The 127,532-nt window shown below is 33.7% G+C and overlaps 10 protein-coding genes, 1 long non-coding RNA gene and 1 other non-coding gene across 15 annotated transcripts in view; 7 read left to right on the top strand and 5 right to left on the bottom strand.

Moving 5' to 3' along the window:
- LOC105176809 (septin and tuftelin-interacting protein 1 homolog 1) lies at window positions 363-4,627 on the bottom strand. The gene is made up of 2 exons (XM_011099721.2): window positions 4,475-4,627; window positions 363-3,234 (listed from the first exon to the last, which is right to left on the bottom strand). The coding sequence occupies exon 2, from the start codon at window positions 3,206-3,208 to the stop codon at window positions 629-631; it is 2,580 nt and encodes an 859-aa protein (XP_011098023.1). The 5' UTR covers window positions 3,209-3,234; window positions 4,475-4,627; the 3' UTR covers window positions 363-628.
- LOC105176808 (riboflavin synthase) lies at window positions 12,537-13,860 on the bottom strand. The gene has a single exon (XM_020698867.1). The coding sequence runs from the start codon at window positions 13,783-13,785 to the stop codon at window positions 12,931-12,933; it is 855 nt and encodes a 284-aa protein (XP_020554526.1). The 5' UTR covers window positions 13,786-13,860; the 3' UTR covers window positions 12,537-12,930.
- TRNAL-AAG lies at window positions 17,209-17,289 on the top strand. The gene has a single exon. It is a non-coding gene; the product is annotated as a tRNA-Leu (tRNA).
- LOC110013117 (CASP-like protein 1C1) lies at window positions 18,030-20,853 on the top strand. The gene is made up of 3 exons (XM_020698835.1): window positions 18,030-18,184; window positions 18,843-18,945; window positions 20,617-20,853. Exons 1-3 carry the CDS (start codon window positions 18,030-18,032, stop codon window positions 20,851-20,853), a joined length of 495 nt encoding a protein of 164 aa, XP_020554494.1.
- LOC105176807 (extensin) lies at window positions 24,858-28,516 on the top strand. Its single transcript, XM_011099719.2, has 3 exons — window positions 24,858-25,151; window positions 26,636-26,926; window positions 27,135-28,516. The coding sequence occupies exons 1-3, from the start codon at window positions 24,996-24,998 to the stop codon at window positions 28,263-28,265; spliced, it is 1,578 nt and encodes a 525-aa protein (XP_011098021.1). The 5' UTR covers window positions 24,858-24,995; the 3' UTR covers window positions 28,266-28,516.
- Window positions 39,040-45,543, top strand: LOC105176806 (monosaccharide-sensing protein 2). 2 transcript variants are annotated; one of them, XM_011099716.2, is made up of 6 exons: window positions 39,040-39,190; window positions 39,770-39,956; window positions 40,265-40,831; window positions 41,560-42,416; window positions 43,636-43,823; window positions 44,597-45,543. In XM_011099716.2, the coding sequence occupies exons 2-6, from the start codon at window positions 39,878-39,880 to the stop codon at window positions 45,039-45,041; spliced, it is 2,136 nt and encodes a 711-aa protein (XP_011098018.1). In that variant the 5' UTR covers window positions 39,040-39,190; window positions 39,770-39,877; the 3' UTR covers window positions 45,042-45,543. The 2 variants fall into 2 exon arrangements, with proteins under 2 accessions (XP_011098018.1, XP_011098017.1); XM_011099715.2 differs by lacking the exon at window positions 39,040-39,190 and adding an exon at window positions 39,209-39,553.
- Window positions 45,953-53,695, bottom strand: LOC105176805 (MLO-like protein 10). Of its 2 annotated transcripts, none has more exons than XM_011099713.2 (15): window positions 53,233-53,695; window positions 52,155-52,212; window positions 51,853-52,058; window positions 51,408-51,524; window positions 50,210-50,270; window positions 50,019-50,107; window positions 49,820-49,894; window positions 49,645-49,733; window positions 49,482-49,531; window positions 49,330-49,370; window positions 49,084-49,257; window positions 48,267-48,302; window positions 48,115-48,182; window positions 47,973-48,033; window positions 45,953-46,599 (listed from the first exon to the last, which is right to left on the bottom strand). In XM_011099713.2, the coding sequence occupies exons 1-15, from the start codon at window positions 53,365-53,367 to the stop codon at window positions 46,162-46,164; spliced, it is 1,698 nt and encodes a 565-aa protein (XP_011098015.1). In that variant the 5' UTR covers window positions 53,368-53,695; the 3' UTR covers window positions 45,953-46,161. The 2 variants fall into 2 exon arrangements, with proteins under 2 accessions (XP_011098015.1, XP_011098016.1); XM_011099714.2 differs by lacking the exon at window positions 53,233-53,695 and adding an exon at window positions 52,770-53,160.
- LOC105176804 (transcription factor SRM1-like) lies at window positions 72,677-74,194 on the top strand. The gene is made up of 2 exons (XM_011099712.1): window positions 72,677-73,110; window positions 73,727-74,194. The coding sequence occupies exons 1-2, from the start codon at window positions 72,701-72,703 to the stop codon at window positions 74,181-74,183; spliced, it is 867 nt and encodes a 288-aa protein (XP_011098014.1). The 5' UTR covers window positions 72,677-72,700; the 3' UTR covers window positions 74,184-74,194.
- LOC105176803 (plant intracellular Ras-group-related LRR protein 4) lies at window positions 94,628-97,834 on the bottom strand. Of its 2 annotated transcripts, XM_020698879.1 has the most exons (6): window positions 97,414-97,834; window positions 96,742-97,198; window positions 96,511-96,597; window positions 95,502-96,415; window positions 95,194-95,381; window positions 94,628-94,941 (listed from the first exon to the last, which is right to left on the bottom strand). In XM_020698879.1, the coding sequence occupies exons 2-5, from the start codon at window positions 97,166-97,168 to the stop codon at window positions 95,235-95,237; spliced, it is 1,575 nt and encodes a 524-aa protein (XP_020554538.1). In that variant the 5' UTR covers window positions 97,169-97,198; window positions 97,414-97,834; the 3' UTR covers window positions 94,628-94,941; window positions 95,194-95,234. The 2 variants fall into 2 exon arrangements, with proteins under 2 accessions (XP_020554538.1, XP_011098013.1); XM_011099711.2 differs by having other exon boundaries at window positions 96,511-97,198.
- Window positions 104,755-111,665, bottom strand: LOC105176802 (thioredoxin reductase NTRB-like). The gene is made up of 2 exons (XM_011099710.2): window positions 110,508-111,665; window positions 104,755-105,021 (listed from the first exon to the last, which is right to left on the bottom strand). The coding sequence occupies exons 1-2, from the start codon at window positions 111,595-111,597 to the stop codon at window positions 104,951-104,953; spliced, it is 1,161 nt and encodes a 386-aa protein (XP_011098012.1). The 5' UTR covers window positions 111,598-111,665; the 3' UTR covers window positions 104,755-104,950.
- Window positions 111,801-113,593, top strand: LOC110013110. The gene is made up of 2 exons (XR_002288274.1): window positions 111,801-112,402; window positions 113,057-113,593. It is a non-coding gene; the product is annotated as an uncharacterized LOC110013110 (long non-coding RNA).
- LOC105176801 (serine/threonine-protein phosphatase 7) overlaps window positions 119,948-127,532 on the top strand; it is a gene marked incomplete in the record, with an annotated part of 7,735 nt that continues 150 nt past the window's right edge. Inside the window, 5 exon segments of the mRNA XM_011099708.2 lie at window positions 119,948-120,559; window positions 122,358-122,849; window positions 125,989-126,135; window positions 126,758-126,865; window positions 127,153-127,502. Of these exon segments, the coding sequence (XP_011098010.1) occupies window positions 120,029-120,559; window positions 122,358-122,849; window positions 125,989-126,135; window positions 126,758-126,865; window positions 127,153-127,254 (1,380 nt within the window).

Genomic DNA, 127,532 nt, shown 5'->3' with positions numbered 1-127,532 from the left:
GTGACTCTGGAAAGAGACCCCCCCCCCCCCCCAAGCCTGGAGATTGAAAAACCAGACTTTAATCTTCGAAGATGGATCAATTGCTAAATAGCGATGCGCCAGCTAAAACTACTTTATCATCAGTAGTACAACATACCACTCCTAACTACAAATATCTCTTCTATTATCTTACTCCTGCAGCCACTATGAAAAGAAGAACATGAAACTACCCTTCATAAATCAAATGGCAAACCAATAAAAAGACCGAAAATATACAAGAGTATAGCCTCAACAATGTCCACATAGGTATTTCTTTATGAACCTATTAGTTTGTGTTAAAGGTATCTTTTGTCATGACAGTTATTCTGAAAGCGACTATGGTGTAATAAAACCAAAGTGATAAAAGTGTTGAAACTCCATACAACTAAAGATGTCCTAAAATTAATTATCAGTTTATCAAATGGGAACACTAAGGCTGGATGTATGTTATCAGTAGTTTACACCTATGCAAGAAGATATATCTGATTACAAAATTAAGGCAGTACAAGATTTCTAAATCCGGGGACCAAATAGCAGAATCTAATAACAGCGAATTCCCCATTGCAACAGTTTGTTTTGTACAAAAATTACTCTTAAGGAGTTTGGGAGCTCAGTGGCGCTTCAACCTAGAGCGATTATGCAACTCCAGCAGCTGCTCAAGGGATACCAGAGACCATCTGTCCTCAGCTTGGGCAAACACCTTTTGATTGAGGGAGTCTATGATTATGCTTATGTTACCAAAACCATATATTTGATGGCCATCTTGCATCCTTCCAGGTTTAGGCTTGAACAACAGACCATTATGCTGAGCATGAATTTCAATAACTTCTTTCAAGGTCATTTCAACCCCACCACTGACGCCCTCTGCTTTAGCTCCAGCATCCAAGCCTGGAGAGGCCCGTTGTTGAGCTTGTGCAGCTGCTTTTTTCTGAGTCTCAAACTGTCTTTGTTCGCGCACTCTGAGGTAACTGATATTCTCTTTCAAACCAGGTGGCGCAACCTCCATTCCTTCAACAGCCTGGTTCATCATATCTAGACCAAGGTTAAGCCTATATCGAATATGCTCATTTGCCTGAAGTTCCGGAGGAAGAAGTTCTTTCCAGCCAAGATACCACTTGGTCACTTCCTCAAAATCTGGTTTTGAACACAGCCAATGGTATAAGACTTCTTGCCACTTATTGAAGAAAACATCCATCAACTGCAGCATGTGATGAGTAGGAATAGAGGTAACCCATGTTCGTACCCAATAGAATTGATCAAGATTCTGATTGGCAGGATTTATTTGTAAATCATGCATAACAGCCAACAACTTTGGAATGATGTATCGAACCATTAGCTGCTCCCAACTGGCAGGATCAAACACAGTTTTCCAAGGAGACAATATGTAATACGCAGACATATCGCTTGGGTGCCAGGCGTGAAGAACACTTGCCAATCTATTACGTATGGTGTGATAGCAATTCTCTAACTTGTGTCCCAATAGTGGTAACCATGGATGGATCCAAGAATGGATGGGAATGGTTTCTGTACGTGGATCCCAAGAATCCACTGCAGCTGATATCTTTGGCATAACTACACTGTCCAGTATGAGTTGTAAGGCAGGAGGAGGCAAAAGCTCTTCCCAAGATTCCAAAAACCTAAGCATAGGCTCAGGGTCCCGTGCCTGCCAAGAGTTGGTACCAGATATTCTCACGGCTGGGAATACAACTTCCATAAGCAGCTGCATGTATGGAGAGGCTGCAACAGAGAAATTCAACGAATTTTTGCCTTGCAATAATTTTTTCCACAGGGACACCACCTCGACTCCATGAGTTGGACTCTGAAGTGGGTCCCACCCCTGAAATATTCTAATAAACAGAGGTAGAGCATATGAGCACGCAATGCATGATAAGTTGCATAACGTATAATCATCTGAAAATCTTGTCTGCAAATCCATGAATGATTTAGCAAGTGATTCTAGAGTCAGTGTCCCTGAAGAGCTCTCCTCGCCTATTTGGTCCAGTATGCTCACTATCTCTTCCATGTTCTGAAGTTGCTGCTTCTGTTGATGCGCCTCTTTCTGCAGTTTTTCCTTTTCCTTCTGCAAAGCAACCGCAGTCTCCCTCTCATTCCTCAAATCTCTATCAAGCTTCTGTATGTCAAGCTCGGCTAAATCAACTATCAATCTTACATTGTGCTGAAGTTCAGGCATGGGAACATCATTCTCCCTGGCTTTATCTTCTGCATTCAAGTTCTCCAAATTTGTCAGAACACGCACCTGTGGTCCCCTCATGTCAACAACCTTCTGAACAACTTCAAGACCCTGTTCCTGCTTCTGGGCCAGTAACTCTTCTGCTGTTATATAAACCTTCTTCTTCTGAGCTTGCTTTGACCAAAGTTTCTCTCTTGAACGACCTTCTAAAGATTGGCTTGGAGGTCTCAACGATTTTTCATCTAACTCCTGTAATGCAGGGCGAATAGCCTCTTTATAATCATTGAAGCCCATTCCCATATTCTTTGGGCGCATCTTGGCCTCGATAGGAGCCAGAATTCCCTGCTCATTTTTACCAAGGCCACCTCCTTTGTAGCCCATCTTCTCAAGCAACTTCATCCCAATACCCTTAGTATGCTTCTCAAATGCACCAACACCAGCTGGGTCCAATTCTCTCCTGCCAACTTGAGAAGACTTCTTGGCTAGGATGGATTTTTCCTTCTCCCTTTCTCTGCGCAACTGGGCACCTTCCTTTATCTTCTTCCCAAAGGCAGAGGGCAGGAAGTTATCATCTTCATCCTTACCTTCATGAGCATGTGCAGCTTCAGGAGTGACATTCTTGGAAGAGGCCGAACCAAATCCAAGACCAGCAGAAGATCCAAGGCCAGTAGGTTTGACCTCATCTTCATCCATTACGTCATTATCCTCCTTGGAATTACGATCAATCTCCTCATTGGGCATAACAGTTCCAGTTGAAACAAAATTAACAGGCTTGGTGTAGTCGGTCTTCTTAGTTAGATCTTTCCTGCGCTTCTTTGATCCCAGCCCATCATATGAATCAGAGTCGCTGTCGCCAGCAGCAAATACACCATAAAGAACATCGTCCTTGGTCTGAGCATGTTTCTGTCTACGCTTGCCATAAAATTCACCGCCAATCCACTGACCATCTTCATAATCATTATCCATACTAAACCTTTCCATTTCCTGATATTCGTCCATCTTATGATTTTTGTAACAATAGCCTCCTGAAAAAATTAAAGTGTTTGATTAAGGTTCAATCAAGTAGCCATGATGAATCATATAAGTAGCAATTGGACTTGGGTGCGCACACACTAAACCTCAACCAATAATGCTGCCGCAGAGGGGAAAGAAAAAGGAGAGAGAAAGAAAGGTTTCGGATCTAAAACCTCGTTTTATTCAAACATATTGCATTTGGGAACATGTTCTAGCGAAAAATAAACAAGAACCGTCATTAGGCAATCCAAAGCGAGAAGACAAAATTACAATGTTAATTTTCTTGGACTATTAAAACAAACTAGGCAAGGCATAGATCACAGAACTCACTTGAGAAAGTGAAAAACCGAAGGGTGAAGCTGAGCGGCTCCATCAACAATTGATGGAGAGGGTTTCGTCAGGATAAAAAAAAGGTACATATGGTGGAATTAATCAAAAAACTTATTGGATTATCTTTAGGCGAAGTTTTCTAAATAGGTGGACTAAACTCATTATCCGACATATTATTACTTAAAGAAGGTTTTAACTATGTTGAGCAATTTGGGTCACAAAACCAAAGGTGTTATTCTTATATCTTATTGATGGAGCTATTGAACCCACAAATTCTCTGGGCAGCATAGTAAATATTCACATTCACTACTATTTATAGGAAACAGAGAACTATAGATTTAAGGTACAATATGGTACTTGAGTATGGTTACAACATTAAATTTTCAGTCATTTAATGAAGCAAGATTACCGATAACGAAGATGAGCTAGTGTTTCTTATTCCTCCCTACTTTATTTACTCAACCGCTTTCTCTTATTGCTGTATACCCTTTTTCTTTTTTTTTTAAATTGACAACTCTGGTTGTTTCTCACTGCCTAACATGTTGGAATCCTCCAATCACTACAAAGTTTATAAGAAATGTAAAACATCGGTAAAATTATTTCATGGAAATTTCAAAAGTATTGTTCAAAGATTGACTAAAAAGCAAACAATAAATCAGAGTCCATATAAATCCATATAAAAAGTTGATCTTAATACCTTAACAATCAATCAATTCGTAACTAAACAACAATAGAACCAAATCACAGTCCAAAAACAAATTAATGAACCTTAATAAAACGCCAATCATCATATAGAACATATAAGCTTGTCAGACACTTAATATGGGTTTTCTTCCCGGATGCGATTGTTGCTCTAAGCAATTATGGGTTTCTTCAAATCAAGCAGGTAGATATTGTCAGAGGAATATAAGGGAAATGTACCTGGAGAAGGTTGTGGACGGCGGTAGGGGACGGCCACAGCAACGGAGTTTGGCAGACGGCGGTTATGTTGTCCGATCGAGTGGTGGATGGAGGGTTTGGGGTTTTCTCGTGACAGAGAGAAGAGAAGAGAAAGGTTTGGGATTAATTGTAGTAGCTGCGGCACACTTTATATATTATTTTTTAAAATGAAATAAAATAAATATTTATATCAATTATATTATTTATTTTTATAAGGTAAAAGAATACTTAAAAAAATATATTAAGATAATAAATTATAAATATTTGTAGTTTATAAAAAAGTAACAAATAAAGATAATAAAATAATATAAAAAAATTAAAAAAATAATCAATAATTATAAAAAATCATAATAAATGAAGAAGTTAAAAAACTTAATTAATTAATTTAAATTTAAAAATAAAATAACATATCAAAATTAAATGAGGTGTTAAAGTGATGCTCTCACTTAATATATAGTATAGTTTCTGATTGTATTTATAATCACTCAAACCTAATTCTAATCATAATAATTAATATATTTTGTTTATTTATTTTTAATTAATATGGAAAAAAGTTATATATATAAAATATATTAAATGTAAATTAAATATAAGAATTAAAAAAAAAAGAAAAAGAAGAAAAAGTAGAAAAAGAAAACTTCATCTCATAACTTACCGTCAAAAATGAATTTTATTTTCAAAAAATTTCTAAATTTATTATAATTATATATGTTTTTGTTACTAATTAAAATTTTGTTATTACTAACTCTTACTAATTTATGCATTAATTTTAGAATTTTTTTAATTAATATAAACGTACCAACCAAACCCTGAAAACGTTTATGTTATGATTCTCGCGAGTCAGTTCCGTCAGTCAATTATTTTGTCAATTAATCCGCTAAAATTGCATAGGTGACCTACGTTTCCCGCTGATGAAACACGGCACTACAGTACTTAGCGCGCAAGTCTCTATCGGACTCTCAATGCTTTGTCTCTATGTTATCAACTTGGAACATTTCGAAGCGACTGTTAAAGTTGGTTCTATAGTTGCCAACTTATGGGCAACCCAACTCTACGGGTTTAACCTTTCAGTCTGTGTGCATTTGTTTAGACATTGAAACGTCATCCAATATAAGTAATAAGCACAGCAAACACATGAGCCGATGATGAACATTTACTTTATTCATCTAGTCAATATTACTTTGATAAAGATTAACGAATAGGAAAATAGTTAATCAAATTAGCTTTTTAGTCACTTATTCTAACATACGAAGCCATCCACAATGCTCGGTGATGGTGATTAAGCCACAAATTTATCCAATCCACGGTTAACTACAAAAAATAACGATCTGCTAGTAATTCATGAGGCCCAATACAGATATTCGATAAGGCCTAATCATTTATTTGATCCTAATGATGTGATAATACAATTCAGTCTTATTGAATATTTTATATAATTAGATAAATAGTCAACAAAAAGTATTAATTTAACATAACTCATATTTTATTCAATTGGGTCCTATCAAATACTTATCCCATGTACAAAAGAATTTAATGCCTAATAAAAATTAGGGTAAATTTGCTCCCTTGAATTAGTTGTCATGTAATATTTACCCTCTTAAACTAACATATGTAATATTATCCCTTTGGTTGGACAAAAATACCCCTTATGCCTTGAACAATGATATTATTCTCAATATATTTTAGTATTTTACATATTAAATCATCACTAAATTATTTTTTAATTAATTTTTTTAATAAGTGAAGAATTTAAATTAAAAGTGAAGTATAAATTAATATATATATATAGTAGATACACAATAAATATAATATATATATGCTTCCTAAAAGAAATTGACAAATATATATGCTTAACCAAAGGTTAAATATTTTTTAATATATATATATATTATCATATTTTTTAAAGAAAATATGTTCGAAAAATCGATATATGATTACTCATTTTTATCTAAAAGAATAAATAGTTAATAACTTAATTTCATTACTAAATTAATTTTTATGAATTTTTTTGTGTATTTATTATACTCATTCATTCCTTAATTTTGAGTCTATAAAAAAATAAAATTCGAACTATTTAACTAATTAATTGTATTTTACTTTATTATAAATAAAATATACTTTTTCCAATTAGGAATATTTTAATTAAACTTAAAATACAAAATTTCTAAAAAAAAAAAAAGAAATTCTTTGAACTAAATATATGTAAGGGCAATATTGTCTAAAAATTTAATTGTAGGGGAAATGTTACATTTGTGAATTTATGGAGGTAAGTATTATATGACGAATAGTTCAGAAAGACAAAATGTATTTTACCCTGGACGAGACAGTGCTGGTATGGAGCGGTGTTGGGAGTAGGTGGGTTTTGGGGTGGGGGAGGGAAGTATTTGTGTATATATATATGTAAGTATATATTTTATTAATTACGATATTAAATATGTATTTTATATATTAAATAAAATTATTTTATGAAGATGAATGCTGGTCGTAGGGGGAACATAATATAAAATATATTAGTTATTTTTAATATTATATATTTTAGATTTATATAATATATTAAATTAACTTTTTTTTATAATATATTATATATCCTTAACCGTCTCAATTTTTATATAACATATAATATTAACTTTTATTTTTGAATAAAATAACATATAATTAATGTATAAGTTAAATATCTTAATTTTATTTTATTTTACGTACTCAAAGTTAAGTAACAAATGAGTGTAATAAATATAAAAAAAAAAAAAACTTTCATGTAAAATCACTTTTCAGAAGTGCTAAGTTAATATATATTTTTCAAATAAAATATATTTAGAAAACAGAGTTGTATTTAATGATAACATTATTCATATTTTTTGTCACTAATAATTATAGATAAAAATTATTGACACATAATATATATTACAAATAATAATTTTAAGATTATCATTTGATAATTTATTACTAATATCATATTTTCTTGTAGTGAGTAGAAATACACGATCTTGTTTCGAAATGCAACAAAATATTCCACCATTGCTAGACTACTAGACATTAACTTGCAACGTATCTTGTGCAAATCGCGAAAAGAAACCGATAGATGATGTCGTATATTAGTTAATGATAGAGATAATATGAGATAATTGTGCGTAGACAGACCATTTTCAATGGAATTGATGCAAAAGAAGGATATGAGCAGTGGTATGTGTCATCGTATGCTGAAAGACGTGTAAAAAACAGGTATTAACCTGAGAACGCATCTGTTTGACAAATTGATGAACGGAAGCTAATAAAACAACTTCGTTTTCAGACATGTTCTTTCTTTCTTTAAGAAATTACCAAAATTAAACTGTTTCTGACGTACTTCAGGCTAGCCAAATGCAATCCCTTCAATTAAGAGGACATGTCAACTAGAACCGACGCATGGAGGAGAAGTCATGGCACGACGTCTACTAGCATAGTTGAGGGCGATACTACCGATAGTGATGCTCTGCTTAATACTGGCATTTCGATACTCTATAAACCTATGTTTACAACTTTTAGGCAGGGTGGATATAGCTGGTTCATCTACAATACATATGCTTCTCAACATAAGAGATGATACTGAAAATTGCTTCGTCCCACTGCCTCCACAACAAGATGATTGAGTCCAATCGACTCCATACACACCAATATATACGATACTGTGTTCTACACAAGTTGATCTTAATCTTGATCTTAGCATTATACAATGACGCGCAAAATTTTCACAAATTTAGTTTCCATCGATGAGTACATAACGTGATTAATTGAAATCAATTTTCACGGCATCATCAAAGTCTACCGCAAATCAATATATATAATGATGATCAAATACAAAACGAACTAACGGGCCATGAAATGCATAATATGTGTCTGAGGAACGAAGAAGACAATCTATAACGGCACAGGACTGCGAGACATTATTTAAAGTTTGTAATAATCAACAATTTTGTACATAGTTTGATATTTATTTCATTTTATTGTTATTTAATGCATTGTTTTTCTAATGTCTTAAGGCCGTTTTAAAAAAATATATATTTCAATATATTATTAGAAATAAGTAAAAGTACAAAATAAATATACATTTTGTACAGTCTGCAGCATAGTTAAAAAAGATTAAATGCAAAGTGAATAGTTGCTCTCTCCTGAAGTTCGATATAATTACACATACATATCTTGTGGTTTAAAAAATTATATTTAGCAACTTTGAAATTTGCTTCAGTTTAACAAATAAGTTCCTCCGTTAGTCAAAACTCATCAAATTTTGATAATACTAACAAAAAGAAATTGGATAAAAATTCATATTTACCACCAATTAACTTATTGCAGGTCAAATAAATCATTTTACGATCAACTTATCCTTATACATCTTCATGCATTAATACATGTGAGTAGTATCATTTGAAATACATAATTCAAAATTCTAAATAAGAACCAGGAAGAAAATTTTCACAAGAGACTAAGAAGAAGCAATACGATGAAAAAAAGAAAAAAAAAATTGACAATCATGAAAAACCATTCGATCCACTCATTTAATGAGAAGTAATCAAAATTCCACACCACTACTTAGTTTTTAAACTAACATCAACAAATTCATATGCATTATATCAAATATATATTTACAAAAGAATTATCAGAACGTACTGAATTGATGATTAAGCTTGTCTTTAGATAATATAAATCAAAATATATTATTTTAATATCTAAAACTAAATATAAAATATTGACTAACAAATCTAATATATGGTGAATTTTGAAATAAATGCATTTTTTTGTAGTGGATACAAAAATTATAGCGATAAAATTCATATAAATTATATTAAATACTTAGTTTTAAAATAATTATCAAAATATACTAAATTATTAATTAAGTTTGTTTTCAGTTAATATAAACTAAAATACCATAATTTAATATCATCTAAAACTAAAATCTGAGATATTGACTAATAATTCTAATATATAGTGAATAATTGTATTTTGTTGTAATGGATATTGAAATTGTAATAATAAAATTCATATACATTATATTGAATATTATTTTAAAAAAAATATCAAAATGTACTAAATTATTGATTAAGCTTATTTTTAAATAATATAAACCAAAATATCATATTTTAATATCATCTAAAACTAAAATCTGATACATTGACTAACAATTCTAATATATGGTGAATTTTGAAATAAATGAATTTTGTTATAATGGATATTGAATTATAATGATAAAATTCATACATTATATTAAATACTTATTTTTAAAATAATTATCAAAATATACTAAATTATTTATTAAGCTTGTTTTTAAATAATACAAACTAAAATACCATATTTAATACCATCTAAAATTAAAATAAGAGATATTAACTAATAATTCTAATATATGGTGAATTTTAAATATTAATTTACAAAAAAAAGTATCAAAATTTACTAAATTGTTGCCTAAGCTTATTTTTAAACAATATAAATAAAAATCCGTATTTTATTATTATATAAAATTAGAATATGAGATATATATTGACTAATAATTCTAATATATAGTAAATTTTGAATATAAACTTTATATAATATTGAATATGTACTTAAATAATATTTATAAATAAAAAATTCGCGAGCTCACGAACAGAAAGAACAAGCTCGAGCTCGAGCTCAAATGCGAGCCGGCTCGGCTCATCTTGCAACCCTACATGTGAGGAGTTATACATTCACTGTTATAAGAGTATTGGTCATAAAAAGATTTATTTGACCTGCAATAAATCAGTAATAAATCAATTGATAATAAATATTGATTTTCGTTCAATTTATTTTAATTAATATCATCAAACTCAATGAATTTTAATTAATAATGAGAACTATTTGTTAGACGAATTTAAACCTTAGAAGTACTAGATATAATTCTCCAAACCACAGGAGTCTATGTATAATTACACTAAACCTCAAGGGAGGGAAGTGTAAATTATCCCTAAAATAAATAAGCTGATAACCCCGTCCAATAAAATTAAGGACTTTAAATTTTTATTACATTAGTTACAAATTACTTCTATATTATAAGCTACATGATCTTATTTTATTCAAATACTTGAAGAAATTGTTTTCGGAATAAGCACGTCTTATAACTTCCAAAATCATCTTACAAGATATATGAGCTTATAAAATATTTTAAAATAGCTTAGCCAAACACCCTCTAACTAATACATATCAAATCCATTTATAAGTAGGCAACTAAAATTACATCATCCACACTCTTTTAATAAACACACTAACACATATAATATTTACTTGTAAGAAAGAATCACATTTTATGAACAAACATACACATTTGTGAAGCTACATACCTCTTTCTAGTTGACAAAGGTAATAACCAAAGATGTGGGATCTCCCATTTCTAGTGGAAGTTAACATTTCCCAACTGCATTAATGTTATCAGACCAACATGCTCATAAGAAACATTTTATATCATAGTAACAAACATGCTCTTACTTGATAAGTCGAGTGGTTTACAACGAAGCCACTCCGCTCTTCAACCATTTCAAGGCGCAAAACATATAGTATTGATTCGAGATATAGATCACCAAATTCAAGCAAAACGGTCACCAGACAGCTATAAATTTGATGATAACTGTGTCTATTACTCTATTTCGCACAATAATATGTCGGCACAAGAATTCCTCTTTCAAACGATAAATATCGTTCTTGCTAGGCAGGCTGAAGAACAAAAGACATTTTTCACCAAATTTATAGCAAGTCAATGTGCAAAATCTACTTTTACAGAATGGTTGAATGTGGGATGTTCAAGATGTATCATCCACAGGAGAAAATTGAACATATTCTTCATAGTGAAATATGAAGATGTTTTAGCAAAGTTTGAAAAGGAAAGGCCTTTGTGAAGTCAGTTAACAGAATCATTAGCCAGTCACTAATAAATATAGAGAACGCCATCTGGATTTTTTAAGCTTTTCGTCTACTCTAAATATGAGGGAGACAGATTTCACAGAGCACACGGCATGATGTCAAAGAGTCAAAAACATACACATGAGAGCTGGACGGAGAAGAATATAATAGAGGAGAGAAAGTTAGAAAAAATATACTATTTAGGATAAAAAGAGCTTCCGCTTCTTCGATTCTTGTGAAATCAAGTCACCATGGATTTCACATTAAGAGGGTGTTTGGGTGAACTTATAAGCTCTTTAAACATGTTATAAGATGTTACAAAAGTGTTTGGTGAATGTTTGGAGTGTATAAGCTCTTTTAGAGAAAGTAAGAATTCCTAACTTACTTTTGAAGTATTAACAAACTCCTTCAAATTAATTATAAATTTGTCATTACTAACATCTTATATGCTCCATTATCTTATTTTATCCAACAAGAACTTACTTTTAAAATAAGATTCACCATCTCACAAGTTCTAAAAACATTATATAAGATGCATGAACTTATAAGATCTTTTAAATAAGTTCCGCAAAAAACGCTCTAGGTGTACTTTAAGAAAAGAATGGCCCACATGCTTGATTTGATTTCTGAAAATCTCATAAAACAACTTAAAAGTTCTCTTCCACGGATGTGGTTCATACTTCTTGATTACAACGTATTATTCTGTCAGATCAACTTCTTCCAACTCCAAAAATCTTCTAATCCGTGATCCCTATAGCAAGTAAAAAAGACTTGTTTTTCTTCTCCTAACCACCACCAGCTTAGTCAGATTTTTCTTGCAAGGTTTCAGTGGTTAAAAGTGAGTATTACCTCAGAGAAAATTATCCTCTTTCGTAGAGTTCAGAAACTTCATAGGTAGAACTCAATAACATGGTGATTGAATCAAATTAATCAGTCAATGGATATGAAGTGCAGCAGTTGTAGACCACTGTGCATTCTCCGCTAACAGACAGCTACATGCAAATATTTGATAATCATCAATAAGAATAAGTAAAGAGATGCAGCAAAAGAGCTTAGAGCCCTGTGATAATCCCTTCTTTTTTTTTTTAAACTTCTACGCATTGTATATTCGGCAACTCATGTATGCTATTCATATGAGGTATTATAATCTAGCAACAAATACTCAGTACCTTTAGTGTTTCATATCTGCTTCCAAGTCAAAAAAACATCCAGGATAAGAATACAGACATCGCAAATGCTATGTTCTAATCACTGCAACTGCCAGCTTACTAATGTTCCCCTACTACCAAAATAGTTCATACAAGATTTCCAGTGGAATCATTCTAGTATCTCGACCAAAGGTGAAAAGGGCTTCAGGTTAACTCATGCACCTCAACGTGCCATACCCACAAACATATGGAACAACAATAAAGATACCAGCATAATTCATTACATAGAAGCTATAACCGGAACTTATTGGGATGATCATGAGAATGGATGTCCCCAAATGGAATAACAAAACTCGAAATACAAGCGAAACAACACACAGGAAGGAAGCACCTTTACCTCACAATTCATGAAGATTTAATAGAATCGACGAACCCACTGCTGAGCAGCCTTTCCACATATTTCCCCAGAATATCAACCTCCAGATTAACTTTCTGGCCTACTTTCTTCAAAGGGATCACGATTTTCTGCTGTGTGTACGCCACCAACATAAAATTGAAAGACTCTTCCTCATCAAACACATCTACCACCGTCAAGCTAGTTCCATCTACAGCAATAAACCCCTTGGGCACAATGTACTTCAACAGATCCCTCCCAGCCTTCACTTTCACCCACAATGAATCGCCCTCCGGCGTCATATCCACAATTTCCCCGGTTGCATCCACGTGCCCCTGCACAAAATGACCCCCCATTCTGGTACTAGGAGCCAGTGCCCTCTCCAAATTAACCAAAGACCCACTCTCCAATTCACCCAGAGAAGTCTTTCTCAACGTCTCCGGCGACAAACCCACTGAAAATTCAGATAAATCAGTGTCGAACTCTGTCACTGTTAAACAAGTACCGTTGACAGAGATGCTGTCGCCCAAGTGTACGTCTTCAAGAATCGTTCTTGCCTGGATTTTCATGGTAAAACTGTTATCTTGATCAAAGCCCAGTTGTTTAACTGTGCCCATTTCTTCAACAATGCCCGTAAAAAGGGATTTGATTGTGTTGGTGTTGAATTTGGGTTGCCGGGCTTGTGGGGGTTTGATGAACAAAGAGGATAGTCGGGGTGGTTTGAGGGAAGAATGAAGCGGCGGCTTCAAGTGGGTTTGGGCAAAAGAACTTGCGGAATGAGCAAAAATTGATGTAGTTTCGGCCGTTCTTGAGGAGGGTTTCGAGCGGTACCGAGACAGAAAGGTAGGTGGAGAAGAGAGAGCCATTTTCCCGATTCGTTAACACAGATTGTTGTTCAGTGGAGCAGTAGAGACGCAAGAGCTGGTTTGTTTACCTTGTATATCGAACGTGGACTTGACCTTGTTTTTTTGTTTTTGGTAAATTACATGTGAGGAGTTTTTGTAAAAACTTTTGTTTTTAGATAAGTAATTTTTATAGAAAAATATGAAAGTTGTAGTAGAATCAAAAGTAAATAGTGTTGTAAAAAAAGTGAATACCGCATAAAAGCTAAATTAGATAATATTTGGAGAAAAATCACTTGTGAAATAAATTTAATTGATCAAAAAGACCGTTTTGTCCCTATATGTTAAAAAGATACTATTTTATGCTTATTATTTCACTTATCGTATGCCAATAATTATTATTTTTCCATAAAAAATAATAAATTCTATTTTGACTAGTATATTTCCCATTTATTTTTTAAAAAATATGTTTAATCAAATAATAATATAATCAGGTGATATAGCAAATAAAATATAGATATTTAAAAATATTAAATATGTGAAAATATAAATTTAATTATTTAGATTATTTGAAAACTTCAACATCAATTTTAAATATATAATTTTAAAATAAATTAAAAATAATAAGTCGAATTTAGATTATTATAATAAAGGTAAAGTAGTCAAAATAAAGTTAGATTTATTAACAAAAAAGTCAAAGCCCAAGGTGCTTTTAGCTTTTGGTCTAAAAGTGCTTTTCTTTCTTGTTTTAGAAGTAGAAGTTGGCATCCCAAACGTAAATGAGATCTCATTGGTCTTTGCATGAATACACTGTTAGAGGAGAAGAGTTTGAAGAAAGTCTTCAAATCGAAAAGATAAAATTCCGTGATTGCATCTCAATAATTCTTTGTTACAACAGCCACTTGTTTTATTTCAAACTTTTTTTTTATACTTGTTCAGTACCAAACACCTAGGATTAAGGGACTAGTTTCCTTTCAATTTAAAATTTAAATATGTTTATTTTCATACTTCTATTGCATTCTTGCCAAGTCCAGGTCATATTGATTCTTTCATCAAAGACTACACCCCTTTGATCCAATTATTTTACAATTATTGTTTTCCATGCTTCCATCATATTATGGGGCCGATTCACAACCTTTCACAGGTGATATGCATGATATAAGAAGAACAGTGAAATGAAAATATAAAAATAAGAGGCATTTAATATATTATTCCTTGTGATAAAAAAATTGTCTTCGAGGACTTTAGTAGAGGCTAAATCATTTATCATTGAGGGGATGAGCTAATCTCATAAGGAATTCACCTCAAGGAGCAACTCAACCTTTTTTATTGGAAATTCCATGAAAAAGGTTCAATGAGTTGAAATAATATCATGAGGAGAAACTATTAAAAAAAAGGGTTAATTATATTTTATCATCCGAATTATAATCGTTTTTAGCATTTTGGTATCTAAACTTTTTTTATGCCAATTTATCATCTCAACTTTACGAAATTGCACTTCACTATTTTTAACTATTTTTTTATTAAGTTTTTTATAAAAAAAAAATCACATGCAGTGCACATGTGATATTTCAGGGATATGTGATGTAATATTTTTTATATATGCACCGCATGTGATGTTTTTCGATAAAAAAATCAGCAAAAGAAATGATCATATATGATAAATACAATTTTTGTAAAGTTGAGATATCAATTTGACAAAAAAAAAGTTTAGATGCCAAACTGTAAAAATGGACATAGTTCGAATGGCAAAATATAATTTACCCAAGAAAAAAAAGATAAAATGATCTGCTTCCCATGCATAAGGTGGACTTATATGAAAATGTGATGTCATGATGGGATTTAATCCTTAATGAAATCAAATGCAGGATTTCCATGACATATACTTTTGGTGGGCTCACATAAGTGAGAGTTGCCATGGGTCGTGGCTATAGGTTTGGCCTAACCCTAGAAACTTCATAAGAATTAGGATCAGAGCTCTGGTCATTAATGCACTTACCCGCTATAACCATGTCCTAAAGTGAATATCATGTGTATGGTAGTTGAAACTTGACTAAGGGGCATAATTCAAGACTAAGTCTATTATTACTCTTTCAAATGAATATTGCCAAACTAAGTATATGTTGAAGCCTAGAAGGCACAAAGTGATTGTATGGTATAAATTACCACCTATTTTTTGTTTCATATTTTAATTTTGAAAATTTTAAATCTTGTGGGGGATTATTGGAAATAAGCTTTAAAATCTTCTTATTTTACATTATTTCTAACATTTTATTATTTCATGATTTTTATTAATGACCTCATTTTATTTTTGATTTATTTTAGTATTCATTTATATGACTGTTGGACTTCTAATATTTATTTTGTGGGCCCTCTTATTGTAATTTATAATTTATTTTAATCATATTTACTCTCAATTTAAAATATATTTTAATAGAGTCATTATCCACATAACGCTCATGTATTTTTATCTATATAAAGAGGTCATTTGAGGTGATTTGTAATGAAAAACGTTAGAAATATTTTATACTCCCACAAGTATTTTAGTGATTTGGAGACGTGATGAGGATTGGTTCTTAGTCTTTTTGGGATCGTGTACATAGAATGAGATACTGCTAAGAGTTAATGGTGTTTTATCCTAAAGTCATGGTCACCAGTTAAAAATTGCACATAGGGAGACAGTCGTAATATTAGGACAGCGACAATGTCATAACTCTCCATCAGTGCAATTTTATTAATTTCTTGAGTTTTATTTTATTGCAATATGAACTTGTGTAATTATCATATTAATATTTCATATGTGAGATTATTTGAAAATATAACTTTAAACATAAATCACCCAATATCCACAAGAAGGATTCCGACGAGAAACAACATTCATAAAAAAAAAATCGAAAAATTTAAATATTTTATCGACAAAACCTTGATATCCAAACTCAATACTCCTGATGTTTCACACAATTATGTAATCTTTGGACGATAAACGGTTGTTATTATAAAAATTTAATAGGACGGACGCTATTATAATTACAACTTAAGGTCCAAAATGGCATTTCGGACGATTGAATACAAAATTTGAATGAAATCTTAATGGGAACTAATTAACGGAATGATTCAATCATTAGATGATATTATTATTACGAGAGTAACTATAATTTCTCAAATAACAAAAATTATTTTCATATAGTAAATACAATTATTTTATAGTTTAACCAGATTATTTATTTATTTTCTTGAATAGGTCCATGAAAATCAAATTTTTTAAGGGTGCTCAGGAGATTAGTTATTTGTCATCTTTGATATGTCCTCCCATAACTGTTGTTTATTAATTATGATTTTATTACATAGAAAATACCATACTAAGTCAAACCATGCAAACTGAAAAAACAAATAAAACACACAGAAGGAATTGTCAATACTGTCTGGTCTCATCCCAACATCACCGTTGTGGAGATGGCCGAGTTGGTCTAAGGCGCCAGATTAAGGTTCTGGTCCGAAAGGGCGTGGGTTCAAATCCCACTCTCCACAATTTCCTATTTTTTTTTTATTTATTTTATATAAATTCTCTTATGTACCCGGAATTTCCATTTTTTTACCAAAAATTAAAAATCAAAATCTATTTTTAGGTATAAAAGTATATATACATTTTCCTTTTCCCTATACATATGCTATTGCATTTATATGGAAACTTTCTCCACCAAAACCCCTTACCAAACATCACATACTTTCCATTTCACAAGAAGAAAAACCCTAACTTTCTCAATTCCTTCTATCCAATTTGATCCAAATTCCAATTTTCGAACCTTAACTTCATCTGAATTTTCTCTAAAGACAGGTCAAAAGCCTCGAATTTTACATCTTGTAAGTGCTTATTATTTCATCTATATGTCTTCTCGTGCTTATATCCATATATTTTTTTCTATACATATATTTTGCACGTGCATCGAGTGTGCTCGACTGCTGGTTCACAATTACCTGTTTTTCTATGTATACATTCTGCACGCACATCGAATGTGCACGATCGTCTCATGATCACCTTATCTTAAACGTATATTTTGCACACGCATCGAATGTGTCTGACTGTCAGTTCATAAATACATTTTGTTGTGCGTATATTCTGCGAATGCATCGAGTACGTGCGGTCGTAATTAGTTCATAACTGTGTTCATTTACATATATTTTATACATACATCGAGTGTGCCCGGCTCTCAGATTCATAATTACGTTATTCTGAATCATGTTTGTTTGAGGTTTGTGCAGTTGTGATAATGGGGAGAGGAAAGCCAATGAAAACCATCGTACTTAGAGGATTAGCAAACGCCTCCTTTTTGGTAGCGGCCATTGTGATGTTCGCGAGCTACCAAAAGGTTGATGAAGAATCCTTCAACTTCATAGCCAGATACAGCGATTGGAATGGTTTCATGTATGCCATCATCTCTTATTTTCATTTATATATATACCATCAATTAAATTAATTTTTTGAAAAACCGAATTAACTAATTACGTACAAATTTAAATTTTCGTACGAAGTTTAACTACCTTAAACTATACGAGATCTTCTGTCCAAATATTCCCATCTCGATAAAAACAGTTCGGATCTTTTATCACATTTTTACGCAACTGAGTAATTAACATGCGTTCTTAAAGTCGGGCCACGTGTAAATATGAAAATGAGCGAAAAATCCCTCATAAAAAAAAATTAGCAAATTACCTCATGTGTTTTGAAAAATACAGCAAATTACCCTTCTGTCTAAACCATTGATAGGGGCTGATCTGCTTCGTATTTCAAAATACAGGGATAATTTGCTAATTCTTTTTTCACAAGAATTTTTTACTCATTTCGAATATTATCGGATTAAATTGCATTTAACCACCAGATATAATATACTGGTGAGTACCGAAATCGACATGAAAGTGTGATTATCGGTAATCGTTGGTCGATATACATGGTTTGATTTCAGAAACTTATAACTATCCTGCTGTTAATTTTACGATGTTTTCTACAACTTATTCCCGTCGTAAAAGTAAAAGCTATTTAAATATACACATGTATAATTTGTCTTTCTTATTGAAAACTGCAGGTTTTGTGCAGTAGTTAACTGCATTGGATGCTTATATAACCTTGTAGTCCTAATTATCCCTTCTGGTAGTCAGCTCTGGAAAACAGTCATCGTCCTCGACGTGGTAATTATTATGCCAATCTATCTATCTATATATATATATGTATATTAGGATTTTATATATTGTTCATGTGTTAAATATTTTAAATTTTATTGGCAATAATAAATAAAAATTTTCTTAAAAAATATTTAACATTTGGGTTCGATGCGATTTACCCTCCTATGATATTAAAAATGAGCAGATTGTCCCCTGTGACAAATAAATAGCAATTTACCTCTCTGTGTTTCAAAAAAAATAAAGCAATTTACCTGTCTGCCTAAGGAGGTAATTGCTTCAATTTTAAAAATATAGGGAGCTGAATTGCTACATTTTGAAAAATACAAAGGGATAAATTGGTAATTTTTTTTCTTAACGGGATTGTTTGCCTATTTTTTCATAATACAGGTACGTAGGTAGATTGCAATTTACTTTTAAGATTTCTTCTAGCTACGTAAATGCGTCGAAGTATTATTTGAATATTTATTTAATTAGATATATTATTTACTCTCTAAGTAGTTTAGAATAATTATGACTGCTAAATAATTTTTTTATAGACTTTTATATTTTTACAATTAATTTTAATTATTATTAAAAATAATAGTTAAGTAAGGGTATGTAATTATTATTTTTATAATGGGGAACAAACACTTGTGAATTTATATTTTTATTCTATTGTTGTTATTGTTCTTTTAAAAGAAAAAAGAAAAAAAAACCAAAATTCCAATTTGTCTTGGTATTAATTTTAATTTATTGATTTCAAATACTTTTGTATTATTTATGAAAATGAAAATTGAGTTTTAGTGTTATTGTTTGCGTGTGATATCTTGGTTTGGTGGTCGAGACTGATGTTTTCTCGAGAAATTCGAGGTTTTGATTTCGAATTTTAACCCATTTTTTTTTGACTTATAATAAACAATCACAAAATTCATTTTAAAAAAATTAATGCATATTTAGAGTTTTATATTTAGAAAATTAGACGTACGTATCAAGTACACAATTTCAATAAGTTTGTCTATCTATACTAATCATCAAGTATGAGAGGCTAGACACTGTAACTACCTTTAATTGGCCAAATGTACGTATACTGATTAAAATGTCCTTAAACATACTTATTCTATACAAAACGATCGTATTTTTAATATTTTTTTATTAATAATATCATATTTATGTATTTACCAGTTTTGATCAATTTTTATTAGTTGAACTTATGCTCACACGTCAAATGTATTTCGGTAGCTAGTTTTTATTTAGGGTTAATTGTACTTAGACCCTTTTAAAAATACAAAATTACACTTTTTCTCTAAAAAAGTTTTGAAATTATAATCACACCCTCTTTTCAAAATTCTCCATTTATACCTAACCTTCTTCTGTTAGTTTTTGGACGAAAAATGCTGAAGTTAGCAAAAAAAATTAAGTAAATTTGTATATTCTATATTTATAAAGGGATAAATAAAAATTATATATATGTATATATAGTGATGTAAATATCATTACATTTTCACCTTTATAAATATTATTGAATGACGTGTAAAATTAAAAAATTACGTAATATTTTTGCTAGAATCGGCATTTCTCGTTCAGACCCTTACAAACAGTGAATTTTTGGAGGAGTAAAACTGTAATTTAAATACATTTTTAAATGACGTATGATTGTAATTAATCCTTTGATGAAGTGATGTTTGTATGTATATGTAGATAGTGAATATGGTAGTTGGTGCAAGCCTGGGAGCAGGGTGGCAGACGTATCTGATGCTGGGCGAAGGAAACATGCACGCGAGATGGTGGCCCATATGCGGCGCCGTTCCGTATTTCTGCGCCAAAGTGTTGGGATCTCTAATCACTTCCACCTTTGGTTTTGCGGTCGCCATTGCTCTTCTCATCTGCACTCTTCACGTTAGTGTCGATCCTTTTCTCGTGGGAAATCAGTCTTAATTACTTCCTACGTTTCTTTTTTTTTTTTTATTTTTAAAGTCCAATGGTATGAGCAAAATATTTGGAATCAAGACGAGGTTGTGTTCTGGTCTGGCTGTCTGAATAATTGATTTTTGTAGTGATTTATTTTATGAAATTTGATTTTAAATTAGTCCCATTATATGTGAATTGTGGTATATTGAAAATTGAGTTAATTAGTATATTTTACCGTCGTGTGGTATTGCAAATGAGCAAATGACCTGCATATGAAAAAAAAAAAAAATTTAGCTATTTATCCCTCTGTGTTTTTTGCTTCATTCAGGGAGGTAAATTGCTTTATTTTAGAATATATAAAGGGGTAGATTGCTACATTTTAAAAAATATAGAGAGGTAAATTGTTGTTGTTTTTTTTTAAGAAATAATTTACTTATTTGTAGTATCGCAGAAATTGCTTATATTTTTCCTATGGAAATTTCTATTTTTGAGATGTCGAATGTCTTTTGGACTATGATTGATTCAAATTTGATTCTTTTATTTAAATTTTCAAATGGATTATAATTAATTTTCAAAAAGGTAATTAATTAAATTGCCAAACACGACATAGAAATATACACATATATATATATATATATACATATCTTCCTCTTAAAAAAACAAAGAAAAAACGTGCAATTTTAGTCACATCATTAAATAACAGAACTTAAAAAGCAAATATTAATTAAAAAAATCAAAACAAATCTTTAAAATAATCATAAGCTTTTGATATTTTATAGATATAAAAAAGAATTACGATAATATATATATATATATATATATATATAATTCTAAAATTTTTGGAAGAATCTCGTTTTGGTTTTATGTGTATATTTGAGTCCAATTTTAATTCACAATATTTGATTAAAATTATTAAATTTTGTCCAAAGATATCATGGTTAATTTGTTTAAACTATAAATTCAAAACAATTTTTATTTATAAAACTTTTAATGAATTTTAAAATGCAGTTTTGGGTTAAGTAATCTCTTTTAAAGTGCAATAATTTATGGATCATTTTTTTATTAAAAAATATAAATGAATTGAATTTTATATATGTTTGGTGAAAATCAGAATGTGAAGCTTTTTTGAAATTTATTTAAATAATTAATATTCATATATTGCATTTACATTGATAAGATAAATAATTTGTTCTATCTCTAAATTCTTTAATATAATTATAACTCAAAATTGCATATACTCATCTTGATTTTGGATGAAATAGATAAACAAGGAAAGGAAGAAATAAAAACCCAAAAAAGAAAAAAATAGAACACTTATCCTCTTAATTAAATTTTTGGACAATATTGCCTTATACTATATATATGTATATATAGATCAAAGATTTTTTTTTCAATAATTTTGTATTTTAAGTTTAATTAAAATTTCTTAATTGTAAAAATATCTTTTAATTATTATAAAGTAAAATATAATCAATGAATTAAATAGTTCAAATTTTATTATATTTTACAGGCTCAAAGTTAAGTAATGAATAAGTACAATAACTACACTAAAGAATTCATAATTTATTTTTATTAATTTAGGTACAGAATTAAGTTATTAACTGTTTATACTTATTTTTATCTAAGTAAAAGGGTAAGTGTTATACTTATTAACTTAGAAAAGTATTCGTGAAGAATAGTTCGGGGGCAAATGTATTTTACCCAATATTTAATGGCTAGATTGAAATTGCATACTTCTAGATATATGGGATGTAATGTGATGAACCCCATAATATTGGGACCAAAATTGCAAATATTGAATGAAAATTATTGCAATTTTCTCTTTCATTATTATTTATTACTTATCAATTATTTACAAAAATTAATGGGTTGAATGCAATTTACCTCATGTGATATATGAAATGAACAAATTCTCCACTGTGAAAAAAGAATTAGCAAAGTACTATCCCAGTATTTCAGAAAAAAGAAGTCATTTTCTAAAACACAGGGGGCGATTTGCTATTTTATTTCTCATAAGAGTTCTTTTTGCTCGTTTCTCATATCACAGGAGGTAAATTGTATTTTTTCCGGAATTAATTTATCTTTTAAGTAATACATAAAGTATAATAGCCTTTTGGGATTCTTTTAGAATTCTAATAATGTTTTAGTTATCAACATAAACTATAATTATGTAAATATAAAGTGTAGAAAAATAAATAAATACCATTAAGAAAAGCAATTGAGATGAGACAAGCTCGCTTCGATACATGTGAAGATCATAGTTGATGTGTTCGGTTGTTGCCCAAACTACCGAAAGGTCATACGGTTGCTCCACTTGGGTAACTTAGAAGGAAATGAGTTAAAGATCTGCATAGAACGTGGAGGTGCCGAGTTGGATCCCGACTTGAACACTTCGACGCTCAAATTAAAACAAAAACAGATCGGTGGTCTATAACACGGACGCAAAGACATTAATAAGGTGGTTAGTATACTTTTCTTCCCAATGTAGAATGACACATTGTATCCATTTATGTTTTGCCATGTGTCATTCATGTGACGCCCCGAAAATTATAATACATAATTGTAGGACTAATCACCTATCATTAAAGAAATTTAGTTGAGAATTAAATTATGAGTTGAAATATGAATATATTAAAGTCCTAGGGACTAAATTGAAACTTTATAAAATAAGCTAATTGGGGTTGAATTGCATAATTTGAAAAGTTTGTGGTCAACTTATAAATAAATGAAATTATTAAAATCAAAAGAAACATATAAATAAAGTGGCAGCACGTGGGCTGCCACTAATCTGGTGGAAGGCAAGCCACCATTTTAAATAATACAACACATATATGTATATAACAAACATATTTTTTATCCACCCTATTCGATTTTTTTAATTTTTAAATTTTTTTGTAAAAATTACAGCAAAGGCAAAGTTGATAATTTCATACCTCCATTAAAGAATTACATAATTTCATCAAATATCAGGGGATATTTATAATTTTTCAAACAACGAGAGAATATTTACAATTATGTCAAACCTGAACGAAAATTATTGTAATTTACCCTTAAAATTATTTCTCAACCAATCATGAAAAGATGCATGTTGAGTTATCAAAACTCACAAAGATTGATTTGTCAATTTGATGAAAAGACAAAAATAAAGAAGTTGAGTAGTATTTCAATTAATAATATTCTAGTTAATTATATCATGATATAATCCATCCAAAAGCCTTGATATATTATGGTTTATGTTCCTTTCCACCAAATAATAATAATAATAAGGGATAGCTACACTCTCGTCTCTTGAAATTTGGTGTAATTATATATAAATCTTTTATAGTTTGAAAAAATTACATCTAACACCTCTAAAATTTACTTCCGTCTAACAAATAAATCCATCTGTTAATGATAATTCACTAAATTTGTTGATATAAACAAATAAACTGAATGAATTTGGTATTTATCTCGGTTGACTTATTGTAAGTCAAACAATTTTTCCCGACTAAACTACCCTTATAACGATGAACATATACTTCCTCATATGTATTAATGCGGGAAGACGTATGGAGGTGATTTGATCATAAAAAGATTTATTTGACCTGTAATAAATGAACAATAAGTCAAACGAGGGTAAATATAGATTTTCTTTCTTGTGTTTTTTGTTAAGAACTCGGTGAATTTTGGCTACGAAGGGACTTATTTGTTAGACGGAAGCAAACTTCAAGAATACCAGATATAATTTTCTAAATCATAAATTTTTTTACGTATAATTATATTCAATCTTAAAGAAAAGGACTGTAATTATTCTTAATAATAATAATAATAAAAAAAAAAAAACTCTCCATATAAAATAAATGGGCAAACCTTATCATCTCATGAGAAATGATAAAAGCCACAACCACCCCCAGCAAATAGTTTAAAAAGGAAAAAGAAAAATAGAAATAATTATATTAGGAATAATTCTTGTGTAGTTAATGATTGAAGTCGGTGCGGTTTATCCAGTTCTGTGGCCCACGAGTTTCAATTGTAAACACGTTTCTTCGGCCTCGTCCAAAAGCATAAGTTTCCGTACGCATAGGGAGGGATTCAATACAATCCTCGTTTTCCGATTGCGCGGAAGCTAAGTAAACTATACTCTTTCCTTCTCTCTCTCTCTCTAGTTTTGTTATCAATAGCGAGCATCTATGGCATCGGGGTCGACGGGACGGGCCAATAGTTCGGGTTCCAAAGCGTTTGATTTCGGGTCTGATGATATTTTATGCTCGTATGAGGATTACGGCAATCAGGATGGAAATAATGGAATCCATTCCGATCCTTCCAGCGCTACTAATTCCACGAAGGTAGTTGCTTTGAATTGTTTTTTGTTAATCTTTTTTATTTTTTGGTGAATCGTTTATTTTTGTTTACCTTATTTCTTTTGCCTGCTAGGGTTTTGGATTTTTACGTTATTCCTTTTTAATTAATTGTAACTTAGGTTTTTGATTTAGGATTAAAGGGTGTTGACTTTTGTGTGCTAATGTGATTGATGCAGGTCTCGGGTCTTGAGGGGATCTGTATTGAATTGTATTTGTTTCGTTTTAATAATATAACTCAGAAAAATGTTATATTTGGTTTCTTTTAATTGGGTATAATTGTATGAGAACTGTATTTTTGGAATTATTAAGTTCTTGGTCTTTGGTCATTGGAGTTAGTTATGGCCTTTTGCAAGCCTGTCTTGCTGTGTTGAAGATTTAGTCTGTATTGAAGAAACCTTATGTATCAACCTGTATGAAAGTAGAGTTGATTAAGATTGATGGTAAAAAAGTCATGTGTATGATGTATGTTTGCTGTGTTTATTGCAAGAATGTAATATAGTTGGTGTTCTTTTCTTTCTTTTTTTCTTTTGCTGTAGTCCCTTCTTTTTCATAAGACTTTGTGCTAACTGTAACAACTTGAGCACGACTCTGATGACTAATTAATGATGTTGTCACAAATTTGAGTAAATATGTCTCTATAAAATGGGGAAACAAACATGAGGAGCTGAGGCATTTTTGGGTCTTAAAGAGAAGAGAATGAGCAGGACTAGATATGAAGTTCCAACCGACTGGACTTACATTGTTAGTATGTTGGAACTTAGTAGTGTTTCAGGCTGTTAATTCATACATTGGATCTACATTGGTTTGTGTCTGACCTGGGCAAATGTAGGGAGAAAGATCCAAGTTCTATGTTGCGTAAGGTGAAAAAAAAAAGTTCTATCTCCTGTAACTGCTCAGGTTCTAAGCAAATTGCTGGCAGATATGAATCAAAATTTTGTAAAGTAAGTGTATGAAGGATGCATGGGGCAGTTGATATTAATTTCCAGGGATCATATCCTTTGGGCATTATTTGAGATAGCCAAAATTTTTTATGTCAATAATTCAAATTTTAAGTATCTTTCACGTGTTTACCTTGGAAGGGAAATTTAACTGAAATTGGAGACTTGTACATTGTCTTTTGGCAATTTGTTTCTATTTGATCTCAAGACCTTCACAATGAACTGATATTACAAAGATGAAAAGGGCACAACACTTCCAGAGCACAATTGGATCTACTTTATAAGTGGCCAATTTTCGGCCAAGAATTTGGACTTGCTATCTCTCTCCCCCTGTCCCCCCCCCTTCTCTATTTATTCTTTTGCCTCTTCCTCACTGGAGGACCTGTGTTTTATGACTTTTCTGGCTTTTGTAGCAATTATTGTTATTACTACTACTGCTGTTGTTATTGACTTGTTCTCTGCTGCTGCCCTTCAGTCGTGGATCAAACTTTATTAAGCATTCTTCTAACAAGCTCTTCTCTGAATAAGCAGGAGTTTAACAAAAGCAGAATGGCAAGATCCTCTGTTTTTCCTGCATCCACTTATAGTCCACCAGAAGAATCTTCATTCAATCAAGGTGTTATCACCACTGTTGAAAACACCATGAAGAAGTATACTGATAACATCATGCGTTTTCTCGAGGGAATTAGTTCAAGGATGTCACAGTTGGAATTGTATTGTTATAATCTCGACAAATCAATTGGAGAAATGCGTTCTGACTTGCTTCGGGATCATGGAGAGTCAGAATCAAAGCTCAAATCTCTGGAGAAGCATATCCAAGAGGTTCGTTTCGGTATTAATCTAGCATTGATTTCTTAAATATTTCATGGGGGTTCCTATATTTAGTAATGACGTGTGTTAATTTTGTGAAACTATGTAGTACAACTGCGTTGTGAATGAACCCTGGTTCTCTGTGTCCGTGTCGTTATGAGTATATCCAACCCTTTGAGTGCTACTAATGGACTAGTTCTTTCCATCGGTTTAAGTGCAGGTCCACAGGTCTGTGCAGATCCTAAGAGATAAGCAGGAACTAGCTGATACTCAAAAGGAGCTAGCCAAGCTTCAGCTTGCACAGAAGGAGTCCTCTAATCAACAGAATGAGGATAGAGCTTCAACACCTGCTTCTGAAGTAAAAAAAAGCGAGAACTCATCAGATACCCATGACCAGCAGTTGGCACTTGCACTGCCCCACCAGGTATCTCCGCAGCCCTCTATCCCTGCCCGGCCACTTGAGCATCAGCAGCCTTCTATGGCACCCCCGTCATCCATGCCTCCCCAAAGTATGCCACAAGTACAGGCATACTACTTGCCTCCACCACAAATGTCAAACGTTGGTGCCTCTTCCCAACCATCTCAGACTCAATATCTGCCAGCACAATCACAAGTTCAAGACCTCTCTAGGATGCCACCGCCGCCTACTCAGCCTCAAGTAAACCAGAGCCCACAGGTGCAGTCATTACCCACATATCAGCAGCAGTGGGCCCCGCAGCTACAACAGCCAGTGCCATCACCCCAACAGCCGGTTATGCAGCCACAGATCAGAACCTCATCTCAGGTGGTTTATTCTTCCTATCTGCCTAATCAGCCAAATCAGTCTCCTGCAGAAATGGTGCCGAATAGCATGCCTATGCAGGTGTCATTTGTGGGAGCACCTCAACCTGGTTCCACAGGTCCTGAAGCAACCTATGGGTATGGCAATGCTGGCAGACCAATTCAACAGCAGCCTCCGCCGCAGCATCTCAAGCCTGGGTATGGCTCACAATCAGGGGAGGGCTATGTCCCCAGTGGCCCCCGCTCGACACTTCCACCTGGAAACACTTACATGGTTTTTGATGGTGAAGGTGGAAGGACACATCATCCTCCCCCACAGCCTCACTTCCAACAAAACGCCTATCCTCCACAGCGTATGCCTAGCCCTAATATGGTAGTTCCTCACTCCATCCGCAGCCATCCCTACAATGAGTTAATTGAGAAGTTGGTGGGCATGGGTTACAGAGGTGACCATGTGGTTGGTGTCATTCAGAGGCTGGAGGAGAGTGGTCAGACTATTGATTTCAATTCAGTGCTTGATAGGTTGAATGGACACCCATCTGGAGGTTCTCAGAGAGTATGGTCTAGTTAAAGCCTCCTCAAATTCACCTGCTCCACGGCATGGTTTCTTTATTCTGAGTTTATCATGTATTGAATAAAGGATGATTGAGATCATTTACGTAATTTGGTAAACATAGGGGTGAAGAGATGCTTTTTTTATATGTAATCTTTTTCCCAATGTTGTTACTGTCAAAAATTGCTATGTTCACTTCTCTTTGCTACTGTATGTATCTTGCTTACACGGCCCAACGGATAATGGTATGTCTTGGTTTTTAACATTTATGAACATTGTCTGTGAAGATATAAGTACGTAAATAAAGACATTAAGGATTAAGAAAAATGTGGTAGTAGGTGCAGAATATTTCGATTCTGGGGAGTTCGTATGTGTCTATGAACATTTTCATAAGTAATTTCAATGCCATGGGCGTGAATGAGAGTTGAGAGAACTCTACTTATGAAGGAATTTTTCTTACACCCGCTTGTTTCAAATTGGCTACACAGTACATTGAGAACCAACCCAGTTGTCAAACCAGGGAGTTGAAAATGAACTTCTTAGATGGCCTCCTGATTTCAATCACTATGCAACAAATAGACCCACCGTTTTGTTTGTTATTTTGGATTGTTTTTCACTATTGAAATTTGTTTTTCAAAACATCCCAACCCATCTTCCATTGTTTCGACTAATAGGGTTGGCAGCGACTTTTGCTTTGATTTTTGTGAGCTTTTGTTTTTTGAAAATTTAATATCTGGATATCTTTTTAATAATTATTTACAGATCATTTTTAGTAATAATTTATTTTTTCAATAGTTATAAAAATATTATTATTATTTTTTATACATAGATAATTGAAGGATGAAAAATAAAAATCTAGCCAGAAAAAACCGTTTAAAAATTCGACCACATTTATCCCCATCAAATATAAATATCAAGTATTACTTAAAATATATATATATATATATATATAATTATCAAGTAACCATGCAGGCCCTCAATCCATGGGACATCTGGTCCTCAGCCATGTCGTAGGCCACCAGGTTCATACCCAAGTATTCCAGGGCTGTTGAGTCCAGCATTGAGCCCAGTTTATCCCCTTATCACTTAGACCTCCCTTCTATCTCAATTGTGAGCTCACATCCTGACCACCCTAAGCGACTGTTTGCAAAAGCTTCTATTTTTAGAGAAATAATTTTTGTGAAAAAGTTAAAAATGATAGTAAAATTAAAAGTTGGTAATATTTCTAAAAAAGTAAAAATCAGATAAAAGCTAAATTGGATAGTATTTAGAGAAAAATTACTTCTAAAATAAATTTAATTAATGAAAGACTGTTTTGTCTCTACGTATTAAAAATATATTATTTTTCTTGCTTATTATTTCACTTGTCGTTTGTCACTAATAATTATTTTTCTACAAAAAATCATAAATTTTATTTCAATTAGTATTTCATATTTATATTTTTAAAAATATTAAAAAATATGTTTAATTTGATCATGCTCCCACTAAGTAATATAATTGTGCATTCATACACAATAATTAAACCCACATTATTGCAAACAATAATTATTTTATTGATTAATTAAATAATAATATGTGAACGAGATAATATAATTAGATGATATAGCACATAAAATATAAAAAATTTAAATATCAAATATATGAAAGTGTAAATTTAATTATTGTTAAAATGTAAATTATTTGAGACTATGATATCAACTTTAAATATATAATTTTCAAAATAAATAAAAAATGATAAAGTTGAATTAAGATTATTATAATAAGGGTAAAGTAGTTAAAAATAAAATTGAATTTATTTAAAAAAAGCCAAAGCAACTAAAAACACTTCCGAAGATGCTTCTAACTTTTGGTTTGAAAATGCTTTTCTTAGCCGTTTCAGAAGTAGAAACGGGCATCCCAAATACTTCAAAAGTGCTTTTAGGGAACCATAAATTGAAAAATACTTTTTTGAAGCATCTGGAAACACTCCCTAAGTTGAGTGATAATCCCAGTAGGCCCTTCATCCATCCTCCTAGCCCAACCCTAACACTCCCTAAGTTGTTTGATAATCCCAGTAGGCCCTTCATCCATCCTCCTAGCCCAACCCTACTTGAGTATAGTGGCACACTTATCCTTGAGTCCAGTCACCACGGCTTACCGAAGAATACTGGCCTAAATCTAGAGGTGTAAACGAGTTGAGCTCGACAAATTCAAAACTTTTTGGCTCGTGATTTTGAGTTCGAGCTCGAGTTCACATACTCAAAACTTTTTGGCTCGAGCTCGAGTTTTTCTTCTCTATATAATTTTTATTTATATTTAAAATAAAAGAATTTTAGAATATTCATTTATTATGTTAGATTGACATGCCCAAATTATTTTTAACAAAAATATATTCTTAAATTTCTTAAACTACTAAATAATTTTAAAAAAAAGAATAATTAATATAAAATAAAAAATATATAGTAGTACTAATGAACTTAGTAACTTGTTATTAAAGCTTATTTTTACATAGAGATTAAATATATAGCTAAAAGTATTATATTTTTATCATTAGCTAAATTTAAAATATGTGATATTACTTTATAGTTATAATATATGTATTTTGAATATGGAGTTAAATACATAAAAAATATATAAAAAATAGAAAAATGAAAAGCTCGCGAGTCGGCTTGCGAGCTTATGAATAGAAATTTTTGAGCTCAAGCTTGAGCTAGTTCGACTTGAACTCAAAAAATTTGAGCTCGAGTCAAGCTCCAAATCGAGTCGGCTTGATCATCTGCCATCCCTACCTAGGTGTCAAGGGCCGCCCGCGTACTCGGCATCCTTGACGCGCACTTCGGCCACTCAACCGTTCTACATAGCCGACCAATCAACCTTCACCGACAGATGATGGACATCCGCAGTCTTAGAGTCCTAGGAGTTGGTCTTTTACTGTTTTGTTATTTGCTTTCTGTTGTTTAGATTGCTCAGGGGGACGTTACGCCTCATGAGGTGCAATTTTCAGGTTTTCTATTATCTAGTATAGACAATAGGATTTATTTTTTTAAGCCTATTATAGGGGGGGGGGATGAGTTCAAGAAGCTTGGTTTAGTGACGTGTTAGAGTCCCCCTCAAGGCGATCCCCTTGCTCTAGCATCGTTGTTTACTGTATACGCACTTTTCAGCAATAATACAAGCTCCTTTCTAAAATGATATGGACACAATTTGATAAGAAGATCAAGAAGATAATAACTGATAATGGATTGGAATTTTTAAATGAACAATGTCAAAAATTCTTTAAAGAAGAAGGTATTATTCACCAAACTACTTGTATTTACACACCACAACAAAATGGTATTGTTGAAAGAAAACACAAACACTTATTGCAAGTTGCTAGGTCCATTATGTTCCAAACTAATTTACCTAGAATGTTTTGGTTAGAGGCTATACTAACATCCACCTACATTATAAATAGAATCCCTACACCTGTTCTTAAATGGAAAACTCCCTATGAAGTTCTTATGAAGAAGACAGTAGATTATTCTTATTTTAGAACTTTTGGTTGTTTATGTTTTGCTACCAACACCTTGCCTCATAAATCTAAGTTTGATATTAGAGCTGTTAAATGTATATTTCTTGGATATGCTCACAATCAGAAGGGATATAGAGTGTATGATATAGATAAGAAAACCATTATCATATCTAGAGATGTAGTTTTCAAAGAAACCATTTTTCCTTATGCTGATGAACATACTGATCCTATTAATTCTGCTGTTTCTCAGACCTTTAATGAACCTGTTACTCATGTTATAGATGATCAAGATGATAAAATCTCTAATGTTGAACCTGATGCTGAAGTTATAGAAGATAATGTCCTTGATAATGAAGAACAAAGACAAGAACAAGTATCAGAAAATATAAATCTGAGAAGATCAAGAAGACAAATTATTAAGCCTTCTAGGCTGCAAGATTATGTTTGTGTCTGTAACAAAGAAGACAATGATATACTTGCTGTTAAATTGCAGAATGACATGAATACTTGTATGTGTGCTATTGTGAATTTACCTAGTGAACCTAGGAATTATAATGAGGCAGTAAAGAAAAAGGAGTGGATGGAAGCTATGAATTTAGAAATACAAGCCTTAGAAGATAACAATACCTGGGATGTAACAAAATTACCTGAAGGAAAGAAAGCTATAGGCAGTAAATGGGTATACAAACTGAAATTAAAGTCTGATGGTAGTGTGGATAGATGTAAGGCTAGACTTGTTGTAAAGAGTTATAATCAGATTGAAGGAATTGATTATAATGACAGTTTCTCTCCCGTTGCTAAGGTAGTTACTATTAGAACATTTCTTGCTGTTGTTTGTAAACAACATTGGTTTATGCATCAATTAGATATCAATAATGTTTTCTTACATGGTTTTATAGATGAAGATATATACATGAAACTTCCTGAAGGATACAATGTCCCTAATGGACATGTGTGTAAATTAAAGAAATCCTTATATGGCCTTAAGCAAGCCTCTAGACAATGAAATTTGGAGTTTACAAAACAATTAGAAAAGATTGGTTTCATACAATCTAAAGCTGATTATTGCCTGTTTACTATCTTTACAAATTCTAGTTTCTTTTGCCTCTTTGTATATGTGGATGATGTCCTTATTGCAGGACCTTGTGAACACACTATAAATGACTTTAAAACCAAACTGCATAACCTGTTCACTATTAAGAATCTGGGAAAAGCCAGATTTTTTCTTGGTTTAGAGATTGGCAGGTCAGAACAAGGAATGATCATCACCCAAAGCAAGTATGTGAGGGACATCATAGCTGATACAGGCTTAACACACAGCAAGGCCACAAATACCCCTTTACCAGCTGGCTTGCAACTTAAGGCTGCTGTAGGAGAACAATTGAGCAATCCTGAATCTTATAGAAGACTGCTAGGTAGGTTGTTGTATCTTGGCTTTACAAGGCCAGATATTTGCTATGCTACTCAGTAGTTGAGCCAATTCATGCAATTTTCTTGTCAAGAACACTGGAATGCTGCACTTCACTTAGTGAGATACTTGAAAGGGACAATCTGCAGAGGAATACATTTCAATTCCAACAATAATTTCAACCTTGCAGCATATTGTGATGCGGATTGGGCTACTTGTAAAGAAACAAGGAGATCTTTAACTGGTTATTGTGTATTCTTAGGGGGAAGTTTGATATCATGGAAAACCAAGAAATAGACCATTGTTTCAAGGTCTACTGCAGAAGCCGAGTACAGGAGCATGGCCTCAACAACCTGTGAGCTTATATGGATTCACAATTTGCTTAATGATTTGAAGATCAATATACAAACCCCAATTCCATTTTTCTGTGATAATCAGGCAGCTCTATACATCACTGCTAATCCAGTCTTCCATGAGAGGACTAAGCACATTGAGATTGATTGTCATTTAGTCCGGGACAAATACAAAGAGGGTTTCATTCTCCCTAAGCATATTTCTTCAAAGGAATAACCAGCAGATCTTTTTACTAAAGTCTTAACTGGTCCCAAATTCATGTATCTATTGTCTAAGTTGAACCTGAGAACATTTTAGAGAGTTCAACTTGAGGGGGGAGTGTTGAAGATGGTTGATGTTGCTGATCTTTTAAACGCGAGCTGCTGCTGAACAGAGCAAGAATAGAGGGAGGAGAAAGGAGCTTCTGTCGTGTTTCATTTTAGCGCTTTTTCTTTTGTTATAAGAACACGCTTTTCGTTAGCCGTTACAATAAGTCGCCTCTGCTCATGTAATGCGTTTTTATAAGTAAAACGCAAGTTAGTTAGAAGGCAGTTTAGTTTGCTGTTTATAAAAGGAAGGAGTCTTCTCCCTCATTTAATCTGTATGATTGAAACTCAAGAAATAACAGAGTTTTCTGCTGTCAATTTTCTCTTTTTTCCATTCCTTTTGAACTCTGCAAACTTATGCTGCCTTCAATGTTTCCGCTGTGCACATTTCTACACTCTCATCTAATTAATAAGGATCCAACGATCATTAAAAAAAAAAAGAACAATATTTAATATGTAAAGACATATAAGTTATTTTATCAAAAAATAACGTCGTTAGTTATATTTAACAAAAAGGGACAATTGAGCTAAATTTATAAAACATAAAGGGGTGTTTTACTTATTTTCAAACCAAAAAGAGAGTTTCTACTGAGTTTTTAAAACACAGACGACCTTATGCAATTCTACCAATAAATAAATAAATAGAAAACGAGAAACACAAATAGATAAAATCAAATACGAATTGCTAAAAAAATCAAAAATAAAAAATTACTCCGTACTCACCGCTTTTGGATGCGCACAAAACTTGCGTCTTTCAAAACTCTGTTTAAATGTAATGGATGAAATCCAAAACTGGAACCCCACTGCCTAACCCCACAACACCCAAAAAAAAATACAAAGAACAATTAATGATATTGCATGATATAGCAGTAATTGAATGATTTTATTTTTTATTTTTAAGGAAAAATACAAGCAACCCCTTTATAATATTGCAAATGAGCAAATTACCCCCTTATGAAAAAATAAATAGCGTTTTATCTCTCTGTATTTTTTAAAATATAGCAATTTACCCCTTTATGATTTTTAAAATGAAGCAATTTACCTCCTTATATAAAGAGGTAAACTGCTTTATTTTAAAAAGTACAGGGGGAGTAAATTGCTATATTTTTTTCATAAAAGCAGTAATGTGCTCATTTTTAATATCACAGGAGGTAAAAAATATTATTCAGCCCGATTTTAATTTTTTTCTTCTTTTGAAAGAATAATTGATCTAAGCAACTTAGGAAGTGAGTGAGTTGAAAAATCAGATAATTTTCTTGATTATCATATACTATTTATTATCATTATTTTTTTGGTAATAATTGTCATATATATTTAGATTTTTGGTAAACATCGTGCTCATTTGTCACTGCCATGTTGTAAAACAATCAGCACAAGTTTGTTGCTACAACGTTTTCGATTGTCAATCGTGGAAGATAAGTACAATGTCACCATCCAAATATTGTCACAAAACTTCCTAAATATTGCTATTTTTTTCCTAATAAAATAAATTGAAAAAGTTAATCGGGCCTTAGTTGTTTAGTAAGATTGTGATCTTATAATTAAAAAATTGAATATGGATATGTGTTTACTTTTATAGTAATTTACTTACGGTTTTTGTTTCAATTTATTTGAATTATTAATATATTAAATTAATTTTTTGAATATTAAATATAACGTATCGCATACGGTTAAAAATAAATAAATGAACAAAATGCAGAAAGTTTAAAAAAAAATTGCAGGATTTGATTTAGCATTATTTTTATAAATAAATATAAAAGGTGAATAAAAATATTTAGTTGCTTATTCAACTATCTTGATCAAGTTTATAAATTATTCCACAATCAACTGTGGACGTATAGTTGATTATGCATATTTAAATTACGTAACGTGTTAATGGATTTTTATTTTTTTAATGTAAAATTATTTAAATTCTTTTTCTTAAATCACACTTTCTTTTCTAAGATTTGGTATAATTACATGTAAATTTTATGTAGTTTAAAAAATTACATCTGAAGTTTAGTTCTATTGGACGTGTGTATATTTGTCTCACTTTATGTGAATTATTATAATTTATGTGTCGTTGTTAGTCGTATTGATATATTTATTGAATTGAGGTATTGGTTCAGTGTATCAATATGAGTTATTGTAATTTATTTATTGTTATTAGTAAAAAAGATTTTTCAATTGTTGCTTTATATTAATTGATATGGAAATACATTTTTTAACTTGATTATCACTTTATTATAAAACAAAATCCCAACATAATTACTATGCTGTTTTTTAAACAATATGGATATGCCAAGACTTCCAAGGCCAACTTTTTTCTTTCTTTTCTTCTTTTTCAAAAATGTCATTTACTATTACTAAATAATTTATGATAAAATAAAAACAAATATTGACACAGACATAATCACTATATTTGGTTTCATTTTTAATTTGGTTTAGTATTCTGTGGAGATAAAGAGAGAAAAACAAAGATAAATAAGTATGTATTAGAGATAATGTGTATGTTTGGATTTGTTTTTGTAGATAATAATAAAATAAGTATGGTATGTTTAATGTTGCTTAGGGGGAGCCAAAAACTGCTGTTCATTGTCAAATTATGTCTCTTTTATATATGTTTATATATATATGTATGTGTATGTATATAATTTTTTTAGTTGTACGGCCTATAATTAGTGTAGACTTATTTTGACAAAAAATAAATGAGACACTGTTTCAAAACATCTCAAGACAACATAAAAAACTTCCAAAAACAAGGCAAACATTTACCATGTTTTGAGACGGGCCAAAAATAAAACCAAATACTGTAAATACTTCTTATTTAAAAGTAACCCGGAGAAAAAAGAAATAACAAATCAAAGAGAAAAGAGAAGGAAACTCATGTACATAGGATTGAACACGATTCGATTAGTGAAAAAAATATGCTTGAAAATATTGAACTACTTGAACTAAGTTCAGTAGAAACTTATTTGAGTTCGATTCGATCAATTATCAAATCATATATTTTTATATATAAATATTTTATATTTAATGTTGTATTTTTGGGAGACAAAAAATACTGTTTATTGTCAAATCATGTCTGTTTTATATTATGTATATATATAAATATATATATTATATATAGAAAGTTGAAAAATAGAAAAACAAGCAGATAAGATGTAAAAACACAAAAACAAACATTAAGTGTGTTTTATCTTGTCTCAGAAAATGCGAGAATACAAATCCAAACAAAGCCAATGATTTTACATTTGTCGTTCCAAGAAGTTAATTTATCGCGGGATAACTCTGAATTCATTTACGAATAAACTAAAAATTAAAATTCATGAAAAATAAATCTATTTATCTTGAAAATAATTATAAAAAAAATGTTGGAATTTAATTCATTAAGTGCCGAAAATTGAATTTAAAATTTAATATGAATCCACTCAATTGACTATAAACAATGAATATGAATTAAAAAAAAGGATTAAATACATTCACTTTTTCTGGACTGACACTCAAATTACAAATTGATCCTTAAATTATAAAACGAAGGGAAAAGACCTTTGCTATTTGCAAGCGTTGTTCTAACTATTTGAAAAGACCGTTAGAATTTTTGGACCAAAATGCCCTTAGTTCAACAGTATAAAAAGCCCTTATGTTTGGATTAATGTTTTGAATGTTTTTGTTTTGTTGTTTTGGAGATAGAGAGAGAAAAATAGAGATAAGTATGTGTTTTGAGATAGATGGTATGTTTGGATTTGTGTTTTAATATAATATAAAATAATATAAAATAAGTGGTGTAGGTTTGATGTTGGGATTTGAGAGACAGGAGTTACTGTTCATTGTCAAATCATGTCTTTAAATATATATATATATTTAGTAATATATATGTGTATGTATATTTATGTTAAGAGAAGAATAAAAAATAATAAAAAAAAGTAATAAAAAAAATAAATTATAATTGCACACCTAGTAGAGGTGTGCAGAACACAAAAACAAACAAGATTTTGTGTTTTGGCCCATTTCTAAGATGGGCCAAAACATAAAACCAAACATTTTTTCTTGTAGAAATTTGTTGATTGTTTGTAGTTGATCCGGGTCACACGTCGTAGCTACCTCATGTCTTTGGAACTAATCTAGGCCCTAGGTCGTCAGTTACTTCGAATCTTAGAAAATGTTTGGGACCTAAGAAAAGAGGGCAAATCATTAGGCTTGTTGGGAGGTCCCGAGCTAACACCATCTGATTCCTAAGTCAGTAAAAGAGTTCGAGATAGAAGAAGCGATCTAAGTGCGATCTCAAGCGATCTAATATGGATTTTTAGTGTAATAAATTTTACCATAAATGAACTGTACATAAGGTATTTATAAGATTTGTGTGGGTCCACTTGTCCATCGGAACGGTCCAATTGCATCATGCCACGTGTCGTAATCCTAACTCATTCACTGTCAGGTAATCAATAGTCTCCAGAGCGGATCCTTTAAGACCTGCGAACCGACCCGCAATGAGAGGGCGCGAATCCTTAGGATCACCTTGTAATAAATGTCTATTTTGAAAATATTTATATCATTTTATTGACAATTTCTTTAATTATGATATACCCCTATCAGTAGTAATTATCCAAAAACAAAAATCAGTAAATTTTAGAAATATTATATAGTATTAATTTTTTTTTAGGCAAAGATTGAAATGTCTAGTGGTATCGACTTTAGCTCATATAAAATTCTCTATAAAAAATAAAATAGTAAATTATATCTTGATTTTGGAAAGTAAAACAAATTATCCTTGTATTTTAGATAGGGGTATTTTTTTCTATTTTTCGAAATACAGGGGATAATTCACTAATTCTTTTTTCATAGAAGAGTATTTGTTCGTTTCACATATCACTGGATAAATTGTATTTAATCTTTTTTTTTTTGGTTTGGCTGTTAATATGTTATATCACTTACAATTATTATATTTTTTTTATTTGAAATATTTTACACATTACATCAATTTTTATGATTATATCTTTATCTCACGTTGAATCATATACTTAAATAAAAATATCTCAAATGGAAACTCATTTTATCTCAATTTTCCTCGATGTGATAAAATTCTACAACCAATTACAGCCTAAGCTGCTGGATCTCAGATTCTTGCTGGGATTCAATTAAAAATTTACCTAAAATTCAATTTAAGCAACAATCAAATTAAATTTAGATATATATATATATATATATATTTTAAAAAGAATCAAATTAAATTTCGAAGACGTGAAGATTGACGAGAGTCAGTGTTGAAACAAGACTTCTCACGAGTGTGAAAAGGTAATTGAATCTTTGGTCAGGAAAAGCAACGTTGGATGTTGTATGTCGATACAAAGAAGAACTCTGAAGAATCTTTCCTGAGGCAGACGGCAATGAAATAAAATAAGGCCAGGTAAAGAAATCACAAAAGAGCACAGATCAGCGCAGCACGTTCTTGGATCGCCACCACATCACCCACTGCAATTCCCAAAAACCCCTTCTCTCTCTCTCTCTCTCGTTTCACGTTTTGCCAGGTCTACTTCTGCTGTCTGAATCACCGCTGCCTCGGTCACTCACTGTGTCAAATAAATAAAAGTTATAGTTCTGTTTTTTTAGGCAACTCTGTGACTTGCTACATACAAGGACTCTTTTCACCTCTCTCTCTATATATACAGTTAAAGGTGGCGTTTTGTGGCATTGCATGTAGTTTATAGAGCATCAGGCTTGCAATGTCCCAAAGGACTACTGAAATTCTTTAGACCCTTTTGATTTCAAGGTACACTGAGATGGATTCGGTGCTGAATGTTTGTATTTGTGCAGGGCTTTTCTTATCAGAATGTGTACATGTCGCTGTGCATTAATGTCTGAGCGAAAAGATGTTTTATGTCATATCATGAATCATATGCGCTGTCCCTCCTCTGTTTGTCTGTGTGTGTGTGTTTTCTGCTATTTGAGTGGCGATCGTGACTATAATTCTGTTTTGCATCTATAGTTCCACAAACAAGATTTGCAAAAGACTGTGCCTTTCCACTTTGTGTGTGATATTGGAATCTGTTAGCGTACAAGAATCAACAGTTTGTCAGAGTTAAATCCACCAAGAATGAGGGGAGCTGTGCTAGTTGCGATTGCGGCCGCCATTGGCAACATGTTGCAAGGATGGGATAATGCTACTATAGCCGGTATATTCTTACTCTACTATTAGTATTTCTCTCTGTGTTACTAGTTTTCATCCTAACAAAATCAATGCCTCATTTAAACAATCTCTTCTTGATGCTATTGTAGATTTAGAAGATTTCTCGTATCCTTTAGTACATATCATCTTTCAAATCTGTGGAAAAGATTAGTTTTTATCATTTAAGTTCTTAATCTTCAACCTCTTAGAGTTGTGCCAAAAGCCCATCAATTGGAAGACATCGAATTTTATGTTTTGTTTCTGATCCATTGAAGATCTTGAATCACTGAAAAGGATGTATCGGAATTGTTTCAGGATCTGTGCTTTACATCAAAAGAGAATTTGATTTGCAGAGACAGCCTACCATAGAAGGGCTAATTGTTGCTATGTCCTTGATTGGTGCAACAGTCATAACTACATTTTCTGGACCGGTATCTGATTGGCTTGGACGGCGTCCAATGCTAATAATCTCGTCTGTTCTATATTTTCTTAGTGGATTAGTGATGTTATGGGCTCCAAATGTGTATGTGCTCCTCTTGGCGAGACTCTTGGATGGTTTTGGAATTGGTCTTGCCGTCACTCTCGTTCCTGTCTATATTTCTGAGACGGCACCGCCTGAAATAAGGGGATTACTAAATACCCTTCCTCAGTTTACTGGTTCTGCTGGCATGTTTTTGTCATACTGTATGGTCTTTGGAATGTCTTTGACGAATTCACCTAGTTGGAGACTGATGCTCGGGGTTCTCTCCATTCCTTCGATGATCTATTTTGTATTAGCAGTGTTTTTCTTACCTGAATCTCCAAGATGGTTAGTAAGTAAAGGAAAGATGAAAGAGGCCAAGAGAGTTTTACAACAATTACGTGGACGGGAAGACGTGTCAGGTATATTTGCTAATTCAGTTGCTCATACTGCTAGAGAACCTCAAAGTTTTACGATCGAAGCTAGCTTGTCCGCGCATTAAAAATTCACTGACTTCTAGATGTAGATCTATTGCAGTCTATCCAATTTCGATAATGACTAGTTTGTAATGAACTGTTTATTAGATTACTCTTACTTCTAAACTTATGATTTATTAAAGAGTTATAGCATGCAAGTCTGTAAACATATCAAGGTTTGGCATTTGCAGGGAGCTGCAAATCTAGTTTCAATATTATGCTTTCTTTTAAAAAGAATTGAAAATTTTCTGCTTAATAAATTTTAATCTGTTCATGACTAAATCTTCTCCAGTTATACTCGAAACACGCAAGTCTTTTCTCAAGCTGCCAAACTCACACCTCACAGCTGCAATTTTCAGGACCTAGTGGGGTGCATACGCCTTAGATAATACTTTATACCTTAGAATCCTCGCCTTCAGTAGGTTTTGGTGAATTTTTTTATCTCAAAAATGAATCTCATGAATTGATTTTCTAGATATCATAAGTTACAAGATTGATTATTATGTGATTGTTTTACACTAAAAGTTTTCATTCCGTATTATTTTCCCTAAAGAATCAAGGTAGAATACCTGGTCATTCACCTAAGAACTTGTTTGTAATCTGCAAACGTCACTCTTTCATTTTGGTCCTAGGCAAGTATATGACTTCTCTTGCTTGTGTCTCTCTGTCAACAGGTGAAATGGCTTTGTTAGTGGAGGGTTTGGGCGTTGGAGGTGAAACATCCATAGAGGAGTATATAATTAGTCCAGACAATGATCTTGCTGATAACCAAGAGCATGCTGTTGAGAAAGACCGCATCAAATTATATGGGGCTGAGGAGGGCCAATCTTGGATAGCCAAACCTGTCAGAGGAGGAAGCACTCTGGGTATAGCGTCTCGTCAGGGCAGTGTGGCTAATCGAAGTATGCTTATGGATCCCATGGTCACTCTCTTTGGAAGTGTTCATGAGAAGCTCCCTGAGATGGGAAGCATGAGAAGCATGCTCTTCTCGAATTTCGGCAGCATGTTCAATGTGGCAGAGAATCAAGTTAAAAATGAAAACTGGGATGAGGAAAGCCTGCAACAAGAAGGCGACAACGCATCTGATGCTTCTGGGGCTGAATCTGATGACAACTTGAGGAGTCCGTTGCTTACACGTCAGGATACAAATCCTGAAAAGGACAATCCTGGCGAACAACTCAGCGGTATGGGAATCGGTGGTGGTTGGCAGTTGGCGTATAGAAAAGACGAGAACAGTTCAGGTCTTAAGAGGATCTATCTGCACCAAGAGGGTGGCCCTGGATCAAGGCGGGGTTCTGTTCTTTCGCTTTCTGGTGGAGACATCCCAGCTGAAGGGGAATTCGTTCATGCTGCTGCTCTAGTGAGCCAGTCTGTTCTTCGCGTGGAGGACATTACGAGTCATAATTTAATTGGCACAGCAACTGATAAACAACCTGAAGCTGCTGCAAGAGGAGCAAGCTGGAGAGACCTTTTCGAACCAGGAGTCAAACATGCACTGATTGTCGGAGTTGGAATTCAAATTCTTCAACAGGTAAATCCTACTACTAATTTCTAGACTTCAAACTAACTTACAAATACGCTAACTACATTTGCCTTCTTCAAAAACAGTAAAAAGCACATCTGCTCTTTGCATTCTCATCTGTTGGCTGGGAAGATCTCTCAGATGTTGCTATAAGATTCTATTGTAGGCAATAGTGATCTTACATAAGGTTTTTGGGGATCCAATACTGCTGCATGGTGCAAAGTGCTTGTGATCTAAAGCTTTCGCATACACTTTTTTTCTGTCTTATGAAGTATTATTTCAATTGGAAAAAGCCCATTTCTAAATTCTCTCCCCCACCACATAACAAGGACCATGAGTTTATATGTTTGTGTAATGCTCAATTACTACCAACACTGGTAACTAAATGCTTAGTTTAGTGATGCATGCTCTAAGTTTTTGTTTACTCATGTGACGACAACCTATTTATGCATGATTTGAGGTACATTTTCCATCTTTACACTATCACATGAAACAGTGAATGCGACACCATAATTAAATTAGTTTTTCATTTTACAAGATTAGCATAGAACCAAATACCTAGTAAGCCATCATACTCTTTATGTCTATTCATTTAATAATGTTGCTTTTGCAGAATTCTTCATGAATTGTGGCATAAAATTCATTGTGATCTGCCTTGATTTTATGATGTATCTGCATTTCAAGTTAATTGTTTTCCACGCAACATTTGAGTTGTTTCCCTAGAAACCGAGACTTAGACAGCTCAGCAATCCAATTGATCAATATCAAAACCACTATTTTGCTAATAATCCTGCAAAAGGCATCCTTGAACTCTGTATCTTACTTCAACATGAATGAATAGAGCATGTCCTTGGCTCAGTTCTTCCTTCTGTCATTTCTGTTTGCTACTTCCTAGGTAGAATCATTATTAAGGATAATGTTTGGTTTTCTCATTGGCATGAATATTTAAAGATGTAATCAACTGTCACCTATTTTTATGTGAATCTGGATTCAGCAACTTGGTGCCAGTAACATTCCAGCAAGCAGTAGCAAAGCCTTTAATTGTCTAATTGTATTGAACCAGCCCTTAATGTAGTATGTGCTTTATAAAAGTGCTGCATCTGTGTTGTGGGAAACTATATGAAATTACTATATATAACCAACTAAAATGTTTTCATTTCGAAACTTGTATTCATACACATGATTTCTTGATCCCACGGCTTTCTGATATATAAATGTCGGTTTACAGTTTTCTGGCATTAATGGAGTTCTCTACTACACTCCTCAAATTCTGGAACAAGCCGGTGTGGGAGTTCTCCTGTCGAATTTGGGAATTGGCTCCGACTCTGCATCTCTTCTTATCAGTGCTCTTACGACGTTGTTGATGCTTCCAAGCATTGGTGTCGCCATGAGGCTTATGGATATCGCTGGCAGAAGGTAATTCTCCCATTTCTTAATTCTGAATTTTATGGAAGCACCATTTTCCTGTCAAGAATAAACCTTAGGGTCCAAACTGTAAAATGGCAAAACTTCGAAGGGTACAATTGTGATATGGCAAACCTTAGGGAAGGAGTCTGAAATTTGAAGGAACCTTAAAGGGAAACTTGTGTAATACATTTTTGATTTATAATGAAGGGCAAAAGAGGTATTTCATTAAAAAAAATTAGTACTTTAAACGCCTGCCAGTGTTAAGGGAGAGAGATGTAATTTCGAAAATCTGAGGGGGTCTACCTATAATTAGACCAAACTCTAGGGGAGGCTCTGTAATTATCCGATTTATATGCTTTATTACTAATCCATTTGAATAATTTATGTATCAAATGCACCAAGAAGTAGAACTTCTATGTTACTTCTCTAATTTTTCCTTTCTCCCTTTTAAAGGAATGATCAAAAGTGGTTCCCCAAGTCCCCTGGGCCTTTGATCCCGTGACCTATCTTTCATAGAAACTAGGAACAAGGTGCCACCATTGTAACGTTACAAAGTGGCACCATTGGGCTACTTGATCGCCCCTAAGTTATTTCTCAATTTATTTTTAATGTGACATGGGGTAGGGGGCACATATTAGGATCACCATTAAAATTTGATGCTGATATTACCTTAACCATATATCGCCCATTTCCTAGAAAATCTACAAACACTTTTGAATGACAACATGCACTTTAACTTCATTTTGTCCATATAGCAACATAATTACACACATCTTCTCCAGGTGGCTGCTGCTGTCTACTTTACCTGTTCTATTGCTGACGCTCATCTTGCTAGTACTTGGCAACGTCATCGACCTAGGAACTGTGGTGCACGCTGTTATCTCAACCGTGAGCGTCATTGTGTACTTCTGCTGCTTCGTCATGGGCTTCGGGCCGATTCCTAACATCCTCTGCTCCGAGATATTCCCCACTCGTGTCCGTGGAATATGCATCGCTATATGTGCTCTAACATTCTGGATCGGAGACATCATAGTCACGTACTCACTTCCCGTCATGCTCAACTCGATAGGCCTTGCTGGCGTTTTCTCCATCTACGCTGTTGTTTGCACCATTGCGTGGGTCTTCGTCTTCCTCAAGGTCCCCGAGACCAAGGGAATGCCGCTTGAAGTCATCACTGAATTCTTTGCGGTGGGCGCAAAGCAAACTGCAGCAAGTGCAAAGAACTGAAGTGCTCCATCACATTCTCGAACCGTTGAAAGTTGGGTTGTTTTCTTTCTTACAAACTACTATTATCGGCTACCTACTCTTACATAATCGAAGGCGCTCCATTGTTCGCTCTGAAAAGCTGCGAGGATTATCTGAAAGAAGGAAAGCTGTCACCTTTCTTTCTGATTATACCCACCCCTGCTTGTGTGCTGCTTGTTTTGTACCATTCTTTAGCCCAATTTACGGTGATTTTTCACTAAATATAAATTTTAGATGATTACTTTTTTGTTAATTTCCTTAGTGGGTTCGTGGATAGGTTGCTTTGATCTGATAATGGATTCTAAGTTAAAGTGAGCTCATACTTACAGCAGCCTTGGGTTCAATATTTGAACTGGACAGGGCCAGATTTCCAGCTTGTATGATTTAGTTCATGCTACATTTGGTGATTTGTGCATTGGGGCATCAATGATTGATACGTGCATCTGATTCTGAATAAAATAGATATATGTTGATTTTGTGTGAAGGACAAAAGCTGAATTTGCTACAGCCATTTGGGAGTTTCTATGTTTTCTCATTAACTGAACGTGGAAAAGGATTTACAGCAGCGTAAAAAATAGAGGGAAAATGAAAATGTGTAAGAGATATCCTACTCATTCCCTAACTATCTTGCATTCAAATTGCACTTTGATCACAATTTCTCCTACGAATTTCTTATCAATTTCTCAATAAGATTTATTTTTACGATTATTTATTCCTAAATTCTAGAGTAACTTGGACGTTAGAGCGCTAACTCCTTTTTTGCTGGTCCCCTTTCAGAATTTGCATTTGCTTCAAACCAAGTTTTGAGAATAATCCATATCAATTGGACCTCACATAAAATGTATCATAATTAATTATGCACTCACTTCATTAAAAAATGAATGTATAAAGAATAAAAAAAGATAAACTCGAAATACAATTAAGAGAGGGAAACCAAAAATGTGGTATTGAAAACAATACTTGCTGAAAAATGTACAAAATTCTAGCTATATCTAACAACATTGCTTCCCAATACTGCGAAATTTTTGACAATGAATACATAAGCAAGCAGAGGAAATTATACTCAGGGAACTATAATGCCAAAAGCAATACAAGCTTTGCTTCAGCCTCCTTTCTGGGGAGCAGGCTTTGCAAACGAGAAGTCGTCTTCGTTCCTCGTTTCATCTCCATGATCGGCTACACCGATATCGTGTTCTACATCAATATGATGATCAGCATGCTCCAAGGGATCTGGATCTGCAGTTCGTATAATTAAGCTGGTTGTCGGTGCTGGAGGCGTCGATGGCTCTTCTAGGTCGGATGCATCATGGTCTTCGTACCCAAACCGAGTTGAGTGGCCAGTTGTTTTGAAACGATGCAGTGTGGCAGCTGTAGGGTGGAACGGCGAACCCATTGACGATGTGGGACTTCCACCACCTAAAGTTCGAGTAGGGGACCTTCCTGCCCGTCCGCCATGCTTCTTCTTCACAGCCATGTGCCACTTCTTGAGGGCCTTGGACGTTTGTTCGTCGAAGATTGATTTCTTCATGTGTGAGCCCATCTGTATATTTTCAGCACAGTGGTGTCCAAGTCAGTTCTTTGGAATAAATTACACAAAAAGGGACGTTTAGGGATATCACTGAAAGAACACCCTTAATTTTCAAAAATTACAATGCAGTCCATCCAAAATATTTTACAATATAGATTTCCCTAAAGACCAAATGACGAGGGGAAATCTTTAAGGCAACCATGACTACAGGGGTGGCAATGTAATAGTTCAATATTAATGGGTTCACGTGTAATGTGTTCAAATCTAAAGGGATGCCCCTCATTTGCAGCAAAAAGACCAACAGCTTCACAGTTGAACTATACAAAAATCTTAATCATAAACAGGTCGAAATCTAATCAAGCTAGTCGTTTTGGGACGAATAGAATCTATTAGCTTTGGGTTACCTTAGAGGACTTTTATCGAGCAACATAAGGTCACTATGAAATTATCCTAACAAGTTCAAATAACTTGTTATTGTAGATTTGAAATCTTTACCTCGAAATCCATCTATTCAGACATAACCTAAAATAATTATACTTTCTACAAAACTTAGGTCTGAAAGGCGACTTGAAAACCGCTCAACATTAGAGACATTGGTTGACCCCATGGTTGTAAGTCCATAACATTGCAATTCTGTGTATGAAGAAAACTCTACGAATTAAAATTTAACAAATAACAAAAAGTCAAATTGTGGTATAACTGAGTATCCAAGAACGAAACCATACCCACAATTTCATTTATGTCTTGTAAATTCTCCTACTTTTCACATGTTCTATGACTGTCAAAAAGCTTACTGCAGCCTAGTTCTCTTCGAAGGTCGGGACATGAGGGGTGTTCGCAATGGCTTATTTTAAGCACCTATCAGTTTTTTGCTGAAAGAAGCTGAAACAGGTGTGCACATTATGCTCATTTAAGCCAAAAGCTATAAGCTTTATCCCACCAAATTTTGCAACTTGGTAAAAACCGTAAATATTTTGAACTTTGTCTCAACCATTTCATCCTCAAACACCCCGACTTCAGCTCTTTCACCAAACACTCCAATTTCAGCTTTTCTTCGACTTTCATTGTCACGCACTCTCAACTTGCACAACGACTAATATTACAACTCTGTCGGAAGCCAAGGAGCTACCTGGGTTCTCATGTAAAACTGTCGAGTTTATTTATACTTATAGAACTTTAGAGGTGCGTAACATTAGACATAGAGATATGATAGTTTATTTTATAAGTTGACGGTCGAGTTTACTGCTGCTACAGCTATGTATGGCAGCCACATCACTTAGACAAGGTGATGTTACAACCACGAATAACCTATTTTTGTGGGTCGCTTTCTAATTATGATATTAACGTCGAAGAAGCATATCAAGGATGTAAAGCTGCAAAAGTACCTGAGCAATTAAGGCATACAGTGGAAGTGTAATGTAGCTGCATAAGAATAGGACTCCAACCCTGTAATATCACAACAAAGATTTTGTTCCGTAAATGGAAGCACAACGTATTTTGGGACGAAAGAGGCGGAATATCACTCACCCCAAACCAATTTTTGCGATTACAAGTCCGAAATTGTCGTGGAAGCAAGATTTCAGACCAAACTCATACTGCACATGAGAACATTTTACTCAATGATGCTGTAGAGCAAAAGTTTATAATTCATAGTTAATAGATTGGAGGAGATTCATTACCCAAATCCACAAGAAGTACGTCACTTGGAAGGCATTCTGCACAGATAGTCAAACTCATTAGCACAAAAACAATTAATAATTTTAATAACGTACATAAGAGCGAGAGTCAGAAAATGCTGCTTTGTAATGGACTAATATTTTTTTAACTTTTACTGGTTCCTTATATATACTACAGGTAATTACACTCGATATGTGTGCTTGAATTTTTAAAGTTAATTTTTTTTTATATGACATTAAGATTTTCTGGAATTGTTTCTATGTATATATATGTATTGAATTTTATAATAAATAAATTCAAGCTCATTTAAATAAGAGAAAATAATATAATTGGAAAAATAGAATGGAAGAGAAAAAAATTACAATTTTTTTTAAATAAGAGCTCAGGCAGGAGAGGTTTGATAAGAGAGAAGAAACAGAAGTGAGAATAAAAGTACCCAAAAAAATTATCTTTTCAAATAAAGACAGTTTAGTCACCAAAGTTAGTTTTTAAGGTACCCATACTTTAAAAACTAGTTACCAAAGCACACTAAATGCATTTGAATAATTTAAATATATTATTTTTATTTGATTATATAAAATTGAATAAATTAAAAACAAATAATTGACTAGACAAATATTTCTTTAAATATTTAAATGTGCATGAATAGCATATTATTTGTAGGAAAATTTAAAGAAATGCCATTTTATTTAAGAACAAATATGTGTGAGGGTATTTTAGTAAAGTACATTTTGTCAACCAAAGGTAGTTTTTCTAAATAAATGTATAGATATATATTAATAGTATGATTAATGATCAGAATTTCTATTTAATTAATACCTGAAACAGTGCAAAGTGTATAAGATGCAGAACCAACTGAGGCCGGCCAAACCAAAAGTATTTGTCCGACCCTTGGACAAGAGGTATGCCCTGAACGACTGCATGTCGCTCTGTTATGTCAAGCGCCATTCTTGTCAAAATAGCTTGTAGCTTTGTGCCAACAGCTAAGATTAACTGATAAAAGTTACATCGTTAGGCTTTCTTCTTTGCATGTATTTGAAATGATAGTAGTGATGCGGATCTTACAAATAGAGGAATTAACGATGCCCAAAACAGCGCTTGCCACCCTGATATGGATGAATGTAAGATACTCGAGGGGAAGAAAAGGTATAAAGTGATAGTGGTAAAGTACTAAGAAAAAAATGGGACATCATACTTCGACTTTATCTGTGGCTTACCGTTAACGTTTAGTAGCAAGAACACCACAAATGATCCCCACAACACTGGACTGCCAAAATTATACGCACAAAGGGAAAGCAAAATCAGCGACTTAAATTTGCGGGAGATAGAAATGCCAACGGAAGTTTACTAAAATATTTCGTTCAACTAAGTATCGTTTACCTTACTCCCACAACAGTCTTGAAGTCATCTTCCAGTGACCTCTTGATGTACTTTTGGAAGTTAAACTTGCTTCCCGGCGCCAAATGAACCTATAAACAAGCCAAAATTATTAAAAAAGAGGAAAAAGAGGAAATTGATGATGTAAATAAAAAGACATGCAACGAACAAAACTCACAGTAATAAAGCCATTGCGGAGAGTCAAGTAATCAGATTTACTAACAGACTTAAAAAATTGTCGAAAAAAGCATCCCTGCATTGTAGGCAACATGCAACTATTAGCTATGAAATATCATGAACAAAATGGCGACCAGCAAATAACTTAGTCTCTTAAGACGAGGAATTAATGAATGCAAAAAGACAAAGCAAAATCTCACGATATAAAAGAACAACGGAATCCGGGTCCAGAAACTAGTGTGTGCCCTCACAAAAGATGTCTCATGAGTAAGCCTGAATCTTGAAGGATCTGCGGACAGTTCCATAGATAGAATGCTAATTGGTAAGCACCCCATTTTTGTGAAGTATGGAGATAAAAGTAAGATTTTCCAGGTTCATGACAATGATATACCATTAGAAAACTCATAGTTGTGAGATGAAGTCTCCTGCTCCCATTGCTTCCAGCCACGAATCTGCATCACATAGGTAATGAGATATCTAGATTTTAAAATAAAATCTAAGTCTCTTATTTAAAATATCTATATATTATATTATTAATTTCACTGTCTTAAAATTAAACATATTTATGAGCTTCTTCCTATTACTTAAGTACTTTATATTAATATACTTTTAGACATGATACATCAATATTTTTCTGTATCTTTTGTGTTAATTAATAATGGATACTTTATTATTGAAATTAATATATGGAACTATATAACATTACTATTCTTAAAATACTTTTATATTAATACATTTATTTATTACAGAATGTACTTCTACATAAAACTGAGGTGCTCGATCCACCGAGCTAAATATATACATGCTGACCTAACCTGCCACGATTTTACCAACTATAACTTCTTGGTTGAATATTTGAAGTATTATGCAGAAACTCAGGAAGAGTAAGTAAAAAATAACCATAAATCTCACCCCCATTTCTCATGCAAAGGAAATTTACATGCATTGTTGGGTTTATAATTAAGACAATAAATACTATAGCAAAGACGGTGCTTGTCTGACCAAGAAGATTGAGCAATTGGTCTCTAGATTTATAAAATCAGTACTAATTACAGAATTCCAAATTCATTTTTACGGATTGTTTTTGTGAAAAGTACTCTTACTACCATCGTACTTGTTACCAAATGCTGCATACAACATACTTAATTATATCAATTGGCAAAGTGGGGTGGAGTGAAATATAGACATTAATCTAATTTAAATGATATTGATTTATCACGTTTATTCTAGTTGCTTACTTCAAAGCTGATAGTAAGACATCACTATCCGCTTTTACGACGAAAACAGTTTTCGGTTTTCCATAATGCTATGTTTGGATAGGATGATTTGGATTTTTGAGGAATGGATTTGGAGGAAGCATGTCAAATGATTTCATATTAAATGGATTTAAAATCCATCACCATGTAACAAAATATAGTTCAACATGGAAATTCAAGAATTTGAAATTCTTTGCAGCATTGAATTATCCAAATTTGTTATTATGAATTTGAAATCCTTAGTTTCAAATCCATCCATCCAAATACAAAATAAAGGAAATCAAAGATCACATACAAAAGCCGTTATAGACTAATAACAGCTCTTGGAATTACCTTAAGTCTTCCGAGAGCCATAGTAATGGCACTGTAGATCACGTGGAAGACTGCTAGAAAGAATATAAGGATGTGTATCTGGTGTAGTCCATTCACTGATATAAGCGCTACATGCCCCTGCACAAGCCGTTAGATTAGTGTTGCGTACGTTGACTTCATAAATTTGCATTTCATGTGAAGAGCAAAATTACATGTCAAATCTTATGAGGAGCGAATAATCAAGAATATCAAGCTAAACAAGACGGAAAGAATGTAAAGCAGCTCTGTGTTATTCTAGATAATTTGTGATTCTAATGTTGTCGCACATATGCTTTTAGATATATAGTGCTTCGCATAAAATAGTGGTGAAATTCGTTATCCGTGTGTGAAGCAGGGATAATAGAAAATTTTCAATCAGATCGAAATGCATTGTTGAGGTCATCCTTGATGTGAAAACAACAATTACCTCTCCGCAAGTAGGCTCTTTTTTGGCAGCCAAAACTCGTCGCTCATACGACAAAAGTCTACGACGGTGCTCTTCCTTGGCTTTGTCATCAGCACTTGCACGGCAAGGCAACATGGTATCAGCGACATTTGTGGGTATGCAGATCTCAGCAATGTAATATTGACTGAACACTAGGATCAGTGATATGAAACCAAGTATCATCAACTCTGCCACAACCAAACAGAAGCAGAGTTATTAATCGAGATTATTTCTTTGCCCAAAGAGGATATGATGAGGTAGCTGGGAGTGAAGGAATTATCTACCGGCTTTGACCTTCTCCAACGCCTCATAAAGAGCTTTCTTATGCCTGTCCGTCAACCACTATAAAAATTTTCAGAGTGTGTCAGGACTTAGGTTGAGGACTGCTCAATCATCCAATCCAGCAACAGGAATTAAATTAATGCAGAACGAAAACTTAAGCGGAGAGATGTTACAATCACATAAACGCAAGCATATGAAAGCAAGATAAACATCTCACACAAGACAACGAAGAGGTCGAAAAGGTCGCATGTTCTGTGTCGTTAATTTGATTGATCACAAAGATGTCAACATTATTTAAAAGTTATTCACGGAAGCAGAGGAAAATATGGATGGCAAGAACCAAGAATGAAAAGAAAGGAATCGATCCACAACCAAGAAATATTCACATAATTTCCATAATCAATGCAAAAGATTCAACTTTTAGACAAGAAAAGGTGAAAACAGCCGGAGCGCCAGATTAACTAAAAGCAAAGACCATTCGCTACGGTGCATAGATTAAATCAAAGAACATCAGCAGTATTTCAATTGCTTCTAAACGCACAAATGATGGAAAAATTGAGTACTAAAACAGGAACGAATATAAGGAAGAAACAATCAAACAAACAAAACAATCTTACATCAATGAAGTTCAGATTTTTTTCTCTTCTTGAAACGTTTATGTCCAGAAAATAACGAGCTTCAAGATTCTGGAATTGTTAACACTAAGTAAAGAGTAAGCCAGCACAGCTAGAGCCAAAAGAACAAACAACCACCCACTGGTAGAGCTAGTCCCCTCCAAATTACCCATACCAACAGTTCAAACTCAGCATCTTGACAAAGAATTAACATTAGCCCATCACACAATTTCTTAATTAGGCCAAAATTTGACAGAGAAACACACAAAGAGAATCAGGAAACAATAGTCGAAGCGAAAGATGCAGGATCTTCGACCAGTATATCACTATTAACCACCAAACAAGACAAGCCCAAAACAGGAGCAAGAACCCATAATCTTTTTCCCAAACATTCGGTCAACCACAAGAGAAACAAAAGGCAGAAAAGAACTGTTGCTGGACTATGAAATGGCGTACGATTTATTACCGTTCCAACTTTGTGGAGGACCTTTTCCAGGGCAATAGAGATGATTATAATTATTGCACACACACCCGCCACTGCCCATGTCGGTGTCTGATCAAGATTTCTCGACGTGCCCCCTTTACCCCCCTCACCAGCCATATAAATTCACACACGACACACACTGATGAGGTATATAGAAAAGACCCTTTTGGCAACTACCAATTTCTGCACAGGAACAGCAGATTTAAGGCAGATATTTTCAGCTACAGAAGAATAAAGGGTAATTGGTGTTCTGACTTCCCAGCGCGCAGTTCTATCCAAGAATGAATTATCTTCAAAACTGTATGAACTCTAATATCCGGGCAGCACGGGCTCTTACTCGGGAGAATTTATATAGTAGGAAATACGTGTCTACAGACTTTTGAATAAGTATTCAAGAAACTCCGTAGTTGGCAGCGACAGCACATTTATGGGAATTCAGACACAGGTTCCTAGCAATATTTTTTTTCTTATCTCTCCACGTTTTGACAGTGTAAAATAAATATTTTCTTGTCTTCTTCTGAAGCGGTTTTGAGCAACGAGTTTGAGTAGAAATCCACGGTTTCTTTTCATGCATTGTAACGCCAAAAAGTAGAAAGAAAAGTGGGCGGGGTGGGGTTAAGAATTCTCAAAAGATAATCAAATTAATTTAACAAGAATCAAGATAAATCTACAATCTCATTTGAATAAGATACGAAAAATTCATCTCATTAACTTAGATCCCAAGTCAAAGTTCAACAAAAGGGAGAGTGATAAATGACAGCTTTTAGTACATCAACAATAAAAAACTCATATTTATTACAATCTACAAACAATTACCGGTCAAGAAAAAGAAAGAACAAGTCAAGAAACGATTACCGTAATCACAGCGTTGACTGGTTGAGGTTAGAGAGCGGGAATCAAGGGGTTATAAAGCAGTCCACCTACCGTTTCATAAATGGCAACTTGCGAGGTCTGCTTCATTCGTTATGGGCTGTCAACGTTATTGTTCGCAAAGGAATATGTAAATGGCCCACCATCGGACTCAGTTTTCGGACTACATATATCTTTTTGTTTCCATATGTGGTAGAAAAGATAAACTCCAAATCAAGAAAGTGAAACGACAAAGCATATCATTATAAAATGAGTCTTCTAAAAGTCGTCGTTTAATATTAATATTGAAGAATATTTAATTTAAATTTTTGAATAAAATGATCATTTAATAAAAAAAAATCTCGAATTCATGCCACATTAAAAATAGTCTAAAATATCAAAACTTGAGATCTGATTTGCGCAACCACAAAAAAAATAAGTTCCAATCGTTAATTGTGTTGTCAAGCCTCTCAAATTTACATGAAGGCTTCCCAAGAATTCGACCGTCAAATGAAAAAGTTAAATGGCCGAATAAAAATTCATAATATTATAATAAATCCTATTATAAGTAAGCCACATAAATATATAAAATATAATGATCAAATGCTTAGTAAATTTCATAAGATTATAGTTAAATTATTATAATAATAGACCATAAATTTCAAATAAATAATGAATTAAATAGGTGCATTAAGTTAAAATAAAAACTTATTTCCATCAATATGCTCTTACAAAATGGGCATTTAATTCAAACTGGAAAGCCTTTTATTGATTTGATTTTTTTTTCCCAAGACTTTTAGCACATACTCTTGAACCCTTTTTCTTATATTTGTTCTGACCCTTTCTGTTAATTGAATATGCTGAATCACCAATAAAACAAAAAGGAAAAAAAGAACATATATGATCACAATATTAATGTTTGACTTTTAATATTTTACTCAAAAAAGAGATCTATAATGTTCTTCCCCAATATGTATACTTGATCGACATATTATTTTGACAACGTAGCTATTAATTAACTAATTGAACGTGTCTAGCTATGGCCCTTGACTTAGCAATGCCGTGATATCCCATTCCACGTAAATTATGGATTAATAAGATAAATAAATTGTAAGAATTGATAAAAGATTTTAAGTGTTTTCATGAAAATATTCTTTTTTAATGTGTTGTTCATAACGAATTTCAGGATGCATACATTGAGTTTGGAGGCAATTCCCGTATCCAACTGGCTTGCAAGGCGGCGCATGACAAATGTTATCAAAATCGATCACCAAGCAGAGTTGAGAACTAAGTGTTATGTGGGGCAAAGTGATAGCGTGTTATATATGCGTGGGAGCACATCTCTTGAACTTATAGGAGTCACCTCTAGAATTTCAATACCGGCAGTCGATCATGGGCTAAGAAGGATTGATATATCCCGTCCCACATGGATTAGGAACTAATTAATAAGATAAGTAATATATAAGCATTGACAAAAAACTCAAGTACATCAATCGGATATTATTTTCCAGTGAGTTATTCATAATCGAGTTTCAGGATGCATTCTGCGTGTTTAGAGACAATTCTCGTCTCCAAAGAGCTCACAGGCACGGGGCGCGATATACGCCTTTTTATCTGATTGCATTTTTCTATTTCCAATTGTATTACATTTTATGTTTCAATTAATATATATACACATCAATATATAAATATTTGAAGTTTCTGGATATGTATGACTGATTGCAACTGTTAACGTCACTATGTTCTTGATTGAGAGCTGTGGAAATAGTAGTAATTCGTCGTCCTCTTGGCCTTTTCCCGTTTCATTTTCGGTGGAACAAATCAAGACAACGCGATTTCCCACTTGCCTTAGGCGAACACTGATTGATTGACAAACTTTTACTTTGTAATTTTGAACAGATTGAGGTTTCTTTTTTTAAATTATGTCTACTATTCATTATATTATATCTAATTATATACAAACATGTATTATTTTTTATAAAGGGTGAATAAGCAATTTACTCCTTTGATATTAAAAATGAGCACATTACCCACGGAAAAAATATATATATATATAGCAATTTACCCTATTATACTTTTTAAAATGAAACAATTTACCTCCTTATACAGGAAGGTAAATTGCTTCATTTTAAAAATCATAGAGGGGTAAATTGTTGTATTTTAAAAAATAAAGAAAAATAAATCGCTATTTATTTTTTCATAAGGGGGGTAATTTACTCATTTGTAATATCACAAGGGGGTTGCTTGCATTTTCCCCTTTTATAAAATTACAAGTACACCTCTAAATTCATCCTGTGGAATCGAAGATTTACAAGACAGAAAATCATCAATGCACACCAGAAAAGGTTCTGGTTTATTATAGCCTCTGATGCCTAAGCCAGATAGTACATAAAGAGAACGATATAAAGTCACAAGAAACGTAGGGCAGCAAAAGTTGTACATGGGGTATGGGGGGCAACTATTTATAGATTTCCTCATGTCTATGATTTTATGTGAACCTTAAAATTTAAAAATAATCGATTGGCCACAGTCAGCCCATACATGATAGAGTTGAATTTGATCCAATTAGGGTGGGGTCAGATCCACCCGAAATAAATGGTGCTGATCCAGACATGCCAGTTGTTTGGAATTGAGTTGGGGGTATAGTTCTTGATAAGATCTTCAAGAGATTACTCCCAAATCAAACTTCAAATGTTGTGCTTGTAATTTTGTACATAGCCGTGAGTGTTTTTGTAATTAAAACTAATTTCAAGGGGTCTCAACATAATTTATCATTTTATTCTTGTCTTATCTTTTATAGTCGGGATGGTTAATCAAATTTCAATCAACAAATTGTTAGTAATTAACTAATTAATTCAAAATTGTAGTTATATTTCAAAACTTATCAACTCTTGGTGCGATCTCACTATGATGAACTGAAGTAATTTTAGATTGTATACTAGTCGTGGCATATTTTTTTTTATGTACACATAATAAATAATTTTTCACATTTTTAATTATATTATGATTAAGAATATATAATATAAACCAACAAATTATATATTAAAAAATAAATAAATAAAATCAACTTTAGATTTTTATCAAAAAAATATAATTATAATTAAATTTTAAAATTATCAAATTAGAGGTATAATTATTATATTTAAACAATATAGTGAAATGGCGTCATTAATTCCCGTTTATGAGTCTAAAGGCTCTTTCCTTTTTATATTAATATTGATATAGATGATCTTCAGAAATTTTAAAGGGAATATTTCATCATTATTCGAGAAAAAAGTCGAAATAAAATTAAGATATTATTTTTATTCACACCAAAAATAAAAGAGAAAAAAACATTCAATTAAATTAATGATAATTGTTTCTTGTAGAGGCGACCCAAAAAAATAAGTTATTCACACTTAGATTCTCTATAAAAGTAGGAAATTATATTTTTCTTTAAAATTATACTTCCACCCTTTCTAAAAGTTTTCAATTTACACCTAATCTCTTTTTTTATTATTTGGATAAAAAGTACTGCCGTCAACAAAAAAAATTACATAAATTTTTATTATTGCGTACCTTTCATTTAATATTTTTATGTAATATTATTTACTTATAAGACATTAAATGCAATATATATAAATTCAACGGGCACTATAAGAAAAGGGATAAAAATAATTACGTAAAAAAAATCAAACATCGAGCTAATTAATAAGTAAAGTTCTTATTGTTAATCTTCATTTATTAAATAATATAGATTAATAATAAGAATTTTACTTGTCAATTAGCTCAACCCAAATTTTAGCATCAATTTTTTTTATAGTTATTGAGTCATTTACTTGTAATTACATATTATTTTTGAAGCCATTAGATGAAAAGTAGCCGTTTATGAATTGAAAAAACCCTATTAATTGTTTCGTATGTTTTTTTTTTTATATCCTATATATGAGGTGAGGTGAACACCATTGTTGCATATATTCTTGAAGTGCTAAATGAAGTACTTGGACTAGACATTTTCAAAAAATAAATACAACAATAATTGTCAATCTTATTCCATATATAGGATATAACAATAATTACACCCCCTTTGCTGAGATTTGGTGTAGTTATAGTAGACCCCCTGTGGTTTGAAAAATTACATCTAACACCCCTAAAATTTGCTTTCTTTTAATAAATAAGTTCATCTGTTAGTCAAAATTCACCGAATTTGTTGATATTAATTCAAAAATATGTATTTACTTCTAATTGACTGATTATTAATTTATCGCAGGTCAAATAAATATTTTTATGACCAAATTACCCTCATACATTTTCAAACGTTAATGCATATAAGAAGGTATAAGGGTAGTTTAGTCGAAAAAAATTATTTGACTAGCAATAAATCAGTAATAAACCAATCATTGGTACATATTTTGATTCAAATTTTTTTTTTAATATCAATAAATTTGGTGAATTTTGACTAATAGAGGGATTTATTTGTAGACGAAAGCAAATTTCAAGAATATTATATATAATTTCCCAAACTATAGAAAGTTTACATGTAATTACATCAAATTTCAGAAAACAAATTATAGTTATCCCTAAAATATAAAAAGAGCATCAAAAGATAACTAATTTTTTTATTTATTTATATTAATTTACCATAATATAGGAGAAAGTATATTATATTTTTTAATAATAAATATTGGGATAGACTCCACACTCCAGCTCATAAAACCTAGTACGAGATCAGACATTGTGTCTTGTTTGGAGATGCTAAAGCCACTCTCTCCTTGTTGATTGTTCAGCACTAATTAAATAAAACTAGCCATCAAGACCCTTTAATAAGACAGAGCTGGTGGGGACATCCATCAGTTAGGTAAATATTCCATATCATTTAAATATGCAACAAATATCTAAAACAATTATTATTTAACTTCAATCGCTTTTGGGCTTATTCTTTAGCTTTATAGTAAATGTTCTTCAACAAAAGTGGTCCACACCAACTAAGTTGTTGGTCCAATGTAAATGAGTTGAATCCGACCCTACTGATGGATATTGGTAAAAAATATTAATTTGTAAGGGTAAAAAAGTAATTTAATATATATGAGGCACATGTTAGACAAATACAACCCACTACATAATATAACTTTCAACCCTACTATAAATACAAAAAATATTAATTTTTTAAGCGAGCACTATTCATTGATAGTGACTATTTTTGACTTCCCTCGACAATCGTATTTCACCTGGTGTATAATTATGCCGTAGGTAAAATTTCCCAATTTTATCCCTTCGTAAAAACCTCGACCACATCACTTTCCGCTCTCAATATGACGAATTTCAATTTTAATATAAAATGAAGAAATCTGTTGCGAAAGCAAAATAAATAAATAAATAAAAATAATTATTTTCGCACCTCCTGATCTATGATCTATTTACACAATTATTTATATTTTTTGCATAATTACAGAATCCACCCATGCCATCCGAAAAAGTAGGAGTAGTTTGTGTAATTACGTTAATATTTTTGGGAGATTTATGTATAATTTTTCAAAAAAAAAAAGGTGCATTATAAATAATGTTAATGTTTTAGTTCGTATATGTGTAATTTAAAAAAATAATAATCTGTGTAGATAGGGGAGGGGTAAATGTAATTATTCAAAAAAAAAAAAAGAAAAAAAAGAGTGGTCCACGTTATATAGTGATTTGACCAGCACATTTCTAGCTATACCACTATACCAAATTGTTCAGCAACTTGGCAGTAGAGAGGAGTTGTTGACCCACATAACACACTTGCAGAGAAGAGCTTTTTTCCATTAATGTTTTAAGTGCTTGGAGGGGCCCACAATCATCCCTTTTCATAAATTAATATATTAAAATAGGGGTAAATAGCAATTTATCCCCTGTGATATTAAAAATGAGCACATTACCTCATATGAAAAAATTATAGCAATTTATCCTCCTATACTTTTTAATATGAAGTAATTTACCTCCTTATACAGGGAGATAAGTTGCTTCATTTTCAAAAATCATAAGGAGGTAAATTGTTGTATTTTAAAATAATATAGAAAGGTAAATCGCTATTTTTTTTAAAAAAAAAGATAATTTGCTTATTTACGATGTCACAAAAGAGTTGCTTGCATTTTTTCCATTGAAATAATATAGGTGCGCTAATTTGCTGGAATGGTATAGCGACACTTATAGGGGTCCCCACATGTATAAAATCTTCCCGCAGATAAAATTAATGCTGTCATGTATACACGTGCCATGCACTACAAGAAAATAGAAAATTAGCGACGAAAAGTAAAAAAAAATTACGACAGCAATTTTTATTTGCCATAAAATTAAATTAATAGGTATATTTTGCAAAAATTGTAATTAGCGAGAATTAGTGACAAAATATATAGTAATAATCTAGTAACAATAGTTATTTACCGTCACCAAATTTATTGCTACCAAATTGTCACTATAGATATGTTATCAATTATTTATAGTGACAACTTTAAACACAATTTTTATTATTAATAATTATATAATAACATGATCAAAATTATTATCATTTAATATATACTTTCTATTATAATTTTAAAATGAATTTAATATCTTGTCACTAATATAATTGTTTTTATAATGATGTATGTATAAAATGAAATTAAAAATCGAATATAAATTAAAATAGAAAATTCAATCCGCATTCTTTTGGGTCTCCATCAGCCAGCTGGATTTCCTTGCTTTTTGGATATTTTTATTTTTTAGTATCTAACATATAAAATTTCTTAATTTGATATAAAAAATTAAAAATAAATCCTGATAACGTTACTTTTTTCATTTCACTAAAAATATTATTTCATGAATTTCGCTAAAAATATGCTTACTGACTCATCAACAAATACTGTTGAAAATATGTTACTTTTAAATTAGAATTACAACTCAGACATTACTTGAACTCAGTTAATGAACTTATAGTCATGCGAACTCGTATTTATTATTAGCAAATTAGATAATATAAGGGGACAATTACACTCCCTTCCCCCGAGGTTTGGTGTCATTACACATAAATTTTCTGTAGTTTGAGAAATTACATCTAGCATCTTTGAGATTTGCTTCCGTTTAATAAATAAGTCTCTCTATTAGTCGAAAATTCACTAAATTTGCTGATACAACAAAAAGACTGAATGAAAATTGATATTTACTCTCGATTGACTTATCGTACATCAAATAAATTTTTTCTCGACTGAATCATCCTTATAACGGTAAAAATATACCTTCTCACATGCATTAAGGTATGAAGATATTTAGTTAGAAGAGGGTGGCAGCGTCAGCCGCGGCCAAAGGGATGGTAGCCAAGGCAGATTCAAGTGGTCCTCGTCCTACAAAGAGAGAGGTATGGACCATTAACAACGGAATAGATTGCAAAAGACGATAACTAGCTTGACTTATGAGTAGCGGTCGGGAGTTGAATAGTGCAAGTTTGAGAGCTATGAATAAGATGTTTGACAGGCATCGAGCTGAGCAGTGCAAAATTGAGAGCTATTCTATATATATATACATATAATGTATGTATAAATTCATGTATAAATAGTTTTTATTATAAAAGTTAAATACAATATATTTAAATTTAATTATATATAATGTAATATTTTAATTTAAACCGTTGATTTGATCAGATAAAATCTATACTGTTGATTTATTAATTAAATTTGGATTGTAAGTGGATCAAGATCCAACGATTATTAAATAAAGATATAAATATTATTTTAAATTTTAAATTAAACAAAAGCTGTTAGGAGGTAAATTGCTCTACTTATAATAACATAGGAGGTAAATTGGTATTTTATTTTTTCACAGACGGTATATTGCTCATTTCTATTAACACAGGGGTAAATTGCATTTAATCTTATTTTTAAATATGTTAAACTTTAATTAGGTATTCAATTTGTTTTTAATATTAGTTTTTTAATTATTTTATTATTATTTTTTAATTTCCCGATAGCCAAAAAACCAAGTTGAAATTTTGAAATCTATCCCATGGAACCTTGCAATCCCACAGCAGAGGAAGAAGATGGTTGGGTGTTTCCTTTCTCATGCAAAACAGATGAATAAGCATTTGAGAGCCAATTTTATAGGTAAATTATCAACGCCTTTTTCTTGGGCAATGGCCAGTCCCTCACATAAACCCCAAATTTCAGCTGTAGAATTTCTATTAATTCCTTTGTTTCATCATGTAGCCACTATTATGCTTTTGACAAAAACTGAACGCCCGAAAATTTCAAAGGGAACACCCATTTGACCCGTTTTAAATAATATTTTTTATTTAATGCTTCCGTCGTGTTTTCAGGTCATACCGAATCTTTTCATGGATAATTTATTCAAAAATCCATGGGTTGGATATTTTCAAAGGTTAATTAAATGAATTAATTAATTTTAGATTAGACCATTGAATTAATTTAATTAGACATGGTCTAATTTATAAATTTAAAGGGATTGTGAATTTGGGTGTTTTAATTGGATTAAAAAGATATTGACTTTAAATTGGTAGGCTTATAATTAAAGTAGATTTAATATAGGTCCATTAGATATGTCCTTAATTTATTAAAGCCTAGTCCATTTAAGGCCAAGCCCATGGGCCGATTATGACCTAGTTTAGATCAAGGAGAGCTTGAGAAAGGAGTGATCTGGTTGCAGAGGATTTAATGCTAGACGCAGATTGAAGAGAACAATGAGCGTAAGGTTCTGTTTGCATTATTTATCCCTTGGTTTGTTCTTGTTCTAGCCTTTTGTTTTTATTAATTGTATACCGGACGTCCGGGATAGATCAAAGGTACACCCTTGATCGCATTATTTTAAGCTTATTATCATTTAATTTTAATTTTTTGCATTTCTGCGGCGCTTCCTGGGCGTAATCACTTCCTTCACCTTCCTCTTTGTTTTTCTTCCATCGCGAGCTCTGAACAACGGGCTTGAGCCGTCATCTCCATGAAAACTTATATTTATTCAGAATAAATAAAACATTACATTTCTAACTACACTCATTAAGACTGAAATAAGAAACTCCAATAAAAAATTGGGGGAGTACATCGAGAGGAAGAAGGCAAACCTTCTTATTTCGAGGCAAAAAATGAAAGAAATAATTAAAAACAAAGGGGGACGCAGGCCTCAACCAACATGAAATTAAACCATACATACGGTCATTGGGCTTTATAATCATCCTCATTGTTTTTTCAATAAACAACCATTAACACATTTATATCAAATATAAAAGCATATAAATACAATTCATGTATTTGGCAATTGAGATCCAATATCAAATACTAAAAATATAATACTAACATATTGATAATGCAATGAAAGAAATGGAATATCAACTATACATCCAATGTACCAAAAAATATTTCTTTTATTTGGATACTATTCCAAAATTAATCTAAGGCACAAATTACTTTTAGAATAATTAAATTTAACTAAAATTTAAATTTTCCTAAATTAATCATTTCAGAAAATCAGCAAACATTGGAAAAATCAAATTTCGAAGAAGAACGGTACAAACAACCCAATCGCCCAACCAGCAGATGGTCGTTCACTATCGGGTGGACATGCGCTTGCGCGCTGCATACACCCTCACAGGCATGGGTGGAAGCTCGGGCGAGATTGTACTACTGGCACGCAAGCCAACAGGCGCACGCACACAGTCGGGCACCATGCTGGCTAATGATTGGCCAATAAGCAACAAGGGCTATACTGTTGCGTTGTTTAATTTTTTTAAAAAAGAAATTCTGCTATTCAAAAACTAAAATTAAATGCAAAGTCATAATTTAAAGTAAAATTAATACATATTTCCTAAGCATAACAAAGTAAAATATTTTTCTCATAGTAGGGGAAAGGCTATTGGTGGGCTTCGACTCAAGTATTTCAGGTTCGGGTACCCAAAATTTTGGATACCTAAAGTAGCTATCCGATCGCGACCAAAAGTCTAGGGTACATGATAGTCTGGTATGTCGAATACCAAATTTACCTTTATTTATTATTGTAAAATATCAGACCTCTTAAAATTATTTCACATATTGAATAATTGAAATTGTTCAAAATATTTTATGAGGGATGATTCATATAAAATATTTTGAATAATTTTATAAGAAATCAAATCTCATGAAATTTTTTATAAAAGCATCAAAAACATGAAGCCATGGCAACCAATGGCAGTTTAGACTTATTAGAGTTGGACAATCTTTCGGTTATTGGAACAGAGAGGTAAAAAAAAAAATTGCCGATGTATGAAACTACTCATTTCCATACCAACCGATACTGTATCCCTTTGTAAGAATTCTCATGTTTGGGGAGAGCGAGAGCAAGAATCATACATGAGAGTTGTGTGTGTAGATTTTTATTTTACTTATAATTGAATTCAAAATTCAAACCACCAAGTTTGGTAGAGTTATTGAGGCTGCAAATTTTGTGGCCTATTGTGTGAGAAAGAACCACCAAGTTTGCCTCCAAGACAACCTATATACACATATTCACATAACCTCCAACTATGATGAGAAAAATCACTCCATATCCACTTCATCATGGCTAGTCATATACTTACATGGTGTGGAGGAGTTGAAACGCCTCATAACTTGCTCTCAAACGGGCTTCAACTCCAATTCATGGACCCGACTTGATTTAATCAAATTAATTTTAGCCCAACTAAGTTCCTTGGGCATTATATCAATATAATTAATTTTAGCCCAACTAAATCCAAAGGTTTATTTAATCCACTTAAATAAACATGAGCCCAAATATTAATTAATTGATCCAATCAATTAATTAAGGCAAAACCAACAAATTAATTCAATTAATTTTAAGGTATTAAATCTAAAATTAACTAATTCAATTAATTAATTCTTGAGCTATCCATCAAATGAATTTTTTTCTATAAATGATCCAATCATTTATATTCTCCTTGAATTAGTTTAATCCAACTAAATTGATTTGTATATTTTAGAATTAATTCCAAATTAATTCTACCAATTTTATATTGATTTGTGTCTGACTCTTTGGGTTCACCGTTTGCTAGGTTTAGGTTTGTGTCTAACACAATTAATTAATTTAATTTAATTTAATTAATTATTACTAATTAACCATCAATCAGAAATTCCTATCACCATGTTTGGCCGTCTCGCACTGGTCTATGGCGCTAGAGATTAGGTGAATGTTGACGTGAGCGTTTAAGCTCCGGAGTACCATACGGGTACGGTCTTTCCATCATTCGTCTCTCATTTTAAGTCTAGGCATAAAATTGGATGTCGGTCTTCATACTAGACTAGACAACTATGCTCAATAACTCGAGATGTGTTTGTTTTATTTGTCGACATAGGAAATCATTCCATACCAATCTCTATGGCCATAGACTCTAAGAGCTCAAACCATCTAAGAGCGCATATGAGACTCGATTGTCATACTGACAGGTGATGAATCCTATCTTGAAACCCACCATCTTCACACCATATTTTGACTGCACAGGACAAGGGTTTTAATGACCACATCTAAGATATGATCATCTTTCGCTAGGTTCAAGTTAACAACCATCATATGCATGTGACTCCCATAGTTTCTCAAGTTCGAGGACTAACACCGTACTACTAAAGTTGGATATGACGATTCTTATGTGTTAGTTCAGATAGTTGACAAGGCACTAAAATTGCATAGACGTCCTACGTCTATCTCCAATGAAACATGACACTCATCCAATGAATGGAATACTTAGAGTAAGCCTCTATAGGATTATTGATGCATAGTCTCAAGGTCCTTGAATTGGAATCAACCCTCAAATGTTGGTTTCATAACAGCCATCCAATATGTTGCCCAACTATGTGGGTTACTCCATTGGTCTGTAGGCATTTGTTATGACATTAAAATACCATTTAACGTAATGAGTATACAGAACAAATATATAGCACCACAAATGAACGCTTGCTACATTCATCATGTTAATATCGCATTAATAAAGATTGCTAAATAGTTTCCAAAATTGTTAAATTCAATTGGCTTTCTGGTCACCTTATTCTAACACATGCTGCAAACTTAGTCCCCTCCATCTTGGAGGGGGGACATTCTCTTCACCATCAACAACTTAGGGTGCAATCCAAAGAAGCGCGGCATCCTCCTGAAGGAAGCAGATTGACCTGAGAACATGGCGGAAGCGAGATAAGGCGTAAAACAAAAGAAATTAAAGGGGTGACGTGTTAATGCTGTGGAAACGTATCATTGTAGTTGAACAATATAATTGAAATACATTAAAAAAATTAGAATTTTTATTTGACATTGATACATGTATGCAGTATGCAATAAATTTGTATATTCATAAATGTTAGTATTATATTGATGTAACTATCATCTTACAGTGCTGAACTGCATGGGTTAATCGCACCGTCAAAATTAAGATCAAACCTCGAATATGATCACACTTACAAATGAATTCGTTCAGCCAAGCTGTAACCCTATTGGGTATACGGATTCTAACATATCATTCTTAGAACATAATAGTAATACTTCAAGATGGTGTATTCTAAATCAGGCAATGTGATTTAAAATTCATACCATCTGATATGATTTAATGGACACATACTTGTATATATTCAAATTTGGTATAAATCGGGTGCCCGGATGTAAAGATATCATATGTTTCTATCTAAAATTCATAAGATGACTCATTTTTCGTAATTGCTTTTGTAACAACTGGTATAATTTACCATTGTAACGTTCTTTATAATGGCTTTTGTAACAGAAAATCGAAATTAAAAATCCCACCTTTTCTTTTATTTTGATTTAAAAAATTTTAGTTTGTAACTGCATTTGAAACGGCTTTTAAATTTTGCCCATTACAAAATTCCATGTCTCGCCTGGCGCCAAAAGTTGGCAGCCTACCATTATAACGATTTTTGTATTAAATTGTCCGTTCCAAATAATAAATTTTAAAATTTTAAAAATTTTATATTTTTTATTTTACAACATTGCAAAATAAAATATTTCATTAAAAAATATACATTATGTAACCTCGTATTCATTCTCGTCAGTCTTGTAATCCTTAAAGCTGTCTTCATCATCCTCTTCGTCTTCATTATTAGTTTGACCAGCTTGAGTCCGTGAAGTACCTGCACCCTGCTGGGGTGCAATCGAAAGATCGACCATAATTTGTAAATCATTGGGATCACATAAATCGTACCATTGATTGTTCATAGCAACTTCAAAAGACTGGTACGACTTCCTCAGGTTGATATGCGATCTCAGACCACCTGGACTCATCAACAACTCTTCGAGCCTTGGTTTTGCAGACAGCCATCCAACTGCTTTGTCCCTCTTCATACTTGAGTACTTAGTGTAGTAACTTGCACTGCTTGTTGTGCAAGTATGAATGGCTCATCCTTTTGGTACACCTTTCTGAAGTTTACATCAATGAGGTAATAGCGTGGGTGTACCTTCATGCATCATACTAGATCGACCCAACGACACTTGAACAGAACGATGTGCAAGTTCGAAATAAGTGGTTATGTCAGTTGAATCATCTCTTTGATGATTCGGTAGAGGTTATTGTCCTCAACTGTATATGATGAAGATTTGACACGCATCTCACAATTCATGGTTGACTTGCCGGCGTTGCGACGCTCCATATGAAAGTTGTATCCGTTCACAAAAGAGCAAGGGACTGACGTCACTTATGTACTTGGACATCAATAATTACACTTCAGGAGCTCATTGTCCATATAGTTCAACTCGGGATATACCTGCACATTCATATATTAATCAAATATTTTGAATTTGGACACAACGTACTTTTAAAAAAATATATATTAACTTATATGTCGTTTGAACTAATCCGTGAACTCAGTCGAAACAAGTCGATTAATAATTGGGTCGACCAAATGGTGGTGCTAGTACAGTTCGTTCAAGTATGATCTATACATATATTAATCAGATAAATAATATATATATATATATACATGAATACACCAATTAACATATTTTATGTATATTGAAAATAACTACTCATAATATGATGAAACTACTTCATAGTTGGTCAAAATATACGTCTCAATGATGTACCCGTTCTAGTCCACTGAGCCATCTCTTCTTCGAGGCACTATTAGCCCGATCAAAGTAGTTGAAAATAGTCATCTAGATTCCAGCATCGCTGCTCGTACGCTCATTATTTCTACGAGGCATGCTTCATTTGGATAACACGTCTGGATCAAAATACTGTGGAAAAAATAAATCGATTTCCTCAACAATGTGTGCCTCGATAATTAATGCCTCAACATGTGTTTTATTTTCACCTTTTTCTTCAACCCACGTAGGAACCTTTCAAATAGGTACGTCCACCTGTATTGAACTGGCCTCCCTACGCGAGCTTCATACGGCAAGTGAACAATGAGGTGCTCCATTGAGTTGAAAAGAACTGGAGGAAATATCTTCTCAAGGATGTACCGTATGATGGCAACACTATTTTCTAACTCATGTAGTTTTACGACATCAAGCGTGGTCGAGCATATGCTTTGGAATAAAAGACTAACCTCCGTTAATGCGCTCCATACATGCTTGGGAAGCATCTCACTGAAGGCAATCGGGATCAATTTCTACATGAATATGTGACAGTCGTGGCTCTTCATGCCGTGCATCCGCAATTCCATCATGTCAATGCAGCAGGCAAGGTTAGACGCGGTAGCCATCAGGAAACTTAAGGCCATGAATTCATTCACATATCCTCCCCGTTTGCTCATTCGTCAGGGTATAGAATGCTTCAGACATAACGTTCGGTTTACGTTTATCCAACTCAAGGCGATTACAGATGATCATTAAATCCCTACGTGCATTAAAATTATCCTTCGTCTTTTCCTTGATGTCCATGACTGTATTGAATATGTTGTCAAATACATTTTTCTCAATGCGCATGACATCAAAGTTTCGTCGAATCAGATACGTTATCGAGTATGAAAGATCCCAGAAGATGCTTTTTTTCATCCACTTGTGGTCGCTACCATAGTCGGAAGGGAGTGCGAACAGTATTTCAACTGTAGAACTAATGTCTGCAACCATATCCAGGATTTGGTCTCCTGTCAGCCTCGGTGGTGCACCCTTACATTCAACACAGTTCTTCGTTAAGACTTTCTTATTCCTTCTGTAGGGATGGTGCTCAGAGAGAAACTGTTCGTGGCAATAAAAGTAGCACGCTTTCATACCGTACTGTAGATGGAATGTCCGTGTGTCATCCATACAAATTGGACAACTTATAATACAAGTGGTACTCCACCCAGACGCCATCCCATAGGTGGGTAGGTCATTCACAGTTCACATCAATGTTGCTCGTATGATGAATGCATTGTTCGTGGCATTGTCGCACGTTCGAACATCCACGTGCCACAACTATAGCAGCTCTTCAATCAATGGTTCCAAGTACGTATCGATCGGACGCTTTTGATTAGAAGGGCCAGGGATCACCATCGTCATAAACATGTACTCAGAACTCATTCACATACTGGGAGGAGATTATACGGTAGAATGATAACGGGCCAACATAAATAAGTACTACCATACTACCCGTGCGGTGCAAAACCGTCTATTGAAAAACGAAGCCGAACATTACCCGGCTCTTTTGGAAAATCAGGATACGTCCGGTCAAAATGCTTCCAAGCCTCGGCATCGGATGGATGACACATTGGTCCCTCCTCCGTCTGATGTGTGGCATGCCACGTCATGTATTCGGCAGTTACCGTCGAAAAATACAACCTCTGCAAATGGGGAGTAAGAGGCAGGTACCTAAGGACGACATACGGGAACTTCTTCCAGCATGGGTCTCGCCCTTGGGTCATCTTGTACCTAGCATCTCCAGAAAACTTGCAATACTCCATATCGACATCGTCCTTCCAATGCAGCATGCACTCATTCTTACACGTGTCGATCTTGTCAATGGGTGAACTTAAATCCTTTATCAACTTTTTCGCGCTGTAGTAATTTCTCGGCAAGGTGTGACCCGGGAGCAATATGTATTAGCCTACTGGGATATTCGATCATATGATCGCTCAAACATATAGCCGTGGACTTTGATATCCACCAACTCAGCAATAGCTGGTGGGCAGCATGCACTACATTGAAAAAATAGTTTGCCAATCTTGACTTATAATCATAGGGGTCGCCAACATAATAATTGAACTAGGACCGACATCAATGGGGCAGGACCTTGTACCATCATTAGGCACACCATCGTGAGAAGAAGAAAAAATAACTCAGCCCAGCTGCAAAGTACTCCAGCACCTATCTTCGCCATGAGAATTCCAATTATAATATTCTAACATAAACCCTCGCATACAGAAGTGATAACTCACATCGTCGGGTGTTCTGAACTTTGTGTTTGTGCATTTTGGCAAGGGCACCTAATTTTGTCTCCATCCATATGTCCACTCTGACCCTTTGCCTATTTTATGAAAGTTTTGAGCCCATCCTCAAACTCCAGAGTAAAACCTATCCTCCCCGTGAGGTTCTTATTATAAATCCATCTACTCAATTCTCGTAACATGATATATATCACTGTATTCATACATAAATATGTATATCATTTTTTAATTTGATGACTTATAAATTTATAAATATTACACTACACTGTTTAGGAGAATATATATAATTAACATGATATAAGATTAATAAAAAGTTATAAAACTACAATTAATTTAATTAAATATAATAAAGTATTAAATTAGTCTCCGTTACCTTATCAACTAACTTAAGTGATGATCAACACTAGTTGATGGTCCAAAGTTTGGGTAATAATCTACAAGCTAGCTAATAAAATGTATATGCACGAAAATCAGAGTGTTGAGAGTGTGTGTGATTAATATAAGAATTTTTACAACAAATTAAATGAAATGAATATATAAATTTTTCTGTAGTGGCTTTTGTAACGGCCTTTGGAACACCTAAGATAGCCATTGAAAACTAACCTTAATAAAATATAGTCGTTATTTTGTAACGACTTTTGTAATGGCCATTACAAAAATAACCGTTTGTAATGTCACAATTTTTATAACACCGTCTTTTTGTATGTTTTGCAATGATTTTTGCCACTGCCATTGTATCGTTTGATTATTTGACCAAATAGCCGTTACAAAAATAACTAGCCATTACAAAAACCATAGCAAATTAGTAACGGCCTATAAATTGTAACGGTGTAGGTACACACAAACTTTGTAACAGTTATTGTAATGGTTCTGACCGTTACAAAATTATTTCACTTTTTATTACACCCTCAATGATATCAGCACCTCCCATCATTGCAAAAATATTAGAAAAACTGTGTGTACTGGAACGATCATTTAGCCTTTACAAAAAAACCGTCATAAATCCTAACTTTTTTTATAATGTAATAATATCAACCTTTAAAATACTTATTGCAGTATTTTTTCTATGAATTTAGAGCCATAATTGCATATAACTTTCATATCTATTAATTAATATTTGCTCTTTGTTGCCCTACTTCTTGTGTGGATATGTATTTGCCTTTTTTCTAAAGTCGTTCAATTGACCCAAGCAAATTAAGGTACCAGTTGAGGATCTTTACATCAAAAACTTTTTAACAAAGATTCCTCAAATTGGTAGATATTAGCTTTCAATTAGACACGTGGCTATTTCGCTTTCACATCAAGCAATATAAATTATGTCACGTTAACAGTGGGACCATATATTACTGATATGCAATAATTCTTACCACTCGTTTGGTGTGTATTAACACTTGTTTGGATGATTGTTTTCCATTGTTCGAGTATGGAAAGTAAGAATAAATTTTATTAGGTGGTGAGTATTTTACATTGTTGTCTAATTCATTACTAGTAGATTCCTCTCCATTTTAAGACATATGTTGCACTTCTTTCCATCACCCTCCACTGATTTTCCACTCCATTTCAAGAAAATATATTTATATATCATCATCTTATGTATATGTGGAAATTCGATAAATATATAAATGCACGTAAAATTTGTGGAAACGTCATTTAAATTATGGTATAAAAGGTTCGACCTACTTGTAGCAATGCTAAAGCACGGCCAATTTAAGATGTTTTTCATAAAGTTAATTCCGACAGTATCTATAAGTTCATCCACTATGTAGTTATCCATAGCGTCTGGCTACATGCACTCAATGTATATGTACAAATATTTCGCAAATAATTATAGAAAAACTAATTAAATCATAACAAATTCTTGAAATAAAAAATGAATATTTCAAAATAATAACACAAAGTAGTTTTGATGTCCATCAAAAGCCCACATATAAAATTTTCTACAAAATAAAATAAAAAAAATAAAAGTAAGGGCCAAATGAAGTTATTGAGTTAGAATATTTTGCCAGCAATTCAGCGTTTGTACCATGGTGTACATGTAATCCAAACAAATTAAAAATCTACAAGGATCATCCTAGATTTATTAATAAAAGATGTAATACCTCAGCAATTGACTTTTGTTTTCACTTTTAAGGAAGACCATGTACATACAATTGGTCTTAAAATCAGGGTTCTATTTATTTATTTATTGGTGTTTCCCTCCTTATAAATATGGGCAATTTTTCACTCTTCTGAACTCAAACAATCAAACCAAAAAAAAAACACACACACACACAATGGAATGGTCAGATTTTCACTACTCTCCACTGGAAGAATCTTTGTGTGGGCTTTTGTCACCCCAGTTCGAAATGGACAAGGCAGAGTGGACTTCTGAAGAGAACAAGCTGTTTGAGAATGCCTTGGCTGAAATTGATCCTGCTTCTCCAGCTTTCTTCGAGCATGTTGCATCCCGAGTTCCCTGGAAATCCATCCAAGAGATCAAAAACCATTACCAAGCATTGGTTGAAGATGTGGAGATGATCGAATCAGGCCATTTTCCACTTCCCAACTACCAAAACCTCGATGATCACGAGAAGCAAGAGGAGATGGAGGCCAAGAAAGAGGACGGATCCCCATCGGTTGAAGCTAAAACCAGGAACGGCCAGCAAAGGCGGCGAGGTGTTCCGTGGACTGAGGAAGAACACCAGTACTAACTTTTTCCTTTTAGCTTTCGGTCCCTTTTTTTTTTTCCTCCTAATTATTATCATTTTTTGTTACTTTGAAATGCTTTTACTTTCATCTCATTTGGGATTATTCAAATTTTTGTTCCAAATTTGTTGCTTATAACTTCATTTTTCTTCACAAATTAATGTTATGTCTCATTTATTAAGCATTCATAAGAACTTGTAATTTACCTAATAGGCATTATGTCATATTGCAGGTTAATTTCTGGCCTTGTGAGAAGGAATTTCATGTGAAAAATTAAAATAAATGATCATTGTTTGCAAGAAAAATTTTCACTTCAGTGGAACAAGAAAAACTTTTTTAAAGAGAAAATAAATGCTTAAATCTATACCCGTTTACATGCATTTTTCAAAGTACAGAAAGAGTACAGACATACGTTACGCGTAATAATTTGATTTATTTTTTTCTTTGTTTCACTTTTCCCATAAAAGAATCATGTATTTCAATATATAGCATTTACTCCTGTTGGATTTTATGTGTCATCCACCTTTAACCTTGCGCTCTGATTTTTCGCCACATTTTCGGTTTTCGCCTTTGACTTCACAAACATTCCTTTTTCCTCTTGCACGCGTGCACAGGTTGTTCCTTATGGGACTCAACAAGTACGGGAAAGGCGACTGGCGGAGCATCTCAAGGTACTACGTCATCACCAAGACCCCAACGCAGGTTGCTAGCCATGCACAGAAGTATTTCAGACGACAAACGAGCTCCACTCCAGTGGACAGGCGCCGCCCTAGCATTCATGACATCCAGACCGTGAATCCCACCACCTTCGCCTCAGTGCCCCAAAGGCATGCGGCCAACAACACTCACCCAGATATGGACGAACCAATTCCTTTCTCTTCTTGCAGCTTCATTCCAATGCTCAACCACAACTTCAATGGAGGTGGTATCAATGTTGAGCAAAACCCTATGTTTTTGCCACCCGTGAACTCCACTTCCTTTCCATCTGCTGATCCCCTCTTCAATCAGACTTCAGCTGCCTATCCTGCACCCTACATGCTTCCATCTTTCAGGAACCAACAATGGGGTTAATTACATATAAATATATATATGCATGTCGAAATATACATGTATATAGTTAATAATAGTTGAATTCTAGTGTTTGTGTCTGGATATATATCTGGAGTCTTCATCAGTACTGTCTTAATTTTCTGCTTCAAACAACATATGAGTGTGTAGGAAAAATCCTATTTTTTGTTCCAAATCTTAGGGTTTCTTTTTTATTAAGTCCCATTTGTTACATTTTTTGCAGATTGTGTCCCATATCTTGAGAATTTTCTCAAATATGGCCCCAAAATCCGTCAAATAGATAACGGAGCCGTTAGATCGGTTATGGGGACAAGACTCCAACATTGTTTTGGAGGGAAAAAACCTGTCATATTAATATTTCATAAAAATTTTGGGTACTGTTAATATTTTGTAAATAATGTACAGTATAATAAAAAAATTCATGAAAACAACAAAACTTAAACATTAATTTCACCAAAATATCAAATTCCATTGATGGTTGCAAATACCAAACCAAATTGACTTTCAAAGTCGAATGAATTGTTTTGCACATTGAATAGTAGGGCTATTACAGAACAAAAGTAAATTGAGTTTTAATCTCCAAAAATTTGAGTTTCAAGCTCAAAAGTTCTGAGAAAATTGAGTTTTGGGACTATATTTGAGAAGATGTGGGGAGCAATCCGAGAAAAATGTAACAAATGAGACTTAATTAAAAAAGATTCTAAGATATGGGACCAAAAATGAGATTTTCTCTCTGTGTGTATATCAAAAGTTTTTAAGCAGACCTCTTATATATATATATATATATATATATCTAATCTATATTATAAAAGTGTGAATGAATAATCATATATTATGTTTCTTTCATTCTTTGTGATGCCAATTAAATATATCCTTTCTTATAACAATATATAGAACTATAATAATTTATGTGTACAAATAAGTAATTGGGTAATTACTTTTTATAATATAATAGTTGTTAATTATTTATATATTTATTTAAATTGAAATATAATTTTAATAAAAATAAATAATAATAAAGAGCTTTATTAGCAACCAATAACTAATTGAATAAATTTAGTTAAAGATCTTAATACGTATAATTAGAAAATATATAGGTTATATAATTTAGAAAATATATGATTTATAAACTTGACGAAGCACATCTTTTTAAAAGAAACGAGAGCTTCACTATAAATTAAAAATTTTATAATAGATATTATAACATGCATGGGATATTTTATTTTCCTGTGATGATTAAAAAGATTAAGATTGCATAAAAAATATAATTATATGAGAAAAATAATATCTTCGGGGTGTCTAACTAATTAATAGTATGATACTGAAATTCAATTAAAATAAGGTTCAACTTTAAATAAACAATATGTGAAAATCAACTATTTATGATAAACAAACTTAGAATAGGACCACTTGTTTGATAAGTGATTGCAAAATTAATTGTCTTTATAATATTAATTATGAAATCAAATAATTTCATTCAAAACTTATTTTATATTTAAAAAGTCGATGTTTGTGAATATTGTTTAATTAATGCATTGCTTACTTGGTTTATAAGAATTTTACTACATCATTTTAAATAATAAGTAATTTAATTTACGTATATTTATATTTTTAATTTACTCGCTTTCTAATTTTAATAAAGAAGGATCGGGGACTCCGAAAAGGTCCTCTCACCCTTAGGTGGTTATTTAAAAAAAAAAATTTGAGTCAAATTTAATAAAAATAATCAATAATTTTTATGCTTATTTTATTTAATTCATTTCATAAAATATTATTCGTTTATACTATTTTCAACTAATATGATGAATAAAATAAAAGGTAAAATTATTATTACATACAAACAACTTTAGTGATTTTTAGTATACAAAATCAAAAGGTAAAAAGAAATATTGAAGCACAACTAGAGAAAAAGTTTAAGATCTTATCTCTTGAGGCATATACAATTCAAATATGGATTAATCTAAATAACTTTTTATTATAAGTATAGGAATATAAAAGATAAAGTAAAGTAATATAATATTTTGGTTTTATATAATATGTAAGTAATTTAATACTACCATTTAATTAGATGTTATAATCATGTATAAAATTAAATGATAATATGTTTCTTATAGAAATCATCTATAGCATATTATATTGTATAATTATATTTATTATCATTATTTATGATTTATTTTATATTATCAATCATATTTTTATATTATGTTTGTATATGTATATCACTAGAAAAAAGGCGGGATTTGATATGGATTAGAAAACCATACTTGCTAGATGACGTCATGATCCCCATATTATTTGGGCTATAATTTGGTCATTCCAACATATGTTCCAAACAAATAGTGACAAAATCTATTGCAAAGATCATTCCAAAATAGTAATGGTAAATGGTTGAAACTCTCTTTAGAACACATTATTAAAATTAGGGATGGTCTTGCAATGAGCGTTCCTATATGTGTGACAATGGATGTTTAAAAAGATGACAATTAGTAAATGTATTAAAAAATAAGGCACAATTGGAACAGTTTGAGTATACACATAATCAGTTATACGAAAAATCGTTCATATTTATGAGTTTTACTTAAGACATAATGTGTTTCAAATATCAAAATCTAGTACACTTTGGAACGATATTAATAATGTATTATTGAAACTGTTCCAAATGAAATACAATGGTTATAATTCAACGTAAAAAAAAAAAAAAAAAAACGTTCCTAAAGCTGTCCAAATGACCGTTTCAAAATTTAAATTAACGACTATTTTTTAACAACTAAATATGTGTTCAAGTACCCGTTCCAAAGACCGTTTTAAATTTTTTTATATAAATGCATTCCTCTCTTTTCATTTAATCTCACTATTCTGTTCCATTCTTCTTATTTTCTTTCTATTTCCTCAATCTCTCTTGAATTTTTTTTATCTCTCACTATCCCACTAATATTTTTATACTTTTGTTTCATAGATATTTGAAATTATTTTGATCAAGTAATAATTTTAGCCCTTTATTTATCAATTAATTATATTTGTTGTAATTTTATCAATTAAATTTAATGTTATAATATATATATGTATGTGTGTGTGTATTTAGGACTCATCATCATGTTAAGATAGTTGAGAAGATGGATGTATGAGAGATCATTCCAAATAGGGTCTTACTCCGGAGTTTGGGGATGGTATTGCTATATTCATAAAATGGGCCAAGTCTCAACATGCATATATGGATTGTGAGAAAATCAAGTGTCCTTATTGAAAATATAAAAATAATGTTTTCAAAACCACGAAGGAGGTAAATCTCGACTTGTATATGAAAGGTTTTATGCCGAAGTATTATAATTGGACTTCTCATAGCGAGGAGCGGGTGTAGAAGTATTTTGAAGCCGTCATCGCGGCCACGTTGCAGAAGGAGCAAACTTCTGTTTCTCATGTCTGGAGAATACTAGTACGCCTTGGGCTGATGCGGCTCAGAGGATGGTTTTTGATGCCGTCGCGCCGGCCGTCTGATCTTCTAATTATAACTGGGATAGTGTGCCTAATGATGGTATGATGTCATGTCTTACTAATGCAGGCCTAATTCATATTACGTTTTGGGCCCCTAGCTTATGTGTATGGGTTGGCAAATCAATTTCACGATGTAGTGCATGCTGCCAGCAGCCATTGTGGAATGATTGCACCCAATCTCAATTGGGAGTTGTTGCTGAGTTGGTGTATCAAGATCGAGGGTTATATTTCTCAACATATATATGATTGAGTATCCCAGTGGGCTGATCATATATTGCCCAGTGATCACACTCTCCCCATGGATTACTATAGTACGAAATAAGGGACTTGGATTTACCTGTTGACAGGATTGATGCGTGTAAGAACGGTTGCATGTTGTATTGGAAGGACGATATTGATTTAGACTACTGCAAGTTTAGTGGAGAAGCTAAGTACAAGCCGACCAGGAGCGAAATCCTAATCGCAGGAAGACACCATATACTATTCTTAGATACTTGTCGATTACCCCTTGCCTGTAGAGGTTGTATGCTTCAGAAGCGACTGCAGAGCAAATAACGTGGCATGCCAACCATCAGACGAAGGAGGAATCTATGTGCCATCTGTTTGATGTAGAAGCATAGAGGCATTTTCACCGTACATATACCGATTTTGCAGCAGAGTCTCGTAATATTAGATTGCATTTGTGTATGGATGGATTCGCATTGCACGGGCAGTACGGTTCGCATGGGACCCTTTGGACTTCAAAGGAATAAGCCCAAAACTGATTGTCCATCGATAAACTGTCAATCCCTCGGTACGACCTATCCAACAGATGAAAAGAATATTCGGGGTCAAGAAAAATGCAATCATCAATGCAGAGGTCAGCAAATTGTTGGGTGCAGGATACATCTCGGAGGTCCATTACCCGGACTGGCTGTCGAATGTAGTGGTAGTGCCAAAGTCGTTCGGGAAATGAAGAATGTGTACTGATTTCACCGAACTAAATAAAGCATGCCCCAAAGACCCTTACCCACTACCAAGAATTGACACACTAGTAGATTCGACGGCTGGTTATGAGCTCTTCTCCATGATGGACGCCTACCAGGGTTATCACTATCTATATGGCGACTTAGGATCGATGCAAAACATCTTTTGTAACTGAACATAGTATTTATTGTTATAATGTTATGCCTTTTGGATTAAAGAATGCGAGAGCCGCATACCAAAGGTTGGTGAACAAGATGTTCAAAGACCAGATCGGGAAAACAATGGAGGTGTACGTGTACGATATGCTCGTCAAGAGCCAACGACCAAAAAACCACTTGGCTCACTTGGAGGTCGCTTTTACCATTATGCAAACATATGGGATGAAGCTCAACCCGAGTAAATACACATTTGGAGTGGGAGGTGGCAAATCTTAGGCTATATGGTCAGCAATCGAGGAATAGAGGCGAACCCAGAAAAGATCGAAGCGATCTTGCAACTAAAGTCTCCAACATCGGTGAAAGAGGTCCAGAAACTAACCGGTAAGATCGCATCCCCCAATCGTTTTATTTCTAGATCTGCGGATAGAAATTTGCATTTCTTTAAAATCCTTATAAAAGCAAAGAATTTAAGTGGACTGAGGAATGCGAGCAAGCATTCCAATAGTTGAAAAATTACCTGAAGTCCCCACCGTTTTTGGCAAATTCAAGAATAGGGGACACATTGTATTTGTACCTAGTAGTATCAGAAAATGCGGTTAGTTCCGTGTTGGTGAGAGAAGACAAAAGGGCACAAAATCCAGTATACTATGTAAGTAAAATGCTATAGGGAGCTAAGAGAAGATACACTGTGATCGAAAAACTCGTTTTGGCGCTCGTAGTAATAGCTCGAAAGCTTCGACTATATTTCCAGTCCCATAAAGTAGTCGTGTTGACTAACCAGCCTTTGAAAAGTATATTATCTCACCCTGAAGCTTCTGGAAGGCTAGTGAAATAGGCAAATGAGCTAGGGGAGTATGACATTGACTACCAAGCCAGAACGACTGAAAAAAGCTCAAATTTTAGCAGACTTTGTGATAGAGTTAGCTGGAGAACTGACCCAAGAACTTGGCACTTGGATGTTGCATGTAAATGGATCGTCAAATGCCAGCAATGGAGGTGCAGGGATCTTGATCCAAGGACTAGAAGGGGTAGAAATGGAGATCGCGGCACGACTCTCTTTCTCAACAACGGACAACGAGGCGGAGTATGAATACTTGATCTTAGGTTTGGAGTTAGCATATGAAGTGCGAGCAAAAACCTTAGAAGTTTATACAGACTCTCAACTCATGGCAATGCAAATAGAAGGAAGCTACGAAACAAAGGAAAAATCCATGGCAATGTATCATAAAAGAGCCAAATCGTTGATGCAACAGTTCGATAAGTGCTCGATCCAACAAATACCGAGATGTCAACACGATCGGGCTGACTCTCTGTCGAAATTTGGGGCCCTCCTTACGGGAATCAAAAATCGAAAGGTAATAGTCATATTGAAAGATCAACTTGCGATATCTGAAAAATTAGAAATAAATACGGTCGAATCGCCCTGCCCGTGGATAGAAGAAATTACAAGGTATCTTGAGGATGTCACTCTACCTGAAAGCCCTACACAAGCTAGAAAGTTGAAATTTAGAGCCCCTAGGTTCACCTTAATTGGATCGCAACTATATAGAAGATCCATTGCTAAAGTGTTTGAACAACGACTAGGCTAAATATGTGATGGCCGAAGTTCATGAAGGAAGCTGAGGCAACCATTCAAGGGCAAGATCGCTAGCCCAAAAACTAACAAGCAAGAATATTTTTTGCCTACTATGCTGAAGGATACGAAGGAGCTCGTGCGAAAGTGTGAAAGCTGTCAGAAACATGCATCACAGCTACACGCACCAGCAACACCTATACAACCGATCAAGATCACGTGCCCATCCGATCAGTGGGGGATTGACATTTTGGGCCCTTCCCCCCAGCCAAAGCGTAGAAAAAATTTATAGTGGTCGCGGTCGAATACTTTTCCAAATGGGTAGAGGCAGAAGCAGTCTTGTGTTGATTGTTCTTTTGAAAATCTTTTCCTTTATTCTGGTGAAACCTATTTTTAGATCCAGCAAACTCAACAAGGTTAGCTTTAATTGAAAGAGATGAGAAAGACGTTTCCTTATCTTTTAGGCGATTTGCTTCTTCCATTCTCATATGGCTGATTAATTCTTGGAGCGTTAGATCCCTTTTCTTGTGTTTCAAGTGGTTGCGATATTCATTCCAAATAGGAGGGAAATTTTTCAGTAGTATATTGGCTTGTAAAATTTTACACATTTTCATGCCCTTGCTCAGCACTTCAGTTACTAGGTTCTCGTACACATGGATTTGCTTCATTATAGGCTTCTCATCGACCATTTGAAATTGAAGCCATTTACCGACAACGTACTTTTTCCTTCCAGTGTCATCATCTCTGTATCTTGCCTCCACTATAGTCCAAATTTCTTTGGCACTCATATAGTTGACAAACAAATCGAACAGAGAATTATTCATATGATTAAGCAGGTGCCCTCTCACCGTTTTATTGTATATGTCGTATTTCAGTTTTGCCTCATCCTCAGATTTTGTGGTCATCCCTTCTGCGGGGATCGTGCTGCAGTAATGGTAAGAGTGGAGATTTCTGCTGGAGTTTCCGGTGGATTCTGGAACAACACATAGTCCACGTCCAATTGTTTTGAAAAATATGAGCAACTTTTGTGACCATCGTTTATAGTTGGTCCCATCAAGTGGCTCTGTCTTGGATAGGTCAGGCAGTGTTTTAGCAATTGAAACAACCATTATAACAATATTTCGCTTTGAATTATTGGAAAATGAAAGACTATGCCGTGAAAAACCATTGCCTTGAAAGTGAAATTTCGATACTACTGTGGTGCAGATAGTATAAACCGATCGCTCCCCAAGATTAACACAGCTATGACTCTCTTACACGCGCACTCATGGAAGAAAGTTTGGAACAACAAACAAAACAACACTCAGAAGAGAAGGAGGGAGAGCAGAGAAAGAAAGTAGAAAATGTGCTCTCGAATTTTTTGGTGTAATCAAATGAAAGGAGCTTGAGTCTATTTATAAATGCACAGGTTGATGGCTGAAAAAACAGGGACTCTACACCAGCCACAAGTTACCAACGGATCTATCAAAACCAGAAGGAAAAAGTTCGGCCACTATGAGACTAGGTCACTTAGGAGTCCAAAAGTTTGATAAATGAAGAATTTAAATGTAATTTTCCTAGAAAATATATATAATCGCACGTGCCTACACTTCTCATTCCAAATATAGCGAGATGATTTAATATATAGAGAACAAAAGTTGTTTGTTTTTCCTATGTGGGACAAATGCATTAGTCATTCCTAACAGTTCGCTCAATGGAGTACAAACATGCGCCACAACTCACAAAGAAGAGGAGGCAGAGCTGCAGATACATGGAAGAATAATGCTTGTTTTGAATGCTTGGAATTTAAGGGACACCAAATGCAAGGAATGATGCCCGGATGTGCTGCAACACGATGCAGCAAAATATTACATCTTCTGGAACAACGATAACAAAATTCACAGCAGGAACTATGATCACAAAAGCTGTAGCTATGAACCAAAGGAAGGCAGAAACACTTCAACTCGCTGAAGTCAATTACAAGTTGAGAGGGATGGAGAATGAAGGTTGGCGATCTACACACACATGTCAGCATTTCACAAAGTGGGCTAGCTAGGGATGCAATTTGACAACAATGAGTGCATGGATGATAGACATGGTAGTTAGAGCTCGAGCTTGTAAAGGAAGTAAATACTCCTCGTTTACTGCATTTAGAAACATAAATGAACTACTTTATGATAATCAATAAATTCCTACTTAGATGGTATTTGCTTATAAAAAAAAACTTGAAATGTATTTTATTGAACAACATGACAAATAGAATGAAAATTTTAATTAATGAGATTACTATTGGAGATTATAGTATAAATAACTCTAAGGATAGTCATAAGAATTTAAAAAATAAAAATAAAAATATTAAGATCATATTTAATAAGTAAAACAAATATAAGGATTGAAAATTAATATTGTTGAGAATTTTAATTATAAGATCTAAAATTTTGATAGAAGGCAAAACAACAAAAAGATTGATTATCAACATTTTCACATGAAATACTGGTAATTTTTCCATCACAAATATAAAGTGAAAGATTAGTATGGAGAAAATTAATTATATAATCTAAAAACTTATAAGAGATTTAAAATCAAAAAATCTGATTAACATTTTTGTTGCTTGGGAAAGGCACAGCTGGGCCATGAATACAAATATGGGAAAGTGTAGGGTCACTTGAGCAAATTAAGAAAAGTTTGGGCCTGCAAGTTCTGTGTAGCCGCATTCAAGATTTGAAATGCGAGAACAGGCCGAAAAATTGTAGTTAAGTCTGTCAGACAGCTGCAAGACCATCCCAGCCAACCGAAGCTAAACTGAGAACGATCCTCTACCGCCCCAACGGCCCAGAAAGCGGGACCGCAAAGCTGTTAATCACGCTCTGGTCAAGCAACCATGGTTCATCCACCAGACTTGATTTCCTGTCTCCTTAGAACTCAAGGATACAGAGGTACGAGCCTATAGAACAGATCCTGTTCAAGTAAGGTCGTGCTCTCTTTTTCTCCTCTTCATATATATTAGGAGAGATTTTATCTTGTAATCTAGCAATGTGGTTCTGTTTTTGCTGGGCTTAGACACACCCGCCTTTGTGCTGCTGCTGCTGTCAGTCTAATAAAGCGGCGGCTTGGGTTTGACCCGGTCACTAATGGGTACGGGTTGGGGGGGCGGGATTCGGGTTAACTTGAAGTTTGTGCATGTTTTTAAAATTCTTTTATACTAATCTTAAGATCTTATTATTTTGTACTAATTGACTATTTAATATTATACCAGCATTTATGCACGTTGTTACTTTCACTTCTAATAATTCGATATCAAAATATTTAAAAATTAAAGACAGTTAAAATATTATGGAAATATACAAAAATATTACATAGAGAAATAATATTACAAATATAAGAATACACATAAAAAAAAAACTACAGATGAAAATGATTTATTTTATTAAATTAAAATTTCTCATACAAAATAAAGATAAAGGGTGTGGGCTAATCAATTTTTTTTCCTTTTCATATTTGATAATTTTTTTTTCAAATAGGTTCATAGTATTTTTACATATGCTAAAAATTTTTAGTTGCGATCGAATTTGATTAAATTTGAACTTTATTTTGGACTAAGCCATCTCTAAGATCCCAAATTAGTTTTCCGAATTCAATTTTTCTGGTATACTAGTTCATACATTTTTACTTTTTAGTTTTTCAGAATTTTCACTTACATGATAATATAGATCTAAAATTATTTTAAACTTAATTCAATAGTACAATTGTTAGTAATTCTCATTTCTTTATAAGGTAAATTACATGGGTTCCTATAAGATTTGTCTTTTTATAAATACCCCTTGCTATTTGAAAAAGTAAAAATATCCCCTGAAATTATAAATAACTTAAGAAATTCCCACTACGATGAACTATTACAAAAAAGTATTTATTTAAATATTTATAATTTTAGAGGTTGTATTTATAATTTTTTAAACAATTAGGAAGTATTTGTAGTTATGATAAATTTCAGGAGATTCGGTTGTAATTTATCCTTTATATTTTGATATTTTGATAAATATCCTTTCAAATGATTAATTTAATAACATTTTATAATTAAACTTTAAATTTGAATAACTGCAAAAAACTTAAGATAAATTTGGATATATACCATAGGTGGAATACAATGTTTGTATTTTTTTATGATTTATTTTAATTAGAGGAAATTATAAAATAAAAGATCTCAAAGTTAAAAGAGAAAGAGAAAAGTAAAATTTTATTTTCAATGTTTGTTCCTATAATATCATCAAGATAAAATAGTATTAATCGAGAAAGTAAGAGCCCTACTGGAAAAAAATATTTGGCAACAAATATTAAACTACAATTAAAAAGTTCTAAGTCAAAAAAAAAATGTTTACATTACTCATGTAATGTGATGCTTGTGATTTTAGCACGAACCCAAAGCTCTTGGATCTTTGATTGTGAATCTGAGCTAATAGAGTGAAAGTTCTTAAGAAAGAGGACCTGTGAAACACAGGGTTAGCACTCCGATTCTTAAGTTAGTTCCGAATTTAAAAATAGATAAATAGAAAAAATGAAATATGATAAAAAAAATAGTGATAAAAGTGAGAATTTTGTGTGTAAGAGCACAAAATTAGAGTATCAAAATAGCAGCAAGAGAAGTTCATTAATGTCTCTGATAGCTGCTCCCTGAGGGGTACCTCCTCTATTTTCTATTTATAGAGGAGGAGTTCCCCCATTTTAGGAGTCCTACCAAGTGGGATCCAAAGAACCAGCGGGAAAAGCGAGATTCAATGGATAAGGCTCTTCCTTATCCGTTTTTTTAAGCAGCAAGTCTTCGGATAGAGGAAGCCTCGTTTTTTGTGCAGACCCCACCTAGTGAGGAGTCCCTTCAAGTTGCAGAGTCCAACCGCCTGATGATACCTCCCTTTCCGCAAGCCAGCTTCGGAGGCCACCGGGCTTCCTCTTTAGGTCATATTTGATAAAGTAGGTTTCCTTTCTTTACTGAACTTCGGTATAGGGGGTACCCTCTTTGACTGGCCTAGCGGGCGTCCCCTTTGGACCAAATCAAATGGTAGGTTGTCTTCTTCTTGGGTCATGCACGGCGATTTAGGTAGGTTTCTCTCCTGGGCTGGTGAGCTTAAATCTGGGCCTGCCACTTCTTATTTGGTTAATCTATTTTGGGCCATACATATCATTCAATTCCGCCCACTCTAAGGAATAAGGGGGCACCACTCTAAGGAAGAAGGATGCCCCCTTATTCCTTAGAGCAGGAGAACCTACTTCATTGGAAGGGAGGACCCGTCTTTACTCGTGAAAGAGGAGGGTATCCTCTCATTCCCTGAATGAGAGGTCTTGATATTTTTAGGATGGGAGGACTTCCATATCTGGCGCATGTTCGTCTATCTCACTGCCACAGCTTTGCCTTATTGGGAAACGAGGCAACAGCTTTTAGTAGGTCGATCTGACGGCTGCAATGACAGCTAGAAAGGCACGCGCTTGGCAACTACTCTTTAGTAGGGCGGTTATCACAGGTGTGGGTTAAAAACACTCCTTCAGCAACCTCTCGAGTTCTCCTTCGTCTCTCTCAGAAAGTTCCTCTTTGAAGCTCTAGGGCCTCCATTCCAACCTTTATTTTTCTCTGTAAGTATCTCTTCTTCCTTTTCTCCAAAGTTTCTTCGTTCTTTGAGAAAATATCTTCCTCTAGTGAATCCGTTAGTTTTCTTCAGAAGACCTACCTGGGCGATGATCCCTTGGAGGCCACTTCCAAGAGGGCGGGCCCTGTTTCGCCCCATTTTGGAAGGGGTTTGAGGAGGAGCCTGAGCCTGATTGATGAGGATACTGATGGGGAGGAGGAGGGAGAAAATGAGTGAGAGGGTTCCTCCCCGAAAGAGGAGAGGGCGAGGTCTTCATAAAATGAGGTCGGGATGCTAGAGTTTTCTTCTGCAGGGAGACCCTCTGGGTCTTCTTCAAGGGAAATACCTCCAGTGGAGGGGGAGGAGAAAGAGGAGGAGAGGGTTCCTCAGTCGCTTTCGGACTTGGGGCCTTCCAGCTTCTCCAGGAGTGTCATGTCCCTCCTTAGTTTATTGTGTATGCACCATCTCCTGTGAGTCGTCCATCTTTCTGTCCTCCTAATTGTTTATGCTTGTTAGTTGCCCAGTGGGGTCAAATCTTCGCTTCCCTATTCCTTTATTTTATTTTGAAGTTACCATATTTTTCAAGTCCCTTTAAATCAGTTAGTCCCAAATTCTTTCAAGATTTTAGCCAGGTTCTTTATAGTCTTTCATTTCCATGACCACCCTATAACTGCTCATGTTTTTGCTAAGTGTTATCGCTTCAAAAAAGCCAAAAAAGGGTTCTTCTGCTTCGTTCCTCATACCGGATTGTCTTTCTTGTAGCTTCCTCATGCCCCAAAACACTGAAAAGTCAGTTATTTTTTTGTCCTTTCTCCCCATGCTTGGTCCTTCCCCTAGCAGTGGATCTTTGAGGTCTCTCCCCCAGAGTATGTGGGGCCTAAGACTGCAGCCTTGTCTTCCTTGCTAGAAGAACTAAATGCCTCCCCCTACGATTGTCAGTCCTTAATAAATGAAAGGTTGTTGGGGCATTTTGGGTTGGCTCCCATGACAGAGCGCTTGGGGGATTCCCTAGGTATTCTCTAATTTTTGTTTGTTGTTGCTTCTCATTTCCTGTTTTCTTTCTAGCGTACTAATTTTTATTGTTCCATTTTGTGAAAAGAATATCATGTTTAGCAAGCTACTGAGAGACCACGTGATAGGGGGTTGCTCAGGAGGGACCCTACCCCCAAGTCCTCCAAAGGGGCCCCTGCCTCTAGTGATTAAAAAGGCAAGCGCCCCTCCTCCTCCTCCTCCTTCTCCCCTGGCACTGTGGTTAGCAGTTCCTCGAAAAATCCTCGCATCGGCTCTGTGGGGATGCCTCCTTCTCAAACCTCTTCTATGCTGCCGCTCTTTCCTCCTCCCAAGGAGGATGCGGATACCTCCCATCGATCTTCCCGTGCATTCTCCGCCTGCCTTAATAGCCGTCATCTGTTGGAGAGCGGACTTGAGGAGGGGAATCTTATCCTCCGAGGATAATCAATTGTTCTCTCTTTTCTCTCGGGAAGAACTAGAGGGAGTGGGAGCCCTCTACCTCTTCAAGGTATCCTTCCACCTATGCCTTATCCCTTTTGCTTATACATTCCTTTTTGATGATTTGTGTTTTCCGTAGGCGGCCTCAATCTACGAAGAGCTCTCCTCTAGAGCTCAAGGAACCCCTCCTATTCCTTCTAGTGATGCCCATAAGCATAAACTAGAGGATAGGTTGGAGCGCCTGGGGTATGATAATACTAAGTTGAGGGAGACGTAGAAGGAGGTAAGGGGCGCTGCTAGTAATTGGAGAGGGAGGTGAGGCAGTTGAAGAAGGAGGCTGCTGGCCACGAGGGTGTTCTGAAGAAAGTAGTGGAGAAGGTTGTGATGGACTTCCCTCATTCGGAGGAGGGAAAAAAATTTCTTGGAGGCCTACTAGGAGAGCCTCCTAAAAGAATTCAAGGAGTCCCTAGAGTACCAGCAGGAGGTAGCAAAAATAGCAGAGCGCTTCTTCGAGTACGGCTTCTCAGCCTGTAAAGAGCAGTTTCAGGCTCAAGGGTACCCTCCTGCAAGATAAGAGCCCTCCTTCCTTGACCCTACCACTGTTTTATACAACGCACCTGATCCTTTTGCTGAAGCCTCCGTCCAAGGAGAGGGAGTCTTCCCCCCAAACTCAGGTTAGTTTCCTTCTTTATCATTTGCTCTTTATCTTTTCTTGAACAAGTATTCGGTTGGTGACCTCTACTTGTCCGTTGGCTTGGGGAGGCGCTACTGACAAACAATCTCTATTTGATATGCAGACCCTTATACCAGTTTTGTATTTTGTGGCCTTGGAATTGCCGACTATTGTTTGAGATTATTTCTCGAGTGATTCCAAAGCGACAAATGATGTTTTTTCATATGAGTTTCATTACTGTCGATTCTGTGATGCAGGCGAGTGGCTCAGCCTCCACCTACTTGGTGAAGTAGTCGATAGCTACTAGTAGAAATTTTTCTTTGGCCGGGTGCCAGGGGGAATAGTCCCACAATGTTTATTCCCCATTGTGCAAAGGGGTAGGGTGATAGCATGGTTGTAAGAGGCTCTGCAGATTGATGTATAAGTGAGGAATGTTTTTGACGTTTCTCATATTTAATCACTATCTGCCTTGCATCTTGCTTCATGGGGGGTCATAAGTATCCAAGTGCCCGCATGTGCCTCACAACAACCACTATGTATTTCTTTTAAGACATGTATTACTTCTGGTTGAGATAGACATCTTAGCGAAGGATGTGTGAAGGGATGTGTGAAGGATTTCTTGTAGAGGATCCCTCCTTGTAACAAAAAGCGGGAGGCTCGAGCTTTAAACCTTGCAGCCTCCCACCTATCGCCTAAAAGGAGTCCCCTCTAACCATCGGATGATGGGAGCCCTATAGTCGTCCGACGAGGACACAACTTGAATGCAGATTGGAGCCCTTGGTTAAGAGAGGTATTGTATAGTGATACACCTCATTCTACAATCCTCCAGATTGCTGGCTAACTTAGAAAGGCACTCGACCTTTATGTTTTCTTCTCTTAGAATTTGAATGATTTAAAAGCTGTCGAACTCTGTTTTAAGTTCTGCTATCTATTGGAGATACTGGATCATGTCTCCTCCTTAGCTTCATAGGAGCTTTCTATTTGGTTTACGATCAATTGGGAGTCCAAATAGGCTATCACATGTCTGGCTCCTACATCTCGTGCCATTTTGAGTCCCGTCACAAGTGCTTCATATTCAGCCTCGTTGTTGGAGGCTTTGAATCCGAATTTGACAACAAACTCCAAGTCTTCCCTTGAGCTGAGGTGAGGACTATGCCTGCGCCACTGCCTTGGAAGGTGGACGACCTATCCATGTGTAACAATCATTTCTCAGCTTGGGAGGTTCCTTCTTCAAATGTTCCTATCATCTCAGAAATGAAATCAGCTAGGGCCTAGGCTTTGATGGTAGTTTTGGGCAGGTAGGAGAAGTCGTATTCACTTAGCTCCACCGCTCATTTTACCAATCGCCCTGAGGTATCGGTTTTCCTAGCGTCTACTTCAAGGGTAAGTTGGTCTTCACTCCAACAGGATGTAAGAGAAAATATGGGCGTAGTCCCCTAGCAGTGGTGACCAATACGAAGGCCATCTTTTCTATAGGGGTGTACCATCCTTCTGCTCATTGAGGACTTTGCTGACGTAATAAATCGGCATTTGTCTTTCTCCCTCTTCGTGAATCAACACGGAGCTGATTGCTTGAGGGGTGGTTGATAGATAGACGTAAAGGGTATCTCCTGGGGAAGGTTTTACCAGCAGCGGGAGCCCTGCGAGGTATTGCTTAAGGTTTTCAAAAGCTTGTTGGCAGGAGTTATCCCACTCAAAAGCTTTCGTCTTTCGAAGTACTTTGAAGAAGGGCAGGCTCTTTTCCGCTGATTTAGAGATGAATCTACTCAGTGCAGCTATCCTTCTTGTATTCTATTCGCACCAAAAAACGGAGCCTAAATTCTTAAAGTATGATCGGTATGTGAGTATAAACTATTAATAGAATAAGCATTCCTAAACTTGTATTAAAACACATATTTGGTATATATTAGTATTAGGAGTACCCATTTTTTGGGAATGTCCATTCATACTATATGTGTTTAGTCGTTTCTTCACTTACTCGTGATTTTAGCTATTCTCAAATAATAATTTTTTTTTATATGTATAATACTGAAGTAAAATTACATGTACAGGATTTCTAGTCATTATTGTTTAGAATGTATTAGATTTGATGAATATTAATATGAAATATAGAAGTATATATAATATAAATAATTCAAATATTAAGTTATTTTATTAAATGTAATAAAAATTCAATTACATATTTATATGCATGTTGCCAATTATTTACTGTAAGCATAAAATATTTTGTAATAATGTATATACTCTACATTATTATTCATTGATTTTTTCCTATTTGTATGCTATTCTTTTTGTAAATAATAAGTATTTATCATAAATTTAAGTATATGAAAACATCAAAACAAAGCATATATTGTAAATTTATATTAATTTAACATTTCAAAAAATTATTTCTCATGTAATAAGATTTTATGCAGGTTTTTTTCTTTATAAACATATTTTTTATTCCTTTGTCATACTAAATATTAAAAATAATATACTAAAATCATCTATTTTCGACGTTGTTCCTTTTCTTTTATGAAAATGATAATAACACTCCGCTCCCCTGAGGTTGGGAGTAATTACATGTAAACCTTTTGTGATTTGAAAAATTACATTTAGGTATTTTGGAATTTGCTTCCGTCTAACAAATAAGTCCCTATCTTAATCAAAATTCAATAAATATATTGATATTAACAAAAAAAAAGCTGAATGAAAATCGATATTTACCCTTAATTGACTTATATTAACTTATTGTAGGTCAAGCAAATATTTCGTGACTAAAGTACCCTTATAACGGTGAAAATATACCTCTTCACATGCGTTAACGAGTGAAGATATACAAGGATAATTTGATTATAAAAAAATTTATTTGATCTGTAATAAGTTAATTGGGAGTAAATATAAATTTTTAACCAATTATTTTATTAATATCATCAAATTCGATGAACTTTGATTGACGGATAAATTTATTTGTTAGTCGAAAGTAAAATTTAGAATATTAAATATAATTTTTTAAATTATAGAGAATTTATATATAATTGCACCGAAATTATAATTATTCCTTTACAAAATAACTCCTTATCTGTTCATTAAAATTTATTGGAAACCCCTTAAAGTTTGTGTGCATAAAGTAAAATGTAAAATTCAAATTGAATATAGACTATGTGTGCAATTAATTTTTAATTTAATATTTATTAGTTAAAAATATTTAAAATGCATTGATCTATACAGTAGGATATAACATAAACTTTTCAAGTTAAAAATATGGATACATAAATTAATTCCTTAAATTTATTTTTTTTTTACTTTTAATGTTCTTAAACTTTAATTTTGTATTTCAATTTAGCCCTTCTGACTATTTTCTGCAATAAATGTGGTTAGATTTAAAAAATTTTACGTCAAAATAGTTAATTTAAATTTAATTTTCTCACTTTAATTCTTTATATTTGTAAAATAGCCAAATTAGTCCTAAGATTGGAAAACAATTTTTTTATATTTTTACAGATTGAATATGATCTAATGATTTTATGTGAACAATGAAAATTTTGAACTCTCGTAAAAATATAATTAACCAGCCTAACTTAATATATAGTTTAATTTTATAGAAAAAGCTCTATTAAAACCTCTTAGAAATCTAGTTAAAATGTACGTTTCACCAACTTCTTGTTCAAAACCCCAACTGTTAACATTTAATAAATATGTTAAGATTTTACTTTTAAAATTTATCTTTAACTACTAAAATTAAAAATTCTCAACTTAGAATTTTTTATATATTGTTTCAGATAATATAAGTTCTACAAAATTTAGTCATAACTTTAGATTTTGTAACTTCTGAAAATCAAAAATAAAAGCAATTACTTATTTTAAGTTAAGTTGCTTATTATATTATGTTAACAAGAGTTTAAAATTTTAATTATTCGCATAAGATAATTACACAATACTCAACAAATAAAAATATAAAAAATTCTTTTTTCGCCTAAAAAATCTGACAAGTTTGACAATTAAGGGACTAAAGTGATAAACAAACTTAAATTGATCATCTTACCTTTCGAAAAGCCAAAATCCGGTCATTTTTTCATTAGAAAAAATTAGAGAAATCAAACTAAAACAATAACTCAAGTTTAGAGAAGCTAAATTAAAAAAGAATAAATTTAAAAAACTAAAGTGATTATAAATATAAATTTACGGGGGGCAAATATACTATTTACTCTAAAAATATTAAATCTTAAATAAAGACAAATTTTGAAAAGTAGTGATCGTAATGAGTCAGGTTCGATTTGCAAAAAAATGGTACTTGACCTGCCAAGAAATTCTTGAATCCGGCCTGACCCAGGACCGGATGGATTGGACTCGATAGACCTCGTTTAATATTTTCAAAATATTAAAAAGTATAAACATAATATTATCATAAGTTTATAAATATAAGACAACAATATTATTAAAAGACTCTTTTTATAAATTTATATGTACATATTTTAGGTTTAAAATACTAAGATTTTAAAAATATTCATTACTTATATACATTAAAATGTTTATAAATTATTTATATTATTATTTTAATTTATAAAAATATTAATTTTATGTGTTATATATAAGCATAAATAAAAAAAATACCCATACTTACCTATTTTATATAAGTATCTTTTATAAAAATATACAAGAATAAATGACCGAGTTCAGATTAAGAGGGCGTTTTAAGGTTATAAATTTTTCAAAATATTTTAAAAGATGTGTGAGAACTTATACGTTTCAAAATGGTGTATGGCAATTTTTTTTTAAATTAATTTATAAAATATCAAAATAAGATGTTTTTTATCTTACAAACTCTTTTAAGAAAAAATTAACTTATCTAATTTTTTCAAAACATATGTCGTTAGACAAAAATATACTTATTCACACACACAAACACACACTACAGTCTCTCTCACACACACATGCACACACACCCTCTCTCTCTCACACACACACCCATACACATATTCTCTCTTTCTCTATCGAATTTTAAAACAAATTATTGCTATTTAATTTTTTTGCATTTGGAAAAGAAAATTGCTTTATTATTTAATAATAAATTATTATAGTTAAACATAAAAAAAAATTCTATTAATATATTATTTACTGAAAAAGTACAAATTCAAGATATTATAAATTATACGACTAGAAATAGTCATTGCTAAAAATATATATATATATATCAATTATATGTCTATGTTAATATTCAAATATAAAAAATGTAGATAATAATTCATCATTCTTTTATTTATTTTAAAAAAAATTATCTATAAATTTTTATTTGAGTTAAGCTAACGTGAACTATTTATGAAAATATTTAAATGAAAAGTATGTCAAGAACTAACAACTTATTCGATTTTAATGATATTATGTTATTTTTGGTCATTTTACCAATAAAAGACATTATAATGCCAAGCACCGTAACATTTTATAATGTGTAAAAACATCTTATAAGTTTTAACATCTTATTTTAGAAAACCACTTAACAGCTTATTCTTAAAATTAAATCCAACAACCTAAAACATTTGATAAGATATAATAGCCTATAAAATATTTTTAAAACAGCAATATCCAAATTAATAAGACCCGAAACCCGATTACGATTTCAAAATCCTTAGTGTTGAGTTGGATAAAATTCAAGAGTAATTGGTTGTATTTTGAGAAACCTCATGCAAGGTTCTTGTGAGTTTAAACATAATCTCAAGGGGGGTTGCAAAAACTTGTCATTTTTACAAAAATAGCAATGTCAATGAGAAAATCAAGGTTTTAAGTTAAACAACTTGGATGCTAGATCATAATAAACATCAAACTGCAACTCGAGAAAGTTCAAATGATTTGTTACACCTGGATGCAAAACTTCATGTTCTTTGAATTTGGAGAAATAATTTCAAATAACTCTGTATCAAATATATTTGAATTCCATTATAACAGAACAAAATATAATTCAAGTTAGGAGTTCAAGAATTTAAAATTTTTATAATGAGGAATCAACCAAACAAATTCAAATGATCTGCATTGTGAACCTGAAATTTCTAATTTCAAATCTATCAATCCAAACACGATCTGAATGTCTTGTTTCTCACAAAAAAACATCATCAAGATATCCTGTAAATGCACCTTAGCATCCCAGCTTTGGGAAATTGAATTGAAAAATTGACTTTGTTCTTCTGGGCTTTTAAGGAAGGGAAAATCTACATAGTCCCACAAACGCTATCAACCAATAAAGGAAGTTTAAGTTGTCATCACAGCTAGCAAAGTTCATATTCGATTTTCTATTCCAAATTCTATTGCATCTTTTATTCCGTTTAATATATACACATCATGTGTACAAAAATTACACCAATTATTTTATTTTAAGAATTTTTATTCATGTGGCGTCAATATATTAAATGGAATACAAGATGCAAAGGAATTTGAAATCGAAAATCCAGTCTGGGAAAGTCCGATACATAAAGTCTCGTGACCTTTGGGAGATCCACCCATTCTGAACAAGAGCTAATCTTACACAGGCAATATCATTATTATGGTATTTGACTGAACAAAGTGAATTGATGAGAAGACAGATAGGTTATAATGATATATATATAACATGAATCAAGTATCTCATGGCAATTCTGGCACCAATAACAGTGGTAAATACTTCTTTCTTTCTCGTTTTAGCGTGTTGTATCAAGTGCACATCTCGTTTCAGATTCTTAGACAAAATGCAGAAGACAACACTAGATGACCAAAAGTAAAAGAAAAAATGATTAATCTACAATATGTTAAAAAGGATCAGAGTCATATCTGAGTAGATACTCTCCGTCGAGACATGAATTTGGCAAAACTGGGAGGTTGCTGAAGCACCAATCTTCGCTAGCTCCTGTATAATAGAAATGAAAGTATTTGAGGCTTACAATCAAGATAAGTCTATTGTTGTAGTAACAGCTACATAAGGTCACGGATTAAATGGAAAACTTAAATGAGGTTAAATCATTTCCGAGAATAAGATCAGAACTAAATTTCAGGAGGTAAGAAGTATGTCCATGGGAGCTACCATGTCAGACCACTTTTAGTCTACTATGCGTGATGCAAAGATGAATGGGGGAATTAGTCAAAAGGGAAGAAACTTCACCCAAAGAACCAAATTTAGAGATTTTCCCGAGATGCTTCACACTAGGCTTTTGCAATTTCCACGGTATTGCGCTTGCGTTTGTTAGAGTTTGTAAAGAACAGTTTCTGGGCCCAAGATTTCTTTTGTTTGGCTGCCTGTGGCTTTGTGTCCTTCTGGGCAACACGATCGGCCATGTAACTGACAACAGCCTGAGGTAAAATATCTTGTTTAGTGTTTAATGAAATTGTAAAGAACTGCACAAACGGAAGAGATAAAGAAATAGTAGCAGTCCGAGATGCAACTCAGAAAAGAAAAGTCAGATCAATCACCTGAGCTCCTTTGTCAATTACATCTCTTGGTGGCTCTATCAAAGGATTTCCTTCAACATTCAAGACACCCAGTCGAGTTAGCATTCCAAAAGAGTCTGGAAGGACTCTTATCTGGTTATTATGGCAAAACAACTCCTCCAGCATCTCAAGGTTTCCAATGGACCTTGGCAGGGATTGCAAGTCCGCAAAATTGTTGCTCACATCAAGCTTTACAAGTGTTGTAGCGAAACACAAGCTCTCAGGAATGGTTTCAAGCTCATTAAAACTAACATCAAGTTCCCTTAAGCTTGACAAGGATGCCATCGTCGTGGGCAGTTGTTTAATGTTATTGTAACGCAATGTTAGAATCTCCAAAGATTCAATTCGTCCTACTGCTTCAGGGAGTGCTTTGAGCCGATTATAGTCTGCATGAAGCTCCTTGAGTGAAGTACATCGACCGATACTATGAGGGATTTCCTCTATCTCATTAGTTTCGATATTCAATTTCTGGAGACAGACGAGCGATCCAATCGTCTCGGGAAGCGCTGTGAGTCCATTAGAGCTCAAATTAAGCTCCTGAAGACGAACCAACTTACCAATGGTAGCTGGCAATGCTGTCAACTGGTTTCCTCTGAGATCGAGATGAAGCAAGTTAACCAAACCCGAAATTGATTCTGGCAATTCTTGTATCCTGTTTCCATGTAAATCCAAAGTTTGTAATGAGAAAAGTCCTCCAAGAGCATCCGGTAAGATCGCAATCTTATTTTCTGATACATCGAACGTGATCAAACTTGAGAGTTTCCCTATTGAATCAGGAAGCCATTCAATCTGATCTGATAATTTACCCTGGAGAATAAGCTCTTGAGTTCCTTTCTTTGCCGACACTTCAATGAGACTAGCCAGCTTTATTAAACTCAGTTTGTCATCATCTTGCCCTGCAATAAAACCAATAAGTTCCATTATCCAAAATAAATTGTTCATCACACACACACATTTCAACTACCAAATCAGCAGATGATGTCAAACTCACCGGATGTAAAGGTCGGCTTAAGAGTGGAATCCACAATCTGTGGCGCAGCCGCAGCATCCCTAGATCGAACCCCAAGACCAACTCCATCTACAAAAAAGGACGTTTTTGGCTTAGTCAAAAATGTGTCGTCCTTGGTTGACAAGGCCTTTGAAGCCTTCAAAATCTCCTTCTCATTAGGAAAAACAGATGACACTGGCGATTTAGTAGTTGTTGTGACAGTAGAATTCGGACTTTTGGTCCAGAAAGAACCCGTGGTTGCCACGGACGAACTGCTTGAACACCTCGATGCTGAACTTTGAGAACCCGTATTGGGTTGTAAGCATTGTGAAGCTCTCTGGATCAAATCATCGAACGCCAAGTGTACGCCTTCGAGATCCAACAGTTTCTCTGCATCCCTTTTTTGCTCCTTGCTCTGGAAATGGATTATGTTCTTGTGCATCTCTTGCAAGATTCTGAACAATTCTTCCGGCACATCTTTGCCTTTACTTTGCTTAGCAATTGCCTCGAGTCTCAATTGATCCTCCTTCTCTACATTCTGGATTAGAGTCCTTGCTGCAACTACTTCATCGATTCCGGGCCGGATTGGCAACAATCTGTGGATTCTCATTATTTCTTCCACAGCGTCGTCCATTGTCATCGCCGACAACTCCATCATCATTTCGCCTTCAATTCTCCTTTCTTTCCTCTCCTGGAATTCATACAAGAACACAGAACCAATATAATAACATATAACGAAAATTTCATTTCCTCAATCTCAATATTCACCCAAAACAAGAAACCAATTCCGCATTACCAAAGATAACACAGAATTTATCAAACAAAAAACTTGAGAAACTCAAAAAAAAAAAAAAAACAAAAAATCTTCCATTGAAAAGGAAGAACACAGCTCAAAAATGCACTTACAGAGCATCAGCAGAACAAAACGAAGCATGAAATTTGAGGAATTCACATGGCGGGTCATTGTTTATACTCCTCCACCATGCGGCCCAGCAAGCTGTTTCAGAGCAAAACAAGAGGGAACTGGTGGATAATTGATATTATTTTTCCAAATTCCAGCTTACTGAAATGGGCCCCCTATGTTCCTGAGCTCGCAATTTTACCGGTCTGGGGGAGGGGGGAAACTGCAACTGCTGCCGAATTCTTCCGGTTTTTGATCTCAACTGTGGTTGGTGTTGCCCGTTCCCAGTCCCAAATTCACCCAAGAATGTGAATGCAAAATTTGAATTTGATGATCGAAGGCGTAGTTTAATCGGGCCACAAGAATTTCGCTACCAAAGCGGCGATAAGTAAGGCTAACTTGCATTGACGCTCCAAAATGTACAATACCACATTTTCGCTCTTCTATTTTTCTATTGTTGGTCCATTAATAAATAAATATTTCGAATTGCATTAATCTATATTATTACTAGCTGGTCTGGCTCGTTGTTCCTAATAAATAATTTTTAAAATTTTTAAGTATATTATAAATAAAAATAAATTATTATGTATATTAAAAAATAAAGAAAAAAAATAAAAGTTAATTATCTTATCCGTTGAAGCAAAGTAATTAGTAATCGCCGTTTGTGAATGTGGATGATATTTCTTTTCCATAATAGTATAGATAAAGAAAAGAGGTGCTATTACACGAAGTTGAGGTTTTTACACTACTGCCAGCATTAATTTTATAATTTCAAAAATACCCTTCATAATAACTAACTCATTTAACCTTCCAAGTTTTACATTAATTTAATTGAATTAATAAAACATACATGTTTCTTACATATAACATATTTAAAATATAAAAAATTATTTATTATATGCACGTAAAACTAACGTGTCATGATGGCTAGTTAAACAAAAAAAAAGTAGCCTACCCTCTTGAACGTTAACAAACAAAAGACAATACGGCCCGTAGGGCAGCGATTCTTTTTTCTTTTTTTGAGGGAAAAAAAAAAGTTTCAATGGTTACGATGCTTTTCTTTTGTGTAAGAAACTCTTTTACCTACATCTTTTATCTCATTTATGATACGCACGACACAAAAAGTACACATAATCTTCTTTTATGTAATAAAATAGATGGTGAAATTTTCTATATATGTAACATGTTTGTGTTAATTAGAAGAGAAGATGCAATGGAATCTCAATAGAAAATCCAATTTGGTATTGTTCTTGAGAATTAATACTTTTAGAATCTTGAAAGGATATATTTGTGTATTTTGGTTAAAATTATACATATTGTCCAACCATAAAAGAAGTTGAGTATTTATAACAAAGAAATTATATCCAGATGAAATTTGATGGGGCCCCACATACCTAATAATAGATGTTGCTACGGCCAATAACATTTTCATGTGATTGATACTCCGTTTTTAGAGTGTTGCAATAATCGGAGAAAAATAGTATTTTTTTTGTTCCATGAATTAGATTTATTTAATTTTTAATCTTAATTGATGGGATTAGTATTTTTGGTCCCATAGTTTATAAAATTTAATATTTTTGGATCTAATCCATTTTTCATCTATAATTTGACGGTATAAGCTACGTGTCCAGCATGTAGCTTTTAAGTACCTTTGGCTGGAGAAAAAATAACGCGTTTTTCAACTTGAAACTGTTTTTTTTTTTCTTTTGTGGGAGAGGGAGGGGGGAATATAATTAAATTTGAGAGGAAATTAGAGCAAAGAAAAGAAAATTTCTCTCTTCTCTCGAAAAATTAAATTACATCATCCCATATTTATGTAAGTTGAAGCAAGTAGAAGCAATACAAATAGTCATATTTCTACAAGCGAATCAAGTAGAGCAAATATGCTACTGTTGGAAAGATGACCTATTTTCCTTTGGCCAAGAATACCAAAAGGCCACGTGTTAGGCATGTGACCTACACCTTTAAATTGTAGACAGAAAAGTAAGACCAAAAGTGCTAACTTTTAATTTATAAGTTGCGGAACTAAAAGTGTTAATCCCGTAATGAATAGAACCAAAAGTAAAACAGACATAATTTGTGGGATCAAAAATACTGTTTTTCCATAATAATTAGATAAGAAGTGTAATCTAATAAGATATTTTGGAATGGTCTAACTTGTCCATGTGGCTGAAAATGGTGATGTCTATCATCACGAGAATCATGGTATAACATAAACATAAATTAGAGAAAAAGAAAGATAAACAAAAATTTTGATCTCCCTGTAACATTATTCATTTTTATGTATTCATACATCAATTACTAGCTTCAAATTTAACTCATTTAAAGTGTAAATATAAGTAAGGTATTCATTATAAATATTGAGGAAATCTATCATAATGTTTGATTTCAGTTTTGCTTAATTTCTGAGATGGGTCAAAACATGGACAATGTTTATCTTGATTTGTTTTGAAAGTTTTGGTAGTGTTTTGAGATGTTTTGAAACAGTACCTCATTTATTTTTTGTCAAAATAAGTTTACACTAATTATAGGCCCTACAACTAAAAAAAATATATACATACGCATACATATATATAAATATATATATATAAAAGAGACATGATTTGACAATGAACAGTAGTTTTTTTCTCCTACTAAACAACATCAAATATATCATACTTATTTTATATTATCTCCAAAAATAAATCCAAACATACACACTATCTCTAACACATATATATTTATCTTTATTTTTCTTTCTCTATCTTCACAACATCAAAATAAGTTAAAAATGAAACCAAACATAGTGTATATGTTTATAATTTTATTTAAGTATTACTATAAGGAAAAATAAAGACGAGCTAAAAATATATTTTAAAATATTGTTATGTCTATCTGGTAAATTTAATTAAGATAAAAATGGCTCGTAACTTAGTCTAAGTAATACTTACTAGTGACCGATGAGTTCATGGTCTGATGTTGTTGAAGTTGAGGTCCATGAATAAGTATGAGGTCATGCGTTTGAGTTTCATAAAATGTGTGGATATTTATCTCATTATATCAAAATTTTGTTTTAATTTGTTATTTCATTAATAATTATGAGCTGCATACTGTTGAAAAGTATTTTGTTGTGATGATTGATACGGTGTTGAGAAAAATAATGTAAAATTATCCCTTTCGATTCTACTGCTAATAATAAAAAGACTTACCATTCTATATTATGCATTTCGAGTTAAATAATTTTTGTTTGGTCGTGATAAAATTAGAACAGACAATCGTTTTTAGACTGGTGAAATAATTTAATAGAGGCAGTGCCCAAAAATATATTTATCTGATATTCACTTGATCAATAGAACAAAAATTAAAAAAAATGTTGAATGAAATTTAATCAAAATCTTCTACTACCAAAGTCCCTATATCAAAATTTCAAGGAAAAAAAATAATAAAGAAAGAAACAAAAATTATTTGAGTAGAAAAAATGTCATGAATAAATATAAAGAATTTATAACCAACACCTCACATGGCATTGTTGCAAGTCATTTGTCATATATTTATCCAACTCGCATCCCTCAATTATTGTGTAAAAAGATTTAATTTATACTATACGCTGAATAAATGAAATTAATTTCTAATGTAATTAATGACTCTGTAAATCCCCATAAAATAATATTGAGAACTGTGATGGGCATTATTCTGCAAGTATTTCATCCGCTAATACGGTGAAGTTGAGGTCTCGTGATTAAAAAAATTATTAAAATTTGTGAACGTTTCTATTATAAAAGTAGTAGTTATTTCATTTAATGTTAGTTACTGGTTTTTGTATTATTGATCGTTATAATTATTAATGATTGAGATTCATGACGTAATTGTAATTTTTTCGCTCGAAAAGAATTAGTTTTTTTGTCAATGAAATCTAGCTTAGTTGATAAAATTGAGGTTCCATGATTAAGAAAAATGGGTCCGAATTCCACCAATGTGTGAGCGTTGTTTTGCTACAATAGACCTTGTTATTGTATATTTTGACGGTAGTTATTGGTTACATAATATTAATTGTTATAATTGTTGATGATCGGTATACATGATATAATGGTAATTGATTCCCTCCCAGAAAAATTAGATAATTTGACAAACGAAAAAGAGCTTAGTTGACAAAACTGTCCCATAACTAAAGGTCATGTGTCCAAATTTCGTCAACCTGTGGGCATTATTATTGTTAGGGATAATTACACTCTCCTCTCCTAAGGCTTGATATAATGATACATACATCCCATATGGTTTGAAAAATTATATCTAACACCCCTGAATTTTGCTTTTGTCTAACAAAGAATTCCTCTCGTTGGTCAAAATTCACTAAATTTGTTGGATATTAAAAAAAAAAAAAAAAGAAGAACTGAATCAAAATTGATATTTACCCTTAACTGACTTATTACTGACTTATTGCAGGTCAAACAATTTTTTGGACTAAACTACCCTTATATGGTGAAGATATACCTCCTTACATTCATTAACACATGAAGATGAATTAGGGTAATTTAGTCATAAAAATATTTATTTGGCATGCAATAGGTAAGTAATAAGTCAATCGGATGTAAATATAGATTTTTTTATTAATATCAATAAATTTGGGGAATTTTGACTAATAGAGGGACTCATTTGTTATATGAAAGCAAACCTTAGAGGTATTAGATGTAATTTTCTAAACTCTAAGGGATATAATTTTTTTAAAATTGAAATAATAAATTAATATAAATAAATTGACAGCAAAGCATAAAAATAAATAATTCGAATAATAAAATGTAATTTACCCAATAAAATATCTATGTGTTTGAATTTAGGGTTGACAACGGAACATACCTAATTTGATCGATACATATGTGTAAATAAGGAGGTGAAGTAATGAATGAGGACAGGTGGGAATGTTGGATGGAAGGACACGTGGACAACCGAAACCAGCTGGCGTGTCACGGAATAACCGTTTTAGGCAGTTGGAATGGGGTGTCATGGAAGGAATTGCAACCCTCTCTCTCTCACACACACACACACTGCCTTCCATGTGCTTCTCCTCACTTCACTAATTCACATCCCGTGACATGTTCCCTCTCCTGCCCCCTACCACCCCACCCCAATCAAATCTTGTGTGGACGTGAGTTTAATGTATTATTCTTTAAATTTATTTGAATTTTTATCGAGTTTGAAATATTTTAATTCATCTTGCTTTAGTTATTAAATAGTTCGAGACCAAATGAAATTTAATTGAATTGAATATGAACCCAACTCAATTTGTTTGATATTTTTAACTATGTTTTACAGAATTCGAACAAGAAATTGTGTTAGAATTCAACTTATTAAGTTTAATAAATCGTGTTGAAACAAATTTTTATTAATTAATTTTGGTTCAGTATCGAATTGTTTGATTTATTTTTTAATTTTAGTACCCATACTAGTTTATCAATATTTTAAAAAAAAATTAATTTTGTATATATATATCATCTTTTAAATTTCAATTCTTCCACAAAATTTGCTCGAGTTTTTTTGATTCACTTTAGTAATGACAAATCTAATTGAACTTTGTGAAAAATTTAGTTTGAATACAATGTCATAGTTTAAAAAATTAAAAAAAAATATATAAAACAGTTAAATTAGTTAAACTCAAGTAATATATATGAAATATATAAAATTTGTTTGAATTCAAAATGAAAAAGAAAATGAAAATTGAATACAATTTCAAATGAATGACAAATTTATACAAAGTTAAAATATTCTTTTTTTTCCCTTATTAATCCTTATTTCCGCTCTTATCATAAACATATCACCATTTCATAATTGTTTAATTATGATTTATCATTTGAACAAAGTCAAGATAATTAATTCGCACCTGTCGAAAAATCCAATAATTTTTATTTTATCGATTGAAAGCTTGCGAAATATTTTTTAAATAAGTCTATTATTAATGTATTTCATGATAACATCTCCAATTTTAGAAAATTATATTTTTGAAATTTTAATGTAAATTTAAAATCTATTAAGTTTTATGTTTTAATATTTACCACAAAAATAATTAAGCAAAATTTAATGGGGAAGACTCAAACTCAAGCCATAAAATCCATAAATGTTTATAAGAGTAGAGATAATTTATTTAAATATCATACTACCATATGATCTCTAACTACGAATCAAAAACTTCAAGGAGCTCTCCATAAGCTCAAGAAGAGTGCTTTACATGGAGTTTGGAGTTAGACAGAGTTAAAGTTCAAGATCATAGCAAGAATAAGAGGGTGTCTACCTAAATTTATCTAAAATATCTTATAAATTCTTACATTCTTATCTTAAAAATAAGTTCAAAAAAATGTTTGAACGAAATAAGATAATAAACCTTATAAAATGTTAGGTTTTTGGCTTAATAAACTCTTTTTATTAGTAAAACGATAAAGAATAACATGATACCATTAAAATCAAGTAAGTAGTTATTTCTCGACGCCTTTTATATCTAATCTTTTTAAAATAGTTTCATAAATATTATACATTAATTTAACTGTTCATTCAATAACAGTGTGAAATATACGTAGACTAAAGTTAGGAGAGATTTAATGCTCACACTTCAATCAACATCAACAACATATTCATAAGTAGGTATAAGTAATGATCACTAGACTCTAGATCTGGAGAGTGTAAACAGATCGAGTTGAATTTTCATTGAGCTTCAAATTTATGTTTGACTGGTTTGATTGTTCACCAAATCAAGCTAAGTCGTGCTCTGAACTTAACTGAACTGAACACGAGTGAAACTCAAATAGCTTGAATTTTTACAATTTTTTTAACTAATTAAAATGATCAAACTTAGTTTGTTCTAACAAAAACTCAGCTCAAATGAGCTCCTAATGATTGACCTGATTCAAGTATTGAGCAGCTATGCTCCTTTTCCACCCTAATCTTTACCAAACCGTCCCCATCAAATTACCTCTGGCTTCACACAATAACCCAACCCCCAAATCACCTGTGGCTTCGCACAAAGACAAATCCATCTCCCCCCCTTGTCACTCTCCTGTGTTTCCCCTTTCGTGATTGGGATCACTCAACTGGGTATGGGGGCTAGGATCAGTGGAGCAGAGGGAGAACAGATTCAAACCCCCCCCCCTCCCCCTCCAAAAAAGAAAACAGTAGTAGAATACCGATTCGAATAATCCAACAGCTATGGAGCAGGGGTCGGACTGGCTCTATATTTAAGTTCTACTTATGTCTAGGTAGTGCATAGATCCCCCTTTTTAGAGGCCTAAACTCCTAAGAAGCGAAAAAAGAAGAGCCTAACAAACAATAACATGTTAACATACTATACGGTTACCAGGGTTCAATTCAAGCTATAAACTAGGTAATTTTCAACCCTCAACAACCAACCAATTATCAACATAATGAATAACTTTGATCTAACATAAATAAGTTTCCTTCTTCAAATCAGCACTAAAAAATAGTTAAATAAGGTCAATAAAAATGACACTTTTGTCTTTTTTTCCCCAATTTGAGAGCTCAGAAACATTCATCAGATCTACTTCCAATAGGCTTCAATATTCAATCACTCTTACCCTCTTGAGAACCAATCTCTTGAAGGTAATGTTCTGCATCCAAGGCTGCCATACATCCTGCATTATAACAGTAAAAAGCACCGGTTTTAGATTTAAAGAGAAAATGATGACTGTAGATGTCCCTCAAATTTGGAACCACCACAGGTGACAATAAATGAACAAGATCAGATTGTAATATTTCTTACAAGCAAATAAAGTGGTTATACTATCAGTGTTCATGAAAGTTAACCCTCAGCATATATCATATCTAACTGATAGCAAAAGCATTAAGTTCCTTAAAATAGTACACATACACAAACCTATTCAAATAAATGCATTTTTTTCTTTATAGTCACTTCCCGACCCCCTGGGTTCGAATCTCCTAAACTTTTGCTACGTCTTTTAGTAACAGGTCAGAAACCCACATAATAGTCTGGTTTAATAACCATCTATTATATAAAAGTTGACCATATAAACTCGGTCATACTCCCATTGGTCACGATATATTATCACTCTTCCAATAACAAAGAAATGTCAGCATGGTGACAAATTCCTTGTGAAGGTGCACAACCAAAACGAAGCAATGGGGATGTTCATAAAGAGAAGTTCCAGAAGTCATCTTAGATTTGGCTTTGATTCGATGCTAACTATTTTTTTGTTACAAATGGATGGTAGAAGCACTTCTTTATGCAGTTCATTGAGTTTTGCTCTGTTTGATAATCAAAAAGTTAAATGGTAGCACAGAGTAGAGCTGAATAAGGATCATGGGACATTCAACAGTTGAAACCAAGCTTTTGGAGGAAATATAATTTTTCTTTTCCCTGAACTTACTACAGATAATAGGTATGAAGGAAAAAAGATCGGACGTGACATTTGGGATAGAAGAATTTATGCAAAAAGTTCGGTGCAGATTCCTGATTTGAGGATAGGCACAGGGAAAGAAAACTTATTTGACAAAGAAAATAACAGGAATCCAAGAGCAACATCATTTAATATCCATACACGATAATTCTTACGATAGTTATAAGGCTAAAAAGGTGTTTCGCGAGAATCAGGAATAAGACCACAATGCAAATTACAAAAGAAACATAGACCCTAAAATCTCCAACTAAAATTAAAGATCTTAAGTCTAACATGCAACTGGAATAAATCTGGAATTATATAGTTTATTCTGAATATAAGATCTAAAGAATTTAAATATTTAAACAGATAGGCATTGATTATCAAGAAATCTATATCCTTCTAATCCATGAATGACCAAGGACATCAGCACCCAGCCAAAACTGCTTCTGTAATTAAATTCACAACCTAACACATGTATAACACTTGTCACTTGGCCAATCAATTTGATGGTAACTTTGCTAAAACCTCAAATATATCCCAACAGTAGTTGAGTAAGAGAAGTTTTCGAATGCTAGTTAAAGATTTCTACAAGGCCCTTTCAACTAATTTATATAATTACCATTTCTAACCCAACAGGAAAACACATCTTAATAACTCGTTTTTGAAAGAACCTTCCTTCCATTTTCATACTTCATAGGACTAAAACCTTCAACAAATTAGAAATCTTAGGGAGCCAAGCATGTTATGGAAAGATGTCAAAAGGAACCTTGCAGGAAAAGACTGGGAAGCTAAATCATGAGACTGAAAACTTCAAAGAAATAAGAAAAGGAATAAAATTAAGGACATTGAGAGTGTCAAAGGTTGCAAAGAAGCAGCATCCAATAATAATCAAGAAAGCGTTCACTAAAAGCAAAAATCCTGCACTATGTTTGTTTTTGTTTTTGGCCCATCTCAAAGATGGGCCAAAACTTTTGCATTTTTGAATCATATTATCTTGCAGTTTTCTAACATGTTTTAAAATATTTTACTTTATTTTGCAAACTATGGCCCACTCTAATTTCTGCCTTTTTCGTTTCTTTCTCTATTGCTTGAAATGACAGCATAGCTGTTACTTTATACCTTGCTTGGATAGGGATTTTCGAACACGCGCACTGGTTTTGGAGTGTGGTGCATGGGGGCGGTGATGTCATTAGGGCGTGTTGATGTGTGAAAATCACATTTTGTTGTTTTATATACTAATGAGCGTGCACAACTAATTAAAAATGTTGAAGAATTAATTATTATTTTTTAAAATGTATTTTAATTAAGTAAATTTAAAATATTAAAAATAAAGTTATATGAGAAATGTATTTTAATTAAATAAAATTTACATATATCAAAAATATTTCATAAAATAACATTAAAATTTAAAAAAAAATCATTGATCAAAATTTAAAAAACAAAAAATAACATATCAATTCTACGTGGTTAATTCATATAATACATTATTTCAATAATGTATTTAAATTTATCACCTCGCACAGAACGTCTAACAAAAATAGTGTCAATGGATTACTAAAGTGCATTTAATTATTTATAAAAGTGTATATATATAAATTATATTTTTTAATTTCCATACAAATATAATTAAAAAATACTATTTATTTTAATCCACTCACAACTAAATAAATGTTATACATATTAATACATATATATATATATGAAACCACTCACAACTAAATAAATGTTATACATATTAATACATATATATATATATAACTATATATAAAAAAGATATGATTTGACGATGAACAGTACTTTTTGTCTCCCACTAACCAACATCAAACATAACATACTTATTTTATATTATCTTCAAAAACAAATTCAAACATATACACTATCTCTAACATACACCTATTTATCTTTATTTTTCTCTCTCTATCTCCACAAACCACACCAAAACAAGTTAAAAACAAAACCAAGCATAATGCTGGTGTTTAGGAGCTTAAAACAAGAAGAAAGGATTTGGTGGATATTTGAGAATACAAGATAAGTCTTCACAGAAAAGAAGCAGAAAATTATGAAAGAAATACAGATGGCTCTCCAGACAATGTAGAGAAAACTCGTTTTCTTTTATTGCATATGAATTTATTTCCTTCTTGGCTCACCAATAATGACATCTTTTGATTGATATTTCTAAGAAGTCTTCTTCCTAGAAGCACACCATACTATGTATAATAGATACTTGGTCCAGTGCTAAAAGAGAGACAATTACACTAATCACATGTATCAAGTTGATAAAAGAATTGCACTATTTATTAGATTTTTACCAAAATGCACAACAGTAGAAGTTTACCAATGGCTTTAACATGGAACATCATTCCACGTTGGTCTTCAGGAGTCATGACTAATTTAGACATCATCTTTTAATCATATAAAGGATCATTGTAGAATTTTAAGATACCACATTACTTCTAGGCGGGTGTCAGCGTTTTTGGTACAGTCCTATTTTTTAGTCTTATTCCCCATGCTACGGTGGCTCCATTTAGAAATTTCAGCATTTAATATATTCCTTTGGGGATATTTAGAAAGGCAAATGATTGCTCCAAGCCTACACTACAAAACCATCAATTTCTTTTACTGAGATGCAGATTCTTTGGTCAAAATGATATCATAACTTAAGGATTTTCTTGTCAAGAAAAAGTATTGTTCTTGCTACTTGCAATCATCTAATAGATAGACACCCAGGGTGCCGAGCAATCAACCCTAATGCCATTCTTCAAACTTCCTAATTCAAGTTAATTATAAAAGAATGCATCCCATTAGTCGGCTGATAGTACACCAACCTTTTTGTTTCAGCTCGTCCTCTCAATCTTGAGTACAAAAAAAAAAAGTAAAAATTAAACGATTTCCTTGAGCACCTCACAGCTTTGAAATATGCGCCCGCACCATGAGCAATTCCAAGATGAAAAAGAGTCAAATTGCCGAACTTCTGTAGTGATTCGGTACTATTTAATTATTTACCAATAAAATCATTCTTACATTTACAAAAATAGCCAAGGTGACTGGTTAAAAAGACTATCTGACATATTTTGGGCTGGGGATAGTAGTGTTTAGTGTTTACCTCATTGACATCCTAAGTCTCATTCCTATTATGAGTTATTACTTATTAGTTCTTCGTTCTAGTGCCAGTTTAATTGTTTCAGATGAATAAGTTGGGTCAAGACTCAAGAGTATCTTAACAGTTTTGAATCACATTAGGACAGATGGGGTTCGGAATTGAATTCTAAGTTACTTGTGCTGATGTGCTCTTCAGCAAAATAGAGAATGGATAACTGAATCTCCACAGAGCCTTTTCATCATACTTTCTCTAGAGAGATGCAATCCCATTTAAGATGTAATACCTATTGGATTCAGGAAGTAATCTTTTTCTTTCTTTTTTTTTTTTGGCAAAGTATATTTAGGCACCAAGCTATAGATGTAACAAAGTCCAATTTCCAACATCCCAGAGATCCTTAAATCATCTATTGTTTCTAAGGAAACCTACAACCGACACTGTCCAAAAACCTTTTCAGTGAGGGAACTGCAGAAAGGTAATGTTCAAAGTAGAGGACATCCTCTAGTTAACTTTGTCTTATATCCTTAATTTCCTCATCAATTTCAAGAAAACTTTGCCTTAATTCCAAAGCAGTCCCACCATCTGCCCTCTTCTCATAAACCAAGATACCTTAAGTACATGCTGTTGAAACATCAGCAACGGCTCTATTCTTAGGCATATTCTTTTCTCATATGATGAGTTTCTCTATATCAGTAATCCCAATTCCAAGAACAAGGCATCTATTACTACATAACTATCTTTTGCTTAATGGTTATCACCATTCTTTTGATCTTACACAATGTTACAGTATCAACAAAAACAGTCTAGTGACAGAATGCAAGATAAGAGCAGCTTATAATAAACTGAACAAAACAACATAAGTTTTATAAATTGAAAAACAATTAACTCAATCAATATATAATAATGTAAACCTTTGTGAATCAAACACAATGAAAAAAGTAAAAACCAATCAGTGTACACATAGCAAAAACTTTTATAGTGTTCTAACTGGTGCCAACGGTATTTCTTATCCTGAACATCACGAGCAGCAAAATTAACCCTTAACACTGGTCAGTATTGCGTAAATCATCTATTGTTTCTAAGGAAACCTACTAACGATACATCCAGAAACCTTTTCAGTGAGGGAACTGCAAAAAGGTAATGTTCAAAGTAGTAGACTTCCTCTAGTTAACTTTGTCTTATACCCCCATTTTCCTCAAAGAAAACTTAGTCTTAATTCAAAAAGCAGTCCCGCCATCTGCCCTCTTCTCATAAACCAAGATACCTAAAGTACATGCTGGTGAGACCTCAACAGAGGCTTTATCTTCAGGCATATTCTTTTCTCATCTGATGAATCCCAATTCCAAGAACAAGGCATCTATTCCTTAATTACTATCTTTTGTTCTTAATGGTTGTTAGGATCCTTTTGACCTTAGACAATGTAAAAACATCAAGAAACAGTCTATAGTTATATAATGCTAAAGCACAGCAACTTCAATTGAACTGAACAAAGCAAAAAAAGTTTTATAAATAAAAAAACAATGAACTCAATCAATATATAATGTAGACCTCTGTGAATAAAAAACAATGAAAGAAGTAAAAATCAATCAGTATACACATAGTAAAATTTTTATAGTGTACTAACCAGTGCCAGCCGCAGTAATAGCCTGTCTGTATTTCTTATCCTGAACATCACCAGCAGCAAAAACACCCTTAACACTGGTCAGCGTTGTGCCTGGTTTTGTGATCACATAACCATCAGAATCCAATTCCAACTGTCCCTCGAGAAACTTGGTTGCAGGCTCATGCCCAATTGCAAAAAATAAACCAGAAACCTTCAAATCCGAAACTTCCCCACTCTGCACATTCTTCACCTTCAAGCCGTCCAACGTGCGCTCGCCATACGCTTCTGTCACCACAGAGTTCCACAAGACCTCAATCTTCGGGTTTGACAGTGCTCTGCTTTGCATGATCTTTGAAGCCCGAAATTCATCCCTTCGGTGAATGATGTAAACCTTAGAACCATACTTAGTCAAAAAGTTGGCTTCTTCCATAGCAGAGTCGCCACCACCGATGACAGCAAGAGGTTTGTTACGAAAGATGGGGGCAGCGCCGTCACAAACAGCACAAGCAGATATGCCGCGGTTCCAAAAGGTATCAGAACCCGGAAAGTTCAGGCGTTTCGCAACGGCGCCGGTGGCGATGATTACAGAATCAGCAAGAACAGTCTTGGAATCACTAAAAATCTTGAAAGGCGAAGCTGAAAGATCAACTTTAGAGACAGTCTCTGTGAATATTTGGGTGCCAAATCGAACGGACTGAGCGCGGCATTTCTCCATGAGGTCGATTCCCCCAATTCCTTCGGGGAAACCGGGGAAATTTTCCACTTCCGAGGTGGTGGTCAGCTGTCCTCCGGGAGCGATGTCGTTAGCCATCCAACCTTCGAATAGAATCGGCTTGAGCTCGGCACGGGCCGCATAAATTGCAGCAGTGTGGGCGGCGGGGCCACTGCCGACTATGCAGAGGCGAGTTTTCAGAGTTTGGATGTCGTTTTCCATGACGGAGAACTTAGGGGTAACGGCGGCGGCGGTAGTGGTGGTGGTTAGGGTGGCGACGCCGATTAGGCTGCGGGCTTTCTTGAGAGTGTTGAAGAGCTTTGAGAAACAGTTGTAGGTCATTTGGTTATATGGATCAAAAGATGGATGGCGGGATCCGAATTGGAACGAGCGGGTCATTTTTAACAAGGTTTCTTTTTATTGATGCTCTTGATTGGTTGGCGTGAGCTTACGCGGACGGCCAGATTTGTTGGCCTTTGAAAGGCGTGTTCATTGATTGATACGGCCCCTCTATTCAGTTCATATGGAGAATAACTTCACTTTATGGCTAATGCTATTATTCAAAAATTATAAAAAATAAACAAATATTTTGTACTAAAATCTTTATTAAATGGACTTATTAATTACTTAAAATATAATAAAAATAACAATATAAAAAAATATTTGTTACCCTAAAAATCAATCTGCCCAAGTGGGGGTCGAGAGAACACAAACACCCTGGCCAGCTTGGTGCAAAGCCTAAGATCCCTTGTCTGGATTCAAAGCCCAACTATAGCTAGGCCTGCCCTCGAGGGACATCCACATTGACAGAGAGGCCCATATGACAGGTATGACCCAAACTACCTCAAGAGGGATGTATGTCATGTCCAACTAAGCAACTTGAAGACTTAGGACTCCTCGTTGAGAACATTCTCCCAACCAGTTGAAGACTTGGAAATGTTCTTATCCAAAGAGGATGACCCTATCCACAAACAGAAGACTCATTGTCATCCTTATCCAGGGAGGATCGCCTTATTTGTGGAAGGTATCCTCACTTGCAAGAAAGCTTCCTCTCTCCCAGAAAAGAGGGACTCGGGTGGCCAATGGATAACTCTTCCCCCGAATCCATGGAGGCCTGGCTCTATCCTAACGGCTTAGAGGAAGTACTTATAAATATGGAATTCACTCATCCAAAAAGGGGCGACTGTCAATTATACCTGCTCAGGTGAAATCCAAGCACTTTGTGATCTTTTTGAAAGAATCGACGTGGTTTAGAAAAACATAAGTGATTGGAATATAAAAATTAAAACATGAAAACTTAAAAGCCATGTAGGGATAAAATTCCTTTTCCTGGGCGTTCAACGCTAATTAAAATAAAAATAAAATGCAAGTGGATAGATAAGAAAATTGAAAATTACATGGAAACGTAAATCCAAAATTTACCTCTTGTATTTAATTGTTAACCAGTACAAGCATTGTTTCGTTTTTTTTTTCTTTTGGCTTTCGTGCAAGAGCTAAAGCAAGATCTCCTCTACTTTGTCCACACCCACCTTTGGATCTCTATACTTCATCTTACTAGAAAGGAATGTATATAAAGAAGAAAATAGAAAAGCAACTAGTACTATTAATTAGTATAATTGTTTTTGTTCTTAGTTCTTCACCTGCAACCTTTAAAAGAAGGGGGAAAAAAAGATCTCTAGAGAGTATGGAGGAGAGAGGGATGGTCAAATGAGGGAGAGAGAGCAAGAGGTGGAGACTCTATTTGAGGGTTAGCAACCACTCGGCAGGAGTCGATTTCATGCTTGACTCTGCCCACAACCCCCACATTCTTTTATTGAAGTGAGTTTGTTTGATCAACTTGCATTCTTATTTTCTGCAGGTATCAAGATATTACTTTGCTTTGTTTTGGTTCTCTTTGGTCTTATCGTCCTCTCTGTCACTTCGTTCAGTCATTCTTCAAGTTATTCATGCTACAAGGCGGACTACAAGAGGGGGATGCTCACGAGAGGTGGAATGTAACCTACTTTTACGGAATCAAGCTGGGTTGTTTCAAAACATTCTTTAATAAAAAGCAGTCAATCCACTGAGAGAGACTGCCTCTACGCTGGGATCATCTGCATTAGGCTAACTTTTTCTATGATATTTTCTTTTTAGGTTTAATAATTCTCCTATTAGTGAAGCTCAAGTAAACAGTTTTGAGATATCGATTTTGGAAATTGACAAGACTTTAGACTTTTTTAATTTATTTTTAGCTCCTTTGCTATGTTGGGCAATGCATCCCTTTGCTTAAGATTTTAGTCTTGAGATATTTTGTCGTTATTTCAACATTGGACTCATTTTGAGGTTTAGGTTTTATTAGTAATGGGATGTGACTTATTGTTTTGTCATGGAGTATCTTACTTGCATAGTTGTCTCCTGTTTGGGAACTCCTTAAGGTTTGTTGCATTCTCATATAGCTTTGGGGCATTCTATTTTGCGTCTTAGGGAAGCTTGATTGTTATTAGTTTCAGGACATTCTATTATGCACCTCAGGGAATTTGATCGTCATTAGCTTCTGGCCGTTCTATTATGCGCCTCAAGGATTCTTGATTGGCATGAACTTAAGTGTGGGAGTTTATTTTCCCATACCTCAGACGTGGGTATATATTTGTCTACTGGGGCCAATAGTATAGATCCTTAGGGATGATAAATTTTCAAAACTTTGATAGTAAACTTAAAAATAATTTATGCAAGAGAGGATAAGTTTTTCCTCATTCTATTAATCAAGATTTTCTTACTTATAAGGTTAACATGTATACATTTTATTCCTTCAAATTATCAACTTTGGAGTGCTTCCAGTTATTGAAGATGATAAGTTCCACTTCTTTCTATCTCTACCACATTTGCCCTCTATATGACTGCCATGTCTTCCCTTTGACTTTTCTCTTCTTTACCTCTTCCTGTCATGTCTTCCCCTTCTCTCCTTGGGAAGATTCTCCTTGTTGAGTTCCATCAAGTGTCCATTGGCATGACTTCTGTTGGTTGGGTCGCTTAACATCATTGCCTTCTAGTTTTCATTAGAAATGGCTACTGGTTTTCTTAGCATGCTAGCGTAGTATTCTCTCGCTTGTTTCTTATCGCCAACCTCCTCTCCAATCCCGCTTGCCGTTGGAAATTTTATCTTCATGTGGTAGGTGGATGCTATGGCTTGAAATAGATTCAAACTAGGTCTGCCCATGATTGTGTTGTACGCTGAAGGAGAGTTGACCACCAAGAACTTCACAAGCTTTGTTGCTTACTTTGGGTAAGAACCTAGTGATGCTAGAAACAAAACTTCTCCTAAAAGTTCAACTACATCACCATTGAAACTGGTGAGTGGAGTGTTTACTGGTGTCAATTGTGCATTGTTTATACACTTCTAGGAGAAGCCCTTGTAAAAGATGATGTCGACTGAACTTTCATTGTCTATCAGAATCTTTTTAACCTAAAAATTTGATATGATGGCCATCACTACTATTGCTTCGTTGTTGGGGGAATGCTTCCATCCAAGTCTTGATGACTGAAACTATCTCACTCCTAGAAGAATTCTTTTGTTGAGTCATGGCGACTTGATTGACATCACTTGCTTCTCTTAAAGGGGCTTTGGGCCTCCTGAGATGACTCCAATAATCTTTGCGGTAGGCAAGTTGTCTGTGCTCTTCCTGATCTTTCTCCATTCTCGATGTGAGTGGCAATGCGCCTTTCTTCAATAGCATGTTCTCGAGTCTCTATCTTCCTTTGGTCTACGACTTCTTTCAGGTATCCTCTTTAGATAAAACTTTTCAATTTCATTTTTTAAATGGTGACATTCCTCTGTGCTATGTTCTTGATCTCTGTGGAAATGACAATACTTGTCAGATTTCATCCTCTTGGGGTTATCTTTTATAGGGAAGGGACATTATACCAAACCTTGTTGCCTTGCCATTGAGAGGATTTCCATGCGTGGGGCATTTAATAGACGCATGTGTTTGCGTTCTCGTCCACTTCGTTTCGCCCTAGAGGGCATCATCCCTTCTTCTTTGCCCAACCTCCGTTTTAATGGAGTCATTGACCGTGAGCCTGCAGATTCTTCAATCTTAATGTTAGGATAGATGAGAAAGCCAATTAGATTAGCCTGGATGTAATCTGTTTTGACAATACTCGATGTTATGCAATTATTATATAGTGAATAAAATGAGTATTCGCTTATTGGACCCTTTATTTATTGTGCTCATTCTGTATGTTTACATCTGCTTGAACATCACAACAAAGTCCATAAACCACTTTAACAACCATGCAATTGGACCGCACATGGAATGTTGGTCATGAAATCAACTACCAAGGGGTTAGAGCTGATATGTTCCAAGTCGAGGACCTCGAGATTGGGATCGAGTGTCTTATGGAGACTTGCACTAAGAGTTACATTCATTTGATGAGTGCCGCATTTCATTGGTAGTAGACGAGGTGTGTCTATGCATTCTTAGTGGGTTGATTGGTTGGTGTTGAATCGACTGACCTGACTCGCGGGGATCTTCATATGAAAGTCTTGGAGGCTTGGTCGGTATGACTTGGATCCCCAGTTCCGATAGTATAGGAGTAGTCCTCGAACTTGAGGAATCATGACAGTCACATGCTTACGATGGATGTATTTTGGATTTTTGCGAGAGGTGATCGTGTCAGTGACATAATCATCGTAAGCCTTGTCTAGTGCAGTTGGAATATGTAGCGAGGACGTGAGTTCCAAGAAGAGGATAAGTACCTTATTAGTATATGATGGAGGTATCTCCTATGTACTTGGAGACGCGGTCACGCCTTATGAACCGGTGGTCATAGTGGTTGATTGAATAGGAAAAAAGGTTCATATATCGATCAATTAAGCGTGACTTGCTCTCAAGTATTAAAGCATGGATGCCTAGTTTAGGATGAGAGTCGATTCCATGCCCTAAACTATAATTGGGAGACGATAGATGGAAGGACCGTACCCGTATGTACTCCGGAACCTAAATGTTCATATGAACATTCACCTAGTCTCTAGCGCCATGAACTGTTGCTAGACAACCGTCCATGGTAACGGGTTTTTTCGATCAAGGGTTGTTCAATAATTATTAATTAAATTAGATTTAATTAATAATAATGTTGGACAATGGCTCAAGTCTAGTTGAAAGGTGGACCTAAAGTGTCACATACAAATCACCAAGAAAGGACAAGAAATTAATTTAAAATTAATTTCGTAAGTAATTGGATTACTTGATTCATTGGATGGAAAGACACAAGGATAAATTAATGGTATTAATTTATACTGAGCTTGTCTTTATTATTTAATAAGTTGGATCTTATTAATTAATAAAGACAATTTGGGCTTATGTATTTAATTAGATTAAATACATGTTAGGCTCAATTAGATGAATTTTTATTTAAATTTGATTTAATTAAAATTCATTAGGCCTTGAATTTTATTTGATAGAATCGACCAACCCATTTAATTGAGCCCATTAGAAATTTTATGGAAGAAAAAATTGACCAACAATTAGTATTTTTGGAAAGTACAATTTTGGTCATTAATGGGATCCTCTTTATTTGGAATAAAGAAGAAATACTTCTTAGATTAAATAATGTATCTAGACACATTCTTGTTCATCAAAATACAAGATCTATATATGTTGTATAATTATTTGAAAAAATAATTATAAGACATTATTACACAACACAAAAGAAAGAAATTCAGTCCCCTTCCCTAGTGCACTCGGCCGTCCACTCTCTCTCTTCTCTTGGAGGATTTTTTTCTCTTGTTCACTTCTAGCAAAGGGTTCAAGAGATCCTAATTTTTGTTGTGTTGTGGACGTACTTAGAGGGTTGCAACTTTGGAACCTCAGTGAACATTTTGTCTAAATAAAAGATTACTAAAAGGTATTATCTTCACCCTTTTACGTTTCTCATTTTATACCCTTGTCTGGTTTTATTTTATGCTTTTTTTTCCATTCCACACTACATCAAACGCCTGAAAACTCCAAGGGTACACCCCTTGGTATATTGGTTTAAGTTTTTATTTTGTATGTATTTCAATTTCTGCTTTCGCTTACCATTCCTGGGCACATCCGCTTGCTCCTTCAAGTGGTATCAGAGCCCGGTTCGATGTAGAGACTATTGATTTTGTGTGATTAAAATGTTAACATGTCTTTTACGGCTTTAGAAGCATGTTTTATTGCTTTTTCTTATTGGCAATTATATGAAGAAAATAACTTGTTAGAATTTTGCAACTGATTGGATGATTAAAGTATTTTGAAATATTTGTATTTTTTAGAAACACTTGTATCTTAATTTGGTGAAAACACACACACACACACAAATTTGGTCTTTAATCTGCTGTAGCAATGCTGTTGGTAGCACCTCACGGTGCGCGTGCGGCCGTGCAAGCGGCCTGGCCAACACGCACGTTGGTGCGCACACGGAGGGGATGACCGCGTGGGCTGCAGGCCGACGGCCTGCGGTTGGGCCGTTTTTCACCAAATTTTATGAAAATTAGATGTGTAGGACTAATCCTGTACTATCGGAGCCAGTAATTCAAGTTATACCGACCAAGCCTCCAAGGCTTCCATAAGATGATTCCCACGAGTCAGTTCAGTCAGTTAATAACCTTGTCAACTAATCCACTAAAATTAAATAGACATCCCATGTCTGTCACCGATGAAACATGGCATTCATCCAATGAATGCAATATTTAGTGGAAGCCTCTATAGGACTTTTGATACCTAGTCTCAAGGTCCTTGATTTGGAACGTTTCAGACCAACCCTCAAAAGTTGATTTCATAGCTGTCATTCAGTGCGCAACCCAACTACATGGATTATTCAATTGGTCTGTGGGCATTTGTTGTAACGCTGAAACATCTTTCAACGTAAATAGTAAGCACAACAAAAATATGATGCCACTGATAAATGCTTGCTACATTCATCAAGATAATATCACATTCATACAATGATTTTTCAAAAAGTATAAGCGAAAACAAAAATGTAAAGCAAAATTGCTTGAGTATATAAGCTTTATGATGCACAGTTATGAACTACGATTGTAATAAATCAAATACTCTAAAAATTGTGGATTGGCAAATAGAGAGTCAGGGTAGCAATAACCAACAAAAAACACTATTTGGGGTATAACAAAAAAATATAATTTTACAAGTTTATCTAAAAGAAATGAAGAAAATTAGTATAAAAACAAATTGACAAAGAGATTGTCACCTGACAACCTCCGATTTAAGCTCCAAGAATAATAGGGTATTTTGTTGAAGAAAAACCATATCTCAAACAAGTATGGAAGGGGTTCTAAGGATTTGCTTGTGGGGAAGAAGAAAATGCTATTCTTTCTTATGAAAATAGGTTGCCACAAATGTAGGAGACAATCTCTATATTTGTTTTCATTTTCAAATTATTTTCAAGACAAGTCAAAACATACCCAATGTTTGTCATCATTCAAAAACACCTTATCTAGGTGTTTTAAATTATTTTAACATAAATATATACATATATATATACACACACATATATATAAAACAGATATGATTTGACAATGAATAGTAATTTTTGTCTCCCAAAACACAACATTAAACATACAGTACTTATTTTAAATTATTTTAAAAAACAAATCCAAACATACATACTATCTCTAATACACACTTATTTATCTTTGTTTTTCTCTCTCTATCTTCACAAAACACAACAAAACACTTAGAAAATGAATACAAACATTATAAATGACATTGGGGAACTTTGGAAGCCAATGAAATAGTAATTTGATAGAGACAACACTGACTTCTTGAAAGGGTATTTATGGGATTACCAGAAGTTGTCATTTCTCCAATAGTTCACAGTAATCACATTAGTCACACAATTTAAGATCAAATCAACAGTATGATAATACATAGCAAACATTAAACTAACCAATCACGAACTAGATAATCATAGTAAAATCACTTTTTAATTAATCACAAGCTTACCCAAAAGTAAGGGGCCCTGAGTGGACTTGACTATTCACATTAGTGTTTGGGATAATTACATTGACACCTCCTAATTTATATTTATTTACACAAATCACTCATGTCATTTGCGTAATTAAATAAACTACCCCTGGCAGCAAATAAATAGGGATAGTTTGTGTAATAATGCTAAAGTTTTTAGGGGTGTGTGTAATTTTTCAAAAAAGTAAAGAGTGGTTTGTGTAAGTGATATTGATATTTTGATAGATGTATGTATAATTATCTAAAAGATAGGGTGATTTTTATAAACAAACCATAGGTGAAGGGGTATAAATGTAATTATTTCAAAGTATTTTTCGACTAAAAACATTAAAATAATAAAAATATAATAATATTTATAATCAAACATGAAAATGAATGTCAAATAGTTCAAATAAAGACAAAAATATATTAATATAATTTTTCACTGATATATATATATATATTATTTTTTGTGTTAATATTTAAGAGTAAAATGATAATTATATAAATGGATAACAGAAAAATAAATAAAAAACAAAGATTGGGTCCTAAATAATATTAGCGATGAAATCTGTGTACTACTTATTTCATTCATAATTATTTATGTACCAAATTAATATTAATGACAGAATTCGAGTATCAATAATAACATTATAATTTTGTCTCAAGAAAAATAAATATTATTTATAATAACTCAAATATTAAAATAACATTAATAAAAAAAAGCACTAAAATAAGTTTTACTTTACTCTTTTACGTGGGTCAGTCTGACACCCAATTCTTGGTCTTATTGCATCCCCTCCCTTTAATAATATCAAGAATTTCCCATAATCAAAGACACGACATCTGACCACCACCAAGGCATGCTCTCTTCTCCGCCGTCTGCGGCTCCACCAGCACCGCCGTCCCCCGACGAGGACTTCTTCTCTACGGCCTCCACATCCACCTCCTCCGATTCCAAGCCACCGTCCCCGTCCCCGTCCGCGACCGCAACCCCCATCCCTCAGATCCCCATCACATGGCCCGACGGCGGAGCACTCACCGTTTCTTGGGTCACCAATCTCATGCGGGCATTCGACTGGGCTTCCAGAGCTATACCCCCGGCGGAGTTCCCGTCGGTGCTTCCGGTTGGAGTTTTCGATAAACTTGTACTAGCTGCATCTAAGATTTTGCATAAAGAGCCCAACTGTGTGACAATTGACGAGAATTCTGGGTTGGGTCAGCAGTCCAGAGTTGTTGTGGTTGGTGATGTGCACGGTCAGTTGCATGATGTTCTGTTTTTGTTGAGAGATGCAGGATATCCGGCCAATGATCGTTTTTTCGTGTTCAATGGGGATTACGTGGATAGAGGTGCTTGGGGGCTTGAGGTTTTTCTACTCTTACTGGCTTGGAAGGTCAGAACTATTATGGTTTATGAACTTGATTGGGCTATTTTACTTCTTGACCAGTATTGTTCTAAGAAAAGTAGATTTCTTGGAGTGCACCTGAGGAAATGAAAATGATCTACTTTTTCATGCTTTTAGTTATTTAGGCTCAGGTTTGATCTTGTTAACGTTTATATGAACTGTGTTTCTTTGGTGAAATATGTTAACTTGAATCAGCATTCTTCTCTCGTTTCTTGTTTAACAAGTTATTTCCACGATCTGCATTAACTGAAAAAGTGTGGTTTTTGTTGTGTGGTAATATATATGGAATAAGTACACTAGCTGATGTATATATCTTGATGATTCTCTGCCTCCTGAGACACACATTCTAATCTACATAGTCTCGGAGACTGAGATCTCTGTGAGTGGTAATTTTGGAACTTTTCTTTTCTTTTATTTTGAATTGCCATTCTATGTCTATCATATGTAAGACCTGTGCCATTGCTGTCGCCATGTCCAATACTGGTTTGATGCTCATACTCAGAATTAAGAAAAGTGCCCAAGCACTATCAGTAACATCTTTTAGTACAGTATTTGGTTTTCATTGGTCGCTCTTCCTATGTTTCTATTTCCTTTCATTGAGCAAAGAATGCTTCATTTTTATTATTAAGTTGTAGCAGGAAAGCAGTGATGCATAAAATTGTTGTTTTTGATTAATGCCTGACTACTCTTCTATTCACATCGACAAGGAGGCCTGACTAAGATTCATATTGAAATATCCAACTACTCTTCCATTTGCATTGTGGAAATTGTATTTTCATAAGACTGCCAAAGCATTCAATTATATTGATCGTTAAATTGCCAATGTTTTTCTTTCCTCTCTTTGATTTTGTAATTCATGAGTTTTACTTTTCATACATGAAAGAAAGAGATAACAAGAGGACGACTAGAAGTCCTCATAAACACTAAAGCCCTATCCATTTCTTGCCTGTTTGATTCAGTAAAGATCTTGACTTATATATGTTCTACTTGCTAAAAATAAGCGATTTTTGTTGCCACACGAAGAATCACTATCCGTCTGTTGAAATCCTTGTTTAAGAGACTCTTATTTTTTTATTTCTTGTGGGAACATCAACTAGTGGAAAGAGTTTTTCTAGTGCCGTGTCCCTGGTTCTAGCTGAGAAGTCCTTATGTCATGAATACTTATGAAATTTCTTTCTTGAAATAGAGTTGCTCTTTATGAAGATTGATTTTGTTTATCATTTTGCCAAAGTGCCTTGTGCTTCAGAGGTCTTCTTGTTCCTTCTCTTTTGCCTTTTCCATACCTTGTTTCTCTCTTTACTTTCCCTTTAGTTCTCTGATAATTATACTGTTTGCTGCTATTCTCAGACCTGATCTCCCTTTACCGATACTTCATAAACCCCGGGGACTGGCGCCTTCAGACATTAGGAAGGCACTATGTTTTCAGCATTTTATTAGATTTCCAAATGTGCTGTGTTGCACATTCTTCTCTGGAATCCATCGACCATTGTGTAGTGAAGTTTGTCAAAATGTATTTCTATGAGTGTTAGATCAAATATTTAGTTCATCTGATTCTTCCAACATCTCTTGTCCTTTTCGTTTCTGCTTATAGAGAATTTGTTGGACAAAGGCCCATGCTTCTACCTTGTTTATTTGTCGCTTTGTTTTGAATGCTTCTTTTGTTAATAACTGGCTGCTTATTTAAAATCAAGTCAATTTTATATAAAAACTTCAGGTACACATAACAAATACATGACCAAGCTATTATCTTAAGTTGAGATTTTAACAGAACTAATATTTGTTTCAGGTTCTTATGCCTAACAGGGTGTATTTACTTCGTGGAAATCATGAGTCAAAGTATTGCACTTCGGTATATGGATTTGAGAAGGAAGTCTTAACGAAATATGGAGATAGCGGAAAGCATGTATACAGGAAGTGTTTAGGCTGTTTTGAAGGACTTCCCCTTGCTTCCATCATAGCTGGAAAAGTTTACACTGCACATGGAGGGCTTTTCCGTGGAACAGTTGTCACCCCATCAAAGAGATCTAAAAAGAAGAATCGGAAGGTTGTTCATAACCCTGCAGTAAATTCTCTAATTCTTGGTTCCTTGGAAGAGTTGGCAAAAGCTAGAAGGTCAGTCCTTGATCCTCCCTGGGAGGGGCCCAATTTGATACCTGGCGATATCCTATGGTCAGATCCATCAACAAGTCCGGGTCTTTCTCCAAATACAGAGAGAGGCATTGGCCTCTTATGGGGTCCAGATTGTACTGAAGAATTTCTGAAGAAGTTCAATCTAAAGGTATGTAATTTTGCCACCCATCCTATTAGGTCAGTCAATACAAAATTGCCATTTGCGCTGCAATTTTTCATCTACATTCTTTACCCTTTCATAATTAGTTGAGGAAGCTAGATATTTCCAAGCTTTAATTGTGAGGAAATTATGACTGGATGTCTGATTTATGTTGTTGGAGTAGAAATCATGATTACCCTAATTTCTTCACTCGTGCTCACAATTTAGGACAACATCGAAGCAGTTTAAGGGCAAATTCATTGAAGTTTTGCCTATTATATGCTTCATATACTTTGTGTTTTCTGGTTCTTTGCTTAACTTGGTATTACTCTTCAAAAGTTGCCTCATTGACGGCTCTATAGGAAAAAAAACATGATTCTGCTACTTCTTCAACCATGTTTACATGTTACAACGATATTGATGCAGTTTAATGGCAAATTGGTTGAGGATTGAACTGTTATTTGCTTCATTTACTTTGCCTTTTCAGTTCTTTCCTTAACTTGTATTAGTCTTCAAACTGTTGCCTCATCCACAGCCCTTACAGGAAATGTCAGTAGGAATTTCCTTCCCTTGGTTTTTGTCTTAGTATACATTTTTCTTTGGCCTGTCTTTTTCTCTTTTTTCCTTCTCTTTATTGTTCGTTTGGGTGCGGGGAGGGGGGGAGATTGGGGAGTTCGGGCTTCATTTTGAGAAGGGAAGGGGTAGACAGAAAGATTATTCGTGGAGATAGAATCTTAGAGATATTTTTAGATTAACAATGCAAAATTTGAACATTTGGATATATGTGTTTTGGGAGTCTGAAATCCAATTTTCTTCTATCACCTTTTCCATTTGAGCTAATTCCTGTAAACTTGGTTAAAATTTTAGGTTTAAGTTTAACCTTTTTTTGGCCTCAAGGGAAAGGAAATTTCATATATCTTTTACTCTTTAGAATGCTCGTAGAGATGAAAGATATTTACAGCTCAAATAAGGACCACCTTAAAATGATTATCTGTGATATACGGCACACTTTGGGTTATTTCTTTTAATGAATGTTTGGTGAGTAAAACCTTGTACATCTAAGAGCTCAAAGTAAGTAGTATAACTGTTTTGGTGTTGTCGTGAACAATAATTGGGTACTGTTCTGGAATACATTAGAAGTTAGCATGTCTTGTGTTAGGATTTGAACTATATGACTTTGAGTTGCTGGAAAATAAAACCACATGTTCTCTGGGGTGGACAAAGTTGAAGTTATTGAAAAATCTCAGTACAATCGAGAAAGAGGAGAAGAAATTTATGCATCAGCCCTAGGATCTTGGGGAACCTCATAAAGGGTTTGATTTCAGTCAGGAATAAAAAAGAATAGTTTCATGATGCTACAATTCTATAATCAAATCTCTCCAATCTAGTAAGTTAGTTGCAATGCTTCAGAATAGGATTTTTTATTTCCTATTTGGAAACTAATTAAATATGCAATGTTGGTGACGGCTTAAGATAATGAGGACATCACTTGACCCTAAATAGAGAAAAGAAAAGAAAAAACACACACACACACACACACACACGATTCTCTTGATAATTCCTCATAATTTTATGATTTTTTCAAAGTTGCTAGATGTTAATTACAATGTAGGGTATACACCATAAGGTATAAAGTGATTGAGTAAGGGGACCGATGTCAAGTATTTCAAATCAAGTGCAATTATGTGAAGAAATAAGCAACCAAACCTTTTGGAATCTTGACTTGTTGAGCTGCCTCTCTTGGCTTCATAAAGTCCCAATGCAAATTCCATTTCTGAGCTGATGAACATGTGACCACATATAATGTGCTAACAATTGCATTTTCAGCATCCTTCTCTACAGGCTCCTTTTGAGCTTTACCCACTATCTGGCTTCACTTTGGAATGTGATCAAAGTGCTACCAGACTTGGGAGCGATTCAGGCAGACAATATGTAGATCTTTCAAATTGACTATGGAATTCTATGTCTACAGAATAAACCCTCCCTAATAATTTATCCTTTTGTATTCATTGCCCTCTTCTCTTCAAGGCAAGCCGTCCTATTAATCTTAGAAAGTGTCAAGTTCTCTTTATGAGTGGAATGTATTGATGCTATGGTCTTTTCCGTGAATTGAAGTACTGTTATATTGAACTTTTCCTATGTGGCTTAGGATGCAGTTCTACGAGACATTCAGTTAGGGTCCCATGTTTCTGGAATTTGTGTCACCAATTAATTTTTGATTGATCACAAGTATGAAGTGCTTTTCATTATCAGGAGCTCCAGGGTAGATATGTGTTGCCCTCTCCAAGTTTTCATCTGAAAGTTGTCTTCATAGACATGATAGGTCTCAGTCACATGCCATGTGGTACAACCTAGGGAATATAAATGAAAGAATAAAGTAAAACTATTTCTCTGGTGTCCTTTATATTCTATCAGACAAAACTGGGAGCATTTTTCATGAAATGTGTTGGATTTTAGGAGGATCAGGATTGGTCTACATTTTACTCAGTCAGCGATTTAAACTATTGTGAAATAGAAGATGAGTTTCAGAGGCAGAAAAAGATTGAATTTTGAAAAATGAAACTGGAGGGGAAAAGAGAGATAGGCATATTATCAGAAACACCAGGTATCTTACGATATTTTGGTTGCATAATCTCAGAACCATGCTACTTCATCGCACTATGAATAAATCTTTCTGTCTATCAAATTACAATCATTATATTACCTGGTATAGATGTCAGATACTCCCTACTTTGAGGGATCCTAAGTTTTCAAATGAGTAAGTAAAAAAGATCACTTTCCAAACTATTAATGACATCGGATTCAGACGAAGTAACTTGACTTACAAATAGAATTATAGAATGTCCGAGATATGTAGGAAAATTATTAAAATACCCTGAACTGAACAATAGTCGCTATAAATCCATTTGGTTCAGGGTTGTTGACTGTAAAGTGTTCTTTACATAGCTCATGCTTATGTGTGAAACTTCCCTTTTAATTGATTTTATCTCAAGCTTTCTTCAATATCATCAATTTATTTGTGGAAATTGGCAAATGTGTTATTTAAACTTTTTCATATTTAGATTTTGCTCATTTCTTGTCTACTATTGACGTATTCAGACTGATAGTTAAGTTGATATGATCAGTCATACTCATTCTGCTATTGCAGTTGATCATCAGGTCACATGAAGGTCCTGATGCAAGGGATAAGCGATCTGATCTTGAAGGAATGGATGTAGGTTATACTATAGATCATCTTGTAGAATCTGGGAAGCTTATCACATTATTCAGTGCTCCAGATTATCCACAATTTCAGGTAGCTTCATGCACTTTGCATTTGATGCTTATGCAATCACTTTCTGAATTTTGGGTTTAACCTAAAATTTCTAATTGCTTGGGCTTCTCTCATCGCATACACCTTTAGACTTCACATATTAAACCGACCGTGTTGAAGTTTCACATGGTTGAATCGCTTTCTAATATAAATTCTGTTGTTGAATTCAATTTCCCAATATGTTGTAGTAATGATTTGCATGGTGTTGGGATTGCAAAACGTGTAATTCCAAGTCAACGAGCAAGAAGTATGCAAAAGAAACCACTATGTTTTCCTGTTTTTCTTTTCTATTGCTGCCCTAGATAAATTAACATCATTTGGATGAATAACTATACCAAAGTTTGTCAGAGCTTGCGTGTGAAGGGTAGAAAATAAGTTTTAAAAATTCAGATGCTCCTGAATAGACTCATTGCACAAAGCCCCTCTATAAGGACCAAGCTGATTGTATGATGCCTGCACACTAAGGCTGGACTGCTTCAGTTCATCTATATATACATATATACACACGCGCGCGCACACAAACACGCATATTGTAATACTTAAACCCTCTGGATTTACATTGAATAAGGAACTGATATTTCTTTGTTTCTTGTCTGCGTCACAGGCAACAGAAGAGAGATTCAGAAACAAAGGAGCATATATTATCCTGGAACCCCCACATTTTGACACACCTATTTTCCATAGCTTTGAAGCTGTTACCCCAAGACCAAAGGTAACTTTTCTAATAGTGCAGATGAAACTTTTTAAAGAAAATGAATATGATATACAAATTGGGGCCAAAAGTAATAAAAAAACCAACACTTCATGTTGTGAATTTCGATCTGTTAGTGTTTGGCCATTGAAAGAGAGTACTAGTTTATCTTCTTAATGTATGCTCCATGGGATAGGCATAGCTTCCTAAATGCATGTTGTAATGAAAGTAATATGATAGTCACCTATGAATATACCTTAAAACATGAAAGAAACAACTGCCTAAAACTACTTTCTCCATCATGGCAGGTAAATCCTTACTACGATTTCGAAGATGTTATCGATTCTGATGAAGAGTTGGACCTGGTGTCAATGGTGCCTGATTCAGGAGTGCAACTTCCTACTGCTTGAAGAGGCCTATTACCACCCTACGATAGTGAAGTTTTGTGAATGTTCTTGTTTTTATTTAATTGTGTGTGTATTCTATGTATCATCGGGAGACACTTTATTTACCTGTAAACCCGCTTGTCCCTTTTAAGTGTAGATTCACCTGTTGGGATGTTCTGAGCCGGGGCAGTCGCCTCTTGTATATCACAGTACCAATATGTTTGATTGTGCAGGTCCAATGATACCATGTTCCACAACTCCCCCCCCCCCCCCCCCACCACTAATAAAAAAACAATTTACTC

The sequence above is a fragment of the Sesamum indicum genome, linkage group LG14 (genome assembly GCF_000512975.1).
Source record: "Sesamum indicum cultivar Zhongzhi No. 13 linkage group LG14, S_indicum_v1.0, whole genome shotgun sequence".
In the NCBI taxonomy this organism is placed as follows: domain Eukaryota; kingdom Viridiplantae; phylum Streptophyta; class Magnoliopsida; order Lamiales; family Pedaliaceae; genus Sesamum; species Sesamum indicum.
The sequence above is the reverse complement of the archived record's forward strand: the minus strand, read 5'-3'. Positions and strand labels throughout refer to the sequence as shown.

What these genes read in the sequence shown, in the direction of transcription:
- LOC105176802 (XM_011099710.2), bottom strand. Translation starts at nt 111,597, where the DNA reads ATGACCCGCTCGTTCCAATTCGGATCCCGCCATCCATCTTTTGATCCA. An exon ending in TATTACTGCGGCTGGCACTG is followed by an intron (nt 105,022 to 110,507) that starts GTTAGTACACTA and finishes GTTATAATGCAG; the next exon opens with GATGTATGGCAGCCTTGGAT.
- LOC105176806 (XM_011099716.2), top strand. Translation starts at nt 39,878, where the DNA reads ATGAGGGGAGCTGTGCTAGTTGCGATTGCGGCCGCCATTGGCAACATG. An exon ending in GGATAATGCTACTATAGCCG is followed by an intron (nt 39,957 to 40,264) that starts GTATATTCTTAC and finishes GAATTGTTTCAG; the next exon opens with GATCTGTGCTTTACATCAAA. An exon ending in ATGGATATCGCTGGCAGAAG is followed by an intron (nt 43,824 to 44,596) that starts GTAATTCTCCCA and finishes CATCTTCTCCAG; the next exon opens with GTGGCTGCTGCTGTCTACTT.
- LOC105176807 (XM_011099719.2), top strand. Translation starts at nt 24,996, where the DNA reads ATGGCATCGGGGTCGACGGGACGGGCCAATAGTTCGGGTTCCAAAGCG. An exon ending in GCGCTACTAATTCCACGAAG is followed by an intron (nt 25,152 to 26,635) that starts GTAGTTGCTTTG and finishes CTGAATAAGCAG; the next exon opens with GAGTTTAACAAAAGCAGAAT. An exon ending in TGGAGAAGCATATCCAAGAG is followed by an intron (nt 26,927 to 27,134) that starts GTTCGTTTCGGT and finishes GTTTAAGTGCAG; the next exon opens with GTCCACAGGTCTGTGCAGAT.
- LOC110013117 (XM_020698835.1), top strand. Translation starts at nt 18,030, where the DNA reads ATGGGGAGAGGAAAGCCAATGAAAACCATCGTACTTAGAGGATTAGCA. An exon ending in AGCGATTGGAATGGTTTCAT is followed by an intron (nt 18,185 to 18,842) that starts GTATGCCATCAT and finishes TGAAAACTGCAG; the next exon opens with GTTTTGTGCAGTAGTTAACT. An exon ending in CAGTCATCGTCCTCGACGTG is followed by an intron (nt 18,946 to 20,616) that starts GTAATTATTATG and finishes ATGTATATGTAG; the next exon opens with ATAGTGAATATGGTAGTTGG.
- LOC105176808 (XM_020698867.1), bottom strand. Translation starts at nt 13,785, where the DNA reads ATGGCTCTCTCTTCTCCACCTACCTTTCTGTCTCGGTACCGCTCGAAA.
- LOC105176804 (XM_011099712.1), top strand. Translation starts at nt 72,701, where the DNA reads ATGGAATGGTCAGATTTTCACTACTCTCCACTGGAAGAATCTTTGTGT. An exon ending in TGGACTGAGGAAGAACACCA is followed by an intron (nt 73,111 to 73,726) that starts GTACTAACTTTT and finishes ACGCGTGCACAG; the next exon opens with GTTGTTCCTTATGGGACTCA.
- LOC105176805 (XM_011099713.2), bottom strand. Translation starts at nt 53,367, where the DNA reads ATGGCTGGTGAGGGGGGTAAAGGGGGCACGTCGAGAAATCTTGATCAG. An exon ending in AAGAGCCTACTTGCGGAGAG is followed by an intron (nt 51,525 to 51,852) that starts GTAATTGTTGTT and finishes CGGCTTGTGCAG; the next exon opens with GGGCATGTAGCGCTTATATC. An exon ending in TCCGCAATGGCTTTATTACT is followed by an intron (nt 49,734 to 49,819) that starts GTGAGTTTTGTT and finishes GCTTGTTTATAG; the next exon opens with GTTCATTTGGCGCCGGGAAG.
- LOC105176803 (XM_011099711.2), bottom strand. Translation starts at nt 97,168, where the DNA reads ATGATGATGGAGTTGTCGGCGATGACAATGGACGACGCTGTGGAAGAA. An exon ending in TAAGCCGACCTTTACATCCG is followed by an intron (nt 96,416 to 96,510) that starts GTGAGTTTGACA and finishes GTTTTATTGCAG; the next exon opens with GGCAAGATGATGACAAACTG. An exon ending in TAATTGACAAAGGAGCTCAG is followed by an intron (nt 95,382 to 95,501) that starts GTGATTGATCTG and finishes ATTTTACCTCAG; the next exon opens with GCTGTTGTCAGTTACATGGC.
- LOC105176809 (XM_011099721.2), bottom strand. Translation starts at nt 3,208, where the DNA reads ATGGACGAATATCAGGAAATGGAAAGGTTTAGTATGGATAATGATTAT.